Genomic DNA, 144,179 nt, shown 5'->3' on the forward strand with positions numbered 1-144,179 from the left:
AAAGCATTACCTATGGTGATTTTTTGCCACTATAGTTTTTGGCAATACACAATTTTAACACATGGAATGTTAGGTATCTATTTACTCGATGCAACCTCATGTTTTATTTTGTAACCAAAAATGGGTATTATATGGCATGATTTGCACTAAAACTAATTTTATTATATTTTTTCGGTAAAATTTGTGTTTAATAAACAGTTGCGCAAATATTGCGCGAAACAAACATTTTCACTTATCACCCTTTTATTCTACAGGGCCTTAGCTTTCAGAAAATATATAATGTTCTGGGGGTTTATGTAATTTTATTGGCAAAAATTAGGATGCATAGAAATAATAGTAGCGCTGAAACAATCTAAAAAAGTTCCTAAAATGCAATAAACCATGGATATCCCCTAAAGTGACAATGCGGAAAGTAATTCAGTCCTCATAGTCATTAGTTGATTATTCGCATAAGTCTATTGACCATTAAATCTGAACATCAATTCCCTTCTCCAGTTCAGAAACTTAAAAAGTCCCATATATTGCTAACAGCAATCATTGGATATATACAGCAGAAACGCCAAAGCTTCGTGTCGTCTGGAAGGGTCACCACATATCCACCACCAAGTGCAGGGGGTCAATAAGAAATGGCCACTCACCGGATATACATGCCCACTTCTTCTCATAAATGAGCACACTTCGCATGTATGTAACAACTCCATATAGGAAAAGTCAAACCGAGCCAGGGATGGTCCCAAATCCAGTGAGGTAGCCCTCTTGCACAGTTCCTCCCAAATATGTGGAAAACAAAAAGATATCCCCACTAGTGCAATATGTCTGAAATAATTTTATTTCCAATAAACCATCATACATTGCACTCACTTGTCATGGTGTAACAAAAAGCTCATTCTCATAAAAGGCAGTATCGGGGCCTCCACTCCTATTCCGATGTGGCTCCACGCCAGATCGGGTAGTCCCGGAAGTCCTTCGCTGCCGTCAATCACGATTGGGTGCGTGGCCAGACGACTGGATAGGTCTGGCCCGGGGGGGGGGGGGGGGGGAGAGAGAGACAGAGAGAGAGAGACTTTCCTTATGCCTTTAACCACTTGCTGACTGCCGACAGTAATCCTACTGGGTAATCCCTGGGTCCAGCGACGTAACATACATCGCTGGACTCCTAGTGGTCTCGGCGGCGCGCGCTCGCTCCCGTTTAGACACAGCAGGAGTCGAGCCGGAGGAGGAGGGGCGACGATCGCCGCCTCTCTTCCCTGATCGTCGGGGAAAGTGTGAGAAGACCCGCCTGCATTGTTTACATAACTTCTTCTCAGTGACAGACAGGGAGAGATCACAGGATTCAGCATAGCTGAAACTGCGATCTCTGTCTGTGTCACAGAACCCCCCACGTCAGTAAGCATAAGGCATACATTTAACCCTTTGATCACCCATAGGGTTAACCCCTTCCCTGCCAGTGTCATTATTAAAGTAACAGTGCATATTTATAGCACTGATTACTGTAGTAATGTCACTAGTCCCCCCAAAAGTGTAAAAAATGTCAGTTAGGGGTCCGATCTGTCTGCCGCAACGTCGCAGTCCCGCAAAAAATCGCAGATCGCCACCATTACTAGTAAAAAAACAAAAAAACAAAAACCCAATAAAAATGACATAAATCTTTCCCGTAGTTAGTAAACACGATAACTTTTGCGTGTAGCAGGGTTTCCAGGCCTGTGGCCTGATGTGGGTCTGCCATTGTTACCGGTTACCTCTCCAACCCATGTGAGCTGCGACCCTGGGTGTGAGAACTGAGACATTGACAGCTCCGGCATCTTTGTTTTGTGGTTTTATTGTAGATAAGGGGATGGGAAAAGGGAATGAGTGGGATACTCCTTAGACTCAACTAAATACACTTGGGACTTTATCCAGGAAAAATGTCTGTTAACGCTGCCTTGACGCCAGCCGACACTAGCCAACGCTCACTGACTTTCAGACACACTGTAACTTGATAGAAGTGCTGAATCCTCGACTTTAAGGCCAGAAGATCCAGGACTGTGGATTATAAAACTACTGACACTGCGGTACTGCAAAGTCACTTTCTATTTCCCCCTGCCTTGCACTGGCTTGAGGTAGTTTGTTGTAAGTTCCTGTATGGCTGCAACTCTCAACTGACACTCTGTACAATTCAGGGCCCAAACCGCTGGTGCCCACCTTAACCTTGAACTCTTCGGGGGTTCACTGACTCTGTACCCCCTCTGTTACTTCAGGGTCCGCAACCTAGGTACCCCCTTTCCTCAGCTAGCTGACACTGGATCCTAGAACCTCTTCCGGAGTGGTACCCTCTGACTCTAGGCAGACCCCCAGGGGCAGTCCTCAGTACTCAAGACCTGTGTAGGCTTTCCTGGGACCGAACCCCTCTCGCTCTCCGCAGGTTCTCGGCACACCGGATCCCCTCAGCTCAACTCGGCACTCTCTGGATTCCCAGGCGACACCCCGACACATTCGCTTTCCCAGACAGGAGGAGAGACAGCCGTTCTCTCCCTCCTAGGACTCTGCTCCTGCCAAAGACACTGTGTCACGCACTTCCCCCAAACTTATATCCACTCCCAGAATCCTTTGCGGCATAATCTGCCTCCTGGGGTAGTTACAAGCTTGAATGTGTGCCCTGATTGGGCTTCCTCCACTACCCTATGAGAAGCCTCTCACAGGAGCCAGTGGGGAGACTTCCCCTTCAGCAAACACATCTGGAACCCATGACACCCTAACTATTACTAACAGAAATCACGGCCCTGCTGTTGTGCAGACAAGGCCCGCTATACATTTACCTAGCACCTACCTGTAGGGTGCTACACGCGCAAACCAATCAAAATACGCTTATTGCGATTTTTTTTACCAAAAATATGTAGCAGAAAACAAATTGGTCTGAAATGTTAAAAAATTTAGATTTTTACATTTTTATATTTGGGAATGTTATATAGCAGAATGTGAAAAAGATTGTTTTTTTTTTTTCAAAATTGTCTTTTTTTTTTTGTTTATAGCGCAAAAATTAAAAATTGCACAGGTGATCAAATACCACCAAAAGAAAGCTCTATTTGTGGGAAAAAAAGGACGTCAATTTTTATTTGGGTACAGGGTTGCACAACCGCGCAATTGTTCGTTAAAATAACGCAGTGCTGAATCGCAAAATAGGGCCTGGTCAGGAAGGGGGTCAAAAGAGGTTGAAGGGGAGCACAAACAAGGCAGCCTGGGATAGTATGGCTAGAAGGATATTGGCGTGGCGGAAAGGTAATAGTGAAGTGGACACTATGGCTGCTGTGACAAATGGAGATGCTGCAGAGCCAGTATTCACAGGTGCATTGGCTGTTGCAGAGATTAGCCCTCTCATGGCTGAAGGTCAGAGCGAGTGTAAACGCACAGCAGAAATTTTGTCCATGATGCATACAGAGGAAAATGATTATGTTTTTTTTTGTGACAGACTTACTAAAAGAAATACTAGCATTATGGAGTGTACAGCCGGTGTATATCTTACCGCCCTCTCCTGCGTTTGGAGAACTTGTTCCACGGGGTATGGCTGATTGGAACTGGATATTGCAGGCTGTACTGTGCAGAGATAGCCAATGGTGGAATCATTTAATGCAATGTTTTGTGTTGATGTGGAAAGTTGTCTCTCTGTGCGCTGGATTGCTTCATACAGAGGTTGTATAAAAGAGGCACTCTGGAGCACTGTTGGACAAGTCAGAGGTATTGAAAATACCAGAGGTAACAGAAATGGTTAAAGAGACTTGTGTGAAAAAATGGACAACAGGGAGCGATGTGAAACTGTGGGAAGGTCCCATAGAGAGTATCTGCTTGCCTGTATGTGGTCCCTCCCCAGATACTGTCCTAACAAGCAGTGCTACAACTGTTCTCAATGTTTTTGACAATGTTGATGATGATGTGTATATTTCTTAGGAATTCATGGCCAAGGGTAACCCAACAGGTAGTAGTGAACCTGAAACACCGATAGTGCTGATTGAGTCAGGTAGTGAGACAGGTGTAATAGAAGTAGGCCTCTACAGTCCTGGGAGAGTAGGTCTGGGGAAGATGAAAAGAAATCTAGGAACCCAAGGCCAAAAGGTAGATGGGATGATAGAGAGATCAGTGGGCCCCCAAAGGTCAGGAAAAAGTGCTCGTGGAAGCACACCTGGAAAAAGATGTGGATGGAGTGTCCCTTTAGGAAGAAGGTCAGACAGGTTTGGATCCCTGGGGGTGGAAGTAGGCATAGAGGTGCCAGTGTGAAAGGTGATGGTCAACCAAAGAAGTTGAGTGCACTTGCTCAGCCTCATATCCAGAGGTTGTCTTTGGGAAATAGACGTATGAGTGCTGTCAGCATTGCTGAAGAGGTTGAAGGGGTGGGGGTTAGCCTGTCAGTGCTCAGACCACACGTTGCACACTGCATCAAATTGGTCTGCATGGCTGTCGTCCCAGAAGGAAGCCTCTTCTAAGGATGATGCACAAGAAAGCCTGCAAACAGTTTGCTGAAGACAAGCAGACTAAGGACATGGATTACTGGAACCATGTCCTGTGGTCTGAAGAGACCAAGATAAACTTATTTAGTTCAGATGTTGTCAAGTGTGTGTGGCGGCAACCAGGTGAGGAGTACAAAGACAAGTGTGTCTTGCCTAGAGTAAAGCATGGTGGTGGGAGTGTCATGGTCTGGTGTTGCATTAGTGCTACCGGCACTGGGGAGCTACAGTTCATTGAGGGAACCATGAATGCCAACATGTACTGTGACATACTGAAGTAGAGCATAATCCCCATTCCTGGGCCGCAGGGCAGTAGTCCAACATAACGACCCCAAACACTCCTCCAAGACGACCACTGCCTTGCTAAAGAAGCTGAGGGTAAAGGTGATGGACTGGCCAAGCATGTATTCAGACCTAAACCCTATTCAGCATCTGTGGGGCATCCTCAAATGGAAGGTGGAGGAGCGCAAGCTCTCTAACGTCCACCAGCTCCGTGATGTCGTCATGGAGGAGTTGAAGAGGATTCCAGTGGCAACCTGTGAAGCTCTGGTGAACTCCATGCCCAAGAGGGTTAAGGCAGTGCTGAAAAATGATGGCCACACAAAATATTGACACTTTGGGCCCAATTTGCGCATTATCCCTTAGGAGTGTACTCACTTTTGTTGCCAGTGGTTTAGACATTAATGGCTGTGTTGAGTTATTTTGAGTGGACAGCAAATTTACACGGTTATACAAGCTGTACACTCACTACTTTACATTGTAGCAAAGTGTAATTTCTTCAGTGTTGTCACATGAAAAGATATAATAAAATATTTACAAAAATGTGAGGGTTGTACAACTTGTACTAATTTTTGTGAGATACTGTATGTGGCAAATGAGGTTTAATGTTGATAAGTTATGCACTTGGGTGCTGGAAACATGCATGCATCATATATACTAGGAGGAGAACAGATTGGGGAGTAAATGGCGGAGAAGGATCTGGGTGTTCTGGTAGAAATAGGCTTAAAAGAGAAGTATGTTTTTTTTAATTTTTTCAATAATCATACTTACCTAGGTGGATGCTCTGCCCCCCCCCCCCCCACGCTCATTGGAGTGTTGGGCTGTGGAGGGGGTAGGAGTGGCCGACTCAGGCTCTCAGCTGCTCACTGCTCACTGAGCTGGGCGCCGATCCAGGCATGTGGGCAGATCCCGAATCCACTGTCACGATCTTGTCCTAGCCTGGACTGGCTATGTGATGTAAGCTGAAGTCCACTGTCTGCTGCAAACGGGTCACAGGAGTGCAGAACGAACTGCACTCCTTTGATCCACAGGAGAACTGCCAAGCAAGCTTTGGTTGTACTTCTCCTTTAATAATGGCATGCAATGCCAAGCTTCAGTTTCCAAAGCAAACTAAATCCTTTATTGGATTAGGAGAGGCATGGGCTTCAAGAAAGATCTAATTTTTCCCTTGTACAAATCATTAGTAAGACCTCGTCTGGAAAATGGAGTTCAGTTTTGAGCACCAGTTCATAAAAAGGATATTGGGGAACTGAAGAAAGTGCAGAGAAGAGAAACCAAACTGATAAGAGGCATTGAAGAGCTCAGCTATAAGGAAAGATCAGAGGAAATGAATTTATTCTCTTGAGAAGTGGAGAATAAGGGGAGATATGATCAACATGTACAAATACATAGGTGGTCAATATAGTGAACTTGGTGTTGAGTTATTCACTTTTACTTTATCACAGGGGACAAGGGGCACTCTTTACGTCTGGAGGAAAAGAGATTTGATCTCCAAATATAGAAAGCCTTCTTCTCAGTAAGAGCTGTGAAAATGTGGAATAGACTCCTTCAAGAGCTGGTTCTGGCAAGCTCAGTAGATTGTTTTAAGAAAGGCCTATATTCTTTCCTAGATACACATACTATAACTGGATAATAATATTTATAGGTAAAGTTGATCAAGGGAATATATATGTATAACTTGTAAATGGGAAATTAGTTTAGGGCCTGACCTGAAAGTCCAGGAGAGAAGCCTGGGGCCTGGCTATGCTGTCTGGTAGGCATGCCAGGGTCACAAGACTGGGAGGTCTTTTTTAGCTCCATGCTGCCATTTCACTCTGGACTCTACTAAAGAGCTCAGTGATACGTTTTTTTATAAGTTTAAACAACACAGTACTCGTTCACTCTGACTCTATCATGGAAGTATCAGATCAAATGCAAATCGGAATCTGACAAAATGTGCAGCAAACCCTTTACATGGCAGTCATTCTATTTGTGCTGATGACAGATAACAATTTGTATCACTTTCCAGCATGAACAGAAAAGGAATCTGCACAGATGTGTAGTAATTACTTTTCTATCAACTAAGCTTGCATGGTAATCATTCTTCGCAAAAGGTTCTAGAAGTATATATCCAAGTGAGTCATTAGGGATGGTGCCTTTCTAATACGGTATGTAGTTGTTAATGATCTATAATAATTATAGTGTCTTTTAAATTTGCAGCAGCCATTATCTTAGGGAAATATCCAGTCAGGGAAATCCTGAAAGCATCCAGCTGGCCAGCAACATTTGAAGCAGAACCAGGCATGTACAATACATATCATGAAATGTTTCTGAAGGATACTTATCCATTCTAGGTTGTCAAGAGACAGTACTCATAAACAAGAAATTCTCTCTATACAACGGCGGATGTATGATTAGGCTCTTTGGAATGAAACACGTCACAAAGTGGAGTTTTTGCGAGCTCTGAATATTAAAGTTGATTGCAGAATTTTTACTTGGTGTTCAGCTGCCATTTTTGCTTGGATACTATATCAAGGGGAAAGTCTGGTGATAAAGAGTCTTCTTCCCAGATCCCGACTGATTTCACTGTACACAGTGGCTTCATCAGGGTAGGGTAGGAGGGTGCTGGATTCAAGTGTAGGGATCTGCTGTCCTCTAGTCTATGTTTGCAAAATCCTTTAGTTTAATAATTATCACAGAATTAATTGGTTACAAACAGGTACTTCTTGTCCCTGTTAACTAGGTCAGGAACCTCAAATAGAGGACTGTTATGTTATATACTGTAAATTATATTTATAATAATATACAGTATCTCACAAAAGTAAGTACACCCCTCACATTTTTGTAAATATTTTATTATATGTTTACATGTGACAACACTGAAGAAATTACACTTTGCTACACTGTAAAGTAGTGAGTGTACAGCTTGTATAACAGTGAATATTTGCTGTCCCCTCAAAATAACTCAACACACAGCCATTAATGTCTAAACCGCTGGCAACAAAATTTAGTACATCCCTAATTAATAATTTGGCCCGAAGTGTCAATATTTTGTGTGACCACCATTATTTTCAAGCACTGCCTTAACCCTCTTGGGCATGGAGTTCACCAGAGCTTCACAGGTTGCCACTGGAATCCTCTTCCACTCCTCCATGACAACATCACGGGGCTGGTGGATGTAGGAGACCTTGCGTTCATCCACCTTCAGTTTGAGGAGGCCCCACAGATGCTGAATTGGGTTTAGGTCTGGAGACATGCTTGGCCAGTCTATCCCCTTTACCCTCAGCTTCTTTAGCAAGGCAGTGGTAGTCTTGGAGGTGTGTTTGGGGCTGTTATCATGTTGGAATACTGTCCTGCGGCCCAGTCTCTGAAGGGAGGGGATCATGCTCTGCTTCAGTATGTCACAGTACATGATGGCATTCATGGTTCCCTCAATGAACTGTAGCTACCCAGTGCCTGCAGCACTCATGCAGCCCCAGACCATGACACTTCCACCACCATGCTTTACTGTAGACAAAACACACTTGTCTTTGTACTCCTCACCTGGTTGCCGCCACACACACTTGACACTATCTAACACAGGTGCAACTTCCTATAAATCCCCACCCAAAAAAAAAATAGTGCTATACAGGGAAACCTGGAGTGGAGAAACATGGAGGCTTCAGTTTCTGACCTGTCCTGAAATTTCTAAATTTCTGCCTGTCATGGTGAGCCAGAGGCTTCAGCACATTCTAAGTCACAGAAGATCTGACTTCACACTGGCTTTTCTGATCCACACATTTGTTCCAGGTCAATGTCTTAACCACTTACCTACCGCTGTATGTTTATGAACAGTGAAGTGAAGGACGCCAATTTCAGGCCTATCTAGCCCTGAAGTGGTCAGTTTACCCTTTAATGGCTGTGAACCAAGCCGCCCTTGGATGATTTGGTTCACAGACGCAGTGCACAGAGCTGATTTAGGTGTAATATATTGCAGCTTGCGGTCCTTAGATGTGGGGGCTATATTCATTTTTCTTTTGTTCAGGCTCAGAACATTTTCAGCAGGTACAGAAAATATATGTATATACCGTGTGTTGATATTTCCATAAATGCAGTGTCCTTGTTAGTTCCTCTGAGTTATCTTCCTTCCTGACTATCTTATGTAAACCACCAAACTTTGAGGACGTCACCGGAAGTGACGAAACGCGTCAGTTTGGACCGCACAGCATCATTACGTCACGATAGAGGTGGAACGCAAGCCGGAAGTGAGTCTGTCGCTCCACGAGGAGGACGAGCAACTCGCACTGCTAGACCACCAGTGATGTTTTACAGCTTTTAACCTACTCTACCCGAGTTATTGGGAAATAAAGATAGTTTTTTAGCCTTATCACACTATTTGGAGCCTTCTTTCTCCCCCACATGCCACCATTGATCGAGTACCTCGGAGCATAGAGTAATTTCAGCATTCCGGAGGACCACACAGAGGGGAAATCTATTAAGCCCAGCGGGCTTTGCAAGCGTGAATGGTTCTAGTGCCATACGGCATATAGAGCCCACCCTATTTGGTAAGTGATTCACTTCACCTATTCACAAGGGATTTGTTGTCACGGCCAGAGCACTTGCACTTTTGAACTGAAGATATATTTGCCATCAAGGACATTCTTATTAATTTGGAGCACTGAAGTCACTTTAAATGTTTTGGACTTTTTTCCGGTTATTTATGCACATATATATCTTTTAGTGATTTTTATTCCCCACATACAATTTGACTCTGTTTTTACACTTATATGCTTATTTATCTTGCACTAATTTGCACAATTACTCAATAGATGGAGTCTACCTTGATGTTTTTTGACATTTGTTATATTTTCCTACACTGGTAATTCACTTACCACATATAGAGCGATATAGATATTGGCATCCATTGTTCTTAGCAAGCGCTGTATTTGATCTTCTATAAGACCATACATATCAAACCACCAATTGCCCTGCCCCACCATGTTATAGAGAGGAAAAGATAAAGACATAATTGTAGTCCATATCAGAAGAGCAAACTAGGGTGGCAAATAGATACAGTGGAAGGGTGACATAGCCATGCAGGTACAGCATGTTATTTATAGGACAACTAGGTGAAGGTGAAAAGCAACTAGGTGAAAGCAACGAAGCCTCAAAAAAAGAAAACAAATGCAGCCATCACATCTAAGTCTAAGTTCACAACTATGCGTGCACGCTTGCGTGTACACGTTGCCTGTAGAGCAGCCGATTGATTTTAAAGGGTTGCTCTACCTGCGAGAAATGCATAGAAATAAGTTCCTGATCCTTTTTTAAAACCATGTTGCCCTGAGCCACAGTTTGCTGATGCATGGGGCCTGCGTGTCTGCTAAAGAGCAGTACGTTTCTCTGTGTGTTGGGAAAACACATGATTTTACGTGCATTACCAGCATTAAGTAATGTGAACCAAGCATGAGAACTGGTAAGTTGCAATATAATACATTTTTTACTTGGGTTTAGATACACTTTAAAGCAGAACTAAATTTTGCTCCATCAATGCTCTGCCGGTGCTGACATCTTCTACCCAGCTTCTTCCGGTTTTGGCATCTTTGATCATCTTGATTGGTCAGCCCAGGGATAATATGCCTCCCACATACAGGGCTGCCATCAGGGGGGGACAGCCCATACACATGTAGGGGGCCCGGGCATCCTGAAGGGCCCAGCCACCCAGCAGGGTCAGGAGATTGCAGAGGTGTGAGGCCCTGGAGAATGTTGGTGGTTAAGCCTGGGGGGCCCAGGCCTAACGCTTTGTAAGGGCCCCCAAATTTTCTAATGGCTGCCCTGCCCACATATGTGCACAGGAGTTCAGTCATCCTGGGACTCGGCAGATGCCTGGATTGTGTACACCCAAGAAGATTGCGAGTAGGGAAGTAGGAAACATTTATTGCAGAAGAGATGGAATAATATGCTTATTCTGCAATATAAAACTTTCTTGCTTGCTTAAATATACATAAAAGAAGGGGGCACATAAGATGACATTTTTACAAAATATATAAAGGCTGCAAGCTGTACAATTTTTTATCTTTAAAGTGCATGTATTTTTTTGGTCTATTTGTAACCCACAGTTATGTGCTACTTTACTTTCGTACTGTGGGTAATAGGCACAATCATGTATTATTAGAAAATCCTGAATTTGCTGCTCTTTCAGACTGTGTTTAGAAACATGCCCCCACCCTACAACCTTAATGGCACTATGAATTCCGACTGGTTGCCATAGAAAACAGCTTTGGACTTACAAAAACAACCAAAAGCGCTGCATTTTCTTGCAGTAACCAGTCGTTAACATACACAAAATAATATCAAACTGTTTTCTATTGGCACAATATCCATTTTTTTGCCTGGTTTTATTAAGCTGTTATGAGGACCTGCTTTAAAAAAATAGGTTATTTGCGAATAAAGAATTCTTCTGGAGAGGCGTTGGTTGGCAATATAGGGTGTGCTGGGTTTTGGTGCTGCCCAGATGTTCTTCAGGACAAGCTGGTGTGTTGGGGTTAGTGGCCTGGTCAATTAAAGTGGAATTCAAGACTAACAGCTAAATTGTTTACGATCTTTGCCAAACCCGAGAAAATTCCCCTAACATCATTTGAGAAGGAATGCCTAACAACCACACCAATATGACATGCACTCTCCATGTCATACAAATTGCTTTTGGTGGAATGGGGGAGAACCCCATTGCGACTTCTGAAACAATGGGGGAGAGATCTTGGTGTCACTTTTTCACCAGAAGTCCATTAAAAAATAATTTCCATGTCATGCATACTGTATCTTTCATTAGAAATACATTTTAGGAATTTGGCTATAAGATCATCACTCGCTGGTATCATACCCCAACCATACTTCATGCCATCTACTGTAATCTCCTGTCCAGCAACCTGCTGGAGATATGGAAAATTACCTGGAGATTTATTACATATTTTTGTTCCTGCTTGGCCTTGAACGCCTATTGGGCCTAAATTCATGCGATAACTCAATCCTAACAACACCAGCTTTTTTTCCCCTACATTATAACTCAATACCTGTAATAACTTATAAAAGTCACCCTGCTATTTCTTAACCCCTAACCTCCCTAACCCTTCTTAGAAATACTCTTCCCACCCTTTTTACATTGCATTATTATTTTCCCCCTTAAGTGATATATTTCACTCAACACGAAATCTCAAAATATCTGCACCTTGGTTTCTTTGTAGCCTGTAATAAATGAGAGACATAACAGTGATAGGATATGATGAAGTGACATAGAAGTGAAGGCTTACACCTTAACCGCTTGCCGACCGCCCACAGTATATTTACTGCGGCAGTCAGTCCCTCCTGGGCAAAGCGACGTAGTACTACGTCGCTCGCCCAGGAGCCTGCAGGGGGCGAGCACGCGCCGCTGGAGGCGCGCTCCCACCCCCGCTCGTTGACGGGCATCCCCGCGCCAGTGACCGTGGCTCCGATGGCCGCAGTTCACTCGCGATCTCCCGCTGGAGAGGGAGAAAGGCAGGCGGCTGATGTAAACAAAGCCACCTGTCATTCTCCCTGATGTAAGAACAGAGATCATACGATCCTGCTATGTAGGATCGAACAGAGATCATACGATCCTGCTATGTAGGATCGTATGTCTCTGTGGTTACATCACAAGCCACGCCCCTTTACAGTTAGAATCACGCCCCTAGGGACACACTTAACCCCTTGATCACTAATAAAGTTAACCCCTTCCCTGCCAGTGTCATTTTTACAGTAACAGTGCATATGTATAGCACTGATTACTGTAGTAATGTCACTGGTACCCCCAAAATGTTAGTCAGGGGTCCGATCTGTCCGCCGCAATATCGAAGTCCTGCAAAAAAAATCGCAGATCCCTGCCATTACTAGTTAAAAAAAAAAACAATAAAAATGAAGATGGGAGAGCTGGAGCTGCTGATGTTTGAGGAGGATTTAGAGTTTGTGGGGATAACGGAGACTTGGTTTGACAGCTCTCATGACTAGATGGCGACCATTCAGGGGTATTCCCTTTATAGCAGAGATAGAGAAGGTAAAAAAGGGGGAGGGGTATGTCTGTATATTAAGAACAGTATACAGGTAAATATGAGGGATGATATTAATAATGGAGCTAAGGACGAGGCAGAATCCCTATGGGTAGAGCTTCAAAGGGAAGGCACAGTGGGGAAGGTAATATTGGGCGCATGCTATAGGCCCCCCAACCTGAGGGAGGAGGGGGAGGCGGACCTCATTTTACAGATAGGATTGGCAGCTAGGATGGGAAATGTCATTATAATGGGGGACTTTAATTATCCAGATATAGACTGGGCAGATGGAACCGCGCATTCAGCCAAGGCTAGGCAGTACCTAAATGTTTTGCAGGACAATTTCATGGGTCAGATGGTGAATGCACCGACAAGAAACAATGCGGTACTTGACCTACTGATTACCAACAATACAGACCTGCTCACGGATATAGAAATACGGGAGAACTTAGGAAACAGTGACCATAGGTCAATAAGTTTCAGTATTAATTACAGTAATAGGAAACAGAGGGGTAATATAAGGATGCTGAATTTCAAAAGAGCCAATTTCCCAAAACTGCGCTCGCTGCTAGAAAATATCAAATGGGATAGAACCCTGGGAACAAAGAACACGGAGGAAAAATGGGAGTGCTTCAAGAGCATACTTAACAAGGGGATTGACCAGTGCATTCCAAAGGGAAATACATTTAAAAGAGCAAAATTAAACCCTGGGTGGCTAAACTCCAACATAAAAATGCATATTAGTGCTAAAGGAAAGGCTTTCAAAAAATACAAGGCTGAGGGGTCATTGGCAGCATTTAAGCATTACAAAGAGTGTAATAAGAAATGTAAAGATGAAATTAGGGCGGCTAAAATAGAACACGAGAGACATATAGCGGAAGAGAGTAAAAAGAACCCCAAGAAGTTCTTTAAGTATATAAACAGTAAGAAAGCGAGGTCAGAACACATTGGCCCCATAAAAGATGACAAAGGAAATATGGCCACTGAGGACAGGGAAAAGGCGGAAGTGTTAAATAATTTCTTCTCTTCAGTCTTCACAAAAGAATCGGGGGGCTACACGAACCCAGCTTGTAAGGCCAAACTAAACAACACACCTCAGGAAGTACCCCCATGGCTAACAGAAGATAGACTTAGAACTAAACTTGAGAAACTTAATATAAATAAATCACCGGGACCGGATGGATTGCACCCGAGGGTTCTTAAAGAGCTCAGCCAGGTGATTGCCAGACCATTATTCTGGATCTTTAAGGATAGTTTACAGACGGGTATGGTGCCAGCAGATTGGAAAAAGGCCAACGTAGTACCAATATTTAAAAAGGGGCCGAGGTGTATCCCGGGTAACTATAGACCTGTCAGCCTAACATCTGTAGTCTGCAAGATTTTGGAGGGGATGTTAAGGGACCACATACAAGACTTTAGTAATGAAAACAATATAATTAGTAGTAATCAGCATGGATTTATGAAAAATCGTTCTTGCCAAACCAATCTATTTACCTTCTACGATGAAGTGAGCTGCCACCTAGATAAAGGTAAGCCTGTGGATGTGGTGTATCTGGACTTTGCAAAGGCCTTTGACACCGTTCCCCACAAACGCTTACTGTACAAACTAAGGAAGGTAGGTATGGACCATAAGGTGAGTACCTGGATAGAGAACTGGCTCCAGGGGAGAGTCCAGAGGGTGATGATTAATGGGGAATACTCGTATTGGGCGGGTGTGGAAAGTGGGGTCCCCCAGGGTTCGGTCCTGGGACCAATCCTGTTTAATTTATTCATAAATGATCTAGAGGAGGGGATATCTAGTACAATCTCAGTATTTGCGGATGATACTAAACTAAGCATGCCAATATCTTCTATGCAGGATGTGGAAACCTTACAAGCGGACCTGAACAAAATAACGGGGTGGGCAACTACATGGCAGATGAGGTTTAATGTTGATAAATGTAAAGTAATGCACTTGGGGGCCAGAAACCAAGCTACTCACTAGGGGGGGAACCTCTGGGTGAGTCTAGGATGGAAAAAGACTTGGGGGTACTGGTAGACAACAGGCTTGGCAGTGGCATGCAATGCCAAGCAGCTGCAAGCAAAGCCAACAGAATACTGGGATGTATAAAAAAGGGGATTCACTCCAGAAATAAAGAGATTATTCTCCCGCTCTACAAGACTCTGGTCCGGCCACATCTGGAGTATGCTGTCCAGTTCTGGGCACCGGCTCTCAGGAAGGATGTGCTGGAATTGGAAAGAGTCCAGAGAAGGGCAACAAAAATAATTAGGGGAATGGAGGACATCAGCTATGAGGAAAGACTACAAGCACTGAACCTATTCTCTCTAGAGAAGAGACGTTTGAGGGGGGATATGATATCAATGTACAAATACTGTACTGGCGACCCTAGCATAAGGAACAAACTATTCAGAGTAAGGAAATACAATAAGACATGTGGCCACTCACTAAAACTAGAGGAAAGGCGGTTTAACCTTAAAATGCGTAAGGGGTTCTTCACTGTAAGGGCGGTAAGGATGTGGAATTCTCTTCCACAAGCAGTCGTATCAGCAGGGTGCATTGATAGTTTCAAAAAACTATTAGATGGGCACCTTAAAGACCACAACATACAGGGGTATACAATGTACAGTTAAAAACAAATACACACACACATCATAGGTTGAACTGGATGGACTGATGTCTTTTTTCAACCTCACTAACTATGAAATAAATATTTCCCTTAGTTAGTAAACGCAATAACTTTTGCGCAAACCAATCAAAATACGCTTATTGCGATTTTTTTTTACCAAAAATATGTAGCAGAAAACAAATTGGCCTAAAATGTTAATTGATTTTTAAATTTTTTTTTTTTTTGGGAATTTCATATAAAAAAAATGTGAAAAGCATTGTTATTTTTTCAGAATTGACGCTATTTTTTTATTTATAGCGCAAAAAATAAAAATCGCACAGGTTATCAAATACCACCAAAAGAAAGCTCTGTTTATGGGAAAAAAAGGACGTCAATTTCATTTAGGTACAGTGTCGCACGATGATTTGCGCAGCCCTTTACAACATGAGGGCAGACAGTACAGTTACAATACAATTTAATGCAGGAGAAATCAGATGGCCCTGCTCATTAGAGATTAAAATTTAGGAGGGAATTATTGTTCTAGAATTTATTAAACATGCTTTTATCGGTATAATAACAAAAATAGAAATAAAGATTGCATAAAAAACATTTAAGGATAAATTAACTAGGGGGCGTGTCCGACTTCCGGGATGTGAGCAGCGTTCTTTCCTAGCTCCGCTGCCGACCATTGATCCGACATAGAATCCTGATCCATCCGAGGCCTGATTTACCTCCACACTGCCCTCGGAGTCTCCTTACCTCCTCTGGCATCCTCCAGCGATGGTCAAGTATGGTAGGGACCGGCCGGCTTCTCCCGATCGGGAGCCGGGTCCCTCGAGGCAGATCCAAGATGGCGCCCGTCCGTCTCCTCCACACAGTGCGCTCGAAGCTGCATCACAGTCATCCTGGCTGGGGGACAGTGCAGAATGGCCGGTGCTGTCACCGGAGGCTCGACCCGGGGTGGAACATGACGAACATCCTCCCTCTCAGGTAACGGAGCCCACGCTGTCCCAAATCATGGAGGCCATTAAGACCTGCCACACATCCCTGGCCTCGCACATTGATGCCCTTAGAGTAGACTTTTCTCTGCTTAAGGACGATGTCCAGAAGATCAGACAGAGGGTCACTACCGCTGAACAGCGCCTTAGTGCAGTAGAGGATGATGTCTTTCCTATTCCTGCGGCCCTGCGTGATATTCAGGCGGAACAGAAGGCTCAGGCGGCAAAGTTGGGGGACATGGAGGACCGTCTCCGCCGCAATAATCTCCGGTTTTTGGGATTCCCTGAGGGCGCAGAGGGCAAGAATCCGGAAACATTTGTGGAATCATGGCTGAAGCAGACTCTGGGACCTGATACGTTCTCCCCGCTCTTTGCTGTGGAGAGGGCACATAGGGTCCCATTCAGGGCCCCCGCACTGGGTGCCAGGCCCAGGCCTTTGCTTGCTCGGATTCTCCATTACAGGGATAGAGATGCAGCCCTGCGAAAGGCCAGGGATTCCCAGGATCTACGCTTTGATAATGCCATAGTTACTATCTTTCCAGATTTCTCAGCGGCCACTCAAAGGCAGAGGGCCGCGTTTGTCCATGTTAAAAAGAGGCTCCGGGAGCGTCAATTTCCCTACAGTATGTTGTATCTTGCTAAATTGCGTGTGGTGGCTAAGGGCAAGACGCAATTCTTTTTGGATCCTGCGGAGGCTGATCAATGGCTAGACTCTCTGGGCAGAGGATGAGGGACTGGGAGACTGTTAGTTACACCTTTATTGTTCTGTTACTCTTTGACTGGGCCCTCTCCCTGGATCCCGCTGATCTGTGGTGCCATTGCATCTCTGAGGGGATTTGGGGGCTTTCTACCTTGGATGTGTCTTTCTCTTGACCTTTTGCCTCGGATGGACACATTGCTCGGGCTCGAATGCTCGGTAGCTCTCTAGGAACACCCCTTCTACCTGTTTTTCACCCTTCTTTAATGACTTGGTTTTGTTCAGGGTTCAAGCTCGGGCAAGTTGGGGCTGCGGGCAGGGTGGGGGGTTTTGTTTTTTGTTCGGGGACTGTTTTAATGCCTTCACAAATTATTTCTCTGTTTTCTGATCTCTGTATGGTACTGTCTATGACTCGTGCTGCTGTGCTGCCCCCTGCTGACCGGTCCTGGCATGGACCGCTTCCCCTGGGAATGATGTTTCTGCTCATCGGGCCGCGGACATTTTTTCTGATACTATGGCTACGGACACACTAACTGTACTGTCCTGGAATGTCAGGGGCCTAAACGACAAAGTGAAGAGGGCCTTGGTGTTTAATTATGTTAACAAATACAAACCACAGGTGATATTCCTCCAAGAGACGCACTTGACTGGGTCCAAAGTTATGGCCCTGAAGAGGGCGTTTGTGGCGCATGGTTTTCATTCTATGTTCTCTAGTCATGCTAGGGGGGTATCCGTTTTAGTTACAAGAACTCTTAAATGCTCGGTGAAACATGTTGTTACAGATGTCTATGGGCGATATGTCATTGTTCTGCTTCAAATTGATAATGCGGTTTATACATTTTTATCTCTTTATATTCCGCCTCCATTCACTTTGGCCTTTTGGGACAAGGTGATGGCACAGCTGCTGCAGGTGGCGGAGGGCCCTCTCCTGATTGCGGGGGATTTCAACACCGTGGTGTCGCCCGATATGGACAGATGTCCGGGGGATGGGTCGGCTTCCTCTCCTCTAGCGGCCTCGATGGAGAAATACCGTTTGGTGGATTGCTGGAGGTGGAGGAATCCGACGGGAAGGGAGTTCTCCTGCTACTCTGCCTCCTATAAAACACTCTCTTGGATTGATTTGTGCCTTGTCTCTCCAGATTTGCTTTCGAGAATACTGTCTGTCTCCTATTTACCCAGAGCCATATCGGACCATTCTCCTATGCTGGTTAAGCTTAGCCTTTCCTCATCGGTCGGATACAACCTGTGGCGCCTGAGCCCTCAGTGGCTCAATGAGGAAATTTTCTTTAACATCACGGCTAAGGAGATGGCCCATTTCTGGCTGGTCAATCAGGACACTGCCTCTAGGGCTATTGTGTGGGATGCCTTCAAGGCTACCATGCGGAGTACAGTGGCCAGCGTGATCAAGCAGCTCAGGGAGGATAGAGAGTGGAGAGTTGAATCTCTGCAGTCGGAGGCATCGGCTGCTGAGGTGGAATACATCCGGAATCCCACTTCCGCTAACTATGCCTTGTGGAGGGACAGTGCCCGACAACTGGACCTTGTATTACTGGAGAAGACCCAGAAAAAATTGCTCTACCAGAAACAAAGGGTATTTGAATATGGTGATAAGAATGGCAAAATATTGGCATATCTCTCTCGCTCTGAGCAACCGGCTACGGCCATCTCTGCTGTGTATGATGGCCAACACCGTTTGTGCACGGAGGGACCGGAGATCGCGGGGGCCTTTTTGGATTTTTTTCGTTCTCTATACTCCTCTGGAGCCGCCTACTCTCGGGAGGAATTGGCATCTTATTTGCAGGACATCCCGGTGGTCTCGCTGGAGGCGGAGGACAGCCTGTCTCTTGAGGGACCTATTACTCGCGCGGAGATTGCGGAGGCGGTCTCCTCTTTTGCGGCTAATAAAACGCCGGGATTGGACGGCTTTCCGATCGAGTGGTACAGGGCTTACTCGGAGGCATTGATCCCACGTTTGTCTGCGGTATATGCCGAAGCCTTTGAGAGTGGTGTGCTTCCAGCCTCCCTTCGGGAAGCACTGATCGTGTTAATTCCTAAACCAAATAAGGACCCTGCTTATTGTGATTCATATCGCCCCATATCCTTAATCAATGTTGACATCAAAATTCTGGCGAAGGTTTTGTCCCGTAGAGTGAACATCGTTATCTCTACTATTGTTCATTCTGATCAAACTGGGTTCATTCCCGGGCGCTCTACGGCCATAAATCTACGACGTCTTTTTACGAATCTCCAGATGCCGACTACTGAAGTGGATACTAGACTTATTGTGTCGCTAGATGCTCATAAAGCATTTGATTCGGTAGAGTGGCCCTATCTGTTTGCTGTGCTGGGCAGGTTGGGATTTGGGCCGAACTTTATTAAATGGGTTAAGCTCCTTTATGACACCCCTGTGGCTCGCATTCGGGTTAATAATAAGATTACTGATCAGTTTCCTATCTGCCGGGGCACGCGGCAGGGGTGCCCTTTGTCCCCCCTGCTGTTTGCCCTGGCGATAGAACCATTGGCTGCCTTGCTTAGACGAGATGCTAGGATCCGGGGATGCCGAGTGGGGGACCTGGAGGAAAAAACGTCCTTGTATGCGGATGATATGCTTCTTTATTTAGCGGATCATCAGGCATCCTTGGATGCAGCCTTGGAGGTGATTGAATCTTTCGGGAGGTTCTCCGGGTTTAGAGTGAACTGGGACAAATCGGTGGCCTTCCCCTTTGACCCTCTTAGTGCTCCTACCCTGGTTCTTCCTCGTAGGCTACAGGCGGTGACTAAATTTAAATACCTGGGAGTGGTCATCCAGCAGCCTATTACGAAGTTTGCCGACAATAATATTGCCCCGATGGTCCAGCGGTTGAAGCAGACTCTGCCCACCTGGGGCAAGCTGCCACTCAATTTGCTGGGCAGAATTAATATATTTAAAATGATATATCTACCCCGTTTTCTTTACTTGTTCTGGCAGGCCCCGGTGTATCTGCCCAAACGCTTGTTTGTTAGTATTGAATCCCTGTTGCTGTCGTTCATGTGGGGGGCGAAGCTGGCGAGGATTTCCCTTAGCACGCTAAAACTCCCTGCGCACGCTGGGGGTTTGGCGGCTCCGGACCTCCAATCCTATTACTTAGCGGCCCAACTGACGCATGTGCACGCCTGGTTTTTCCCTGACCTGCCTAATGCGGCGGTTACCGCCTCGGCGGCGGTCATGGGATCCTATGAAGCACTCCTGAACTCCTTATATAGGAAAGGCCCTTTTCAGAGGGAGGGAGCTGGGATTATTCGGATGGCATGTAGGATTACTCATATGTGTAATGCTAGGGTGGGAGGCTCCTCTTTTAATGAATCCCCCAACGCCCCTCTGTGGTACAATCCGGGATTGCGAGACCTATATAAATTGGCAGATCCTAGGCGTTGGGCGGGCTTTGATTTGAAGTACGCTCATCAGTTGTTCTCGGACCATACGTTTAAGACCTTCGCTGAGTTCAGGTCGGAGCTGGGGGTCCCCTCGACATGCTGGTTTCTGTACCAGCAACTTAGGCACGCGGTGGCAGCACAGTTTGGACTTCGGGGGGTCCACCTGGTTCCGACTCGGCTGGAGAAGGAGCTGATGAATTCCGACCACACTAAACTTATCTCTCGATACTATGGGTTGCTTCTTGGCGATGGGGGAGGGAAAATGGCGACCTTACAGGCAAGGTGGCAAGCAGACCTGCCTCAGTTGGAAATGGTGGATTGGGAAGATCTTCTTGGGGCTCAGTCGCATGGGCTGATAGCCGCAGGGGATAGGGTTATCCAATTGAACTACTTACACAGGATATACTATACCCCTTATCGCCTCTATGTGATGGGGAGGCTCCCCTCTCCGTCCTGTCCCCGCTGTCAGGGAGACAAGGGGGACTTCTTTCATATGGTGTGGTCGTGCCCGGTGATTCAGTCCTTTTGGAAAGGGGTGTGTACTTTTATGGAAGAGAAACTGGCACTTCCGAATATCTGTTCTCCTGATAGGTGCCTTCTTGGCAATCTGGAGGAGGAGAGTCTTCGGCAGTCCCAGAAAACCTTAATATGTATCCTCTTTTTCTATGCCAAGAAATTGATTGCTCTGAGGTGGAAACAAGATGCGCCGCCTACGGTGTCCGCTTGGGTTGACCTGGTTAATAATGCCCTTCCCATGTATAAACTTACTTATATGGCCCGGGGGTGCCCGAAAAAATTTCGTAGGGTATGGTCCTCCTGGACTGGATCGGTGTTGGGAGCGGCTGAGGTTTAGGACCCCTGGGGGCTGCCGTATATATGGGGAGGAATTCAGATGGTCCGGTTTATACTATGATCTTTCTCTGCCCCTGGGCATTTCTTCATTGAATGTGTGTGCTTTTTTCTTTTTTTTTTTTTTTTTTTCCCCACCCATAGGGGTTGTGTCAGCAGATTCATTCGCTGTTTATTAATGGTCAGATGGTATCTATACTGTTGTGAAGGGTATTTATGATGTGAAGGATTGTGTTGCTGTTTGGATCTTTTTATTTTTGATAAAAATATGGTAACTATCCATAAAAAAAAAAAAAAAAGAAAAAAAAAAAAATTTTTTTTTTTTTGTTCTTGCTCTGTGGGAATACAGGGGGACTGATTTAATTGCTGTAATATCTAGCCTGAGTTACTGATAAGCTGTTATGTTTGCTTCTGTTATTTTTCTGATGTACTCCTGTACCTGTATTGGTTTTGTTACCGGTGTTTGTGTGTTTTTTTTGTTTTTCTTTTACTAATAAAATACCTTTAAAAAAAAAAGGATAAATTAACTAATACAGAGTTGCATCAAATCTGTGCTTTTTATATCCACATGGAGTTCAGTTTTACATGGGACTTGTTGACAATATTATGGGAGTGGAATTCTCGGTGACCAATGTCACCAGCACAGAAAGTGAGGGAAATATAAAACTGGGTAATATTTGCCAGAACAGAAGAGAACAGAGGGAAAATGCCTCGTTGGAGACAGATGTTTAGGTGACAACTGTCAAAGACAATACATCCCCTCACTGAGTAATCCAAAAGTCTCAACTTTCTCTCTCCACCACATTTTCAGTATCCCCACAATCCTTACAGTCTAACTTCAACTAATATATATATATATTTTTTGCTCCTGCCATACTGGAAAAAACAGTAACTCCTTTCTGCCAGTAGATGTTTTCAGTCTTCTGGAGTCTTCTGGAGTGGAATGACACCCAGCTTTGTTCTACCAGAAGGTTGAGGACATTCTGTGAGTGCATGACATCTGGAACCCACCTCCTGAGAGGGTTAAGACCACCACCTTTACACTTTTGCAAACTGGTACTGACTAGTATTCCAATGTTGCTCTTCTCCCTCAGTTTTTCTCCATCACTCACCTAATGTGACCCAAACGCTGACGGAGAGGGGCAGGGGAGGGTCAAACAAAGATGCTGTGCAGGCGACTGACATCCTCCTTATCATCATCGTCAAGATGCTGAAAGCTAGACGGTTGTAATGGTGCACAATAAAAACTTGACTTACTGTAACTAAGGCAGCCTTCATCCACACGCTGGCTTGTATACAATTTTTGGCAATTTTTAGGCATTTTGCCAAAGGCATCCTTGAAAAAACCTCAAGGCACCCAATGGTGCTGTTTGAAAACGGTTGGGCTATGCACAGTAATGTGTCACTGCTGCTTTAACAATGTAATAACTGGGGTTGCAAAGGCAACAACCTTAGGGGACATGTATCAATGCAAAACATTTTTTTTAAAACAATCATTTTTACAGGAACAGTGATTTTAATAATGTTTAAAGTTAAACAATAAAAATGAAAAATTCCTTTAAATATCTTGCCGGGGGGGGGGGGTCCCCTTAATGTGCCTGCAAAGTGGCACATTCGTACGATATACTGTATAGATCTTGCTACAGCAATGCTGACATTTCTAAAGGAAAAAATGTAATTTAAATTTGCCCGCGGCTGTAATGTATTGTCGGCTCCTGGCAACAGAGATAAAAAAACATGAAAAAAAGTGGCGTGGGGTCCCCTACCAGTCCGTACCAGACTTTTATCTCAACATGCAGCCTGGCAGGGCAGGATAGGAGGGGGGGGAGGACGAGCGAGCGCCCCCCTCTCCTGAACCATACCAGGCAGCTTGCCCACAACATGGGGAAGGTGCTTTGGGGTGCCCCCCAAAGCACCTTGTCCCCATGTTGATGGGGACAAGGGCCTCTTCCCGATAACCCTGGGCTGTGGTTGTGGGGGGCTGCGGGTGGGGGGCTTATTGAAATCTGGAAGCCCCCTTTAACAAGTGGGACCCCAGATCCCACCCCCCCTATATGAATGGGTATCGGGTACATCGTACCCCTACCCATTCACCAAAGAAGTGTAAAAAAGGAAAAACCACAGAACTTTATTAAAAAGAAAAAAAAAAATAGTGTCCCTCGATGTAAATCCATCGTCAATCACGATGCCCGCCGAACCCGAAAAATAGAAAAAAATTTAAAATCACTTTGCCTCTTCTGAGGCTAGCCGCCGTATGCCGTGCTTCAGCTTTGACAGCTGTTTTATAGGCAAGGGGCAGGGCCACCCGGTTACGTCACCCGGTGGCACTGCCCCCTTCTGACGTCACATGACATGACATAGCTTTTATCTGCTGAGAAAAGTACAGTTGTCCCTCACTAATCCCCCTTTCCTGTGCGTGCCCCCCTCCCAGCCCTGGCTCTAATGTTATCTCTGCTCCTGAGTCTGTCCAGCCAAGATATTTTTTTCATCTCATCTTCATTTTATTTATTAACTCAGTTTTTTCTTTTAGATATAGCAGGAATTATGTGAGTTACTGTATGTTGTATTTGCATCTGCTAATAATGATTTTATTGTAATTTTAGCTAAATATATCTTTAATATTTCTTGGGGGGCCCTGTCAGGTAGTCTGTACAGTAGGGTGACCAGATGTCCCCGGTTTCTGGGGACAGTCCCCGGACTGGGGACACTGTCCCCAGACCAAGTCTGTCCCTGGTTTTGTCCCCGGATTGGATTTGAACAGGGGACTGGGCAATTAAAAAAAAAGTCAGTGCAGAATTAACCACTAGCCGACTGCTCACAGTAATTCTACTGGGGCAGTGCGTCTCCCCTGGGTCCATCGACGTAGACCTACGTCGCTGGACTCCTAGTGATTCCGGCGTCACGCACGCGCCGCCGGAGGCTCGCTCCCAGTGTGTTTAGACACAGCGGGAGTCGGGTCGGGGGAGGAGAGGCTGCGATTGCCGCCTTCCTTCCCCAATCGTCTGGGAAAGTGTGAGAAGACCCGTCTGCTTATGTAAACAAAGCAGGCGGACCTTCTCAGTGACAGACAGCATAGCATAGCTGAACCTGCAATCTCTGTCTCTGTCACAGAACCCCACCCCTCCCCCCACACACGTCAGTAAGCATGTGTTAACCCCTTCCCTGCCAGTGTCATTATTACAGTAACAGTGCATATTTATAGCACTGATTACTGTAGTAATGTCACTGGTCCCCCCAAAAGTTTCAAAAATGTCAGTTAGGGGTCCGTTCTGTCTGCCGCAATGTCGCAGTCGCGCAAAAAATCGTAGATCGCCGCCATTACTAGTAAAAAAAAAAAACAATAAAAATGACGAAAATCTTTCCCATAGTTAGTAAACGTGATAACTTTTGCGCAAACCAATTAAAATACGCTTATTGCGATATTTTTTTTACCAAAAATATGTAGCCGAAAACAAATTGGTCTAAAATGTTAAAAAAATTAGATTTTTAATTTTTTTGGGGGAATGTTATATAGCAGAAAGTGAAAAATATTGTTGTTTTTTTTTTCAAAATTGTCAAATTGTAAACATTTTTTTGTTTATAGTGCAAAAAATTAAAATCGCAGGTGATCAAACACCACCAAAAGAAAGCTCTATTTGTGGGAAAAAAAAGGACGTAAATTTCACTTGGGTACAGCATCGCACAACCGCGCAATTGTCCATTAAAGTAACGCAGTGCCGAATCGCAAAATAGGACCTGGTCAGAAAGGGGGTAAAATCTTCCGGGGCTGACGTAGTTAAAAAAAAAATACACACCCCCACGTCCCAGCTCCTACTAGCTCAGGGGGTGTATTTTTTCTATTATTCGTGCCCCTCTCTGATAATGATGTGCTGGTCGGAGCGAAGGGACTAACTCTTCAGTTTCGGGCGCATGCCCATTCCGTTCCCGCTCACTCGTTCTTCTGCCTTGGCGCAAGTCCTGGCAAGCCTGCTTACCTGCCTGCTTATCTCCTTGCCTTCCCCAGTGGATTGATACTCCTCAGCTCCGCTCCTCACCCAGTAGTAGCGGGGGCCCAGAGAGAGAGACTTGAGAAGCTATGAGGCGGGCATCGGCAGCGGTGACAGGCAGTGAGAGGCAGCTGAGCCCAGCCGCAGGAACACAGGGGAAGCGGATCCCATCGTGGAAGGCTGTCAGTGTCTTCAAGGCATCAACACAGGTGTGCTTTGGGGGTGTATATGAAAAGATTTCATTGCACTGTGCCTGTCTCTCTGGCATCATGGATGGTATCATAACTCACAGGCAGGGGGAGCTCTATAATGGCTCTGGCTGGCAGTGCACTGTCACAGTGTGTCACATGACATGACTGCTTATTGGTCATAATTTAACAAAATCAGCACCCAGCAGCCATGTCATGTGACACACTGTGACAGAACCTGCCAGAGCCATGATAGTGCGCCCTTGCCTGTGTGTTATCATAATGTTGATGATCTTAACCAGTTGCCGACCGCCCCATAGCAAATTTACTGCTACAGGGCGGTTGCGCTGCGCAGGATCATGTGTATATATACGTGATTATACATTTCCAGGTATCGGAGCCGGTCAGCGGGTCCGGTGCACTCGATGTCTGCCAGTACCCGCCGATTGCTCTGTGCACAGGCAGAACGGCAGGCGGTCTGTCAGTATGAACCAAAAATAAAATAACTGGCGCACAACGGGGAATAAATATCACCAGGGGCTATACCAATGTCACTGGACACACAATTAACCAGGGTGAATGATAATCAGTAAAAAGGGCAGATTGAGAAATCCATGTATGGCAAAGTCCATAAAAAAGTCCATAAAAGTCCATAAAAAGCTCAAGGTGCACTCCTGAGGCAGCTCTAGTGACAAGTAGAAGATTTGCTTGGGGCCAACTAGAAGAAAACACAGGCGCCACTCTAAGTGCAGTAACTTGAAACTTTTTTATTTGGATAAACCGCTAGATAGGGGGGTACTCACAAAAGGGATGATTAAAACAGCTCATAAAACACACCTTCGGTAAGGATCAGGATGGCTCGAGCGGTGACAAGTAGACAGGCTGTAGCGGTAGCTGCCGCACTTCCTCGTCCCGGGGACACTCAGATGACCGTCCGTCGTCACTTCCGCGAGCGTGATTACGTCATGGCGCCGGCGACGCGTTCTCGGAGCATGCGCTCCTTCCTCAGGCCGATGGAAGGCCTGAGGAAGGAGCGCATGCTCCGAGAACGCGTCGCCGGCGCCATGACGTAATCACGCTCGCGGAAGTGACGACGGACGGTCATCTGAGTGTCCCCGGGACGAGGAAGTGCGGCAGCTACCGCTACAGCCTGTCTACTTGTCACCGCTCGAGCCATCCTGATCCTTACCGGAGTGTGTTTTATGAGCTGTTTTAATCATCCCTTTTGTGAGTACCCCCCTATCTAGCGGTTTATCCAAATAAAAAAGTTTCAAGTTACTGCACTTAGAGTGGCGCCTGTGTTTTCTTCTGGTCTGTCAGTATGGAAGACATTAATCCATTAATCCTGTGTTCCTGCAATGCAGGGACAGGGACCTGTGCCTTCCCTTAGCATAGGCACCTCCCCCACAGTGAGAAAACACTGGCTAGGCACACATTTAACCCCTTGATTGCCCTAGATGTTAACCTTTTCCCAGCCAGTGTCATTAGTACAGTGACAGTGCATATTTTTTATCACTGATCACTATATTAGTGTCACTGGTCCCTAAAAAAAAGTATCATTTAGTTTCCGATTTGTCCGCTGCAATAATAGTCCCGCTATAAGTTGCTGATTACCACCATTACCAGTAAAAAAATGATATGTCCCCAGATTTGATTTTAAAAATTTGGTCATCTCACTGAAGAGGGCCCTGCTATTTCTATCAGCAGCCCTGACAGGGCACTTTCACCCCCTTCCTGCCTAGACCAATTTTAAGCTTTCAGTGCTCATTGGAATCTATGGGAAATATTGGTCTGCTTGGCATGGCACAGCTCCCTGTCTTTACCTTGGCGTCTATGGGAAATATTGGACTGCTTGACATGGCACTGCTCCCTGTCCTTAACATCCGCGTCTATGGGAAATATTGGTCAGCTTGGCATGGCACTGCTCACGAACTATAGGGACAGGGACACAAAACTTGGGGAGCACCGAGAGGGGACCCAGGACTACAAGATATCTATACATTTTAAAAGTGGAGTATGCCTGTACACTACACTGGCTGCACTAAACTTAACTCACTATCCACTAACTACCTGCCTAATCTCTATATAGTGTGGGGCATGGCCCCTGAGCCATGATTGACTAAAGGCACCCTGCCTTTGGCCAATCATGGCTGTGACAGGACATTGTGCTGTGATTGGCCAAAGCATACAGGTCAGGTGCATGCTTTGGCCAATCACAAGTACTTAATGCACTGCAATTGCATAGTGCATTATGGGGTGCTCATCAGCGGGCAAACTTCCCGGTGAGCACCCCAGGTGTTCATGGGTTCGGCGAACACACGAACATCCGATGTTCGAGTTGAACTCATGTCGACTTGAACATCAAGCCCATCCCTACCTGTGACCCGTTTTCAGCTGACGATACATAGCAGGTCCAGGTTTGGGCAGGATCGCGATAATGGAGTCAGGATCAGCTCAAATGCCTGGACCGACACCCGGCTCAGCCTCTCAGTGAGCCACTGAAAACCTGAGCTGGCCACTCCCCACCCCTCCACAGCCCAGCGCTCCTTTGAGCACGAGGAGGCAGAGCAGAAACCACTGACTGACAGCAGCTCTCTCGGGTAGCTTTGAAAATTGAGTGATCTGCAGTGTTAGATTGCTCAGTTCTCAGTCTTAAAGGCACTGAGGGACAGATGCAGCATTGGACCAAGGTAAGTATGATTCAAGAAAAAACAAAATCTCCTCTTCTGGGAGTGTGTAATTACTGTCTGTGCTGGCCCAGCTGCTCCTCCCCTTGTGTCCACCTACCTACATAAACATTTATGTAGCTGCTGGGGGGGGGGGGGGGGAGCAAAGGGGAATACTATAGAGTGCCACTTAAATTACAGCTCTAAGTCTGCTTGGGCTGCTGACATTACAGTGGCACCAGTTTCAGGGCTTTTGAATGTCTACACGAAGGAGGCTTTGCATAAAATATATTAACCACTTGCCGACTGCATAACGTACTTTTACTAATTCAAGTCGGCTCCCCTGCGTGAAATCACGTACCTGTATGTCATTTCATGCAGGGACTCCGGGGGGCACGTGCACCACCGGAGGCTCGATCGTGCGCTAATTGGCTAGAGGGGGATGTCCGATTTGTCTACCACAATGTCGCAGTCCCTCTATAAGTCGCTAATCGCCGCCATTACTAGTAAAAAAAAAAAAATCCATAAAAATATCCCATCGTTTGTAAACGCTATAACTTTTGCACCAAGTAATCAACGTATACTTATTGTGATTTTTAACCAAAAATATGTACCTGAATACATATTGGCCTAAATTTTTGAAGAAATTTGATTTTTTTTTACATTTTTAACAAGAAATATGTAGCAGAATACATATTGGCCTAACTTTATGAAGAAATTAGATTTTTTACATTTTTAACAAACAAATATGTAGCAGAATACATATTGTGAAATAAAATAGGGTGCGCTAACCATACAATTATGTGGCAGCACTGAAATGGGGAAAATAAATGTGAAAAAAAGTATAGTGCGCTCAACACAATCATAAATATTAAACATATGACATCTGAGATGACCCAAATATTATGGTGATCTTCATACAGTGTGAAAAACCATATGTGAAAATTCTTTATGCAAAAACATATCATTTATAACAATCGTGAAAAAATATATATAAAGTCCTCCAACTGATCCAGATAATCTCAAATAGCTAAAGATCAAGCTTCCATCAATAGTGGATCTTCAATCTTGCTAATCTTAGACCGATATGTGAGGGTGAAATAGAAGAAATAGCCTCTTAACAGATAACACTAAACAGTGAGCCTTATTGGTGAATAGGCACTTTCCACACGTGAACAAATGAAATCAAGTGAGGTGACACCTCGGTGGTAGTGCAAACTTCTTACCAGAAGTATGTAGAGGGTAGGCATAAATCACTGTTGTTTATACGGATGCACCAGATAGAGGGTATCCAATGGCGGCTTCAATGCGTGGGCCGGAGCACGGTCCCAGCTGAAGCCTGATAAGGAGAAACCCAAAAGTGTAAAGATCTATCAGCGCAATAAATGTACAATAGCAAAAATAAATCTGTGATAAAGCTGCAAACACTAATTGTGATCCCACTACACAAAAGAGCAAACAAATCCAAGGTAAATGTGTTGCGCTAAATCATAAATAAATACATGTGATAATATGGTTCAACAATAAAAAAATGTGAAAAAAGTCCATAAATTCCAAATAAGTGATAATAGTGCTAGATAAGCCCCTTAGGGTAAATATTATAAAGTCCACGTGTATGCCTTGCTGAAGAAGTCACAGCCCTTAGTGCCGACGCAACGCGTACAGGGGGGCAGAGAGCCATGCTGCGGACATCACTCCCTTTCCTCTCTTGCTTGGAGACTTGTTTGTTTGCCTTGCCTGACTCCATTGAGTGTATTGTGAGTATCCCTTTCTTCAAATAAATGTTTGCTGATTGATTTATAGACAGAGAGCACTAGATTGTGTTTGTTTTCTGTCCTCATATTCATCCGGTTTTATGGATTTATGGGCTTCATCATCCTGGACTCGCCTGAGATATCGTTTTGCTGGCTTTATATCACCCCTGCAGGGGACTGCTGTCTCTGACCCTGGGTGGCTCCTGGGTCAGATACTGAGGTGAGCGGCTTGTATCTGGTGGCGGATCCTTATAATCACGGAGGTGTCTTTTGGAATGAATTGATCACAGCACTATTATTTGTTTTTACACGTGGACTTTATAATATTTACCCTAAGGGGCTTATCTAGCACTATTATCACTTATTTGGAATTTATGGACTTTTTTCAAATTTTTTTATTGTTGAACCATATTATCACATGTATTTATTTATGATTTAGCGCAACACATTTACCTCGGATTTGATAAAAAGAAACACGTCGGGAGGAGTAGCCACGCCGTCACGCACTGCAGGCGGTCACGTTCGGTACACTTGGAACCATTGTTTATGCCCAGTTCCTTCCATTTGCCATGTAAGTGTAATTATTTTTTAATAACGTTTTTTTAAAAGGATAATGCACTATTGGCACTTTATATCTTTTGTTATGGGGGAGCTACATTAGAGCACAGCATCGCCAGCCACATCGGTGAGTTGGATGTGGTGGAGTGGAGAAACATTCAGCCCAAGCATTGAAGCCGCCATTGGATATCCTCTACCTGGTGCATCCGTATAAACAACAGTTGTTTATTGCCTACCCTCTACATACTTCTGGTAAGAAGTTTGCACTACCACGAGGTGTCACCTCACTTGATTTCATTTATTCACGTGTGGAAAGTGCCTATTCACCAATAAGGCTCACTGTTTAGTGTTATCTAATAGGAGGCTATTTCTTCTATTTCATCCTCACATATCGGTCTAAGATTAGCAAGTTTGAAGATCCACTATTGATGGAAGCTTGATCTTTAGCTATTTGAGATTATCTGGATCAATTGGAGGACTTTATATATATTTTTTTTAACGATTGTTATAAATGATATGTTTTGCAGAAAGAATTTTCACATATGGTTTTTCACACTGTATGAAGATCACCATAATATTTGGGTCATCCCAGATGTCATATGTTTAATATTTATGATTGTGTTGAGAATACATATTGGCCTAAATTTATGAAGAAATTCGATTTTTTTACATTTTTATTGGCTATGTTTTAGAAAGTAAAATATATATATATATATATATATATATATATATATATTTCTTTTAAATTGTCCCTCTTTTTTTGTTTACAGCGCAAAAAAAAAAACAAAAAAAAAAAACGCAGAGGTGATCAAATACCACAAAAAGAAACCTCTATTTGTGGGAAAAAAATGACAACAATTTTATTTTTGGTACAGCGCTGCAATTGTCAGTTGAATTAGAAGAGTGCCAGATCGCAAAAAATGGCCTGGTCATTAAGGGGGTAAAACCTTCCGGGTTGAAGTGGTTAAATACACATATAATCTTATAGGATAATTGTTTTTGAAATGAATAATCTGGTGACAGTGTCTCTTTAAACAGCACTGCAAAACCCCTAACAGTCCTAATTTTCTACTTGATATACTCTGTATGGAAGGAATACAGTACATAGCCTCCCCCCTCCGCCGCAGCACCAGTTACAGACAGACTAGATTTCATTTCACATTCAATTTTCATCCTATTACGAGTTGATTTCTCACACGTTCGCTGCTATCAGCTAGTGAAGCGGAAAACTGCGGGCATCCATGCGTGACCCTGCGGACAATACTCCGTGTCTGCAGGCTGTACACTAGTGGGAATCATTCTCTCATTAAACGCTACAAGGAAAATAATCTCCTGTCTTAGTATGACACGGTGTACTCCAAAGTGGGGTTCGAGGAGAAACAATTGTGAAATGAGTTCAGCCAAGGCTTTGACTAGAGACGAACAAACCAATTTGCGCATATTTGTAATGGACTCAGATTGTGTTTTTTTTTTTTTTTTCACTGATGTGGATATCCGCAAGCTTTAGGCGTTTAAGTTCTTGATGACAGTCATGGGCTGCCTGATGCCTGCTTGCCCTTTCCCTTAGCCAATCAGCTGGGGCTGATGGAGACACATTTCTGCATTTAGTGGGGGTCACTTCTGTTCAGGACTGATTAGTACAATCATCAGTCAGGCAGTCACAGAGAAATCACACTGACCCGCTCTCACTGGGAACCATAATATCATCATCATTAACCTCATTCTAGACATTCTAGAGATGTCAACCTGGGAGAAAAGAAAGCAGAGAACCATTTGGACTGCAGCAAAACAGCATTGCAATAAGGGTTAAAGTGACACTAAACTCCAGTTTAACCACTTCAGCCCTGGAAGGTTTTACCCCCTTAATGACAGGCCATTTTTTGCGATACGTCAATTCGTTGCTTTAACTGACAATTGCGTGTTGTGCGAGACTGTACCCGAATAAATTTGATGCCCTTTTTTCCCACAAATAGAGCTTTCTTTTGGTGGTACTTGATCACCTTTTTTTTTTTATTTTTTGCGCTATAAACAAAAAAAGAAAAAACAAATTTAAACCCGCGCTGCACAATAGTGATAAATTATTCAGTGAAAAAAACTGTGAGAGTGTGCAGCTGCTGCAAACACTAAGAAATTCTTAGAATAAATGAATGAAAACAAATTTATGCAGCGCTAGCAACAAATTAGTGACAAAAATTATTTAAAATGAAACCAATCTATATCATGTAAATTCAATATATAATGATAAAATATATCAATCACATTAAAGTGCATAAATTCCTATAATAATAAATTAAAGTGCATAATTGAACTAAAAAATTAATAAATATATATTCAAAGTGTAAGATTTAACCACTTGCCGACTGCCTAACGCCGATCTACGTCGGCAGTCAGCCCCTCACAGGCAAAGTGACGTAGGGCTACGTCACTAGCTTGTGAGGGTCTAGGGAGCGAGCGCGCGCCCCCGGAGGCGCGCTCCCGCTCCCGCGTGGTCACGGACCCCCCCGCGCGTGTGACCGGCGGACCCGATGTCCGCCGGTCACTCGGCGATCGGCGGGGGAAAGAGGGAGAATGTCAGGCAGCTTGTGTAAACAAGCCACCTGTCATTCTCCTTGCTGTTAGGATACTGATCACTCGGATCTAGTATGTAGATCCGTTGATCAGTGTCCATACAGCTCAAGCCCCAGCCAATCACAGTAGAAAGCACGCCCCTAGGGATACACACAGCCCCTCCCTCCCAAATAAAGTTAACCCCTTCACTACCAGTGTATTTTTACAGTAACAGTGCATATATATAGCACTGATTACTGTAGAAATGTCACTGGTAACCCCAAAAGTGTCAAAAATGTCAGTCAAGGGTCCGATCTGTCCGCCCCAATGTCGCAGTACCGCAAAAAAAATCGCAGATCGCCGCCATTACACGTTAAAAAAAAAAACAACAAAAATGACAGAAATCTTTCCCTTTGTTAGTAAACGCGATAACTTTTGCGCAAACTAATCAAAATACGCTTTTTGCGATTTTTTTTTACCAAACATAGGTAGCATAAAACAAATTGGCCGAAAAAGTAAAAAAATTTTGATTTTTAAATTTTTTTTTTGGGGAATTTCATATAAAAAAATGTGAAAAATATTGCTATTTTTGCAAAATTGACGCTCTTTTTTTGTTTATAGCGCGTGATCAAAAAATCGCACAGGTGATCAAATACCACCAAAAGAAATCTCTGTTTGTGGGAAAAAAAGGACGCCAAATTCGTTTAGGTACAGCGTCGCACGACCGCGCAATTGTCCGTTAAAGTCACGCAGTGCCGAATCGCAAAATACCCCCTGGTCGGAATGGGGGTAAAATCTTCCGGGGCTTAAGTGGTTAAAGTGCATAAATAGTGGAATAAAGTCCTTATTGATGATCCAAAAAGGTGCCAAAGTGCCAAGTAAATAAAGGTGCTTGTGAGGTGAAGGTGCCCTCTTGGTTCCCCACTCACCGGAATTAGATTGTCTAAAAGCCCTTGATTTTATTGCACATTTGCCCAGGATCAGATGTGGGATTCCTCCGATGTGTCCTCCGTGTTGAAATCGTTCCCGATAACACTTGTACAGCCTTGTTTGGGAGCAGAGGGGGAATAGGAAGGACACCTCCTAACAGATCCTCTGACGATTGATCCGCATCTCGATCGTCTGACCCAGGCAGCTGATATTCCCAATGAAGGGGCCACGTTTAATGGTAGATGCGGAGGCTAGAGAGTAGGGATGACAGCGTGGTGAATAAGGATGGTGAACCAATGAAAGGTGCTTTAAATCTTACACTTTGAATATATATTTATTAATTTTTTAGTTCAATTATGCACTTTAATTTATTATTATAGGAATTTATGCACTTTAATGTGATTGATATATTTTATCATTATATATTGAATTTACATGATATAGATTGGTTTCATTTTAAATAATTTTTGTCACTAATTTGTTGCTAGCGCTGCATAAATTTGTTTTCATTCATAAACAAAAAAAGACCCACAATTTTGAAAAAAAAAACAAAAAACAATATGTTTTACATTCTGCTGTAAAACATTCCTAATAAAAAAATTTAAAAATCTAATTTCTTTATCAGTTTAGGCCAATTTGTATTCTGCTACATATTTTTTGTAAAAAAAAAAATCCCAAAAAGCGTATATTGGTGTAGCAGGTTTTCCATGCATTGGGCCTGATGTGGGTCTGCCATTGTTACCGGGTTACCTCTCCAGCCCATGTGAGCTGTGACCCTGGGTGGGAGAACTGAGACAAAGAAAACTCCGGCATCTTTGTTTTGTTGTTTTATTGTATTTAAGGGGATGGGAGAAGGAAATGAGTGGTATACTCCTCTAGGCTCAACTAAGTACAACTTGGGACTTTCTCAGAAAATGTCTGTCAACGCTGTCTTGACGCCAGCCGACGCTAGCCAACGCTCACTGACGCTCAGAACACATTGTAAATTGAAGGAAGTGCTGAATCCCCGACTTTGTGTCTAGAAGATCCAGGGCTATAGAATAATGAGCTTCTAACACTGTTGCACTGCAAAGTCACTGACTTTTTACTCTAGCCTTGCACTGGCAGAGGTAGATTGATATGAATTCCTGTATGGCTGCAACTCTCAACCAATACACTCTACACTATCTCTTCAGGGCCCTCACTGCAGATGCCCCCTTTTACTCTTCAGGGTCCCCTGACTAGGTACCCCCTCCCTCACCTCAGTGTCCTCAACCCAGGTACCCCCTTTACAGCTATCTGATATCTGGATCCTAGAACCTTCTCAGGAGTGGTCCCCTCTAACACTTCAGGCAGACCCACACGGGCAATCCTCAGTACTCACGACCTGTGTAGGCTTTCCTGGGACTGGACCCCTCTCGCTCTCCGCAGGTTCTCGGCACCCCAGATCCCCGTCAGCTCAACTCAGCACTCTTTGGATTCTCAGGCAGCACCCGAGACATCCTCTTCCTCAAACAGGAGGAGAGACAGCCATACTCTCCCTCCTGGGACTCTGCTCCCGCCAAAGACACCCAGTCACGCACTTCTCACAAACTTATACCCACTCCCAGAATCCCTTGCAGCATAATCTGCCTTCTGGGGTAGTTACAAGCCTGAATGTGTCCCCTGATTGGGTTTCCTCCACTGCCCTGTGAGAAGCCTCTCACAGGGACCAGTGGGGAGACTCCCCTCTCAGCAGGCACACCTGGAACCCATGACACCCTGGCAAAAAAAAATCATGGCCTTGCTGTTAGGCAGACAAGGCCCACTATACATTTGCCTAGCACCTACCTGTAGGGTGCTACATTGGATTGGTTTGCGCAAAAGTTTTAGCGTTTACAAACTATAGGATAGATTTATGGCCTTTTTTTGTTTTTTTTTATTGTCTTTATTAGTAATGGCGGGAATCAGCGATTTTTTTTTAACGGGACTGCGACATTGCGGCGGACAAATCTGACACTATGAGGGAGATTCACTAAAACTGGTACACAAGAAGAATAAGCGGAATCTGGGTCAGCTATTAACCAATCAGCTTCTAACTTCAGCTTGTTCAATTAAGCTTTGACAATAATACCTACAAGCTGATTGGTTACTATGCACAGTTTCACAAGATTTTGTGTGCACCAGTTTTAGTAAATCTCCCCCTAAGTGACAGTTTTTGGGGACCAGTGACACTAATACAGTGATCAGTGCTAAATGAGTTGCACTGTTACTGTATAAATAACACTGGTAGGGAAGGGGTTAACATCAAGGGCGATCAAGGGGTTAAGTGTGCTCCTAAGGAATGTTTTCTAACTGTGTGGGGGGTGGACTGACTGTAGGAAGAGAGAGAGATCTGTGTTCCTGATTACTAGGAACACACGATCTTTCCCTTCCTGTCTGACAGAACAGCCGTCTGCCTTGTTTACATAGGCACACGGCCATTCTGTCAGTATGCTTGACAATCGTGGGAGGCCGGCAGCGATGGCAGCCGCCGGTCCCATGGACTGGCTCCTGCTGTGTCGAGTGCTCAAACATTCTTTTGCCAATTGGGCAATTGGCTTCACTTAGCACGTAGCTATTTTGTTCACTTTGCCCTTCTTCACCAATTCATGTTTATATTTTTATTTACCATATTTATATTGTCACTTGTTGCTCACCTAGCACTTTAAAATATTTGTATTCATTTTCATTTTTTATCTTATTTTTATACATTGAGCATATCATTACGGTCACTGTCACTTTATTGCACTTATTCACTTATATTATTTATTATTGTATTATCATTATTTTTAGCCATTTGTTGTTATTGGATTTTATTACCATATACTATATAACTTTCAGTGACATAACGTATTCTAATTTTTACAACACAATAGACTATTATATTATTTGGCAGCGCCATCCACCTCACCATCCCTACACATGTTTGAATATAGACGTTAGACTATATTTTGAGGTAGGCTGCAGCCATTAGTATTTTTATCCACTAGCTCGGAATTGCCATTTTCTCAATCGTTCTTCATCCTTTGGCCCCTTTCACACGGGTGCACCGCCTGACGTAGTCCATTCTGCTCAACGGGGGATCGATCCGCCAATCCCCGCTGAGCAGGCGGATGACAGCTCCGTCTCCGCTTTCTGTGCAGAGACGGAGCTGTCAGATCACCGCTGTCCTCTATGGGGAGATCGGATGTGAACGGACCGCCTGTCTATTCTCATCCGATCCCTTCCTATCCTCCAGACGGATGGAAAAGAGGGTTTCTACCCATCCGAATTTCATGGACAGGATCGGATCGGAGAGCAGAGATGTCTCCGCTGACACCCGCTGCCCCATAGGGATGCATGGAGCATCCGATCAGGTCCGCCTGAAAAACTGACAGGTGGATCGGCTCGGATCACCCGCGTGAAAGGGGCCCTTGTCATAAGTTTAACATCAGTTTTTCAACCGTTTTCATACCTTGTCATCAGTTTTCCATCTGCTGTCATCCGTTTTCATCCGTTTTTTGTCTGATTCCTTTTTTTTTTTACGGATGAAAAATAGGGCTTTCATCCGTTCAAAAAACAGATGCTGACGGAAGCGGATGAAAACAAATGTAAATGAATGATCGTCCATTCACATCTGTTTTTCCATAGGAATGCATTGATGTCCATTATTTATCTGTCAACGGTCCGTATGTGTGAAAGGGGCCTTATAATGGATAAATCCTATTTGGCCCTTTTGGTCTGATAAATGTACCATTGAAAGTGATTTGTAACAGATGTTCAATAAGTGTAAAAATACCAGTTGATCCTGTCAGATATTTAGATCTGCCTAAGTTAGTTCAAGGAGCTCTCACAGTTCTTTTGCAAGTGCAAAAAAAAAATGTTGATCCTACCGGAAATCCAGTGAGTATGTAACTCGCTGTAGTGAGAAGACAACACAGTACCTCTGCGGTACTGACATTCCAGCAAATGTTATCTGCCTTACCAAGTTCTCCTCAGTTCCAGTGTTGCCAACTGCCCGTAGATTTACGGACAGCCCGTAAAAACAGGGCACTTTTCTCCTGCCCGTAAATGCCCGTAGCAGGAGAAAAGTGCCAGTAAATCTACGGCGGCGGCGGCAAGGTCAGAACTGCGCATGCGCGGCGCGCAGTTCCGGAGATCCCCGAGTTCTCTCGGATGCTGACTACTAGACTCGCACTATTCGTCGGACGAGTGCCACGGTGACGGCCCGCCTGCGCCCGTCCCTGCCTCCGCCCCCGCCTCCGCCCCCGCCTCTGCCCCCGCCTCCGCCGTCATTTAAGTTTTCCCGCTGCCGCCGGCCGCCAGCGCCAGGCGCCAGTGACAATGTGGTGTCACTGGACTAGAACTAGAAGATGCTGGACGCCCCGGGAGTCACTCTGTGGACTAGAACTAGAAGATGCTGGACGCCCGGATGGTGGAGTGGACAGAGCAGACTGTAACAGCACTGCAGAGGCAGAGCACAAGAGCAGAGGACTGGTGTGTGGGGCTCCGAGCCTCCGACAGCCAGCAGTAGCAGCGCAGACTGGAGTAGTGTAGGGAGATGAGTCAGGGGGCAGAGAACATCAGTGTCTTGCTCCTGTGCCCCCTTCACCTCTCCACAGGCAGTGTCACAGCTTCACTCTGCAGTAATGTCACTGATATGGCTATGGAGAGGTGAAAGGGACTTAGGAGGAGGACACTGATGTGGAGAGCTAATATGAAGGAAGACATAGGAAGAAACTACTGTGAAGGGGTGAGGAAGGCACTTCCATGTCCATGCAGGCTCTGACCATCTCCTGTATTATGTACACAGTCTCTGAACTCCCCCTTTACCATGTCCGCAGTCTCTGCCACCTCCTTTACCATGTCCGCAGTCTCTGACCACCCCCTTTACCATGTCCGCAGTCTCTGATCACCTCCTGTACCATGTCCGCAGTCTCTGACCACCTCCTGTACCATGTCCGCAGTCTCTGACCACCTCCTGTACCATGTCCGCAGTCTCTGACCACCTCCTGTACCATGTTCGTAGTCTCTGACCACCTCCTGTACCATGTCCGCAGTCCCTGACCACCTCCTGTACCATGTCCGCAGTCTCTGACCATCTCTTGTCTTTTATCATGTCTGCAGGGGAGTCTGGACTCTGGAGAGGAGTCAGAGTGAGAGCGCCGCCGGGATGGGGGTCACGGGAGAAGTCAGATGTATGGGGCCTGCGGAGTGGAGACCAGAGCCGTCTGACTGAGCCCTGCACAGTGCACCTGAGAGGAGGTCAGTGACAGCGCCACCAGACCTGATGGGGGGTTACTGATGTAAGGGGGCACTGATATAAAGATCCCTCTATATTAGTAACCTCTCCCCCCATATCTTAATGTATTCACTCTGTGGAAGGTAGTCTCTCGTCACCAGATTGCCCCCCACATCAGAGTTCCTGGCGTTCCCCTTTACATCAGAGTCTGCAGGATTCTCCCCTTACAGTGCGAAGGGGGAACTCTGCGGACCCTGATGTAAAAGGGAACTCTGATGTAAAGGGGAATGCAGTGGACTCTGATATAAGGCGGTTTCTGGTCACCAGAGCACCCACTTAAATCAGAGTTCCCCCTTAAATGATTTTTTACTTTTGTTTAACCTAAACACATTGCTAATAGCACTATCTACATGTTTATAGTTTAAGTATTGATATTTGCACGGTTTAGCACTGAAAACAGCCTGTTTATGTAAATGTTTGCAATGCCAGTAAAAAATTGGTGCCGTCCGTAAATTTTGGACGTTCTGCCAGTAAATTTCCCTCCCGGGGGTTGGCAACACTGCTCAGTTCCGTACTACAGAACATCTCTCCCATATGTTAAGGAGATGGGGAAGGGATGCTCTGTAATCCTAAAAAACGTCCTGCCCTACAGCAAAGATACTTCTCCTCCATAGATATAGTTCAGGCTGGGTGCTAAATCCCACTGATTTCCTGGGATCGTATTCAACTGGGCCTTGATCTGAGCTAACAAAACTAAGGCCATGTGTTCTCTAGTGCTAGATAGGGCTCAAGTTTAAATTTCACTGTGGACTACAGAACACCTCCCCCTATGTGATGGAGCTGAAGAGAAAGAAAGTGTTCTGTATTAAAGCGGAGTTCCGGCCACAGAAAAACAATTTCAATGAACATACCCCCGGGACAGTCAGGGCTAGTACATTCCACAATGGATAGCCTCTGATCCTTCCCGGTTCGCACTTACCTTTTAGAAGAAATACTTTTAAAATTTCTTCTCCTGCGCTGCCATCTCAGGTGTGGGCAGCTTGAAGCCAGCCCGATCCTCTTCTGCGTCCTCTTCCGTCCTCTTCGGTCCCACGATGCACTGCGCTGGCCCCGCCGTCACTTCTGGGTCTGCAGCGTCATCCCTGCACAGCTTCTGGGCATGCCCAGAAGCTGTTTAGCAAGGTATGACGGCGCCTGCACCGGAACTGACGTCAGGGCCGGTGCAGGCGCATTGATTCCTGGGAGCGATGACGTTCAGCTCCCAGGAATCATTGCAAAGCGGAAGTGGCCGCCGAGGGAGGAAGTGGAAGAAAGGTGAGTATATTTTTCTGCAATTACAAGGTAACTACCCATTTCTTTTTCAGGTGAGCTATAGCAAGCGGATGGCCCAAAATCGACTATGTCGATTTTGTGGCCGGAACTCCGCTTTAATTTCCTAGGGTGACAACATTGTTTTCTCAATTGCTACAGTATGGGGATAGGGTGTTGTCACCCTAAGACAGGAAGTGTGTTACTGGCAGGATCACCAGGTGAAAATAAAGGAAAAGTGGCAATATTTAGAAGTACCCCTACTAGGAAAGCTTAGCAAAACTGTCAGAAAGCTCTGCTGAATTATGTGCAGGCCATTTAAGGGGGTCTTACCAAAAAGTGAATTAAATTCCCCCTTTAAGTCCAAATTCCTGGCACATTTTTGATGCCCTGAAAATTTTTTTTTTTAAACTTTGTCATTTGTACAGTAAACGTGTTTGTCCTCTCTAATTTTCACAGATAGCAATGGCAAAGACCACCAGGTAGCTACCAAACTGTACATTCATGTACATAGATGTGATCCTTATTTTATAAAGCTATAAGTGTTTGTTGTCATAGCCAAACAGTTTATCTTTTTCTGAATAATTGAACCACTAGGAGGCGCTGCCTTAAAGCTAGCTGTGAAAGATGGAAACTTTTGTAAAATTATTATGCTGAGAGCAATGCAAATGTGTCACTTGAGAAATAACAGAAATTGTAAGAACACTATCTCTGCCTACTATTAATGAAAAGCCATAAATTTAAGTAGCGACATTAGCGCTGCGTAGGGAGAAGACACCGAGCTGTCCATCACATGTTCAGAATGTTAAACTGTAATGAATGACAGACATAGATATCACAGCACATCTATAATAGAATCTGCTTCAACAGAGAAAGTGACACAGGAATATATTCAGCTGCTGCCTTTGAATGATAACGACTGTTTTCTGTATTGGTAGAGTCTCCTCAATGACCACAATATGTGCAACTTCTCAGGTGAGTCTTTTACAAGAGATAGTTAAAGTCCATCTCTGGAGAAAGGAAAACATACTCCACTGCAGTGGGACCGACCTTGCACCATAAGGTTTAAATGGTCGTTTGGTCTTGGAGGCCAGAAAAAGGCCGGTTTAAACTTTCAGTTGGGGGGGGCGGTAAAAATATGCAGGTTGAGTCATATTTTTACTTCCTCCTATAATGATAATGAGGTCTGGGCAACGCCAAAACCAAGTTAGTAACACCAGGATGACCTTATTACCCTTATTACGGCAACATTTCCAGGTTGTGATACAGGTTAGAATCAAATTCAATTTATTCCATATCCCCCCATGGAGAGTAAACCAGGACTGCATCTCCTAATATCAAGATAGAGTCTAGCAAAACAGATAACCTTTTGATTTAGCCCATCATATACCCCATTAACAGCTCCTAGGCAATGAAGGAACTATGCATCCAAGTCTGGTGTTTTAATGCAGATTATAAACCATTCCATCTTCTAAGCTTAAATAATTAGAATCATTAAGCAGACAGCCTTCATATCCATCAGGATGACATTCTTTCCCTATTTTCATAAAATAGTTTAAGCAGTATTTAACTAGAAAGCAAACAGCTATTATACTGGAGGAGATTACCATTTCTTAGATGTGATGGCTGCATTTGTTTTCTTTTTTAGGCTTTCTTTCCTCTATTTTAGCAGGAACCGACCGAGATTCGAACAGTTAATGAGCAGGCTTAATGTTCCAAGTTGATTGATTGATCAACTTGGGTACAACCAGCCTGCCAGGTTCTCTTGCTATAGCAGTCGCTAGTGATAACCACCATCTTCTCCCCACCGGGAGAAGACAATGGCCTGGCAGGAGGAATTCCTGCATCAACTCTATCTGTGTTGATGGGGGAATCGAGCAAATTTGGTCCATGTATGGCCAGCCTAAAGCCTAGTGCACACGGGCCGAATGCCGGGCAACACTAGCTGGTTCAATAAAAACCGGCCGACATTCGGCCCGTGTGTATGGCAGCCGGTCTAACAGAAGCCAGCCGTTATGCCAGCTTCTGTCGGACAAGCAGGCTGGAAAACCAGCAGCCGACCAGCTTCCGATCAGCGCTTATCAGCCAATGGCTGCGAGTGCTGACCGAAGTGTTCTGGTGGGTGGGCTGTCCCCCTGTTAGAACTCAATAGCACAGCAAGGGAGATCGCTGTAATAACATCAGATTGTTAGTACAGTGGCTCCAACCACGGCTGTCAGTCTAAGAAACTAGTGGACTGTACTAGGCTTTAGTCTGTTTTTCAAAAGAACAAGCTTTCTTCTAGATGTATCAGTGTACAGGGATGACACAAACCATTTACTACTGACAGGGGTGCTTACAATGATCAACTTTTATTTATCAATGTCAAACCTTTATATGAAAAGGAAAAAACAGTTTACTGTAACTGATTATAATTACAATGTTTGTGTATTTAAACCTGCTAATATATTTTAAAGTGGTAGTAAACTCATATTCAATAGTTTTCCCCATCTAAAGCTGCCTAGAGTAATTTACCTATTAGTTTTGTTCATATTGTTCCAATGTGCGCCCTTTAGGTGAAATCACTGATGTTTACTTCAGTGACGTTACCGATGCGTGCACATTTTGGCCTTCTTTTACGGCATGCTCTGTGCGCCGTCAGTCTATTCCACTTGTGCCGTGCCTGCATCATTAGCAGGTAATCTTGCGAGATTATACCCAATGAGATTTTCCTGATACACCCTATGTGACTTGTTATGTCACAGGGGGTAAAACATCGGCTCTCAACATTAATGGAGCAAACAGGCCCACTGCACATGTGCGAGACACAGAGGAAAGCGCGGTTGTATTCTGTGGGGGAGAAGTGGCAGACAGGAGCTAAAATGGCACAGGTCTCAGCCGGGATACATAAACGCAACTACACTGGAAAAGAAGCAATAAGCATGGTTGGTGTATAAATCGGATTGCAATGTGTTTTTAAAGGTATACTTTAGTGCCGTTATAGTTGTGGATGATTTGTGTACTAGAGTTTACTACCTCTTTAACACTTCTCCCCATGCTGACAATGCTGCTGTCTATTGTGCCCCTTGTGCTCCTTCATCCTAAGTGTGTTTTATAACTCCTGAGCTGATAACAAGGGTTATGCAGTTCCGGAGAAGGCATTGCCCACTGAAAATAATGGGGAATGGACTACAGCCCCCAGCTAGCCCTGCAAAAGAGAGGAGGAGAGAGCAGGATATCCCAGGCAAAATTCTTCTAGAGAGACAAAGCAGTGAGGGACAGAGCAGGAGGATCAGATGCAGGTTGTCAGGAAGAGTTTGAGCCACTGGAGCATCCTCTACTGAGCTAAGGACCAGAGTGCAGAGTGGTGACTTGTACAATGAGGGACAGAGCCACTACCCAGATACAGATCTGCTGTGCTGCCTAACAGAGTCGCCATGGGCAACCCAGAGTGGGCTGATCGGAGGGACCACTGCTGCTGTGTAGCTGGGTCTGGTGAGAAGCCCTTGCTACCAATACTTGCTGACACCATTAGAGACTGAGCCATTAGAAACTAATGTACCAGCTACCGCAAAGTTCTAATGCTGCTTGCAGGCCTTGCTGACTGTCTTAAAGCGCACCAACGTTTACCAGGCCCCAACATTTAGAACCATGTATGGACCTATCATCACCACCTGGCTCAACAAACGTAGGTTTTAAAATGTAAAGGTCAGTGACTGAATCCTGACAGATGTATCATCCAATCAGTTGCAGTCACTCTTCAGATACGCAGACAGCTGTGACACACAGTTTAGTGTGGATCGGGGGAATCAAGTGGTTTCTCAAAACTCATTGAAACAACAGAAATTTGTGAAGATAAAAAGACAAGGCGCCTCTAAGTGCAGTAGGCTCTGAGTATTTATTAGGTTAAAAGTATAAAAGCACTCACATTTGGTAAATATGACATGGGCAGAGCAAAGATCTGTCTGGAGTCTTCCTATCCGCTGTGCTGAGTGGTTGCAATGGGGACATCCGGTGATCCGCTTCCTGTAGATGCGTCCTTTCGTCTGTGTCTCAGCCTGGTCGGCATGAGATTTTCTGAAGGCAGGGTGTGGACGCAGCAGCTGGTGTCCAATAGAGCGGGTGGTGGGCGGTTACATGTTTCGGAGCTCCCATACACCAAAACCCTTTTTAACAGAAATTTGTGGCAAGTCTTAAAGTGGTTCTAAAGGCAAAAGTTTTTATTTTTTACCTTAATGCATTCTCTGCATTAAGGTAAGGTAAGCAAGGTAAGAAACCTTTCAACAGCAGTTTCCAAAACACCCCCCCCCCCCCCCCAAACAACTACCTGAGTCCATTCTTGATCCAGTGCTGTCCCGTCTGCAGCAGCTCTTCTCCCCTTTTCCTGGTCTCATGGACTTAGCTAATAGCAGGAGCCATCCTGTGAGGAGGGAGTGAGGGGCAGGGCTGAGTGGTGCTGTGTGTACCTACAGACGCACACAGCCCAACTCAGGATGTGGCATGCTATTGGGGCATTTGGAGAAGAGGAGGAGCGGAGTGACCACAGAAGAGGAGGATCGGAGCTGCTATGTGCAAAATCATTGCACAGAGCAGGTAAGTATAACATGTTTTTCATTTTAGTAAAAAAAAAAAATTAATGTTTAGAACTGTTTTAAGTTGGCCATAGATAGAGTGTGTTTTTCATTGTGAACAAAAAAAAAAAAACAGATCCCTCCATTGACACAATAGAGGTGGATAGAAGAATCCCGTATTCTGACAGCAGGGACTTTCCTTTGATCGAGAAACTTTTTCCAAGTATTCCTACTGAACCAGCCATATTTCAATCCATCTATGGCCAGCTTTAGTTTGTACAGTCTATTTATTTAGCATAAAATATTTAGAGAACATCATTTGACACTGACTGTTCTGCAAGAGTACAGCAACGCCAGTTGTGGCTGCTGATAAGCTGAAGGTTATTTTAGGTGGCAAAATCCTGTGTGAAAAAAAATAGTTGGAGCTGTTACACTGGAGAATTCTGAATCACACAGAGCAAAGCTGGAAATCTATTGCATGTAGGTAAGGAGTGACTCTACACTGGCCACCAATATAAAGGGGATTCTACACGAATCACCAATGTAAGGGGGAATTTACAATGACCATCTATGTAAGAATGGATTCTACACTGGCCACCAATGTAAGGGGGGGATTCTACACTAGTCACCAATGTAAGGGGGAATTTACAATGACCACCAATGTGAGGAGGGATTCTACTCTGACCACCAATGTAAGGGGGGATTTTACACCGATTATTAATGTAAGGGGGAATTTACAATGACCACCAATGTAAGGAGGGATTTTACACTGGCCACCAATGTAAGGGATGCTTTTACACCGATCACCAATGTAAGGGGGAATTTTGCAATGACCATCAATGTAAGGAGAGATTTTACTCTGACCACCAATGTAAGGGGGGATTTTACACCTATTATCAATGTAAGGGGGAATTTACAATGACCACCAATGTAAGGAGGGATTCTACACCGATCACCAATATAAGGGGGAATTTGCGATGCCCATCAATGTAGGGAGGGATTCTACACTGACCACCAATGTAAGGGGGGATATTACACCGATTACCAATGTAAGGGGGAATTTACAGTGACCATCATTGTAAGGAGAAATTCTACACTGGCCACCAATGTAAAGTGGGATTTTTCACTGACCACCAATGTAAGGGGGAATTTTACACTGATCACCAATGTAAGGGGGGATTTTAGACTGACCACCAATGTAAAGGGGCGTTTTAGATGGACCACCAATGTAAAGGGGGATTTTAAACTGATCACCAATGTAAGAGGGTATTTCCACACTGACCACGATGTAAAGGGGGAATTTACACTGACCACCTATGTAAAGGGGAATTCTACACTGGCCACCAATGTAAAGGGGGATTTTATGCTGATCACAAATGTAAGGGTGTATTTCCATACTGACCACAAAGTAAAGGGGGAATTTACACTGACCGCCAATGTAAGGGGGTATTTCCACACTGACCACAATGTAAGGAGGGATTCTACACTGGCCACCAATGTAAGGGGGAATTTTACACTTACCACCAATTTAAGGGGGTATTTTGCACTGACTATTAATGTAAGAGGGGATTGAAACTGTCTGGTTCAGCCAATTTGGTCCACGTGTGTCCCTCCCTGTTTGATATAAATGAATTGTTAGAGGAACTTCTGTTGAATGGGGAAGTTGGAAAATTGTTCTCAGTCAGTGGCAGCACCTGCTCATCAGTGTAAACTGACAGCTGAGGAGTTCCACTGTCAGAATACAGTGCCCCAGCGGGGAGAATTTAACCATCCACCTGACTCATGTTTAATGGAGGGATCTGTTTGTTTTTTTTATTAGTCCTCTAGTCGATCAAAAACATAAAATATAAATCATCTATGACCAACTACACTGACCACCAATATAATGAGAAGATTTACACTAATCACCAATATAACTGAGACATTTACACTGATCAGCAATATAGGGCCTAGTTTACACTTGCAATTGGGTGGGCAGTAAAATTGGGTGTTTGCGCCACCGTTTTACTGCCTCCTGACCTCCCCCTTAGGCTGCAAAGGCAGCTGGACAGGGTTATACGTAGGGTACAGCAAGTCATGGTGACAGGATGGTTGTCACCTCCTCCATGTTTCCCATCTCGGGTGCCAAGCAAGGGCTACCCTGCTGTGGGTTCTTCTGGGCTATGCTAGGCACTTTGGAGACAGAGTCACTGCACAGGGCCTTTACACAGGGGGTACCTTTACTTGAGCCAAGCTCATGACTCGGTAGATGACTAAGCATTAACAAACTCAAGTAAACTTTTTTTGATGTCATATTCACCAACACACCAATGCCCTCTCCACCTGAGAATTAGGCTGTGCTGCAACTGCACGCAGTGCACACAGTTTTGCAGCCAAAAGTGCAGGTTTTTGGGGGTTAGAACAGGTGAGGTTAGGAAACATGACACCTCCTCACTGCCTGTTAAAAGACCCCTGAAAAGAGATCCACCATGGAATGCACTTCTAGGGAAAAGCTTGTGTAAATGAGCGCTTACTTATCTTATTTAAACTAAATGCCAGTCAACTAATAAAAAAATAAAGTGGATCTAGCATCTGATTTATCTTTTATGTTAAAGTGTCACTAAACCCACATCATAAAAAAACTACCAAAAAATGGTGTATTACATGCTGTTCATACTCACTCAGTCACTATGAGAATTGTTTTCTGTATTCTGCAAAAAATCTGGTTGATCCTGCTGCTCTCTATCTCCCATTCTGTTCATTTACCCAATTCAGCTAGGGATTTTGCAGCTGTGGTGGCAACTCTGCTCAGTTTTCATTTGCAAATGTGGGTGTATAAACCGTGGTAAATGACAGCGTACTCCCTCCCTCCTCCTCCATGCCCGCTAACCATCTAAACACAATGTGAGCGGGGTATTATATGTAGATTAATGGTGGCTTCCCCTCCCTCTTTTTCCAAGACAGAGGCTGGAGGGGCGTGGCACAGCTTATGACTGGCAGGTATCCGCCCACACTATGTTATTTTCACAAAATAATAAAGATTTAATTTTAAATATATATTTGTAACGACAAGTACAAACAGTTTATTGCTATTATTTAGTAATAGAAATGTGGCGCTAATCTGGAACACTGCTCTCATAGAATGTCCATATATTACAGAGGGAAACCACAGTCCATAAGTGTTCAATATAAACAAAGGTGAAAAGTCCGTAAGCCCAGAGAACCACCACCAAAGATCCGCTCACACTGTCTCTTACCAGAAATATATGACCCTCACTACAAAGGTCATATACAGCATTCAGATCAAAATAAGATAGGGTCCTCCTCTCCTCCCAAAGGAATGGCATGCGATCACCAAATGTAGGCTCAAAAGATAATAATTATTATTATTATTATTATATTGCTATTATTTATTTATTTTTTCTCCGTTATTCAAAGTTATTATTATTATTTTTTTTTTTTTTGTAGCACCCTCCTAGGTAGGATCTAGAAAGAGAGAATGTCATTTTGGATCCTTTCTGTTTACCAGAAGGATTGCCAGGTAAATCTATATTGCTCTCTGTCTACCAGAGAGCAGGATCTGCTAGTGAGGTCTGCACATTGTGCTCAGGTGCAGCTCAGTTTGTCGGAAGTGTTTCACACTGGTCCAATAGGGAGGCATATTGGACAGTGGGAGGAAGCCTGAAAAATTAGTGCACAGGCATTTAGTACAGCCCTGGTGATTGGCAGAGGAAAGTGCCTAGGTGCATGCTGGGATACTGTATAAATGTCAAAGGCACATGTGCTTGGGGTCTTTTAGCTGGTGAGCAGAGTTCCAGAGAGAGGGGGCGGCTGCCTCCTCCTCTGTAGAAGTTGCCATGCGGCCTCCGGTGGTCAACCTGAGGTCCTAAGAGCTAGAGAGGAACTGAACCCGGAGGTCCTGAAAGGCTGTCCAGAAGGGAGACACTGGAAGGATCTGATTCTGCATACAGTGAGTACAGATCTGTGTCAAGGGGCCTGTCCTGAGAGGGGCCATCCCTGCAGCGAGATGAGTTATTGGATTGGTGTCAGTAAAGGGAATGCTAGAGAGTGTCCTGAAGATAAAGTAGTTCATCTAGTCTATTGATGGAGAAAGAGTAAGGAGACTTAACCCTTTCCATACACGTGGCAGTATGGTCAAAGCAGTGTGACTGCTTCCACAAGTAACCTAGTGAGGCCAAGTGAGAGTTGTCCTTATCAACTGTAAATAGTTTCAGTTGGAGTATCCCACTATTCCCTTCTCCCATCCTAGGTTCCAAAAAAAAAAAAAACCCTGGACTGTTTATTGAGTAACGAGCCATTGGGAGTAAGGATGAATGTGTGAACTGTACCTTAAGTGACTGTCTGCAGGTAATAAAGAGGAAGCCAAACAAGTCATCATACAGCAAGCCCTACGGGGACAGTGCTACATTTTGAACATGTGATCAGCAGCAGATGATAAGAAGCTCCTCCTGCTTGTGTTTCATGCAGACAGGCTGGGAAAGATCTGGGTCATGTGACAGCTGTATTTCGATTAGGAAAAAAGGTACTTAGATGTTTTTTTTTTTTTTTTAATTTTTGTAGTGCTATCATCCACATACAGAAATAGAAGGGACATTGTAAATTAAACAATGTGTTTAGTATCACTTTAAGTGCATGCATGCTGAGTACTGTCTCAGTGTAACATTTCCATGTATCCATTACTTCTCCCAAAGATCACAGTACTCACTCTGACATTGCCCTTAGGCCCCTTTCACACTTTTGCGACTTGTCCTGTGACTTGGGACTGCAAAGTTGCATGACAAGTCGCACTCCATAATTTCCAAAGAGTACCGTTCATATCTGTGCGACTTCAAGTTGCAAGGACTTTTAAGTAGTCCCTGCACTACTTTGGTCCGACTTTAATGCGTTTTGAGGTTTATAGACCTCAATATTACACAGGCATTGCTTCAAGTCCAGTCAAAATCGCATCAAAATCGTGGGAAAAATCGAGCAACTTTTAGGTTGCACACGTGTGAAAGGGGCCTTATCTGCTGATCTCTCCAGGACACAGCCATCTTTGTTCAGGCATCATTAAGGGTCTACATCTAATTCCTTAAATGAGGTTTTGTCTCAGAGATGACGCAGTCATTTCAATCTTTAAAAACTCTAGGTACATTATCTAGTCCCCAAACAATTCATGGTCCAAAAATAAGCATAATATCACAGAAGACCAAAAATCACAAACAACTATTGGAAACATCTTTACTCCAGAATCATCACATCCCTGAAAAAAATGTAGCTGCAGTTTACTGATGAATCAAAATCAAATGACATTAAAATTGAACAACCTGGGGGGCGTGGCTAGCGATCGGCATGTAAGCAGCGCGGTCTCGGAGCTCCGGTGGCACCTGGTGATCCTTCATTGATCCTGGCACTAATCCTTCCGATCAACCCCTCAATTTTCGCTGACACACCTATCCTGGCACCTCCGGAGCCGGCCACCATGGTCAAAATCGGCCCCCAGGGCACCAAGGCAGGTGCGGCCTTCCGAAACAGCCCGGGCCGCGAGGCCTCCCAAGATGGCGCCGGACCCTCTTCCCAGCCGCAGCGTCCGCCCAAGGAGAAGTCGGGCCGGGCCGGACAGCCTCCTTCACGGATCCCTGGATCCTCGGGTAAGCCTGATGGTGTGCCCCAGAAGGCCCGACCCCCGACCACTATTCGGGACCATTTCGCTGATTCCCCCGTGCTGTCTAAGGGACCCCCCGCTCTATCCCCGGGGCTGCAGGAGGGTTCAGATCCCTGGGCGGCGGATGGGACATGGGATGCGGGGGACTCCCAAGCAGGGGGGGCTCCGGAGGGGGCTACTGAGGCGGGAGATTCAGTTTCTGGGAGCCTCACATTACAGCACATCATGGAGGCTATTCACACTTGCCAATCCACTCTGACCACTCAAATTGAGACTGTCCGGCTGGACTTATCTATAGTTAAACATGAAGTGCAGAAGATTCACACTCGGATCGCTGCTGCTGAACAGCGTATCAGTGATGTTGAGGACACAGTTAACCCCTTGCAGGCAGAGGTCCGCACACAACGGCAGGATCTACAGGTCCATTCTGATAAACTTGGGGACTTGGAGGACAGGATGCGCAGAAATAATCTCCGCTTTGTTGGCTTTCCTGAGAAATCTGAGGGGAGACATGCTGAGGATTTTCTGGAAACCTGGATTAAGGATACTGTAGGTGTGGAACATCTCTCCCCCCTGTTTGCCATTGAACGAGCACACCGGGTTCCTATGCGCCCTCTCCCTCCTGGGGCCCCTCCACGATCTTTACTGGCAAAATTCCTTCATTTTCGGGACAAGGAAAATATCCTGCGAGCTGCACGCAATCTTCCTGACCTTCAATACAATGGAGTTAAAATCTCTATCTATCCTGACTACTCTGCTGCTACACAGAAGTTATGCATGGCCTTCAATGCGGTCAAACGCAGGCTTAGGGAAGGGCAGTTTGGCTACAGCATGCTTTACCCAGCTAAATTGAGGGTGATCCATGAGGGAAAGGCTCACTTCTTCCTTTCCCCGCAGGATGCATCGGCCTGGCTTGATGGTTTGGGAAGACGGGGCTGAACATGCTTTGATTATTGCAGCTGTTGTTTGCCGGGGGTCTGGGCCTACCTGGGCCCCTCCATACTGATGCTCGGACTCTGTTGCTGATATCCCCTGTCTGGGGGTGCTGTTATCCTGATGGCTGGACGACTCCATACTGGACCGGACGGTCTCCCTCATGTGTTCTCTGAGGAGGTTTTCATCCCCTGAACTTGCACCTGTATCCTCTGAGGCGGTGCCGCCACCTCCGCAGCTTTTTGTCTTTTTCCCTTTTTTTTTGGGGGGAAAATTTTTTTTTTTTTCTCCCCCCCACCATTTTCCATTTTTCATTTTTCTTGTTTTTCTTTTTATTTTTTCTGGTGTGTTCCTGCTCCTTTAGGGACACTGAACTAAAGACATTCTGGCATAGTTATGCCTTCTGGGGTTGTTAGTGTTTCTGGGCTAAAGCTCTCTGCCCGTTTTTATGACAGGGAGCCGGGTGGGGGGTGGGGGGGTGGACTCATGGGGTTGTGGATTTCAGTTTTCTGTTTTATTTTTACTCCGTATGCTTTTTCTCTCAGCAGTGGTGGTCAGCTCTTTATTAGGTGGTACTTCGGCGGAGGTGTGGTCCGGACGGGCCCCCCGGGGGCTTTCCCTGCCCGTGCGCCCGCTAGGTACTGGTATGTATGTTTTTTCAGGTGGGGGCGGGGCGCTCTCGGAGGGGGTTCTCCTCTGGGTGGGCCGCGTTTCTTCATGCTACTTTCTGTTAATAAATGTCTTTGAGGCTTTTAACATGGAATGTGCGGGGTATGAACTCCAAGATTAAGAGGTCTCTAGTGTTTGATCATTTCAAGCGCTCTAAGGCGGACATCCTCCTTTTGCAGGAGACGCACTTAATGGACCCCAAAACAAGGGCGTTAAAGCGACCACGTGTGGCTCACGCATTCCATGCTACTTACTCCACCTATTCAAGGGGGGTCTCGACCTTGATCTCCAGGGCGTGCCCGGTGCGGGTGCTGGAGGTGAAGACCGACCGGGATGGGTGTTATGTTATAGTGGTATTGAATTTTATGGAACGTTTATTTACAGTAGTTAATTTGTACCTCCCTCCGCCAGTGGAGGTTGGACGTCTTGATGACTGTATGCGGACGGTCCTCTCCATGGCTCAGGGGTCTTTAATTATAGGAGGGGATTTTAATGCAGTTTTGGATCCTCAAATGGATCGTCTCCACGGCTCGGGGCGACAGTCGCTGGCATTAGCTGACTGGGCTGCGGCGTACGGTCTGACCGAGACGTGGCGATGGAAATATCCGCAGAGAAGGGAATACTCCTGTTATTCCAGCTCTTATGGTACCTTCTCTAGATTGGATATGTGGTTTGTCTCCTCGGAGGTGCTTCCCATGGTCTCCGACGTGGCGTACCTTCCGAGGGCAATCTCAGACCATTCACCCCTGGTGATGACGCTGGCGGTGGCCAGGCGTCCGGCTGGATCGGTGTGGCGTATGAGCCCTTACTGGCTCGCGGAACCGATGGTGTCGGCTGAATGTGCTACTGCCATGACTCATTTCTGGGCGGAGAATGCGGAAGGGGTGCAGGACCTCACCTGTTGGGACGCCTCTAAGGCTGTCCTGCGCGGAGCATACATGCAGGGGGTTTCTAAGTTCAAAAAGGCAGTGGCAGCAGAAATCGAGGAATTGGCAGATGCTCTGAGTGCCTCCGAACGGGTTTACACTTTGGATCCCACCCCTGAGAATAATAGAACGTGGAAAGCGGCGCAGCGGGCTTACGAGCTGGCCTTGGTGCAGAGGACCCAGAAGCGTCTCCTGTACCAGTCCCAACGTATTTTTGAGACCGGGGACAGGAACGGTCGTTTGCTGGCCTTTTTGGCTAGCCCTGTTCCGGAACCGGTTGCTATCCCTGTTATTTTGGATCATGCGGGGCACTCTCTCTCGGCTACGGAGGACATACTTGGCGCCTTCCACAAATTTTATTCGGACCTGTACACCTCTCGGGCCCATTATACCCCCCCAGAGCTTTATGCTTACGTGGACTCTATTCCTTTCCGCACACTTAGTGTTGAGCAGAGAGCTAGTATGGAGGCCCCTCTGTCGCTGGAGGAGGTGGGGGTAGCCATTAAATCATTCCCAAAACATAAAACTCCGGGCCCTGACGGTTTTCCGGTAGAATGGTATGTACAGCACGGGGAACTGTTGCTGCCGCGACTCCTGGTGCTCTTCAAGTCGATATTTGATGGTGGCTCCCTCCCTCCTTCACTCCAGGAGGCCCTCATAGTGTTGATCCCTAAGCCTAATAAGGACCCGCGATACTGTGACTCTTACAGACCCATATCGCTTATTAATGTAGAGCTTAAAATCCTTACTAAAATTCTCGCATTGCGTCTTAATGGGATAATTGGCTCGATCGTGGGGATAGATCAGACTGGCTTCATTCCGGGGCGCTCGGCTTATGCGAATATTCGTCGGTTGTTCACCAATCTGCAGGCCCCGAACCCCTCCCGTTTACCGAGGGTGGTCCTCTCACTTGATACACAGAAGGCTTTTGACTCTGTGGAGTGGCCGTACCTGTTCTATGTACTTGAGAGATTTGGGTTTGGAAAGAATTTTTTGATTTGGCTTCGGATCCTATATGCTCAACCTCTTGCCCGTATTAGGGTGAATGGGATGGTTTCTGGTCCACTGCAGATACGACGGGGTACGCGGCAGGGTTGCCCTTTATCCCCCTTGCTTTTCGCGCTCGCAATAGAACCTTTGGCTCAGCTGCTGCGAACTTCCCCCGCTGTCCAAGGGATGTCGGTGGGGTCTCTGGAGGAGAGGGTCTCTCTTTATGCCGACGACATGTTGTTGTATTTAACTGATCCACACACATCGCTTATGCCCGTTCTCCGACTTATTCGACATTTCGGTTCTTTTTCTGGTTTTCGGGTTAACTGGACTAAGTCTAGCCTGTTTCCTGTCGATATGGACATCCCGCTCTCGCTGCCGACTGACTGCCCCTTGAAATTTACGTTCTCATTTAAATATCTAGGTGTTCAAGTTCAGCAACCTATATCCTTGTATTTCCAAAACAATCTTGTTCCCTGCCTAAACCTGTTCAAATCTAGACTGGTGCACTGGAAGCATCTGCCTTTAACTCTGACTGGTAGGGTCAACTTATTTAAAATGGTTATGTTGCCGAAATTTCTGTATCTCCTTGCCAACTCTCCACTGTATGTGCCGAATAAGTTTTTCAGGGATCTTGATTCTCTTATTTCTGGTTTCCTATGGTACCCGAAGGCGCCTAGGCTTTCTGTTGCCACCTTACAGCAGCCGGTGGCGATGGGGGGCCTTGCCCTTCCAAACTTGCGCTTGTATTACTATGCAGCACAAATGGGACATGTCCACGGTTGGCTCTTCCCTCGGAGGGGCAGTGCGGCTACGGCGGTCGAAGCAGCGGTGGTTTCCTCCTATGAAACGCTTGCTAATCTTATTTACCGGCGCTGCGTTGCGTCCTCCGAGGGTACGGCACTCTTGAAATCCTCTCTGCAGATATATGTCAGATGTGAGTCTCTGTTGGCGGCGACTCCGGGCCTCTGTTCCCCGAATCAACCCTTGTGGTGCAATCCTAGTCTGCCTCACTTCGCTGGGTCTCAGGATGCGGCGCGGTGGGCAGAACGGGGCCTGAAGTATGCCCATCAATTGTTTGAGGGGGGGAATTTTAAGACGTTCTCCCAGTTCCGGGCGGACTTTCGGGTGCCCGGCTCTTGGCAATATCGTTATCTCCAGCTGCGACACGCTGCCTTGGCCCAATTTGGGCCGGGCAGTGTCATGCTAGACAATTCTCCTATGGAAAAGGAATTGTTGCGGGATGAGCACACTAAGCTGACTAGCTTCTACTATGGAATCCTTCTTACTAGTGTGCCATCGCGCCTGGAGGCTGTTAGGGCCGGGTGGACGAGAGACATCCCGGATATCTCGGACGATGATTGGGAAGAAGTGCTTGAGGTATATTTTAGGACACCCATCTCAGCCAGGGACCGTCTGATACAGTTACGTATATTTCATAGGACTTATTATACTCCTTATCGGTTGTTTCTGATGAAGCAGAGACCCGCACCAGACTGTCATAAATGTGGGGGGGACCAGGGAAAATTGCTTCATATGCTGTGGAGTTGTCCGAAAGTTAGACCTTTTTGGTCCCAAGTTACGCACTTTCTCTCGACCTCCTTGGATTTCCCTAATGTCTGCAGCCCTAAGTGGTGCTTACTGGGGATTTTCGGGGAGATTGATCTCAGCACCCATCGGAAACAGCTTCTCCGACTCTTGTTGTTTTATGCCAGGAAAACTGTAGTGATGCAATGGACACAGGTGGACAGGATCCCACTTGATCTTTGGAAAAATTTGGTCAACCATGTCCTACCCCTGTATAGGCTGACTTATGAGGCCAGGGGCTGTCCAAAAAAGTTCCTAAAAGTATGGGGTCCTTGGGTTGCTTTATCTGACACGTGCAGCTCCACGCCGCCCTGAGGGTGAGGGCGGTCCGGGTACGGGGGGGGCTGTTCTGGGCCCACGCTCCGCTGACGAATGAGGCTGTGACTCTGACCACCATCTGCATTTTTCTGCTGAGTTGTTCCTTTTTCTTTGGGTTTTTGTTGTTTCTGCATATAACGAGCATGTGTTGCATGTGTTATAACTAAGGATATCTGCTTTATTCTGACAAAATTGTAAATCTCTGTATCTACGTATCTATGGGATATCCTTTACCTATTTTGGACCTTTGTGTTATTTCATTGATGACCGGTACTATTCCATGACTCTCTGTATTTCCAATGTTTTGTAGTATTCTTGTACTGTTCAGGTGATAAATTTAATAAAACGCAGTTTAAAAAAAAAAAATTGAACAACCTACCAGGAAATAATGAGGATATGTGTTGCCTTGTTGCTCATGTTTCGTATTTTTGCTGTCTATAAATATACCTAACTTGTAACAAGTCTGTGTATGGCATGTGTCACAATGATCTGCACATTGTTTTTCTTTGTCAACAAATAAAAAGCCATTTACATTTATATATAAAAAAGTAATGCTCTTCTGTTAAAAAAATGTCGAAATACAGAATAATACAAATGTAAAAATTGGTGACTGGCTGTCTTTAAACCCAACAAAAAGTGACTTATCCACAAATTCTCAGAAGCTACTGTAAGTCCATAGTAACCTAATGAAACTGTGATCAAGGGGTGCACAGAGAATATTTTTCTAACCAACACAGCTATTAGTCATTTTAATGATGACTGCTTTAAGGCTGGATTTTTACCTTAAATCAGATCTCCAGCCTTCCCTTCAGTCTCGTACAGCTGTACAGGATCCTCTATTGTACTAAAATTGCTTACTTACACACTGTAAGCTTTTTACAATGTGCGTTAGAACCTGCAGCAAATCAGATAGGTCTTTCTTCTTTCCTGGCTGGAGGGATTTCCAGTATCATATACAGGGGTTGGAAAAAATTATGGAAACCCCAGGTAAAAGAGCAAAATCATGACCAGATGTGGTGCTGGACTGCCTTTGGGATCTAAGATGGCCTGAATTCTCCTGGGAATTAACAAATTTAAGTCTTGGATATTGAATAATAGAAACTGATACCACTCTTCTTGCAAAATTTGTTCCAATTCTCGCAGAGATACTGGAGGCAGAAAATGAGCCCGAACCTTGTTCTCCAAAATTGACCATATTGGCTCTATGATATTGAGGTCTAGCGACTGCGGTGCCCAGGGAAGGTGCAAGACTTCTTCTGCATGCTCGTCAAACTATGATTTGACATCACTAGCTGTGTAAATTGTCTTGGTAAATGGCCCTGCATTGTGATGATGTGGCCTGCAGAATACCAAGAAATGGCTGCCCAAACCATGATTGCACTGTCACCATGCTTTACCATTGGCACAAGACAGTCCTGATGGTAAGCTTGAGTGTTCACCACACTTAAACACATCCAGTGATTGGGAACAGTGTGAAGCTCAATATAGCAAACCATATTACAGTGTTTAATTGAATAGTCCACGATTTGTGGGTGTTGCACCACTCTCTCCTCTTCTGAGGATTAAAATGATTGTAAAGTCTGTTTTTTTTTTCTAATAAAATAACAAACATGTTATACTTACCTGCTCTGTGCAGTGGTTTTTGCACATAGCAGCCTAGATCCTCCTCTTCTCGGGTCCCTCTTTGACTCTCCTGCCCCCTCCCTCCTGTCAAGTGCCCCCACAGAAAGCAGGTTGTAAATGCTCAGGGGTTGATTTACTAAAGGCAAATAGACTGTGCACTTTGCAAGAGCAATTGCTCAAGAGCTTAGTAAATGAGCAGAAGCTCTGCTGACTTCTATCATCCAATCATGTGCAAGCAAAAATGCTGTTTTTTTTTTTAAATTTCCCTTGCATTTGATTGGATATGCTTTGCAAAGTGAATCTTTAAAATAGTAACAGAATAAACTTCAGTTGTAAAATGTTTTAACTGATTGGCATATTTACTTAAAGTGTTACTAAACCCAGGACCCTGCATTCACTATATCTGGTCTCCTACACTACACAGAACATGGAAATACATTTTTTTAGTAAATATAAACTGCTAAATACCTTTCCTCATAAGCAGTTTGAGCAATCTTGTGACTTATATCAGTGTCCATCCAAGCACTGACTAAAGCTTGGAGGAGGAGTTTTCTGACTGATCTATGAGACTGCAAGACCCCTGACCCTCTGTCTGGACAGTGCTGATTGGCCCTGTGCTGATCACAAGCATCCTCCCAAGAAAAAAAAAAAAACCTCTCTAGCAATACACATCAAACTGAGCATGTGCAGCCTGACTCCATAGAGTCTGTGTTATAAGGAAATTATTAGGAGTCAGTGGAAGAAGGGGAGGATCAGAGAAGACAGGATCAAACAGCCTTTTTACACAATGTGAAGGATTACCCCCTTAGGTTCCACAGTGAGTATAACAAGCATGCTTTACTGCATATACAGACTAGGGATCAACCATTATCGTTTTTTCGTTGCCGATACCGATATTTTGGCCATTGCATATTGTTATCGGCTGATATGGGCCGATATTTTGTACATTTAACGTTTTGAAAAATAAAGACAATTGTTGACAGAAATCTGGTACTGAACATGTGGGGTAGGACTTTTAGCAGTAATGTGCGGTCTTCCCTTACCTCCCTGCCTGCCAGGAATCACGTGTGAACCTAGTTTAGTGTCATTAAATCCTAGAATACACTTTATTAGTGTTTTATATAATGTCCAGTGTGTGTTTTTGTAATAGAATAGTGGGAAATACCTTCATTACATCGCTGCTCCGGGCTTGCCTCGCTAATCTCCACTCTGCTGTTTTCTCTTCTCATAGCTGTCAGAGGAGGATCTCAGCCCCTCCCCTCTGCAGTGTACACAGAAGCACTGGGATTAGATTAGAATAGTGTGAAATACCTTCGTTACATCTACCGCTCTGCTGTCCTTCTCTCCTCCCCCACTGACAGCTGGGGGGCACGGAAGGGCCAAGCGGCGATGTAACGAAGGTATTTCACACTATTAGATTACAAAAACACACACTGGACATTATATAAAACACTAATAAAGTGGATGCTAGGATTTTACATACACTCATATTACATACCGTAATAATCGACAATATCGGTAACCTCCGGGGCCAATACCGATATATTGGGGAAAGTGCATATCGGCCGTCGATATATCGGCTTTGCCGATAATCGGTTGATCCGCAATACAAAGTGATTTTACTGTTGTGGGTTAAATAACACTTTAACGAGTCCCTTTCAGATCTTTGAAGATATAAAACTGTCAGCTCTCTGCAATAGAAGAGGTATTACACTCACCTCTCCAGGACTCATACCTTGTACCTCCCTTCCATACCAGTGTGGTAGTCTCTGACAGCTTGCCTGTGTCCCCAACCACACATCTTTATTTCTTTCCCCAACCCCTACACCCCTGCAGGGCTTAGTAGTGAAGTAGGGGTTAAAGGAATCACAGCCTCAGTTCACACTAGATGCAGTGCAAATTCACATTGAATTTTTTGCGGATTCTGCACTTCATCAAAATGCTCATGCGAACCGATTGTGGATTGTATGTTGAGTTAAGGACACCCCCCAAATCGGTTTGAAAAACGTAATATATGGGTGGCACAGTGATGTAGTGGTTAGCACTTTCGCCTAGCAGCAAAAGAGTCACTGGTTCGAATCCCAACCAAGACACCACCTGCCTGGAGTTTGCATGTTCTCCCTGTACCTGCGTGGGTTTCCTACGGGTACTCTGGTTTCCTCCGACACTTCAAAGACATGCTAGTAGGTTAACTGGATACTTTCTCAATTGGCCCTACTTTGTGTATGTATGAATGTGAGTTAAGGACTTTAGGGACTATATATGTAAAGCGCTGTGTAAATTGACATAAGTACCTGAAATAAATAAATATTAGGATTTGAAGGATCAGATCGCATAGGTGTGAACACCAATGCAGTCGATTCTGGTGCAGACAAAAAAAGTGTCCTGCATGAGTTTGCTGTGATTTGAGCCATACAAATCACACCACATGTTTTATTCCTGTGTGAATTACATGCAGTGTCCTGCACTGCATCAGTGTGAACCTGGGCGAAGGCTGCAGTACTGGAAAGGTAAGAGACATGGGCCGCTGGAGAGGTGAGTATACAAACGATTCTATTGTAAGGAGCTGATGATTTTATATCTTTAGAGACCTGACAGGATCACTTTAAAGGATACTTTTAGACCAAACCTGCTGATAACTGCCCTGAATTTTTTGAGGCTAAATTTCTCCCTTAGTAAATCTATGACATTTATAAAGGACATTTAATCTATCTTGATGCTTGAGTCCCCTTAAGGATGCTTAGAAAACCTAACCCTCGTCTGCGCTCTTGGAAAAAAATCAGAAGTAAATATCTTGAGAGCAATAAATTAAATAATTTCCTTATGTGCCTTCAAACCAAGGCTAGAGCTGTGCTACATACAGTACATGATCCTTTATCCTCTATCGGTCTTACATTCATATACCTGCAGTTCAGGACCTCTATGCAAATGCAAAATTCAAATTGGCTGGCAAACCCATATTTTTCATAAATTCTATATTAACCACTTGCCTACTGGGCACTTATACCCCCTTCCAGCCCAGGCCAATTTTCAGCTTTCAGCGCTCTCATGCTTTGAATGACAATTGCGCGGTCATGCTACACTGTACCCATATGAAATTTTTATCATTTTTTTCACACAAGTAGAGCTTTCTTTTGGTGGTATTTAATCACCTCTGGCTTTTTTATTTCTTACAAAAAAAAAGAAAAAAGACAGAAAATTTTGAAAAAAAAAAAGTTTTTCTTATTTTCTGTGAGTTAATTTTGAAAATAAATAAATTTTTCTCCTTCACTGATGTGCGCTGATGAGGCGGCACTGATGGGCACTGATGAGGTGGCACTTATGGGCACTGATGAGGTGGCACTTATGGGCACTGATGAGGTGGCACTGATGAGGAGCTACTAATATGAGGCACTGATAGGTGGCACTGATAGGTGGCACTGATGAGCACTGATAGGCGGCACTGATGAGCACTGATAGGTGGCACTGCTGGGCACTGAGAGGTGGCACTGCTGGGCACTGAGAGGCGGCACTGCTGGGCACTGAGAGGCGGCACTGACGGGCGGCACTGATGGGCACTGAGAGGCGGCACTGATGGGCACTGAGAGGTGGCACTGATGGGCACTGATGGGTGGCACTGATGGACACTGATGGGTGGCACTGATGGATACTGACGGGTAGCACTGATGGGTAGCACCATCAGTGCCCACACTCAGTGCCCATAGTGCTGCTAGTCAGTGCCCATCAGTGCCTAGATGAGCAGGCACTGATGGACACTGACTGGCAGCACTATGGGCACTGACTGTGGGCACTGATGGGGGGCACTGATGGCGGGCACTGTGGGCAGTTGCGGCATTTTTTTTCCCCTCTTCTGTAATCAGGGCACTGGTGATCAGTGCCCTGATTACATTACTTTGTGTCCCCTTACTGGTGATCTGCTCTCATCTTCCTCACACTGCAGTCTCCGTGTGAGGAAGAGAGCTGGCGATGAGAGATGATCTCATATGTTTACATATGAGATCATCTCTCATTGCTCGGTCTGATCACGTGGTAAATGGCCGCTGTGATTGGCCATCCACCACGATCTGTGATTGGCTGTGTCCAAGGGACACGGCCGACACAGATTTTCCCCGATGCGCGCTCGCGGGAGCGCGCGGGGAGCCTGTTACTGGGAGGCCGTTTAAAGACGGCCTCCCGGAAATTAGAGCCCGCGCTGCAGCCGTCTTTCGGCTATAGCGCAGGCTGGAAGTAGTTAATATAGGTTAGTAACTCAAGTTGTCTGCCTTATTAATAGAAAGCTGGTGCGGATAGCAATTCAATATAAAGGAAGCCTATAGCCAACAATTACTGAGCCAGCCTGCTGATCCAGTTTTAAAGACAAGAGCTTGTCCAGATAGATTCTGAGCCGCAGTAGAATTGATCTGAGCATCATACCACTGTCTTTCAAAAGATCTTTTTCCTATGGATGAGCTCATGCACATGGGCATAAGACTCAGAAACAAGTCAAATGGGGTTCTTCATTCAAGGTGCTTTCTAAGTTGCTTTGACCTGCTCCTGAGTATGGATGAGCACAGGCGTGTTTGGACTTGAGTCAGATCCTGACTGAGCTATCCCACCTGGAAGTTGTCAAGTGGACAGCCAATCATAGGTGGCAGAGTCATGCCACAGCCCCACGTATATAAGGGGCGTGTAGAATGCCTCCACCACCTACTTGTATGGGGAAAAAAGACAAAACAAAAGTCGATTGACTGTACATGAGCCTAAAAGATGAACTCCATGTAGATATAAAACACAAATTAATGCAGCTCTGTAATCACTATTATATCAATTTAATTTGGTATCAGCCTTTTGCAGTCCCCGTACAGCAGGACTGGAGAATAGGGAAAAAAAAGCAGTACAAGAAGATACTCAGTTCTTGTACTGACAAGAAGCATGTTGATAGGAGGAAAGAGCAGCATGACAGAAAGATGAGCTCATCACCTTCTCCTTTCACTGTCCAGTCACAAGCTGGGGGGTGGGTCTAGGATAACCTGGGCTGAGAGGAAGTGGGTTCAATGATGCTGGCTATCAGCATGAGGACCTCTAGTAGCAGAAGAAAGTATTGCCAAATATGGATCTTTTTTTTTTTTTTTTATATGTAGCACCCTCCTAGGTAGGTAGGTGCTAGGCAAATGCATCTATCGTTCCTTCTGCTTATCAGGGGAGTCTGATCTATTAGGTCACCTGTTGCATGTCTCCAGGTGTAATTCACTGGGTCTGAAGAAGTGTCCCCACTGTATCCAATGAGGGAGCTTTTTGGGCAGTAGAGGAAACCCAGCCAGTGACACATAGGCTTTTGTTAGAGTCCCAGTGGGAGGGCACTCCTGCAGTGCATCCTGGGATTGCTCATAAAAGCCAAGGGGACATGTGACAGGGAGTCTTTGGGGGGAAGCAGAGCCTAAGGAGGAGTGTTGCGTATGAGGAAGGTGGTTTCAGGCAGTTGGCCTGGTAAACCAGGTGTGGAGCTGAGCTGCAGAGGATCCAGTGAAGCTGACGGTGGAGCTGCTGGCAGAGTCTCTCGGAAAAAACAGTGTCCGTGAGTACCAGGAGATTTGCCAAAGGGTCTTCCCAGTAAAGGGGGACCACTCCATGGAGTCAGGGGATCAGGCAGCCAGCTCACACAGAGAATTACAGTAAAGGGGGTGCTGTGTAGAGAACCCTGAAGAATAGGGACAAAGGGGGTACCAGGAAGGGCCCTGAAGAGTGTTCTACAGTACAGTACAGCTTATCTAAATACTTATTCACTGCATAGTCAAGGTGAAGCAGCGGCCTTGCCGCATTCAGTAGTCCCAGCAAATTGTGCATAGTTATTCAAGTTGGAGTATCCCATTCATCCTATCCAAGTTCTCAAATAAAACCAAAAAAAACCAAAACCCCTAGACTGTTTTCTGACTGAGCCAAGCACTTTGAAAATGCTAAACTGTGATGTTGTTGCTATGGGTAACCCAATGGAACCCGTAACCAGCAGCTCCCATGGGAGTAGTGCTACATATAAGACAGTCGGCTTATAAACAAAATTAAATGATTCTCCCCACTGTGCTATTGTCTTCTGACAGCAGGGAATCATCTACAGTCAGAATACACTGTTGCATGCGCTAATCAAACATATTTCAACATTCCTGATGAGAGAAGCCAATCATTAGATCAACAGCTCTCTAGCTAGAACAGCCATAGGTGGAGTGAAACTTGGCTTACTGAATCAGACGAATATTGATCCATCTATGCCCAGCTTTAGACCTTAATGAGTTTGTATGGGACCATCCCACATGCACTTTTTATCTCTTTGATTTGTGATTGATTTTTACTTGGAGATGGCTTAAAATACTTATAATATATAATATATGTATTTTGTGCAGTGAAAATGCTGATTTATCTCTCTCTCCAACACTCTATGTTGGCAGAGCATAGTAGACATGTTCAATTCGCTTTGTTATGAATCAAAATTTGGACAACATTTTTATTATTCGGATTCATATCCAAATCTCAGAATCTCAACAGTAACGAATTTCAACGGATCCGAAATAAATTATAACAAAAACAACAACTTAATTTGCATTCATTTGTTTCATTTGAATGACATGATGCGATAGTTTGGGTTTTTGTTAGAGAAGTACCAGCCTGGGGGAAAAAAAAACTTAAGGTAGCAGCTACAAATACTGTAGCTGCCGATTTATAATATAAGGAAACTTACTTGTCCAGGGAACCCGTGATGTTGGCACCCCAAGCCGAACTGTCTATCGGCTCCGGCATCTTCACTAAGCCTTGCAGCTTCACAGCCTGTTTCCTACTTGCACATGCGTGAGTTGCGATGCACTTTCTGAATGGTCCCACTGTCTTCTGGTACCTGTGTGTCTCCCAGAAGGCAGTGGGAAGGAGGAGGAGTGGCCAGAAATTGTGTGGATTGCCGCACAACGATTGCAGAAAATCGGCACCTAATATCGTCTATCGGCCTGAAGGGTGGCCGGAAAAACGGTATCGGCCCTGAAAAAATGATATTGGTCGATCCCTTATCTGAATTGATTCAGATCCTTTTGTTTTTTTTGAACAAGAGCAGCGCAGTAGTGTTTGACTTCTGGAAAATCAGCTTATTCTTTTTGCATTAACATTTTTCATTATTATAAAACTGCATATGAAATAGAAACATTTTGCAATAAATACAGTAAGGTATAAAAGTGAAAGATATTTCCTACTTAATGTGTTTGGTTCTGATGGATTTAGATCCATCAGAATCTCAGAATCATGACATCGAAAATGAATCTGAAATTGATTTCCTTCCATTTGTTACTCTCGGATGCATGCAACTCTAGCTGATAGTGTCAAATCAGCTCATTCCATTTCTCTTTGTGGGTTGGACTAGCAGTAATGATTTAGAAATAACAAATTCACACAATAAAACAAATATAGCCAATTTTCTGAAATAACTTCTGAAAATATATATGGATTCGGAACAACGTTCCGAATAAATACAAAATACGAAACAAATCTGAACATCCAAAAATAAGGAATATGACAAACGAAATGATTTACCTAACAAATGTTTCCGAAACGAAACATATTTTTACGTCGTGCACATCTCTAAGGCTGAGTACAAGCCATACCCCTCTGACCAGGTCTTTTATTCTTTGCTGATTACTGTACACTAGCTCTAACCTTGTATCTACTTGACTTCACTCTTATTGAGACACCCCGTACAGCTGCTGTAATAGTAAAGTGAAGATGGCTTTTTCTGTTTATATTTAGACAGGTCCCTTTCACACGAATTGACTGATCAGGCCACCCATTGACTTCTATAGGGAGGCGAATGTCAGCGGACATATGTCCGCTGACACCCGCCTGGCATCTGATCCGACAAGATCCCCTGAAAACAGACGGATAGAGATACGTTCGCCATCTGTCCAGCGGGTCAGATCGGGTGGGATCAGATGAAAACAGACAGACTGTCCATTTTTATCCGATCTCCCCATAGAGGAAAGCGGGACTCTGACAGGTCTGTCCGTGCACAGCGAGCGGAGACAGACCTGTTATATGCCTGCTCAGCGGGGATCAATGCAGCGATCCCTGCTGAGTCCAAACGGATCCACCCCATGTGAAAGGGGCCTTAGATGTGTTGTTTTATACACCAACACATTATTTACAGCAAGCTGCAACACTTAACAGACCACAGTTCCCCTTAAAGCCTATCACTCTCTCTCCCTGTATTCTTCACATATCATACATAAAACTTTTTAGTGTTAAACATTCATGGCACCAAAGATTTGCTTGAGAAGAGATTCACCTTCTCATTTCGCACGAGGAGTCGATAAATATAATTTTATGGATGGTCGACATAAAGCAAGAGACGCTATCCTCTTGCAGAACTCGGCCTGGCGTCATAAACCATGAGAGGGAGAGGTGGCGTTTTAAATGTCACCACCAGACAGAAGCGTTTCATTTTTATCGCCGCCTTTCATATCGGTCACATTATGTACTGAAAGTTTCCCAAAGAGGGAAAAAACAGATAAGACAAACAGAGATATGCAGAAATGATGGGATGTCTGCTCAGACAACGAGGATAAAATAGTAATGTGAGCATACAGAGTCCTCGTATCAGACATATTCTTTAACTCGGGGCACTTTGAAAGATTGTGAAGAGACAGTTCAAAAGGCGAATATGATTTTTTTTCTACAGACACTGTGTTACATTAAAGCCCAATTGAAGTTTGACAACTTTTTTTTTTTGGTCTTTATAGTGCTGTACCACCATATTTTATTATTGTAACTTGTGCCTTAAAATAACCTTTTCTTTTAGTGGAAATGCACTCCACTCCAGAGCTCTATGCTGGCATAACTGAGTAATGGCCACACCTATCTCCACAAGGGTACTCAAAGAGGAAAAGAGGGGGTGGTAAGATCAGGTCTGTTAGATTATGAAGCTCACTGGGCACTGTGATCAAGTAGTCAGATTTAGACACCCATGCAACTGCTATAACAGGAAAGTAGAGGTGAATCTATGAAATTAGCAGTTGTCGGTACAATGTCTGTCTTACGTTTTATTTTTTTTATTTCTTTGAATTATGTCAGAACATTTCTTTTTCATCTTGGATAGAATAAGGGATGGGTAAAACACTGGTCATTTTATTTTCTCAAAAAATCTCTTAAAATGATGGGGATGACATAGAATATAGAAAAATGTCACTGCAACAGGTGTCCCTATTGGAAGATTCCCTCCCTACTGCAGTTCTATTGACAATGTAAAACCTTTGATCTGTTTACACCTTCAGTCCCAGTGACAGTAATCACTAGGACAAATAAAGAGCTAGACAGCAGTTCTGTCTTTTTGGTATCCAATCTGCAGTCCAGGAGCCACATGCAGCCTTTTGGTACTTGTTGTGAAGTTCTTGGACCCCTCAAGCTGGGTGCAAATTTTATCTGGTTCCTTATGAGGTGGCCAAAATGTGTTTAGTAGGTGACCCTGTTGACCCCTTGCCCAATATCTTTCAACTGAAAAATGGATGGAGTCAGGCAAAATGTTTTGCCTGAAAACTAACAGTGTATGGCCAACTTTACAGTCAGTAGTGGGAATCAGGAGTCCCTGTACCTATGATACTGTAGTCCCAGGGTCTCCAGTGTCTCCCCTCTCAGTCAACTTTCCTGGACCCCAGGGTTCACCCCCTCTCAACCCATCCTCTGGTCCTCAGGACGACCTCCTGCGACCGCATGACACCTGTACAGAGGAGGAGGCAGCCGCCCCCCTCCCTCCAGGAATCTGCTCTCCAGCCAAAGACCCCGCAGCACATGTGCTTCTGGCTTTTATACAGTATCCCAGAATGCACCAAGGCAACCTGCCCTCTGCCAATCACCAGGACCGTATCCAAAGCCTATGCACCCATTCTTCAGGTTTCCTCCCACTGTCCAACATGTCCAACACTCTTCAGACTGAATGAATCACATACTGAGCACATTGAGCAGACCTCACTAATAGATCCTGCTCCCTGATAGGCAGAGAGCATTATAGATTTACCTGCAGCTCCTCTGGTAAGCAGACAGAGCTCAAAACTATACTTTCTCACTAGCACCTACCTAGGACGGTCCTTTGTCCTTTGAGCAAAGTATCTTTGTAAAGTGTGCTCTTCTTCTGTACTTCAATCATCCTGGCACGTTGGCCCAAGTATCTTTGCAAAGTGTCTTTAGTAGCAGCTGGTGATCCTGGCCTGTTGGCCCAAAGGATCTTGATAAAACATCCAGTGGATCTGACCTTGAAGCAAGGCACAGAACTAAGTTTCTATTAAAGCTCTCTGAACAGGTAGTATTTGTGGGTTAGAGAGTCGGCCCTCGTTTGAAGATACTACATAGGAATAGTTGTTCTGCTGATTCCCAATCCTTCTTGCAAGGATAGAAGAAAAAGGGGATTTGGAAATAGGGTGTCCTGCCCTAACAATAATTTGTATCTCTTTTTGGTGAATCCTCTTCGGGCTCTCTAGCCCCCCTTTACAAACTTCCAGGCTAGCCAGTCTTGTAACACAGTAACTCCTCTATAGGGGTGGGAACTCTGCATCCTCAGCAGTAGTAATCAGGATGAAACACCTGAACAGTCTTCCCTGCAGAGTCCTGAACTCGAACAGACCAAGCCTGACCTGTTCTGTTTCGGCGGTGAACTTCCACACGGTCTATGTGCATGGATCACCCCAGCTTCCAGTTAGCCTTCACAGAAAGAAAAGTGTCCCACAGCTCAGGTCTCTTCCGGTTGCGATATGGCTTGGTGATGTATAGAAAATCCCAAACCGCCTCGTCACACCATCCCTCTCTTTTAGCCTCGATCTCCTCCATGATCTCCTAAGGAGCGTAGGGGTAGTACCCATATTCCAAGGCCACCTTCCTTCTTTTGTATCAGGCGCTGGCATCTGGAGAACCTGGAAAGTTTTTGTCTATCTCCTCTCCCAGGTGGGGTGCATAGGGTCTCCTCCCTCTTGATGAGACTGCCGTAGGCCTCAAACTGATCCCGAGCCCGGGTGTAGGTGCGGGGTGGGGATAAAACTGAGACCCTCATGGCATAGGCCTCACAGAACCCCAAGTTCCTGGCACAATGCATACGCACCACAGCCCCCTCAGTCACATCATCGAGTGAACTGGGACTTTGTTCTCTTCCCCAGTCCCATTCAGTCTCCTGTTCAGACTTCCATACATCGATACCCTCTTCCAGGGATCCAAACCGATATTGGAAAAGGGGTGACCCTATATCAATGGCTCCAACCTCTTCTTCACTAGACACACTAAAGGCTTTCCTCTCAGGAGCCCATTGATTCCCCTCTGCCATGTTGAGAGCAACGGGTTCTGCCTTTGCAGGAATCGCTGGCCCTTCTTCTGGCCACGACTCGGCCTGCTCAATATGTGTGCATCTCACTTCCAAAATGTGAGTCTCCCTGGCCTGGCATATGGTAGTGTAGGTTTGCATCACTGGTCCCAGCACCAGCAGCGCTCTTAACACTCCTCTTCCTCTGTCCACGGGAATCCCCATCATAGTCGCCAGCAATTCTCGGGTGACTCCTGTCTCCCAGCTCACGCTCAGCTTCCTGGGCCGACATTCACTCCTCACTGCCTGCATTAACATGTCACCGCAGTGCCCACACTGACTCCATGCCCGCAGCTGCATGTACACATTCAAGCATCGGCTACATACCAGCCCGAGATGCTCCATTTCCCCTCCACTGCACAACACCAGTCTCCCAATGGGCACCAATCGCACTCCTGTGTCCTACAGGATCTAATCTGGTGATTCCGCTTGCTCTGCAGGTACTTCGCCAACACGGGGATAGCCACTGAGATTCGGCTCACTCCAGCATCCACCATCTTGCTCCTCCACACACGTGTCTGCTCCTCAGCTGCACCCGATGGCGGAAGTGATGTCTCAGCTCTCTTCCTCCACTCGGATCGGCAGCGCGCGGGTGGCAACTCCACTCACTACTCCAGACTAGCTGACTCTCTGGCAGTGGCTTCTCCTGTAAGGCAGATCTCTTCAGTGCGCGCTTTCCCACGCAGTGCAGTAACCCCTTTGCTGCTGCTATAACTCTGCTCTATCAGCACAAATGGTACTGCGTGGCAGACTGTGCTCTCCAACACGCACACATTTGCCTCTTCCATCTGTACTTGGGCCTTAGTTGCACTTCTTTTTTCACAAGCCAACTGATCTCCCATACTGCCAGTGAAAATTGTCCCGCTGTCATTAACTGCATGGCCAACACTTTTGGGTAAGACAATCTCTTACCCCTTGTTGTGGTGGTCCAAGGAGCCCTCCTCTTCGAATTGCCGCTAGAGACGCCAACTTCCGGGGCCTGTAACGCATAAACCCACTCTGCTCTCCAGACTCGCTGTGCGTCATCTCTGGGGGCAGGGCCCATTCGACACTGCAACTAACTCCAATGGTTCCACCTCTAACCCCGAGTGAACCAGCCGGGGGGGAGGGATTCACACTGGCATTTTTAGTGTAAATTGGAACCTTGAGGATGATGGACCAGCTCTGAGGAAGGGAGCATGCCTCCCGAAATGCGTCAGAGGTCCTAAGCACAGGGACATGTCCTTTCCACATGAGGTGGACTTGTTTTATGCGATTTTAATCTTCATGTTTGTGAGTATATTTTTGGCATTCAATAATTCATTAGAAGGTGTCCAAGGGTAATTCACTAGATGCTTGCGCCTCCTTTCTTTTATGCATTTGTTATGTGTTTAGATGTGTTTCGATGCATTTTTTTATGGATTTTGCTGCATTCCAGTGCAGAAAAAATGCAGAATGATCTACTTTTGTTAATTGTAGTGGAATGCAATATTGTGAACTTTTCCTTTGAAATCTATGTATTCTACTGTTTTTGATGCAGAAAAAAAAACGAACTGGACTGCATGTGATATGAACCAGCCCTAAATGTTTCTGTTAACATTTACATGCATACAGCGCAATTGTGCTCTATTGACCACATGTGTATATCAACAATGTGTAATTAGCACTGATAATTACACATTAATGATGTTGGTCCTGAAAGGCTGCTGGTATCCTTGAAACAGAGGACAATAGGTACACCAGTATATCAGTGTATGTAAGCAGCGGCAATGGCCAATAGTATAATTTGCGCTGTATACATGTAAACGTTAGCATTAACATTGCATGCACATAGGGTACAGACCAGACTTTACATGGGGAATTTCCCCAATCGGTCAGAGACTTGAAAATAAAAACTAGGCAGGAGTTTTAACCATCCCCTACTCTATCTAAAACAAAACAAAAAAATCTGTTTAATTTTATTTGTTCATGTATATTTTTGTTCCTTAATGTTTATACAGTATCATTTTAAACTAATGTTTTAAACTTTTTTTTTATATTCACAAGGAGTTTTTAGGCTGACAGTTGATAACTTTTTATTTTCTATAAGTAAGTTCAGTTGTTAAGCTAACGTTTTTTTTTTTCATCATTTTGCATGACAAAAGATTCCAAAAGCATTAAGTGCTATCTAAAAAGCTGGTATCGGTAATCATTGTATTCTGACGAAGGGGAAACCTCCTGCTATCAATATACAATAGTGCAACAGGAGATAAAGGAAAGTCTGCAGCGCGATCTTCCGCAATTAATAAATGTATTAATTCAGGTGTGGTACAAAATAATACAGGGCTTACACGTTTAGGCATGTAGCCTTAGTCCTAGCAACAGTCTTAGTCATAGCTTACGCATTTCGGCATGTAGCCTTAGACATAGTGCAACAGGAGGGATTCCGCCATTAAAAGTGACTATGTTGATGTGGGAATCAAACAATTTTCTTTCCTTCAACTCGTGGTTAAAGAAAATTGCATAATCTATAGCCAGCCTAACACCTAGTACACACAGGCCGAATGTCGGGCGACATCGGCTGGTTCAATAAAAACAGGCTGATGGTCATGTGTGTATGGTAGCCGGTTTAACAGAAGCTGGACGAGCATGCTGGAAAACCAGCAGCCGACCGGCTCCCAATCAGCTGACTGGAGTGTTCTGGCGGGGGGCGGTCCTCCTGCCAGAACACAATAGAACAGCAGAGGAGATTGATGTACTAACATCAGATAGTTAGTACAGCGGTCCTGACCAGGTTGAACGGAAAAATACTAGTGGTGAGTACTAGGCTTTACTCTGTTGGACTGAAACTTCAGAGATATTCTTCTGATAAGGGATTATAAGGAATTCACTTTTATGTAGCTTTCGGAATTAGTTCTAAATAACAAAAACTTTACAACAAATTAGGGAAGGAGACAGATAAAAACCTCTAAAAAGAAGGATGTACCTCGCTGCTGGCTGGATAAAAATACTTAGTTTGCAATATTTCAATATTTTATATTTACCTGGCTGAAAAAATAAGTATTTATAATTCTGACCATAAAGAAAAAATAAAGAAATTATACAAAACCACTATGCATTCCCTTTTAGTGATGCTCTATGTAGTCCCCATGGAAGGGGGTTGGATGGCACAGTATTTGGATAATCGAGAAACAACAGGAAAGATGGAGGAAGCACAGATTCACAGACTAAATGACACAAAAACAGGAAGTTCCTTGCACTGCAGGTCCTCATGTACAATTTGCTCTCCAGCAAAGAGAACAGTGAGCAGTACAGTAGTGATTAGTGTTGAGCGAACACGGACTGTATTATTCGTGTTCGTACCGAATAATTGGATTTTTTGTACCCGAACACGGACACGGACACTTTACTGTATGTTCGGGTAAAAATCCGTGTTCGGTCGTTTTATTTCCGGGTTTTGCATGCTTTGGCGCTCTTTTCATGGCGGGCTTTCAACAGCCAATCAACAATCGTTTAACTGGTGTGCCTTAAGCCATCCCAGCCATGCCTGCAAATGTCTCAGTAGCTGTGATTGGCCGTCTGAAGCATGTGACCAAGTCTTTATAAGTTCGAGGCAGCCGCAGCGGCGTCATTATGCTGCTTAGATTCAGGGACAGAGCACACATCAACGTGCTGGCTGCTGATTAGGGAAAGATAGGCAGGAAAAAACCATTTGTGTCCGGATAGAATTGAGGGACAGGTCGGAGTGTTTAGGCAGGGCGAGTTGTAGGCATTTTAGGGATAGAGTCTGCTGAATTATAGGGTCAGTGTCTTCTACAAACTACAATCGATATTGCTGTGTGGGGGGTGGGGTCTGCACTCAATCCTGATCTACGATCTCTTCTCAATCCTGTTAGGGACAGAGTCTGCTGAATTTTAGGGAAACTGTGTTCTACAAACTACAATCGATATTGCTGTGTGGTGTGGGATTGGAGATAGGCAGGTGTCAGTGATCCACATCCATTTTTCTGTGTGTGAGCTGCAGTGAACACAATCTTTTTGGGCTGCAGTGAACACAATCTTTTTGGGCTGCAGTGAACACAATCTTTTTGGGCTGCAGTGAACACAATCTTTTTGGGCTGCAGTGAACACAATCTTTTTGGGCTGCAGTGAACACAATCTTTTTGGGGTGCAGTGAACAAAATCTTTTTGGGGTGCAGTGAACACAATCCTTTTTGGTGTGCAGTGAACACAATCTTTGTGGGGTGCAGTGAACAAAATCCTTTGTGGGGTGCAGTGAACACAATCTTTTTGGGGTGCAGTGAACAAAATCCTTTTTGGGGTGCAGTGAACAACATCCTTTTTGGGGTGCAGTGAACACAATCTTTTTGGGGTGCAGTGAACAAAATCCTTTGTGGGGTGCAGTGAACACAACCTTTTTGGGGTGCAGTGAACACAATCTTTTTGGGGTGGAGTGAACAACATCCTTTTTGGGGTGCAGTGAACAAAATCCTTTTTGGGGTGCAGTGAACAAAATCATTTTTGGGGTGCAGTGAACACAATCTTTTTGGGGTGCAGTGAACACAATCTTTGTGGGGTGCAGTGAACACAATCTTTTTGGGGTGGAGTAAACAACATCCTTTTTGGGGTGCAGTGAACAACATCCTTTTTGGGGTGCAGTGAACACAATCTTTTTGGGGTGCAGTGAACACAATCTTTGTGGGGTACAGTGAACAGAATCTTTGTGGGGTGCAGTGAACACAATCTTTGGGGGGTACAGTGAACACAATCTTTGTGAGGTGCAGTGAACACAATCTTTGTGGGGTGCAGTGAACACAATCATTGTGGGGTGCAGTGAACTCAATCTTTGTGGGGTACAGTGAACACAATCTCATACTTCTGAAGGTTTGAGGGTGCTGCCTGTTCCATACTCCCCCTACTCCTCATCTAGCCTTTTAGGGGTACAAACAATAGTAATTGGGGCCTAGTGTGGTTGTGTACGTGTGATATACATACACTTTTTTTGGATCATATTTTCTATTCCGCTATTTAATCAAAAACCTTTGGGGATCAGTTAAATTGGGGGATAGTCTGTGTTGGTACGTGTGAGAGAGATCCACCTTTCCAAGTTGTTGGGGTTCATCTCATACTTCTGAAGGTTTGAGGGTGCTGCCTGTTCCATACTCCCCCTACTCCTAGCCTTTTAGGGGTACAAACAATAGTAATTGGGGCCTAGTGTGGTTGTGTACGTGTGATATACATACACTTTTTTGGGATCATATTTTCTATTCCGCTATTTAATCAAAAACCTTTGGGGATCAGTTAAATTGGGGGATAGTCTGTGTTGGTACGTGTGAGAGAGATCCACCTTTCCAAGTTGTTGGGGTTCATCTCATACTTCTGAAGGTTTGAGGGTGCTGCCTGTTCCATACTCCCCCTACTCCTAGCCTTTTAGGGGTACAAACAATAGTAATTGGGGCCTAGTGTGGTTGTGTACGTGTGATATACATACACTTTTTTGGGATCATATTTTCTATTCCGCTATTTAATCAAAAACCTTTGGGGATCAGTTAAATTGGGGGATAGTCTGTGTTGGTACGTGTGAGAGAGATCCACCTTTCCAAGTTGTTGGGGTTCATCTCATACTTCTGAAGGTTTGAGGGTGCTGCCTGTTCCATACTCCCCCTACTCCTAGCCTTTTAGGGGTACAAACAATAGTAATTGGGGCCTAGTGTGGTTGTGTACGTGTGATATACATACACTTTTTTGGGATCATATTTTCTATTCCGCTATTTAATCAAAAACCTTTGGGGATCAGTTAAATTGGGGGATAGTCTGTGTTGGTACGTGTGAGAGAGATCCACCTTTCCAAGTTGTTGGGGTTCATCTCATACTTCTGAAGGTTTGAGGGTGCTGCCTGTTCCATACTCCCCCTACTCCTAGCCTTTTAGGGGTACAAACAATAGTAATTGGGGCCTAGTGTGGTTGTGTACGTGTGATATACATACACTTTTTTGGGATCATATTTTCTATTCCGCTATTTAATCAAAAACCTTTGGGGATCAGTTAAATTGGGGGATAGTCTGTGTTGGTACGTGTGAGAGAGATCCACCTTTCCAAGTTGTTGGGGTTCATCTCATACTTCTGAAGGTTTGAGGGTGCTGCCTGTTCCATACTCCCCCTACTCCTAGCCTTTTAGGGGTACAAACAATAGTAATTGGGGCCTAGTGTGGTTGTGTACGTGTGATATACATACACTTTTTTGGGATCATATTTTCTATTCCGCTATTTAATCAAAAACCTTTGGGGATCAGTTAAATTGGGGGATAGTCTGTGTTGGTACGTGTGAGAGAGATCCACCTTTCCAAGTTGTTGGGGTTCATCTCATACTTCTGAAGGTTTGAGGGTGCTGCCTGTTCCATACTCCCCCTACTCCTAGCCTTTTAGGGGTACAAACAATAGTAATTGGGGCCTAGTGTGGTTGTGTACGTGTGATATACATACACTTTTTTGGGATCATATTTTCTATTCCGCTATTTAATCAAAAACCTTTGGGGATCAGTTAAATTGGGGGATAGTCTGTGTTGGTACGTGTGAGAGAGATCCACCTTTCCAAGTTGTTGGGGTTCATCTCATACTTCTGAAGGTTTGAGGGTGCTGCCTGTTCCATACTCCCCCTACTCCTAGCCTTTTAGGGGTACAAACAATAGTAATTGGGGCCTAGTGTGGTTGTGTACGTGTGATATACATACACTTTTTTGGGATCATATTTTCTATTCCGCTATTTAATCAAAAACCTTTGGGGATCAGTTAAATTGGGGGATAGTCTGTGTTGGTACGTGTGAGAGAGATCCACCTTTCCAAGTTGTTGGGGTTCATCTCATACTTCTGAAGGTTTGAGGGTGCTGCCTGTTCCATACTCCCCCTACTCCTAGCCTTTTAGGGGTACAAACAATAGTAATTGGGGCCTAGTGTGGTTGTGTACGTGTGATATACATACACTTTTTTGGGATCATATTTTCTATTCCGCTATTTAATCAAAAACCTTTGGGGATCAGTTAAATTGGGGGATAGTCTGTGTTGGTACGTGTGAGAGAGATCCACCTTTCCAAGTTGTTGGGGTTCATCTCATACTTCTGAAGGTTTGAGGGTGCTGCCTGTTCCATACTCCCCCTACTCCTAGCCTTTTAGGGGTACAAACAATAGTAATTGGGGCCTAGTGTGGTTGTGTACGTGTGATATACATACACTTTTTTGGGATCATATTTTCTATTCCGCTATTTAATCAAAAACCTTTGGGGATCAGTTAAATTGGGGGATAGTCTGTGTTGGTACGTGTGAGAGAGATCCACCTTTCCAAGTTGTTGGGGTTCATCTCATACTTCTGAAGGTTTGAGGGTGCTGCCTGTTCCATACTCCCCCTACTCCTAGCCTTTTAGGGGTACAAACAATAGTAATTGGGGCCTAGTGTGGTTGTGTACGTGTGATATACATACACTTTTTTGGGATCATATTTTCTATTCCGCTATTTAATCAAAAACCTTTGGGGATCAGTTAAATTGGGGGATAGTCTGTGTTGGTACGTGTGAGAGAGATCCACCTTTCCAAGTTGTTGGGGTTCATCTCATACTTCTGAAGGTTTGAGGGTGCTGCCTGTTCCATACTCCCCCTACTCCTAGCCTTTTAGGGGTACAAACAATAGTAATTGGGGCCTAGTGTGGTTGTGTACGTGTGATATACATACACTTTTTTGGGATCATATTTTCTATTCCGCTATTTAATCAAAAACCTTTGGGGATCAGTTAAATTGGGGGATAGTCTGTGTTGGTACGTGTGAGAGAGATCCACCTTTCCAAGTTGTTGGGGTTCATCTCATACTTCTGAAGGTTTGAGGGTGCTGCCTGTTCCATACTCCCCCTACTCCTAGCCTTTTAGGGGTACAAACAATAGTAATTGGGGCCTAGTGTGGTTGTGTACGTGTGATATACATACACTTTTTTGGGATCATATTTTCTATTCCGCTATTTAATCAAAAACCTTTGGGGATCAGTTAAATTGGGGGATAGTCTGTGTTGGTACGTGTGAGAGAGATCCACCTTTCCAAGTTGTTGGGGTTCATCTCATACTTCTGAAGGTTTGAGGGTGCTGCCTGTTCCATACTCCCCCTACTCCTAGCCTTTTAGGGGTACAAACAATAGTAATTGGGGCCTAGTGTGGTTGTGTACGTGTGATATACATACACTTTTTTGGGATCATATTTTCTATTCCGCTATTTAATCAAAAACCTTTGGGGATCAGTTAAATTGGGGGATAGTCTGTGTTGGTACGTGTGAGAGAGATCCACCTTTCCAAGTTGTTGGGGTTCATCTCATACTTCTGAAGGTTTGAGGGTGCTGCCTGTTCCATACTCCCCCTACTCCTAGCCTTTTAGGGGTACAAACAATAGTAATTGGGGCCTAGTGTGGTTGTGTACGTGTGATATACATACACTTTTTTGGGATCATATTTTCTATTCCGCTATTTAATCAAAAACCTTTGGGGATCAGTTAAATTGGGGGATAGTCTGTGTTGGTACGTGTGAGAGAGATCCACCTTTCCAAGTTGTTGGGGTTCATCTCATACTTCTGAAGGTTTGAGGGTGCTGCCTGTTCCATACTCCCCCTACTCCTAGCCTTTTAGGGGTACAAACAATAGTAATTGGGGCCTAGTGTGGTTGTGTACGTGTGATATACATACACTTTTTTGGGATCATATTTTCTATTCCGCTATTTAATCAAAAACCTTTGGGGATCAGTTAAATTGGGGGATAGTCTGTGTTGGTACGTGTGAGAGAGATCCACCTTTCCAAGTTGTTGGGGTTCATCTCATACTTCTGAAGGTTTGAGGGTGCTGCCTGTTCCATACTCCCCCTACTCCTAGCCTTTTAGGGGTACAAACAATAGTAATTGGGGCCTAGTGTGGTTGTGTACGTGTGATATACATACACTTTTTTGGGATCATATTTTCTATTCCGCTATTTAATCAAAAACCTTTGGGGATCAGTTAAATTGGGGGATAGTCTGTGTTGGTACGTGTGAGAGAGATCCACCTTTCCAAGTTGTTGGGGTTCATCTCATACTTCTGAAGGTTTGAGGGTGCTGCCTGTTCCATACTCCCCCTACTCCTAGCCTTTTAGGGGTACAAACAATAGTAATTGGGGCCTAGTGTGGTTGTGTACGTGTGATATACATACACTTTTTTGGGATCATATTTTCTATTCCGCTATTTAATCAAAAACCTTTGGGGATCAGTTAAATTGGGGGATAGTCTGTGTTGGTACGTGTGAGAGAGATCCACCTTTCCAAGTTGTTGGGGTTCATCTCATACTTCTGAAGGTTTGAGGGTGCTGCCTGTTCCATACTCCCCCTACTCCTAGCCTTTTAGGGGTACAAACAATAGTAATTGGGGCCTAGTGTGGTTGTGTACGTGTGATATACATACACTTTTTTGGGATCATATTTTCTATTCCGCTATTTAATCAAAAACCTTTGGGGATCAGTTAAATTGGGGGATAGTCTGTGTTGGTACGTGTGAGAGAGATCCACCTTTCCAAGTTGTTGGGGTTCATCTCATACTTCTGAAGGTTTGAGGGTGCTGCCTGTTCCATACTCCCCCTACTCCTAGCCTTTTAGGGGTACAAACAATAGTAATTGGGGCCTAGTGTGGTTGTGTACGTGTGATATACATACACTTTTTTGGGATCATATTTTCTATTCCGCTATTTAATCAAAAACCTTTGGGGATCAGTTAAATTGGGGGATAGTCTGTGTTGGTACGTGTGAGAGAGATCCACCTTTCCAAGTTGTTGGGGTTCATCTCATACTTCTGAAGGTTTGAGGGTGCTGCCTGTTCCATACTCCCCCTACTCCTAGCCTTTTAGGGATACAAACAATAGTAATTGGGGCCTAGTGTGGTTGTGTACGTGTGATATACATACACTTTTTTGGGATCATATTTTCTATTCCGCTATTTAATCAAAAACCTTTGGGGATCAGTTAAATTGGGGGATAGTCTGTGTTGGTACGTGTGAGAGAGATCCACCTTTCCAAGTTGTTGGGGTTCATCTCATACTTCTGAAGGTTTGAGGGTGCTGCCTGTTCCATACTCCCCCTACTCCTAGCCTTTTAGGGGTACAAACAATAGTAATTGGGGCCTAGTGTGGTTGTGTACGTGTGATATACATACACTTTTTTGGGATCATATTTTCTATTCCGCTATTTAATCAAAAACCTTTGGGGATCAGTTAAATTGGGGGATAGTCTGTGTTGGTACGTGTGAGAGAGATCCACCTTTCCAAGTTGTTGGGGTTCATCTCATACTTCTGAAGGTTTGAGGGTGCTGCCTGTTCCATACTCCCCCTACTCCTAGCCTTTTAGGGGTACAAACAATAGTAATTGGGGCCTAGTGTGGTTGTGTACGTGTGATATACATACACTTTTTTGGGATCATATTTTCTATTCCGCTATTTAATCAAAAACCTTTGGGGATCAGTTAAATTGGGGGATAGTCTGTGTTGGTACGTGTGAGAGAGATCCACCTTTCCAAGTTGTTGGGGTTCATCTCATACTTCTGAAGGTTTGAGGGTGCTGCCTGTTCCATACTCCCCCTACTCCTAGCCTTTTAGGGGTACAAACAATAGTAATTGGGGCCTAGTGTGGTTGTGTACGTGTGATATACATACACTTTTTTGGGATCATATTTTCTATTCCGCTATTTAATCAAAAACCTTTGGGGATCAGTTAAATTGGGGGATAGTCTGTGTTGGTACGTGTGAGAGAGATCCACCTTTCCAAGTTGTTGGGGTTCATCTCATACTTCTGAAGGTTTGAGGGTGCTGCCTGTTCCATACTCCCCCTACTCCTAGCCTTTTAGGGGTACAAACAATAGTAATTGGGGCCTAGTGTGGTTGTGTACGTGTGATATACATACACTTTTTTGGGATCATATTTTCTATTCCGCTATTTAATCAAAAACCTTTGGGGATCAGTTAAATTGGGGGATAGTCTGTGTTGGTACGTGTGAGAGAGATCCACCTTTCCAAGTTGTTGGGGTTCATCTCATACTTCTGAAGGTTTGAGGGTGCTGCCTGTTCCATACTCCCCCTACTCCTAGCCTTTTAGGGGTACAAACAATAGTAATTGGGGCCTAGTGTGGTTGTGTACGTGTGATATACATACACTTTTTTGGGATCATATTTTCTATTCCGCTATTTAATCAAAAACCTTTGGGGATCAGTTAAATTGGGGGATAGTCTGTGTTGGTACGTGTGAGAGAGATCCACCTTTCCAAGTTGTTGGGGTTCATCTCATACTTCTGAAGGTTTGAGGGTGCTGCCTGTTCCATACCCCCCCTACTCCTCATCTAGCCTTTTAGGGGTACAAACAATAGTAATTGGGGCCTAGTGTGGTTGTGTACGTGCGAGATACATACACTTTTTTTGATCATATTTCCTATTCCGCTATTCAATAAAAACCTTTGAGGATCAATTGAATTGCGGGATAGTCTGTGTCGGTACGTGTGAGAGAGATCCACCTTTCCAAGTTGTTGGGGTTCATCTCATACTTCTGAAGGTTTGAGGGTGCTGCCTGTTCCATACTCCCCCTACTCCTCATCTAGCCTTTTAGGGGTACAAACAATAGTAATTGGGGCCTAGTGTGGTTGTGTACGTGCGAGATACATACACTTTTTTTGATCATATTTCCTATTCCGCTATTCAATAAAAACCTTTGAGGATCAATTGAATTGCGGGATAGTCTGTGTCGGTACGTGTGAGAGAGATCCACCTTTCCAAGTTGTTGGGGTTCATCTCATACTTCTGAAGGTTTGAGGGTGCTGCCTGTTCCATACTCCCCCTACTCCTCATCTAGCCTTTTAGGGGTACAAACAATAGTAATTGGGGCCTAGTGTGGTTGTGTACGTGCGAGATACATACACTTTTTTTGATCATATTTCCTATTCCGCTATTCAATAAAAACCTTTGAGGATCAATTGAATTGCGGGATAGTCTGTGTCGGTACGTGTGAGAGAGATCCACCTTTCCAAGTTGTTGGGGTTCATCTCATACTTCTGAAGGTTTGAGGGTGCTGCCTGTTCCATACTCCCCCTACTCCTCATCTAGCCTTTTAGGGGTACAAACAATAGTAATTGGGGCCTAGTGTGGTTGTGTACGTGCGAGATACATACACTTTTTTTGATCATATTTCCTATTCCGCTATTCAATAAAAACCTTTGAGGATCAATTGAATTGCGGGATAGTCTGTGTCGGTACGTGTGAGAGAGATCCACCTTTACAAGTTGTTGGGGTTCATCTCATACTTCTGAAGGTTTGAGGGTGCTGCCTGTTCCATACTCCCCCTACTCCTCATCTAGCCTTTTAGGGGTACAAACAATAGTAATTGGGGCCTAGTGTGGTTGTGTACGTGTGATATACATACACTTTTTTTGGATCATATTTTCTATTCCGCTATTCAATAAAAACCTTTCTAGGGCAAGATCTTAAATTACAGAAATATGAGGAGACCGTCAAATAAGGGCCGTGGCCTGGGTCGTGGTGCTGCTGGTAGAGCTCCTGTTGCAAGGAGAGGACATGGTCGATCTGTGCCAGCTACACGCACAAGTGAAACACCTTCCTCAAGTGTGAGTAGGCGACAGAACCTGCATCAGTATTTGGTAGGGCATCAAACGCCCCTAGAAGTGATGAGGCCAGAACAAGTTGAGGCGATAGTAGATTGGTTTGCTGCTGACAGTGCCTCCAGTTCCTTCACATTGTCTCCCACCCAGTCTACTGCAGAAAGGTCAGAGTTGGCACCTGCAGCCAATGTCCAACCGTCTTTCACCTCACCCCCTTGCAAATCAGGCCAGCAGTCTGAGCCCCAAGCCATACAGCAGTCTCTTATTCTTTTTGAGGACTCTGTCAGCAGGGTTTCCCAGGGCCATCCACCTAGCCCTGCCCCAGAAGTGGAAGAGATTGAGTGCAGCGATGCCCAACCACTTATTTCTCAAGATGAGTACATGCAAGGATCATCGCAGCACGTCTCCGATGATGACGAAACGCAGGTGCCAACTGCTGCGGCGTTCAGCATTGTGGAGACCGACAAGGAGGGCAGGGGTGAAGACTGGGTGGAAGATGATGTGGAGGACGATGAGGTCCTCGACCCCACATGGAATGAACGTCATGCAGGTGACCTGAGTAGTTTGGAGGAAGAGGCGGTGGTCGCACAGAGCCACCAGCACAGCAGAAGAGGGAGCAGGGTGCAGAAGCGGAGCGGCCGTGCCCTAGACACTACGCCCGCTACTGCCCAACGCAGCAAGGGAACGAGCGCACCAAAGTCAGCTCAAAGGAGTTCTCTAGCGTGGAAGTTCTTTAGAAAATGTGCTGATGACAGGACACGAGTGGTTTGCACCCTGTGCAATCAGAGCTTGAAGCGAGGCATGAACCTTCTCAACCTGAGCACAACCTGCATGATCAGGCATCTAAGTGCAAAGCACGAGCTGCAGTGGAGTACACACCTTCAAAACCAAGAAACGTCTCTGGCTCATCCTGCTTCCTCTTCTGCTGCAGTCTCGGCCGCTCCAGCCACATCTGTAGTGATACCAGCACCTGCCACCCCGCAAACAGACGATCTGTCAGCAACACCACCACCTGGGTCACCAACAACCATCTCCACAATGTCCCGTGGAAGCGTTCAGCTTTCCATCTCCCAAACACTTGAGAGGAAGAGGAAGTACCCCCCTACCCACCCGCGATCCCTGGCCCTGAATGCCAGCATTTCAAAATTATTGGCCTTTGAAATGCTGTCATTCCGTCTGGTGGAGACGCACAGTTTTAAAAACCTTATGTCGGTGGCTGTCCCACAGTACGTCGTGCCCAGCCGCCACTACTTTTCCAGGCAAGCCATCCCTTCCCTGCACAACCAAGTGGGGGAAAATATCAGGTGTGCACTGCGCAACGCCATCTGTGCCAAGGTCCACCTAACTACGGATACGTGGACCAGTAAGCACGGTCAGGGGCGTTATATCTCCCTAACGGCACACTGGGTAAATGCAGTGGCGGATGGGCCTGAGGCGGATAGCAATTTGGCGCATGTCCTTCCACCACCGAGGATTGCAGGGCGCTTCAGTTTGCCTCCTGTTCGTAACTCCTCCTACTCCGCTTCCTCATCCTCTACCGCCTCCTCATCCGGACAGCGTAACACCTTCACCACCAACTTCAGCACGGCCAGGGGTAAACGACAGCAGGCAGTTTTACAACTTGCCTGTTTGGGGGACAAACCACACACCGCGCAGGAGTTGTGGAGGAGCATGGAACAGCAGACAAATGAGTGGTTGCTGCCAGCGAGCCTCAAGCCCGGCCTGGTGGTGTGTGATAACGGGCGAAATCTCATAGCAGCTCTGGGCCTAGCCGGTTTGACGCACATCCCTTGCCTGGCGCATGTGCTGAATTTGGTGGTGCAGAGGTTCCTTAAAAACTACCCCGATATGTCAGAGCTGCTGCAGAAAGTGCGGGCCGTTTGTGCGCACTTTCGGCGTTCTCACCCTGCTGCTGCTCGCCTGGCAGCGCTGCAGCGTAACTTCGGCCTTCCCGCTCACCGCCTCATATGTGACGTGCCCACAAGGTGGAACTCCACCTTGCACATGCTGGAAAGACTGTGCGAGCAGCAGCAGGCCATAGTGGAGTTTCAGCTGCAGCACGCACGCGTGAGTCGCTCTGCGGAACAGCACCACTTCACCACCAATAACTGGGCCTCCATGCGAGACCTGTGTGCCTTGTTGCGCTGTTTTGAGTACTCCACCAACATGGCCAGTGGCAATGACGCCGTTCTCAGCTTAACTATCCCACTTCTATGCCTCCTTGAAAAAACAATTCGGGCGATGATGGAAGAGGATGTGGCACAGGATGAGGAGGAGGAGGAGGATGAAGAGGTAACATTTCCAAGGCTTTCAGGGCAGTCATTCGCAAGGGGCTCCGAGGGTGGGTTCCTGCACACGCAAACGCCAGGGACGCAATTGTCCAGCAGGGGCACAGTTCTGGAAGATGAGGAGGATGAGGAGGAGGAGGAGCTGGAGGAGGAGATGGAACCATGTTCACAGCAGGGTGGCACCCAGGCCAGCTCATGGCCATCACTGGTGCGTGGCTGGGGGGATACAGAGGACACGGACGATACACCTCCCACAGAGGACAGCCTTTCGTCGCCTCTGGGCAGCCTGGCACACATGAGCGATTACATGCTGCAGTGTCTCCACAACGACCGCCGAGTTGCCCACATTCTAACTTGTGCTGATTACTGGGTGGCCACGCTGCTGGATCCCCGTTACAAGGACAACGTACCGTCCTTAATTCACTCACTGGAGCGCGATCGCAAGATGCGCGAGTACAAGCGCACGCTGGTAGACGCCATGCTGCTGGCATTCCCATCTGACAGCGGGGCCACAGTGGAAGCACAAGGCAGAGGAGGAGGAGGAGGAGGTCGCCAACGCAACCAGGGCACCGCCAGCACCTCAGAAGGCAGGGTTAGCATGGCCGAAATGTGGAAAAGCTTTGTCAGCACGCCACAACAAACAGCAGCACCAGCAGCTCAGATGGAACGTCTTAGCAGGAGGCAGCATTTTACCAACATGGTGGAGCAGTATGTGTGCACACGCCTACATGTAGTGAATGACGGGTCTGCCCCCTTCAACTTCTGGGTCTCCAAATTGGGCACATGGCCTGAGCCATGGAGGTGCTGGCGTGCCCTGCAGCCAGTGTATTATCTGAACGGGTATTTAGCACGGCTGGGGGCGTTATAACAGACAAGCGCAGCCGCCTGTCCAGAGACAATGTGGACAAGCTCACGTTCATTAAAATGAACCAGGCATGGATCCCACGGGACTTTTCCGTACCTTATGCAGAATAGCAATGGATACCGACCTTACCCACCCATTGTTCCATTTTTGCTCTTTCTCACTCTTTTGGGGTGTACCCTCATTTAAAATTTTTGAAAAGAAGCAGTGTTGGCTACCTCGTCCTCCTCCTCAGGGCCAGATTAATGTAGGGGCTATTGGAGCTGCAGCTCCAGGCCCCTACCTTTTATATAGGCCCCGGGTTGGCCATATTCACTGTTACCGCTCTTCTGTCACTTGTAAACACAGAAGTCTGGCTTCTATGCTCGCTTCCCCAGGCAGCACCCTCAGAACCTCCCCACACAGCGTGAAGGCCGGACAAGGAGGGACAGTTGGCGATGCATGGATGTGTTTATGGGCTTCAGAGACAGCATCCCATGTTGAATTAGGCATGCATGGCTGCACCCTTCCTCCTCTGGGTGCATGGCAAGGCACGGCCCTTAAGGCCCTTCAAAATCCTCAGCACCAAGCCCATGATGCTGTTAATCCGGCCCTGGTCCTCCTCCACCGCCGCTTCCACCTACACCGCCCATAGGTGTGCGCAGCCTATTGCATTAAGGTGTGCACCCCAAAGTTGAAATACACATGCATGTGTTTGCCAGCAGGGAGAGTAATGTATCGGGGCCATGTACCTGTAGGCAAGGAGAAATAGAGCAGAGCAGGTCCCAGGGAGATCTTTCCCATCTCCTCACTGGCAATGCTATGTGCCCTAGGTGATTAGGGTGTGCCCAGGCACACCCAGCACACCCTGTGCTCACGCCTATGTCACCGCCACATCCACCACCACCTCAACCTCCCTCCTACTCCATATGGGCCTCGTCCTTCAGAGATGAAGAAGAACATTGTTTTATTTTTCTGTTTTTTTTTTGTTGTTTTAAGTTATTTCCCTATCCACATTTGTTTGCAGAGCACTTGCCATGCTCTTAATTACGTTTTGCTGCCATTTGCAGCACTCTAGCCCTTTCCTTTGGTGTTTTAGAGCCATTTTAGTGCCTTAAAGTTCGGGTCCCCATTGACTTCAATGGGGTTCGGTGTCCGGGAAAAGTTCGGTAAAAGTCCGGGACACGGACCCGGACTTTTTTTTAAAGTTCGGCCGAACCCGTCGAACACGGACATCTAGGTGTTCGCTCAACCCTAGTAGTGATATCACCAAATCTCATTGCAAATCTCCAGAGAGATTGCACTTTTTTTTTTCAGAATTCAAGGCAAAAGATACATTTCAGGGTACTGCAGGGAGGACTGGGGCAGGGGGGCAATTGCCCCCCGGACTGCTCTGATGCCCCATAAAAAAGCTTCACTGCTTCTGCCACAGACATGCCTAAAGGATTCCTGGTGAAGAGAAGTTAACCGCTGACCTACTGAGTGCTGGATGAAGACAAGGACAGAGTGCAGGCCTGGTGTAAACTGTGTCTGAGCAGAGGCTGGTTCCATGCCCCACTGGAGACTCTCCTCACCTAGTACCTAGCTAGCCTGACCTAGCTGTCCTTGCTCCCCCAAACCGCCCCCTGCTGGCCAGCTCGGGAACCTGGATTCCTGGCCGGTGAGTAGAGAGTACCTGGAGCGGAGCTTCAGCCTGGAATGGAAGCAAGGAGGAGGCTGGGAAGAGGGGGAGTGGGAGGAGGGTCAAGTCACTGCACCATGGGCCTCTGGTTTGCATTGCCTCCTGGGCCAAAAGTTGCCAGTCAGCCCCTGTGCTTAGCCATTTTAGCATTTCTAGATGTTGCCTGCAGGATAGCAAATGTCACTTTTTGAGGTCCACTTTAAAATCTACTTGCTCTAAATTTGATAAAAATGATTAAAGATAATAAAGTGCATATAACTTTTTTAGTGTGGTCCTACATACTTATTTGAAAATAAGTTTTCTTTTTCCCTGGCAACACTAGTTAAGCAAAAGAAAAACGATATGAGTTTCAGTCCCTTTAATTCCCACATTGCAACGACTGCACCTTAACCGCTGACTTGGCTGAATGGATGCAGAGAGCAACAAACCCCCTTGTTTATAAAATCCACAAAGCTGTGAGCCAGCACCACATGCAACAAAGTCATTTGTAAATCCTCCAGATAACTGGCAAGCTGACTTCCATATGGTCTGGAACAGCAGTTGCTAACTACAGGGTGCCTAGCTCCCGCTGTCAGAGTACATGACAATTATTCCAACCTCGACTTCAGGGTGTGTGACAAATGAAACAAATTAGATCTGAGCTTCCGTGTGTCTCCTGGAAGTTTCTTTCTGTAATTAACATCTAAGACTTTAATACATGCGCTCGTTCTCATCCCAGCAGTGGATAATCATGCCTGTTTCCTGGGGTGCCAAACCTGACCCTGGACTTCTTGTACTACAAGGCTGCTGTGCTTGTAGAGGAAACTGGGACACGAGGAGCCACGCAGGGGCCACAAGCACAATCTGGCAAGGTATGAAGCGTCTAGCTGATCTTTATCAGCAAATCAGGTTATACATACACCGGGGCCAAACGTTTATGCAATAAAATCTATTTACAATATTTAGGTTAATTCTTGCTGTGTGTATGTGTGAAAAGATGACATTGAGACAAGTTGAACATTTTTCCAATTCATCATTGAGACTTGCACATTGTCTTTTTACAACTTACAACCTTTAACGCCGATGTTTCTGTGTAGTTTATATATAGATACAGTATGTACGTGGGGGAATCCATCACAGGCTCTGCTTCCTCCCAAACCTGATCCCATATATATATATATATACAGTGCCTTGCGAAAGTATTCAGCCCCCTTGAACTTTTCGACCTTTTGCCACATTTCAGGCTTCAAACATAAAGATATAAAACTGTAATTTTTTGTGAAGAATCAACAACAAGTGGGACACAATCATGAAGTGGAACGAAATTTATTAGATATTTCAAACTTTGTTAACAAATAAAAAACTGAAAAATTGGGCATGCAAAATTCTTCAGCCCCTTTACTCCCAGTGCAGCAAACTCTCTTCAGAAGTTCAGTGAGGATCTCTGAATGATCCAATGTTGAACTAAATGAATAATGATGATAAATAGAATCCACCTGTGTATAATCAAGTCTCTGTATAAATGCATCTGCACTGTGATAGTCTCAGAGGTCCGTTTAAAGCGCAGAGAGCATCATGAAGAACAAGGAACACACCAGGCAGGTCCGAGATACTGTTGTGGAGAATTTTACAGCCGGATTTGGATACAAAAAGATTTCCCAAGCTTTAAACATCCCAAGGAACACTGTGCAAGTGATAATATTGAAATGGAAGAAATATCAGACCACTGCAAATCTATGAAGACCTGGCGGTCCCTCTAAACTTTCAGCTCATACAAGGAGAAGACTGATCAGAGATGCAGCCAAGAGGCCCATGATCATTCTGGATGAACTGCAGAGATCTACAGCTGAGGTGGGAGACTCTGTCCATAGGACAACAATCAGTCGTATACTGCACAAATCTGGCCTTTATGGAAGAGTGGCAAGAACAAAGCCATTTCTTAAAGATATCCATAAAAAGTGTAGTTTAAAGTTTGCCACAAGCCACCTGGGAGACACACCAAACATGTGGAAGAAGGTGCTCTGGTCAGATGAAACCAAAATCGAACTTTTTGGCAACAATGCAAAACTTTATGTTTGGCGTAAAAGCAACACAGCTCATCACCCTGAACACACCATCCCCACTGTCAAACATGGTGGTGGCAGCATCATGGTTTGGGCCTGCTTTTCTTCAGCAGGGACAGGGAAGATGGTTAAAATTGATGGGAAGATGGATGGAGCCAAATACAGGACCATTCTGGAAGAAAACCTGATGGAGGCTGCAAAAGACCTGAGACTGGGAACGAGATTTGTCTTCCAACAAGACAATGATCCAAAACATAAAGCAAAATCTACAATGGAATGGTTCACAAATAAACATATCCAGGTGTTAGAATGGCCAAATCAAAGTCCAGACCTGAATCCAATCGAGAATCTATGGAAACAACTTCAAACTGCTGTTCACAAACGCTCTCCATCCAACCTCACCTGTTTTGCAAGGAGGAATGGGCATAAATTTCAGTCTCTCGATGTGCAGAACTGATAGAGACATACCCCAAGCGACTTACAGCTGTAATCGCAGCAAAAGGTGGCGCTACAAAGTATTTACTTAAGGGGGCTGAATAATTTTGCACGCCCAATTTTTCAGTTTTTTATTTGTTAAAAAAGTTTGAAATATCCAATAAATTTCGTTCCACTTCATGATTGTGTCCCACTTGTTGTTGATTCTTCACCAAAAATTACAGTTTTATATCTTTATGTTTGAAGCCTGAAATGTGGCAAAAGGTTGAAAAGTTCAAGGGGACCGAATACTTTCGCAAGGCACTGTATATATATATATATATATATATATATATATATATATATATATATATTAATAATGGCTGCCGGTCTTTTTATTTTTAGTTGTTTTTTTCAATTCTATCTCAATCACTATAATCTCATATAACCTATAAAATGATAATATAATTCAAGTTGTTTCCAATCCTTTAAATTCTGCAGCATTCATTAAAACAATACCTGGCGATTCTGCTAAGAAGAACATTTTTCATGAACTTCCTGTAATAAGATGATAACTACACTATATTTCCAAAAGTATTAGGATGCCTGCCTTTACACACACACAAACTTTATTGGTATCCCAGTCTTAGTCCGTAGGGTTCAATATTGAGTTGGCCCACCCTTTGCAGCTATAACAGTTTTAACTCTTCTGGGAAGGCTATCTGCAAGGTTTAGGAGTGTGTCTATGGGAATGTTTGACCATTCTTTCAGAAGCGCATTTATGAGGTCAGTCAGTGATGTTGGACGAGAAGGCCTGGCTCGTAGTCTCCTCTCTAGTTCATTCAAAAGGTATTCTTCTGAGGTCAGGCCAGTCTAGTTCCTCCACCCCAAACTCGCTCATCCATGTCTTTATGGACCTTGCTTTGTGCACTGGTCCAAATCATTTGCTCTATACTGCTGATGAGAAAACATATTTATCAGTTTATATTTACAAAAATAATTGCATTTCCATGTTCTGTGTACCGTGGGAGACCAGATATAGTGAATGCAGGCTCCTGGGTTTAGTACCAGTTGAACATCAAAGACAAGTACTCTTTAAATTCTGCTCACCAGCATCATGGACGTATATATCGTAGGGAGATGTTTTTCCAGGTGTGTCAGCACTTGTGAATTTACATTAGAACTGGAAAAAATAAAAAAGAATCTTGTTCTGAATTTTAACAAGGAAAAAGATGTTTGGTAACAGCTTGCTGAGCAGATGAGCAGAAAGATTTATCTGTTCCACGACGATGAATCCTTCACTTCTTCATGATGTTGTTTTATTTCATGGCAACCCATCACAGTGGGTCTGAACCATGCTAAAAAAAAAAAAACAGAAATATCGGGAGCCGGGAGGATAGCTGAGATAAGTGAATCTTTACAAATCAGCTTATCAAAAGTCCTTACAATTCTGTACATATGTTTCTGCTGAACGAATGAACTAATTAATTTATCAAAGAATGAGGAAAAATGCATAATTCTGCGAGTTTAATATTAAGATTCACTTCAAGTGCAACACCAGCCAAAACAATTTATTTCATTTTGGAGAAACTGGGGAAGGGTTAGACAAAAACACATTTTTAGATTGGTGGGAAAGGGTTATAGCTTATTTATTACAGGTATGTCCATACCTACAGTATCTCACAAAAGTAAGTACACCCCTCACATTTTTGTAAATATTTTATTATATCTTTTCATGTGACAACCCTGAAGAAATGACACTTTGCTACAATATAAAGTAGTGAGTGTACAGCTTGTATAACAGTATAAATTTGCTGTCCCCTCAAAATAACTCAACACACAGCCAAAATTGTCCAAACTGCTGGCAACATAAGTGAGTACACCCCTAAGTCAAAATGTCCAAATTGGGCTCAATTACACAATTACCTCCCTGGTGTCATGTGACTCGTTAGGGTTACAAGGTCTCAGGTGGGAATGAGGAGCAGGTGTGTTAAATTGGGTGGTATCGCCCTCACTCTCTCATACTGGTCACTGGAAGTTCAACATGGCACCTGATGGCAAGGAACTCTCTAAGGATTTGGAAAAGATGGCCTAGGCCAGGGGTCCTCAAACTACATCCAGCCCGCCAGGGTCCTGGACCCGGCCCGCCGGCAATTGCAGAACCAGGAGTTGGGCTGCGGGGCAGGGTGGAGATTTTCACGGCCGCTGTCTGCTGACATTATTTTTTTTTGTTTCTGTGTGCCGAGAAAATCGTCTGCGGCGGCCGCCAATCGGCTGTTAATAAAACACAAAGGTGACCAGCGCTATGGAATAACTCAAATATGGATAGAATATAAATACAGGTGTAAGCTGCCACAAACCCAACCCTGAAACAGGGGTGCGATATACGGAAGAAGGAAGAGATGTTTGTATAAGGCGCTACCTGTTTGAGCAGTTATTTCAAAGAAAGGAAGGGGCAAAAAAAACCCTACACAAATTATGTGTGCACAAAGAAAAAAAGTCTCAGTGACAAGTGAGGTGCTAAAGAGACTAGTGTAAGGAGTGGATTGACATACACCCCTTAAGAATAAGGTGCTCAGTGCAAATTAAATAATATAAATGACTGCTCATGTATATAAAAAAATGAAATCAGAAAGGTGCACAAAGTGTCATAAATTATTTAATGCCTGATGGCGGAGCCAGTGAAACACTAAAGGATATGCAATAACAGGGAACAATAGTGTTTAAATATATCACTGACAATATATGCAAAAGTATAAAAACACCTTGCAAGTGTAGTATAAAACCGTGAATAGGTGATATTTGAAAGGTGAGGTGAATGTGTCTGTATCTGTGAAACCAATAGGTAACACTCTCATCCTGTTTTCCCTCTTCTGGGCCAGGTGTATAGTAGATAGACACAAAGGGGGTTTTTTTTTTGGGTCCGGGGTTCCTTCAGGCTAAAGCGAGCCACTCTGGGAGCTGCCTCCCTCCGATGTGCTAGATCTGTGGTGCTCAAGCAGAAACAAGGACCCCAATGGCGTAGTATACAATTATATTACAGTCGCAAGTATAGGTAAACTCACTTTCGGACCGATCACTTCAGCTTCAAAAATTGGACGCCGGGATACTTCCGCTTCCGTGTTCCACGGCTCCGAACCACTAAACCGGAAATGACGTGTGGCGTACGTAGCTCCGCCATACGCGTTTCGTCATCAGACGTCTACTGGAGTGGCGCCATCTGACGTACTCCCAGGCCTATCCTATAGCCCATCGTATCCTAGCAACCAATGCACATAGTGCGGCCATATTGGTGCTCTCGCGAAAGCCGACCAGCGGACATATTCCTCCACCCACACACTGGGTCAGCTCGCATGGGACACTAGTATTCTTGTAGGCTATTTACATCATGCGTGATCAGTCCGAGTGACGTACAACAAATAAACAATAATACTTTATTGAAAAAGAAAATTAAAAACTAATGTTAAAAACAAATTAAATATGTGTTGTTTATCTCCGGTTTTAAGGAGGACATGTCCGGGAATAAATCCTATGGGGATATCATCTCAAAAAAATGTGTCACTATTCTTATTAACATGTGTTACACAAAGGGAGAAATATATTTTGTAAAAGTGTCTTGTGAGAATATTATTGAAAAAATACCACAAGGGAGATGTTAGAATAGACAATACATGATCCAGGGAGAAATTTTATATAAATAACATATACATTTAGAAGGGAGATACTATTATTGTTTTAAGGAGAAAGGAGCGTCCATGTTATAAGTGGAGGCCTGAAAAAATAAATCAATGGGTATATATAGTATACAGAAGGCACATATGAGCATGTGGAACATGCTTTGGGGAAAAAAAAGAAGGAAAAAAACACGTACATATGGATAAACCTGCATATGGATAAAAAAGGCTAAGGACATCGAGGGCCTTAATGTATTTAAAAAATATAAAAAAATTATATAAAAAGGCCAACCAGATATATATGGACATGCATCATAAACAGATGGTATAATATATGTCATGTGGGAAGAAGAGCCAATTGGCTGTGTTACTGCCGCACTGCATTCTGGGAGTTGCAGTCCTGACCGCACTCAAGTTCCTTGTGGAGGTGGGTGTGGAGAACTGAGCAGGGGCACGCAGCAGGAAACTACAACTCCCGGAGACTTTGAAGGCAGGCAGAGGCGGGGCACATGGCGCAATAGGGAACAAGTTACGCACATTACATGACCCACTCAGGCTCGCCGCTGGATGGCTGCAACAGTGCAGCCTGAAGTTTTTAGAAAGAGTGAGACCAGCTTACTTTGGACAGGGAGTCTTTGGACTGGAGGCAGGGGGCGCCAGCCTGCCAGGGGACGCATGTTACTGGCTCGGACTGGGCACTGGCTGCAGCTTGAAGTGGTCATCACCCCCAGGAGGCCGAGCAAGGACCTGCTGAGCTGTCATCGTCATCGCTGAGGTGAGGCACCCTAACACCCCCAGCTGACCCCCACATCCCATCTCACCCCCCCCACATACACCCCATTTACCCTGCCCCAGTGCCCTGCCCACCCAGTAACCTCAAAACAGGAAATAGCCACCAACACTGTCTGGCTGTCAGGTCCTGTGCTGGCTATGGCCTGTTGTAATGCTAGCCATGGCCTGTTGGTCCTGCTGGCCATGGCCTGTTGGTCCTGCTGAGAGCTGGCCATGGCCTGTTGGTCCTACTGGGAGCTGGCCATGGCCTGTGGGTCCTGCTGGGAGCTGGCCATGGCCTGTGGGTCCTGCTGGGAGCTGGCCATGGCCTGTGGGTCCTGCTGGCCATGGCCTGTGGGTCCTGCTGGCCATGGCTTGTGGGTCCTGCTGACCATGGCCTGTGGGTCCTGCTGACCATGGCCTGTGGGTCCTGCTGACCATGGCCTGTGGATCCTGCTGGAAGCTGGCCATGGCCTATGGGTCCTATTGGCCACTGAGTCCTGCTGGCCTGTAGGTCCTGCTGGGAGCTGGCCATGGCCAGCAGGACCCATAGGCCATGGCTAGCTCCCACCTGAACTTACAGGTCAGTGGCCAGCAGGACCCACAGACCATGGCTAGCTCCCAGCAAAACTTACAGGCCAGCGGCCTGCAGGACCAACAGCGATGGGCACTTGTGAGGCTGCATTGATGAGCACTAATGAGGCTGAGCTAATGGGCACTGACCAGACTGCACTGATGGGCACTGGTGAGGCTCCATTTATGGGCACTGATCAAGCTGCATTGATGGACACTGCTGAGGTTGCATTGATGAGCACTGATGAGGCTGATCTGATGGGCACTGGTGAGGCTCCATTGATGGGCACTGATCAAGCTGCATTGATGGTCACTGCTGAGGCTGCATGGATGAACACTGATGAGGCTGCTCTGATGGGCACTGGTGACGCTGCATTGATCCTTAGATCTCAGGGGTTAATGCTGGGATTTGAAGTCTATTAATTTTGGGAGGTATGAACTTCCTAAAAGTGAAGGACTGCAAGTTCCAGCATGAACCCCTCAGAGCGGAGGACGTGACACCCCCTACTAACTAGTGAAGGACTACAAGTCCCAACATGACCCCCTGAAATCGAAGAATGTGACCACCCCCGAAAAGTGAAGGACTACTAGTCCCAGCATGAACCCCTCAGAGCAGAGGACATGACAGCCCCACAACTAGTGAAGTCCCAGCATGAGTCCCTGACATTTAAGAATGTGATCCCTTAGAGCTCGTGGGTTCATGCTGGGACTTGTAGTCACTCACTAGTTGGGGGGGGGGGGGGGTCAGGTCTCCAGCTCTAAAGGGTTTACTGTACTGGCATTTTAGGCCCTCAAGAATTTAGATAAGCAGTCAGTACATCGGGACTAGTTAATTTTCAAATTTACTGTACATACCATAGTTTGTAGACTATAGCTTTCACACAGACTAAAAAATATACACTGATTTAGGTACTTTTTACCAAAAAAATGTAGCAGAATACATTTTGGCTTACATTTATGAAGAAAGTTTATTTATTTGCAAAAGTTTATGAGAAAATAATATACATATTTTTAAATTTATAGTCTTTTTTTTGTTTTATACATAAAAAAAGAAAAAAGAACAGTGACAGACCCAGCTCTATCTGTCTCACAAAATGATAAAAATGTCATGTGGGTACAGTGTTGCATGACTGAGTATTTGGCATTCAAAATGTGACAGCCCTGACAGATGAAGATTGGCCTGGACAAGAAGGGGATGAAAGTGTCCACTATTGAGGTGGTTAAGGACACCTGCTCTGGACTCTACCTCTGCTGCACTGCAAAACAATTAGACCCCCCCCCCCAGCAGAATAGAACTGAGCTGGGATGACAATGCTGCTTTGGATTTTAGTGCAGCAGCATCAATGGTGTCGGTCCAAAATAGCAAGTTAGGAGCTCACTTAATTTCTGGCAGATCTTCAAGCATATTTTTGTATTTGCAATGTTAAAGAGAGAAAACATGGGAAAATATGATGTACTGCACTTTGTTTTATATTATGCCCAGACATACACTTTAAAGTGACCAACCAATGACATCTCCAAATGCAGTAAAGAAAGCACCCTTTCCTGACCGATAGCCAATAAAGCCCTTTTCAGATGTCATCAGACACTGGAAAAAAATAAGAGTATTAAAAAAGCAGCACCACCTCTAGATGCACATTATCACAGCTTCTGGTTTTATATTGGGAGAAGCGAGAACATTAGAGGGATGCAATGGAAGCTGTCCCTCAAAAACTTCAGAAAGGCAGACTGCATGCGTCTCCTCTGGATTTCATATGGTTTAGAGCCGGTTCACATTAGCGCGACTTGTCAGGCGACTTGTCAGCCTGACAAGTCGCGCTCCCTCGTGGTCCATTGACTGCTACAGGACCCGTTCTAATAGGAGCGACACAAGTCGCTCTGACTTAGAAAAAGGGTCCTGTACTATTTCGGGGCGACCTCTGAGCGACTTGCATAGACTTCCATTATGTGAAAGTCCCTGCAAGTCGCTCCAAAGTCGTGGTGCAATGTAATGCACAAGTCGCCCCCAAAGTAGTAAGGAGTCGTGCCGCGCTAATGTGAACCGGCTCTTACTGTGGCATAAAACCCAGGTGTTTTTTTTTTTTCACATGTTGATCCTGCCAGCAAGTTAGGTATTTTTCAACTTCCTTTACCAACCAAGCAATCCAGCAAAAGTGGATGTTAGAAGATTGAGGCAAACCATTTAAAAAAAAAAATTACAGGGGTGCTTGCAATAGTCAGCTTTTATTTATTTATGTAAAACCTTTATCTCAAAAGGAAAAAACAATGGCTGTAATTGTAATTGTTTAAAAAGTGTTAGCTGGTGTTCAGCTTTATTTGTTGGTCAAGTTCATTTACACCTGCTAGTGCATCTATCATTATCTTCTCCTCAGATTGACAAAGTTGCTATCCAATGGTGTCTTCATTGCTCCTAAATCCAGTTTGGAGACACCTTAAGGCAGTAGGAGTGTTACTGGTCCGATCACCAAGTGACAATAAAGGAAAACAAAGAAACCTAAAAAATAAGGGAACCAATGCAGTACCACATTTAAAGTGGTTGTAAATCTCAAACATAAAATATGAATAAAGCAAATCCCTCTACAGTGTGTACTTGTATCAATCAACAGCACTAAGTGTAGTTTCTATCTGCTGCCTCGATCCTCTGCTATATGTATGAGTCGCTTCTGACAAGTTTTCCTGACACCAAGAGGTAAAAAGGTGACATGGGAGGGATCTCCAGCACACAGCCTATGATTGGCAGCCTCAGCTCTGTTCCTGTGTGAAGGGGGGTATGTTCCTTCCCTTCAATCAGCTCTCAGCGAGCTCTGCAGAGTATAACCCTAGCTCCCCGCTCCCTGCTTTCCGGAAGCTCAGACAAGCTGTATAAATTCTGCACTTTGAAGAAGACTGAGAAGACCGCAGATAAACACGTACAACTTATGTTGGAAGATTTGTTTCTGTTTCAATATTTTTATTGAAAGTTTTTAAGAATAGGGTCCACAACACAGGTGGAACATATTGACACATTAACCACTTGCCGACTGCCGCACGACTATTTACGTCGGCAGTCAGCCCCTCACAGGCAGAGCGACGTAGTACTACGTCGCTAGCCTGTGAGGGTCTAGAGAGCGAGCGCGCGCCCCAGGAGGCGTGCTCCCGCTCCCGCGCGGTCACGGACCCCCCCGCGCGTGTGACTGGCGGACCGATGTCCGCTGGTCACTCGGCGATCGTCGGTGCAGAGGGAGAAAGGCAGGCGGCTGATGTAAACAAGCCGCCTGTCATTCTCCCCTGTGTAGAAACAGTGATCATACGGTTCTACTATGTAGGACCGTTGATCACTGTTCCTACACCTCAAGCCACAGCCAATCACAGTTAGAATCATGCCCCTAGGGATACACATAACCCCTCCCTCTAAAAAAAAGTTAACCCCTTCACTGCCAATTACTAATTTTACAGTAACAGTGCATATGTATAGCACTGATTACTGTAGAAATGTCACTGGTAACCCCAAAAGTGTCAAAAATGTCAGTCAAGGGTCACATCTGTCCGCCACAATGTCGCAGTACCGCAAAAAAATTGCAGATCGCCGCCATTACGCGTTAAAAAAAAAACAACAAAAATGACAAAAATCTTTCCCTTTGTTAGTAAACGCGATAACTTTTGCGCAAACCAATCAAAATACGCTTTTTGCAATTTTTTTTCCAAACATATGTAGCATTAAACAAATTGGCCGAAAAAGTAAAAAAATTTTGATTTTTACATTTTTTTTGGGGAATTTCATATAAAAAAATGTGAAAAATATTGTTATTTTTGCAAAATTGACGCTTTTTTTTTGTTTATAGCGCATGATCAAAAAATCGCACAGGTGATCAAATACCACCAAAAGGAAGCTCTGTTTGTGGGAAAAAAAGGACGTCAATTTCATTTGGGTACAGCGTCGCACGACCGCGCAATTGTCCGTTAAAATCACACAGTGCCGAATCGCAAAATAGGCCCTGGTCAGGAAGGGGGTAAAATCTTCCGGGGCTTAAGTGGTTAAGAACAGGAATAAAAGGGAATCAAATAATATACCACCAGTTATTTCCGACACAAAGGGTTGCCATATAAAATAGAAATTCAACATAAGGAAAAAAGATTTTTATTAAAAAAAAAAAAAGCAATCCTGGAAGATTTGTTTCATCACTGAGTATCACAGAAGGCTAGTTCCTTAACTAGGTATATGTAGTGGTTTACAACCTCTTGAAGTATTGGTAAGCTTGAATACATTGCTTTTTTGTTTTTAGGTTGAATATTGCTTTAACTGTTCTGCTGCTTGAATTTGTGGTTTTTCAGGCAATTACTGGTCTTGGAATGTCAATCTGCTGGCCATTGATCAAAATGTAATGAGGAACAACATACATTTTTTTTTTTTTTAAATTCACTTATGAGAGCATACGTATTCTTTAAATTGTTACAAAAATGTTCTTCCTGCAAAGCAAACATTGAATACCTACCTCTTCTGCTGCCAGTGCATCAACCCCATGCAGTAGTGCTGATAAACCACCAACTGAAGATCTTGCAGGATCCGATACTTCCAGGAGTTTTAGATTACTGGTTTGTCACTCTGGTTTGATCCACCGTCCCCGTCAGTATTGTCTCCTGTAATGAAGTAGGGGTTGGCAGCAGGAAAGCTTAGAGTCCCTGTCAAATTTGAATTGCTGTGTCCCCGCTAGAATTGCCCTTTCTATTTGTCAGGCAGAATATGACTGGAAATTCAAAATTTTAGAGATGTCTCTAGAAAAAAAAATAAGGGAAAATCATTCAAAGGACACACTTGTTCTGATGACAGGAATTACCCTCTCTTTGTAGAGATTTCCCCTCACTTCCTGTTGATACTCTGGGAAAGGAAGTGAAAGGAAATCTCCCAAATGAGACGCAGACAGCAAAAAACAAAACTGACAGAGATTTAGAGATTTTAACCCTTCCTTATCCAAAAAATAATGTTTTGGCTATAAATAAACTTCAAGATCTGCCAGATTGTATTTCAGACACTTTGATTGCTCAGCCAGTATTCAGGTATTTTGGTATTTTAACATCCATTTTTACAACTTCAAACAAGTTTACAGCTTCGGGATTTTTTGGACTTTTTATTTTTCGTTGAGGTTTTTCTTGCTTTTTTTTAAATCTTACATTGTGAAATTGAGAGCAGGCCATAGATTGTCACTATTTTATATTGATAGCCAGTTAAGATTCTGCCTCATCCGTCGTATACCTGTATCCCTGCGGTAAATGATTTCCCCTACTGAGCTGCAGACAACAACACTACAATTTTTTCTCAGTAGGGTCTAATTGTGCTGTCTCTGTTGTACTATGTAGGTCTCAGCATGGGGCTACGCAAGCAAGGTTTCAGATCGAGCGGGTGAATTGTTTAGGGAACAACTTAGTTCCTGGCGGAGACAAACTGAGAGGTATTGGTTAAAGCACAAGTTTCTAGAAAGACCGTGTGTACTAGTGTAATGTTGTACAACAGCAAACAGATCGTGAAGGTGACTATATCTGTAAGATCCTTATTCTACATGCTGCAATAGCTTTTAAAGTGAATGTAAACCCTCACATATACCCAGTGAAGTGAACGGCCTCAGATGATACACAGAGATTAGACAAATCCTCCTACATAAGTTATACATGTATATCTGCTGTCTTCAGTTTTCAATATTCTCTAGAAAGTGAACATCGTGTTACATCTTTTTCTTCCTGTTTCAGCTGCGGGAGGGGAGTCTGGGCATATACTGTGTGTGAGCTGATTGGAGGAAAGGCACACACCCCCCTCCACATTGGCAGAGGAATTAAGAAAATCGCAGAGCTGTGCTGTGATAGACAATCTCTCTGCTTATCTGTCTCTAAGTCCCTTCCCCAACACAAATTGTCAGCTGCTTTTATCTCCTGTGTCAGGGAGCTTGTCAGAAGTTATCATGCTGATAACAGAGAAACAGAGAAGCAAAAGGACATGTGACTTAGGTCTTTGGAGAGAGATAGGTAAACACTACAGATATACAGTGCCTTGCAAAAGTATTCGGCCCCCTTGAACTTTGCAACCTTTTGCCACATTTCAGGCTTCAAACATAAAGATATAAAACTGTAATTTTTTGTGAAGAATCAACAAGTGGGACACCATCATGAAGTGGAACGAAATTTATTGGATATTTCAAACTTTCAAATAAAAAGAAATATTCAGCGCTGGACTCTTGTACACACCACTAATAAATGGACCAGCAGCTAAGCACTCAAGGGCAATATCTCCAAAACACCTTCTGAATACATAATAGAAAAATAGTGCAGCGCAATCCTAGTGGTAAAATTATAAAATCATGCAGAGTCCCAGTGTTAATAGGTGTCCATATAAACAGATAAAAGTCTCCAGTGTAAAGTGGTCCTAGGGCAATTCCATAAGGTGCTTGTCTCCACGAGTGCTCATGCAATCCCACCACCTGTTCACACTGCCGCTCACCTTAACAAAGAGACCCTACAGGGTCAACCAGCATTTCATCTCAAAATCAAAGCATCCTCACACTTTCTTCCTTAAGCGTAGTAAATGATTACACCTCCGATGCACTGTCAGCTCCTCAAACAATGTTACCAATATGTGTAGGAGACAAGAAAAAACGATCTAATGCTCTCTGTATGCAATCAAGCACTCTTTAATCCATATAAGAAAACAACTCACATTTTTGAAGAAAATAACAGCGCATATCTGCAGAGTTTGCAAGCAGGCGTGCATCAGGTCCACCAACCCGGAAGAGTGAGAGGCGGCCGCGGGTCACGTGACATCCCTCGTACGCGTTACGTCCGTGAAAATAAGCGGGACTTCTTCAGCAAGGGTCACGTACCATACTGCGGACCCGTCTTTTATGACAATATGATCTGCCCACCTCCTGTCTTCAATTAACTAATCAGTATGATTCCAAATGGAAACAGGAAACAGGAAGTGATGTACACAGGAAGTGATGTACACAGGAAGTGATGTACACAGGAAGTGATGTACACAGGAAGTGATGTAAACTAAGGGCAGGAAGTAAACACTGCATGACCCTTAAGCCAGGACCAGCCTGTATTCTTATATGCAGTGTGTACGGGCAATTTAAAAACTTTCCACAAGAACCAGCTTGTGGAAATACATTAAATACAATTTAATAAATATACTATGCCCAAATTTAAAATAATACATCTTCCCATAATCCAAAGGATTCAATGGGTGGTAATCGTCATTGTGACTCCGGCTAAATCTCAACTCTCCACTAGATGGCGTATCTGAGCATTGCCTAATCATAAATGTGAACAATAAGTGACATATACACAATAATGCACATAAAATTATTAAAATTACAAAATATAAACCGCAATGTGAATACTATAAAAGACAAAGAACAAAGCAATAAATATATTCCCTATAAAATATAAGAATATGGGAACATTAAAAAGGCAAAAAATATCTCATCAGTCAGAAATAAAACAGTTGAGATCAAACTCAACATTGAGTCCTAATGGCGTTAAAACTTTACATTCAAAAATCCAATAAGACTCCCGTTGACTCAACTGTCTAATAAAATTCCCACCTCTCCAGTGTGGGTGGACTCTCTCTATTCCCCAGAATTGCAACCCACTGGGATTTTTTTGATGGAATTTTTTAAAATGTCTTGAGACACTATGCGTTTCTAAACCTTTTACTCTGCATGATTTTATATTTCAAACTTTGTTAACAAATAAAAAACTGAAAAATTGGGCGTGCAAAATTATTCAGCCCCTTTACTTTCAGTGCAGCAAACTCTCTCCAGAAGTTCAGTGAGGATCTCTGAATGATCCAATGTTGACCTAAATGAATAATGATGATAAATAGAATCCACCTGTGTGTAATCAAGTCTCTGTATAAATGCACCTGCACTGTGATAGTCTCAGAGGTCCGTTTAAAGCGCAGAGAGCATCATGAAGAACAAGGAACACACCAGGCAGGTCCGAGATACTGTTGTGGAGAAGTTTAAAGCCGGATTTGGATACAAAAAGATTTCCCAAGCTTTAAACATCCCAAGGAGCACTGTGCAAGCGATAATATTTAAATGGAAGGAGTATCAGACCACTGCAAATCTACGAAGACCTGGCTGCCCCTCTAAACTTTCAGCTCATACAAGGAGAAGACTGATCAGAGATGCAGCCAAGAGGACCATTATCACTCTGGATGAACTGCAGAGATCTACAGCTGAGGTGGGAGACTCTGTCCATAGGACAACTATCAACTAAAGCCCCGTACACACGTACCGATCGTCGGCCGACAGAACGTCCTACAAATGTTCGCGGCTGGTGTGTTTGTTGTTTGTCTGTTGAAAAGTGCTCAAAACTTGCCCAGGACATTTGTCTTCCGACAGAAAATGACGTCACTACGTTCCACGCACGTTCGCCGCTACAAAAGAGGAAGTGAGTGTTTGGCCGTGACCCTTCTGGGCATCTCGCGCTGATTTCGGTAGCATTTGTTTGGTTGACGACATTTCGCTATTTTCCGAAACATCGTTCGAGAATTTATTATGGCGACCGTGAATTCGTCCGTTGCTGTCGTTAGAGTTTTGGCTCTGAGACGACGTACGAGCAATAGGAAGAAGAAGCGGACCTCCTGGACGAAACATTGGTTGCTTAACCGTGATCAATTTTCTCATATGTCCTTGCTGAGGGAGCTCCAGGAAAATAATCCTGATGACTTCAGGAATTATTTGAGGATGACGGATCCCATCTTTCACCGTCTTCTTGCCCTGGTGTTCCCCTATATTCTGAAGCAGGATACTTGTATGCGGCTTGCAATTACTCCTGAGCAAAGGTTAATTGCGACGTTGAGGTATCTTGCAACAGGGAGAAGCCTGCAGGATCTGAAGTTCACCACAGGCATCTCCCCCCAAGCACTTGGAGTCATCATCCCTGAGACCTGCTCTGCCATCATCAAGGTCTTGCAGAAGGACTATATCAAGGTATGTTTGATTTTTTACATTACATTACATGTATTACTAGTTTCACCCGAATTATGATGTTTTTGGATGTACAGCAATTGACACAGGCCATTATTTGTAAACTACCCTCTGTCCGCATGCACATAGTAGTAAAGATGTAGATTATCTTTAACCATTTGTAAAATTACCCACTAACCACCCCACCATTCTCTCCTATGTGTCCCTAAACGCATTGCCTGTTAACAGTATGTCGAATTTTTCTAATTTTATTGCTTTCCCTCAAACAATTATTCCTTGGCCAATGTTTTAGTACCTAGTTAATGATTTATCTAAAATACATCAGTCCATCCATTCCCACCTATGATTCTGTATGTTTATGTAATGATGTTAAAACCTACACTGACCACAAGCCCTTATTGATGTATAAATGCCCAGTTTTACTTACCCATCCCCCACCCACATGCTAAATCTCAAAGTCAGCATATACCAAAGCTCAAGTTCAGAGGTCTTCAAACTATGGCCCTCCAGTTGTTCACGAACTTCAATTTCCATGTGCCTAGTCATGTCTGTGAATGTCAGAGAATTACAAGGCCTCATGGGATGTGTAGTTCTGCAACAGCTGGAGGGCCGTAGTTTGTAAATCTCAGCTCTAGCTGGTGAGTATAATGGGCCATACACACTAGAAGATTGTCAGAACAATTTATCCTTCCGATTTACCAAAACCAAATAATATGAGGTCCAACAAACACTTTCAAATCCTATGCAATCTGGTAGGCCCTTGCACTACATAGAAAAGGTAAATCTGCACGAAAAAGTCTTCAGAGAATCTTCTAGTGTGTATGGCCCTTTACAATATAAGAACAATAGGAGGTTGAAAATAAATGTATGTAGATGTTACATCCCCATATCCAAACCTTTGCCTTCCTGTTGTTTATTTTTTTAGCAAGTTGCATAAGCATTTAACAGACAACTGTGTGTGTAATTAATAATGTGATGTGCTCAAGCACTAATTTTATTTTTTTTATTTTTTCCCCACAGTTTCCTTCAAACGCAGAGCAATGGCTGGAGATTTCTGATCAATTTCTGGAGAAGTGGAATTTTCCCAATTGTGGGGGTGCTATTGATGGGAAGCACGTCCGCATTGTCCCCCCTCCGAATTCCGGCACATTTTTTTATAATTATAAAGGTTTTTTTAGTATAGTCATGCTAGCCATAGTTAATGCAAACTATGAGTTTATTTTTTTGGATATTGGCAAAAATGGCCGCAATTCGGATGGGGGAGTTATTGATCAGACGGAGTTCGCTCGTCGTCTAAAGAACGGCACTCTGAACCTGCCATCCAGGGAGCAAACTGTTGAGGGTATGAGCTTTGTGTTTATCGCAGATGAGGCTTTTGCGCTTGGGGAGCATCTCATGAAGCCCTACCCTCAGAGGAACCTCACCCCAGACCAAAGGATTTACAACTACCGGTTGTCCAGAGCTCGCAGAGTTGTGGAGAATGCCTTCGGGATAATGGCCAACCGGTTCCGGATATTCCTGACGTCCATAAACCTGGCACTGTACAAAGTGGATAATGTGGTCTTGTGTTGCTGCATTTTGCACAACTTCCTACGCAGGAATGCACAAAATTATGTATTGCAGCAACTGGATACTGACCCTGCTATGCCAGGTACAAGTGGAGAGGCCCAACCTTCTAACCAAGTGGAGTCCATGACGTCAATGGAAGTTGGACGGTCAGCATTGGCATCACACAGGGCCCGTCAGATCCGCCAGGAATATCTGGACTATTTCGTGGGGAGAGGAGCTGTGTCCTGGCAGCAATCACTGTCACACACCCATTAATCTTGTTAAAGATTGGACACACAAGATAAATGTCAGAGATATATTATTTTTCAACACATTAAAAAAAAATTGCAATGATTCAATATTGTGGATTCTAATCATTTGGGCACATATGCCAAACACAATTATTTGGGTTAATCATGTGTTATATATGTGTGACTTTGGAAGGGTTAATACATTCATCAGTGTGTTTCTTTACTGTAGTCTCTCACCAGCTGATCCAAAGTGATGATGGCCATGTGTTATTTTTGAGCCAGTGGTGTAAATACAAGGGCCTTCTGCACCCCACAAAATTTACACAAACCCTGTCACATTGAGAACTAGGTCACACCCAAGGTTCATCTAATGTCACCTTACATTGGTGGTTCTTGTCCAGAAGTTGCCCATAGTATATATTTAATATAATACATTAGGGTATTAACAACGTACCTACACCTGTTATGTTGTGTTCATTTATGACATCCTTCTCACTGCCCACCAATGTTAGGATATGTCAGTGTTATGTGAAACTTGATCATTGTTCATCTCAAAGTGTTATATATATAAGTAATGGAAAGTGAACTAGAGCAACGAACAAGCAATACACTATAGATTACACTGATCTCCCTACACTGATTTCTACTGCCAATATCAATGCCATATTGAATCCTAGGACTGCTAGTACCTTGAGTGTTGAGTCACACTTATGCAATGCGGGAAGTCTGCGACTTTGCATCCTTCCTGCATCGCATAAGGGTGACCCACCACTTACTTTTTCCACAGGATTGTATTACACAAGTCTGAAGAACTGTGCCATCCAATCCTGATACATCAGAAATAAAGGGTCATGTGCGACTTGTGTGCGTGTTCAGTGTGAATGTAGCCATACAAAGTGTATGTCTCAATTCGCACTACACTCGCACAAAAGTCGCACATGATGCATTTATTCAGCTGCATCAGGATAGGATTGCACAGTCGTTCACACTTGTATGATCCAATCCTGTATGAAATGTCAGATCGCACTGTGATATGCGTATAAACGGTTGGGATCTTTAACATTTCATTGACACCTCCAGCAACTCGCATATGGCAGTGTCCAAAATGCTGTCATTAACATGTAAATGTGGGAATAGGACAGCCATCATACATGTAATGCTTCTTTACACAGCTTTAGATCTCGACCCCCCAACGAAAGTCAAATAAAGAATGGAACACACATTGTTGAATGTACAAAATTTTTTTTTCAAACCATTCACAGGGTTAGGGTTAGGGTTAGGGTTAGGGTGTTTTCAAGTTTTTTTCCCAAACGTGGGTACACTCTTAACAACTGAGTGCCATCAAGATATCATAAAATATTACAAAACTTTTGTAAGAAAAGGAACCAATAAAAACATAAAAAATGTCTTTAAAACTTTTTAAAATTTGGCAATCATGTCGACAAAATCTCGCATTTTTGATTGCAATGCCGTTGCTGTTTCCTTGATTTGCTCGAGGTCTGAGCAACATTGGAGTGCCTCACATGTTAATTTTGCTAAAGTGCAAGTAGGTAAATCATGATCTGTAAAAAAATATACAACTGAGTCAATGTGAATCACCTACATGAGGTCATAATAGAGAAACATTTGGTGTCCAGGTTATTTTTAAATACTCTCGAGTTAATACCTACCCTGTTCTTATGCTCTTTTGCCCTAGGCTCTTCTTCTTCCTCCTGTCCTCCTCTGATCCTGTTGCTGATGATTCTGCCGGTCTCCTGAGCTTAATATATATTCATTAGGGGTGTGAACGCATGATGACGTCATTGTGAGGGCATGGTCGTAATGTATATATATTAAGCTACAGAGAACAGAGACGGCCAAAATGCACGGCAACAGCATTGGAGGAGGACAGGAGGAAGAAGAAGAGCCTAGGGCAAAAGAGCAGACAACATAAGAGCAGAAGATTGAACAGCAGAAGAGTGGAGAGGAGAAGATCCAAAGAGCAGAGTGGAGAAGACCGGATGAAGATATTTAAGAACATTTCATAAACGTCTCCTGTCGTTATTCACATACACTTCCATTTATGTGGTTAATGTGTAGGGGTACTATGTACCCCATACCCATTCACACAGTGATTGGTGTCCGGGATCTGGGGGCCACCCTTTGTTGAAGGTTGCTTCCAAAGTCCTAGGAACCCCCTGGCCGCATGACCCCCCAAAACCACCAGACAGGGTTGTGGGGATGAGGCTCTTGTCCTCCTCTACATGGGAGTAAGGTGCTTTTGGGTGTGCGGTGCAGAGGCCCCCTGGCCCAAAGCAACAAAACCCCCCCATGTTGAGGGCATGTGTCCTGCTGTGGTCCAGGGGGTGTTTGTTCCGCTTGCTCGTTCTCTTTCCTGGCCTGACAAGCTGCATGCTTGTATAAGGGTCTGGTAGGGGTTTTGGGGGTAACCCACGCTGTCTTTTTGTTGTGGGCATACCCTCAAACTCAATACCACACACAAAAGGCCGGGTTGTGAACTTGGGGGGGACACCCACGGTGGGTTCTTCAATTTTTTGGTGTAGTTCCCCCTCAAAAATCTTCACAACGCAAGTGGCCCCGCAAGTCAGAGCATCCTGATCCGACTTACGGTGCGACTTCCATTCAAATAAAGAGGCTCCCATAGGGAACTAGTGTTGTAAATTGGAGGCTAAAAATAACACTGATAAAAATCATTCTGAAAAAACCTACGTGGGCACACAATTGGCTCTTGGACACTTGGTCCGGGATCCTCAAGATTTTGGGAAGTGGCTTCCACGCTGCTTGGCAAGTTGCCAGGAGATCTGGGTTCTGAGCTGGCTGGGGATGCCACATCCTGGCATGATGCAACATCTGCAATGTAAATTTGTAAGGGAATACAAGAATATAAGGTTAAACAATCATTGCAAGTACACATATTTCTATTATCCCATTACACAAAAATCTGTGCCTACCAACCTTCTTGTTGCTCTGGTGTCTGGTCACTTGTTGTCTCCACCAGAATCACCTCAGGCATAATGTCTTCATCTACATAATACAAAACATTGGCCATATCATAAAAGTCACAAGAGGTACATTTGTTAGGACATGGTGCCCTGCTTGATAGCTCTTTCAGTAACAAATATGAAGACATGTACATGGTTATCTACGAAAAATATGGTACATTAATGTTTGACAGTGCATAGGAACCAATTACCTTTAGTCGAATCTGTGCCACCATCTGGGCCCATGTCCTCCTCTTCTTCCACAACTGCCGATGGAGCTGCCAAACCTCTCCTCCTCCTTTCCCATTGTTTGGCACGGAGTTTACGTTTTTCTCCTATTTAAAGGTTTGAATAATAATCTGTGATTAATAGGAATGTTTGCTGAGAAGATTCGTGCAGGAAAGAACGTTCGTTGCAACACAATACATATATTTTTAACTATGGCTTCCTGACTTTTAATGTCATATACTAAAACATCAACAATAGATCGATCTAATCACGACATGACAACTAAAATGAGTAATCTAACTTTTTACATAGACATTATAATCTAGACATGTTAATACAACATACACCAAATTATAAAAAACATATTGCATGATTAAAAAAAAAAATAATAAATAAAACTTACTTTTTTTCAAAATCCGATGGATTTGGCCCAGCTGATCCTGCTCACGGTGTTTCAGGTCAGACCACACCGAATTCTTTTACCAAACAGGCCACCACCTTATCCATGATGCCATCTTTCCTGGCATTGGGCCGATCGTAATTTGCCAACTTGCCATCATAGTCCATTTTTTCTAAAATGGAGACCATCTCCACCATTTCTGCCTTTGTCATGGGTGTAGCCCTTGATTTTCTGGTGGCCCAATCACTTCGGCCCACACTAATTGAGCTCCCAGATTGTTGAGACATGGTTCGTAATTAAAAAACGATTGTTCCTCTGCTTCAGGTGTGAGTGTCGCATGTAGGCCTGATCTTCGGCACGTACACACCCCTGCACAAGCCCGCCACTGGAGGAGGAGTTGACGCCTGCGCTGTATTTAAAGGACGCAAGATCGTTCGTCCGACGATTCGCTAGCGGACATATCGAGAGTTGGAGCACGATCGAGCGGCGAATCACGACTTTTCCCCACAAACAAAGGTACGACTCTTTTAATAGAAAGTGTGTGTTTTGGGCCCTATACAGCTTTTATTAGGAATATCTTTATTATGTGCCAAAATACATGCTATTTTAATATGTTTTGTGTTGTGTTGTGTCTTGCAGGCATATACTGTCCTGCAATATGGTGGACAATTACACCAGCCACAACTTTCTAATAAGTTTTATTGACGAGTACAGGCAACTGCCGTGTTTGTGGCAAGTGAAGTCGGCAGAATATAAAAATAAGAAACTAAAAAAACAGGCCATGGAACATTTGGTGGCCTTCTACAAGCCCGTCTGTCCTGGGGCAAATTTTGATTATATACGCAAAAAAATAAACAGCATTCGCACTGCCTACAGGCGGGAGGTAAAAAAAATAGAAGATTCCACCCAGTCTGGAGCAGGTGCACAGAATGTACATGTACCACGGCTGTGGTACTATGATAACCTGCGATTCCTGGCAGACACCTTGGAATCCAGGCCGTCAATTTCTACGCTGCCTTCGACTTCGGCAGAGGGCTCAGTGTCTGTAGATCCAAGCCAGGATGAGGATTTCCTGGAGGAGAGTTTTACTCAGGTATGGCATTTCACAATATATTGTCTGCTAAAATGTAATCATGTAACAAAATTATAAGCTAAACCATAATTGACCCTTTATGTAAACGGGCATAGCAAGGGGTTGGCATGACAGGCAACCGCCAGGGGCGCAGGCCAAGGGGGGTGGGTCACAAAAACATTGGCATTGTTTTATTGTTTATTTTAACAATCCACTCAGCCTGCACACCCCAGAACCCCCAGTTTGCAGGCGGATTCATGCAGGTGTAAAACATTGAGAGCTGCTTCATGCAGGTGTAAAACATTGAGAGCAGCTGAGCCAAAAGACCAGGAGACTGAGACTGCCTCTCACTGCATCCCCAGCACACCTCCGGTCTTACAAACACTGCTGCATCCCCAGCACACCTCTGGTCCTAACAAACATTGCTGTAGCCTCAGCATTCCTCTGGCTCAACCTTTTTTAATACAAAACTAACAGCTCCTGCAAATGATCCATCCATCCTTGCTTCCATGTCTCTGGTCTCTCACTCTGGGTCAGCAAGGCAGGTGGCTCCCTTATTCCTGTTTCCCTGCACTGCTTCACCCTCAATGCCCTACATCAAGCCCTCTGCAAGTTCAGGCCCCTCTCTCTCTGCAACCCCCCTCCTCTCTCTCTCACACCCCCTCTTTCTCTCCCTCTCTCTAGCTCTCAACCCTCTCTTTCTTTTTCACACCTGAGACAATGATTGCCCACTAGAGAGCTCTACACTGGGCAAACAAGGGGCAAATTAGAAACTTTTAATGCCCTTTAATTTTTTTTTTGGGGGGTGGGTTACAGTTTTACATTGATCTTGGGGGGGGGGGGTTGTTGCCAAATACAGCTCCTCAACAAGGGCACTGGAGACCCTAGATACGCCACTGTATGTAAAGTCTGCTATTTGTTCACAATAATATAACAAACATGACTTTTTATATACACTATAACATTCTAATCAATTGTTCATTTCATCAACAGGGAAGTGTCACTGAGGAGGAGCCAGGTTGCAGCCAGGAGCCTGGGGAGCCTGCGGAGCCTGAGGAGCCTGTGGAACTCTTTCCACCACCACCTCCTCCTGCCAAACGGAGGCAAAAGAGGAAGCACGTGGATGATATCACAGACGAATTTATCCAGGAGGCCACCATAGCCCTACGTCGGAAACCGGAGGCCAATGAGTCCTTCGGCAACATGACGGCCAAAATTTTGGATAAGGTGGACCTCAGGCAGTGTCAGTATGCCAGAAAAATTATTCTGGATGTGCTGCAAAACGCAGAAAACGGCATACTTACTGAGCACAGCCATGCATGCCAGGAGCACCCGTGCCCTCCACCTCCACCTCCACCTCCACCTCCACAACACCCACCACCTCGCCAAATGCCACATAGCCAGTGGCAATATGGCCAGCAGGATCCAAACCTGCCCTCATGGCAACCTGATTATAGCTATCACCAACTTTAATTTGTGTAACCCCCTATTATTTATTTTACCCCTGTTTGCCAGTTTCTATTTTAATTTTGTCCAAATGGACCTTTTTTATGTTTAGTTATACGGAAAGTATTAATGTTTTCTTTGGTTTTTTTTGCTGAGATACAAAAAATAAAGAAAATGAAAATAAAAAATGGCCTATCTGAATTTGTTAACATGTTTAATATTGTGCATAACCTGAAAAATATGTTTTAGACATTAATTCATACAAGAATAAAGGGTCATATCAATAGTTAGATCTTTGCTGTTTACAAAATAATAATGGTGAAGAGTTCAAATTATTTAATTATAAAATTTGATAGAACAGATAGAATAGACAAACATTATCTTCATCATAACAGAACACATGCCTTTTTATTAGAAAAGTATGGCATTATGGGCAGCATCTTCCTTCTTCTCACATTTATCAAGATGAGCATGTGCTCCGCATTTCACCTATTTCTTGGACTGCCGCGAGCCGAAAGTTCTTTCTGAATAAAATGATGAGTTTACTAGAGAAAATTCTTCCGGGAACTCATTTGGTTTGATCATGCGTGTTGGGATTTGTAGCTGTGTGTCGGCCGAATTCTGTACTGACAGGCGAACAATCGTCCGTTCTGGTGTCCGCAGACAAAAATTTTCATGTTTGCAAGAAAGACTCTTGTCCGCGGATTGTGCGCAGACAGCTGTCGGAGGCACCATACTAACACGCGTACAATCGGCAGATCTTTCGTCCGCCGACGTTTGTATGACGACGATCGGTACGTGTGTACGGGCCTTAACTGTCGTATACTGCACAAATCTGGGCTTTATGGAAGAGTGGCAAGAAGAAAGCAATTTCTTAAAGATATCCATAAAAAGTGTCGTTTAAAGTTTGCCACAAGCCACCTGGGAGACACACCAAACATGTGGAAGAAGGTGCTCTGGTCAGATGAAACCAAAATCAAACATTTTGGCAACAATGCAAAACGTTATGTTTGGAGTAAAAGCAACACAGCTCATCACCCTGAACACACCATCCCCACTGTCAAACATGGTGGTGGCAGCATCATGGTTTGGGCCTGCTTTTCTTCAGCAGCGACAGGGAAGATGGTTAAAATTGATGGTAAGATGGATGGAGCCAAATACAGGACCATTCTGGAAGAAAACCTGATGGAGTCTGCAAAAGACCTGAGACTGGGACGGAGATTTGTTTTCCAACAAGACAATGATCCAAAACATAAAGAAAAATCTACAATGGAATGGTTCACAAATAAGCATATCCAGGTGTTAGAATGGCCAAGTCAAAGTCCAGACCTTAATCCAATCGAGAATCTGTGGAAAGAACTGAAAACTTCTGTTCACAAACACTCTCCATCCAATCTCACTGAGCTCGAACTGTTTTGCAAGGAGGAATGGGCAAAAATTTCAGTCTCTCGATGTGCAAAACTGATAGAGACATACCCCAAGCGACTTACAGCTGTAATCGCAGCAAAAGGTTGCGCTACAAAGTATTAACTTAAGGGGGCTGAATAATTTTTCACGCCCAATTTTTCAGTTTTTTTATTTGTTAAAAAAGTTTGAAATATCCAATAAATTTAGTTCCACTTCATGATTGTGTCCCACTTGTTGTTGATTCTTCACAAAAAAATACAGTTTTATATCTTTATGTTTGAAGCCTGAAATGTGGCAAAAGGTCAAAAAGTTCAAGGGGGCCAAATACTTTTGCAAGGCACTGTATGTGCTTAGGTCAGATTTCATGATGATTCCACTTTAAAGGGGCTGTAAAGACAGAAGTTTTTTTTATCTTAATGCATTCTATGCATTAGGATAAAAAGCCTTCTGTGTGCAGCAGCTCCCTGCAGCCCCCCTAATACTTACCTGAGCCCCCTCTCTATCCAGCCATGTCCACGAGTGCTTCAGCCAATTAGGAGAGAGAGGGGGTGGGGCTTAACAGAAGCTTTGTGTCTGAATGGTTACACGGAGCTGCAGCTTGGGTGCTCCCATAGCTAGCTGCTTTCTGTGGGTGCACTCAACAGGAGGGAGGGGCCAGGAGCTCCAGCCAGAGACCCGAGAAGAGGAGGATCTGGGATGCCCTGTGCAAAACCACTGCCCAGAGCAGGTAAGTATAACATGTTTGTTATTTTAATAGAAAAAAAAACAAGACTTTACAATCACTTTAGTTTAACCACTTGCCAACCGCCCGCCGTAATATTACTGCAGCAGGTCGGCTCAGCTGCGTCCAGTCACATAGTACTATGTGACTAGAGTTCATGTGGTTTCTGTGGTGCGCACTCCTGCTGTGTTTAGACACAGCGGGAGGTGGGCCGCGGGAGGAGCGGCGGCGATTGCTGCTGTCCTCCCGTGATCGTCGGAAAAACCGAGAGAAGACCCACCTGCTTATGTAAATAAAGCAGGCGGATCTTCTCTCAGACAGGCAGGGGCAGATCAGCAGTTTCAGCTAAGCTGAAACTGCGATCTGTCTGTGCCTGTCACAGAACCCCCCCCCCACACACAGTCAGTAAGCATACAGGCATACATTTAACCCCTTTGATCACCCCCAGTATTAACCCCTTCCCTGCCAGTGTCATTTTTACAGTAAGAGTGCACATTATTTAGCACTGATTACTGTATTAGTGTCACTGGTCCCCAAAAAGTGTCAAAAATGTCAGTTAGAGGTGCGATCTGTCCGCTGCAATGTTGCAGTCCCGCTAAAAATCGCAGATCGCCGCCATTACTAATAAAATAAATATATAAATATATAAAAAGTCCAAAAATCTATCCTGTAGTTTGTAAATGCTATAACTTTTGCGCAAACCAATTAAAATACGCTTTTTGGGATTTTTTTTTACCAAAAATATGTAGCAGAATGCAAATTGGCCTACACTGATAAAAAAAATGTAATTTTTTAAAATTTTTTATTGGGAATGTTTTATAGCACAAAGTAAAGAATATGGAAAGTAAAGAATATGGCGTTTTTTTCAAAATTGTCGCTCTTTTTTTGTTTATAGCGCAAAATCTAAAAAACGCAGAGGTGATCAAATACCATCAAAAGAAAGCTCTATTTGTGGGAAAAAAGGACATCAATTGTATTTGGGTACAGCGTTGCAAGACCGCGCAATTTTCCGTTAAAATAATGCAGTGCCGAATCGCAAAAAATGGCTGGTTATTAAGGGGGTAAAACCTTCCCGGGCTGAAGTGGGTAAGGCACCTTAAAGGAAATTAATGGTCACAGCATACACTTTAATTTTTTAACATCAGCAATGTAAGGACAATACAAACACTAATTATTATTACCAATCTAATAGAGGCTTGCTTGAAAAATATCATTTTATGTTGCGAGTGCTGCCTGTCTGCTGGCCATCTCTTCAAATAACTTTCTGGATTCCCTACATGCTTTGCAGCTTCTCCTCTGCTGTTTACTTTCCATTCCTATGGACTATGTATCCCATGGTACCTTGCTGCCTGCAAGTAGTGATTCCTGTACTGACTCCGCCTCCTGAAACTCCTCTTCTTCAGAGGCAGGCTCTGTTAAGTGTGTGACACAGCATGGTCTACACACAGGGCATAGCGAGTGTGTGTCACAGAATTCAAAAAAAGTAATTGTGTGGGATCCTAACAAAGTAAGTTTACAAACTGCTGCTACATCATTCATATCAGGGGCATAACTACAGGGGTTGCAATCGCAACTGGACCCCATGGTCCAGGGGCCTGGGTGGCTCCCCTGTACACCTGGATAGGAGGGGCGGCAGGGGCAGCTGCAGGAGGAAAATGGAGGCGATTGGTTCATCTGTATGCTGCCCCAGCCACTCCTCCTATCCATTTCACTTTTGTTCTGCTGTCTCTAGACCCCTGTGTGCTCCCCTGGTCCCCCCCCCCACTGTGCTCCCTCCCCTCTCTTGCCAGCTGCTGCAGGGGATGTGTGACAATAGAGAACGAGGAAGGGGTTGGTAAATATGTAATTTACCAGCTCCTTCCTTTCTGAATGGACAGAGTCATAGTCAGCGACATTGTAAAAATATAAAATAAAATGTAAAAAAATAATACAATTAAAATACCAAAAAATAAAAACTACTGACACCAGTGGGTGAACTTCCAGGATCGCAAAGGTCACACTTGCAACCGGGCTCTGGCATTCCACCACCGTGGGGAGGCCCCAAGATGGCAGGAAGGGGGCCCACTGCAGAACTTGTGAAAGGGTCCCGCTGTGGGACTGTAATAAAGGGCCCCACAATGAGAGTAAAGGGCCCCAGGATCAGTGGGAAGAGCCCCAGGCTTGAAGGGAAGGGCCCTGGCCAGGGGTCCGGGGGGCCTTCATGGTTTCTTGCACTGGGGCCCTGAAGGTTCTAGTTATGCCTCTGATTCATGTTATTGTAGGCTAGACATAATTTAAATACAATGTGAAATAATCATAGTATTGTACATTTTATCCCTTTTTGTTGTGGGTTTTCTTGTTTAAAAATCATTTTAGGCCTAAAGATGACATAAAATCCCCCAAAACATTATATATTTTCTGGAAGCAGACACACTAGAGAATAAAGCAGTGGTTGCATTTTTTTATGTCACAATCTTAGTGCAACATTTTAGGAAATGCTACAATTCAGGGAAAAAATATACTAAAGTTAGGGCACACAAATGAAATAAATGACCCAATGTTAGTAAAGTATAAAAGATGAGGTTGTGCCAAGTAATAGATACCCAACATGTCAAACCTTATAATTGCGTGCACCGGTGAAATGGCGACAAATGCCTGTACCCTATATTTTCCAGTTGATATTTTGAAAAACGATTACAGGTTATCAGGTTAGAGTTAACCGTGAATAATTGGCCTAAAATGATTGCTCTCACTCCAGCATGCGCTGTGATATGCAACATGTGTGGTGCAAACGACAGTTTCGTGCATAGGTGCCTCCCGACGCATGCATTTTTGTTCGTATGTATGTACGTGAGTTAGGGGGGCTCAAATTATTAAATGTTTGGGTGGAACTTTGTTTTTTACACTTTTTAAAACATTTTTACTAAACTTTTTTTCATCACATAGGTGACAAGAAATCCCCTATGTGATGCATCTTTTTAGTAGCAAGTTCTTGGTGTCTTCCAGTGAAGCTAATGGAATGCAATTTAATTATCTTCTGAGTCAGTAACAGAAAAGATGGAGGCCAGCAAACAAACAGACACTGGTCTCCTTCTCGCCTACCCGACGGCACTCGCCATGCATATCCCGGGTCCGTCAATGGGTGCACGGAGCCCAGGAATATGGCGAGTGCACACGCTGGTAACGAGGTGTGTGGAGACGATCGAGCAGCTGCAAGTAGGCAGGTAGGTGTATTTTAGACATTGCATGTCTCTCCTGCAATAAAAAGCCTGCCTGCTTGCTTTTTGTTTCAAGAGATCTTCAGTTCTGCTTTAACCACTTCCTGCCCATAGGGCATCATACGATGTCCTGGACTTGAATTGGAGATATCTGGATGATGGGTGCAGGCAGCTACAGGCATCATCCAGATATCTTCGTTTTCAGCCCACGATTCACTCTCATGTAAAAACTATCCTAGCGGCTGATCAGCCTCTGGATTGCTTTTACAGGCAGCGGGAGGGGACCGGCGCTTCTCCGGGGCTCTCCTTTGTGATCGGAGAGTCCAGTGACCGATCCGGCGGCGGCATGTTACCACAGAGCTGGTCATGAACCGAATGGTCTCCAATCATCTCAATGATCCTGGGGGCTGTAAGTGATGTCATGACATCAATTCCGGCTCTGACAGATGTAGACACTGCCCTTTTTTTTTCTGGATAGCAGAGATCAATGTTTTTTTTTTTTTTCTCATGCTTTCCAGATGTCTACATAAAGAGGACCTGTCATGCCGTATTTCTAACATAATGGGATGTTTACATTTCTTGTGATAGGAATAAAAAGGATAAAAAATAAAATAAAAATAAAGGGACAGTGTAAAAATAAAATAATAATTAAAAGAAATGCTTAAAGTGTCCCTGTCCCTTCGTGCTCGCACGCACAAGCGAACATATTCTTAGATCGCGAACATCATCTTTAATATTTTACCAAAAATTTGGCTTTTTTTGCATTAAAAACCATTAAAGTGTATTTTTTTTTTTTAAATTGCGTTTGAAAAAGTGCTGCACAAATACTGCTTGACATAAAAAATTGGAACGACTGCTTTTTTATTCTCTAGGGTCTTTGCTAAAAAAAAGTATATGTAATGTTTGAGGGTTCTGAGTAATTTTATAGCAAAAAAAAAAATACTGATTTTTATTTGTAGTCGAGAAATGTCAGAATTGACCCCTGGGTGGGAAGTGGTTAATGTCCATGGCTTTGGAATGAGATCTCCAACAAGCTCTGATGGTCAGATTTCCACAATGTTTTGGCCATATAGTGAAAGTCTGAAACAAACATGAATGTATTATTTCCCCATCAATATTTGCAGGGCCGTCTTAAATATGTATTGGGCCCTGGGCAAACATTTTCTTGGGCCCCCCCCCCCCCCCATGCAATTTTGCTCTCCACCCCAACATCTAAAAAAAACAAACAAACACACACACATAGACTAAGGCCCCTTTCACACCAGTGGACCCGATTGGTCTGCCTGTCCGTTTTTCAGGCAGACCCATTCGGGCCACCCATTGTCCTGGCAATGGGTGGCCATCCGTCCAGCGGGTCAGATCTGATGGCAATCGGATGGAAGCGGACATGCAGTCTGCTTCCATCCGACCCCCCTATAGAGGACAGCGGGCTCTGTCCTTGTCTGCTCTGCATAGCGTAGTGGACACAGACCTGACATCCACCTGCTCAGCGGGGATCAGCAGAGAGATCCCCCACTGAGCAGGCAGATTCCGCTCTGGTGGATCCACCCTGTGTGAAATGGGCCTTATCTAAACAAATTTTAATAATAAATGTACACATAAAGAACTGGTCCACAAACAAGTCCTTAGCTTGATCTGTAACAGTACATAAAAAAAGTGCCGGAGCGGAGGAAAAAAACAGAGCGGCCGTGTGAAAGAGGCCTAAAACAATTAACTATGTTGTCTAGTAACACAAAACAAATAATAATAAATAAAACAACAATTTATAACAACACATAGCAGTTAACCAATTGCCAAGCGTGCTATAGCCGAATGATCGCTACAGCGCAACGGGCTAGTTCTGGGAGGCCGTCATATGATGGTGTCCCGTGATCGCGCCTACCGCGTGACTGCAGCAGGGCGCTAATGGCACGCTCTGTGATCTCAGTGTCCTCTGGACACTGCTGATCACAGATTGAGGTAAAGAGCCAATCAGTGGCTCTTTACCACGTGATCACGGATGTAAATAGAAACCGTGTTATCACTCCTTTTGTCACGCTGGCAGCATGAGGAGAGAAGAAGAGAGCCAATAACTGGCTTGTGTAAAAAGTACATCAACACCGATTATCAGTGCAATCCCAACAGTGCCCACCAGTGCTGCCAATCAGTGCCCACCAGTGCTGCCAATCAGTGCCTCCTTACCAGTGCTGCCGATCAGTGCCCACCAGTGCCGACTCATCAGTGCCCATCAGTGCAGCCTAATCAGCACACATCAGTGAAGGAGAGAAATAACCCGTTTGCAAAATTTAATAACATAAATGAATAAAAACACATTTTTTTTTTCATTTTCAGTCTTTTTTATTTATTTAGCATTAAAAATAAAAAAATAAAAACAGTTGTAATTTAATACCACTGAAAGAAAGCTCTATTTGTTTGACCAAAATTATAAAAATTGTCATTCAAAGTGTGACAGCGCTGAAAATTGGCCTGGGCAGGAAGGGGGTAAAAGTGTCCGGCACTGAAGTGGTTATAACAGAATAGACCCTAGTGGCCTCTTCCGTTATAAATGTCCCCCCTGCCTGCCAGCAATAATGTGATTTGAGCCACCTATGCGCAGCTCACATCACATTTAGAGCCTACTCTGTGCGCTGCAGTTATGTGACTCTTGTGTGCTTGCGCGGTAGTGACGTCAACGAAGCCTGTCCATGCAAGCAGTCAAAGGTTGAGAACCTAGAAAGAAGACTGGGAGAAAAGGCATGTGCCGAGGGCCAAGGGGAGCCATGAAGGGCTCAGTTTGCAGATACGTCTGTCATAACTAGTGCATACTAATGCAATTATGACTTAAACCTGCAGGGGGACCCGTGCTTTTATTTATAAAATGACTTCACTACCACTTTAAACCTGGTTCACATGTATGCTCAAGCACAACAACCAATTCATTTGAGTGGGCTGCCATGCTTGCATTTCCTGCACAAAAATGTGCGTGCAGCATTTTAAAAACGTAGTGGCCTTGAAATCGCATTATGCTTTTGCACCATGCAACTTGACTGTAGTTTCCGCAAACGCGCTCTGTTTTTAGACCTGTGGCCTACGCATCTAGAAACACAGCACGTTTGCAAGTGCAGGAACGGCAGGAAAATCGCATGGTGCAAAAGCATGATGCAATCTCAAGGCCACTGCGTTTTTAAAATGCTGCACACAGCTTTTTTTCTGTGGGAAATTTAGGAAAACTGTTTGCCTGCACAAACCTGCATACATGTGAACCAGGTCTAAAAGAAGCCCATCAAGCAGTGCTGTATTTCACTGTGTGGAAGATGTCAGCATACTGGTCTTGTGGGCCATGCTGCATGCTCTCTAAATAAAAGCCACAGCCATGTCAGAGTTTTGGAATATGGGGAGCCAGGAGAGACAAAGGACCTACCTGGTCCTGGTCTGTTGAGCTCAGCTGAGTCTGCTTACTATCCACGGCTCACACTCTTCCGGCTGACACTAGCACCCACCCAAGACCTAACGAGGCAGGTCCCGATGTACAGGCATGGCATGGGCCGGTGTCAGAGCGTCATTGGTGCTCATGGCCCCACCTGCTCCTTGCACAAGACTTACAGCACAGTGGGCTTATGCTGGCTGTTGCCCGTGAGGAGTAGACTGGAGTGGTTGTTTTCCGGCACCGACGGGGCTCGCAATTTGGGGGCAGCACGGGCAGCTGCTTTGGGCCCTAAAACAGTGACTGGATCCTGGGCAGCTGCCCCATTTGCCCCACCTTAAAGATGGCCTAGAATATTTATAAAGCAAACTCCACTTTTGAACTTGTATCTACAGTTAAGCCTATAATAAGGATTACCTGTAGGTACTAAACTTACACTGTTTGTGGCATACCTGTGCCGTACTTTTAGACCTCCGTACTAGAAGTGAGGGCTCCCGCGCACACGTGGAGGAAGTGAAGTTACCGTGACTCTGGCCATTCATACAGCCAGAGCCCACGAATCCGGAAAAAAAAAGACTGGGTGAAGATGGAAGCTCTGGGGAGAGCACTGCGCAGGAGGGATCCGCTTTACAGGGGCATACTAGTACATTATGACTTAACAGGGGGGCCCACCTAATTTTTATTTCAGTGGCAGTTTACAACCGCTTAAACCACTTGCCGACCGCCGCACGACTATTTACTGAGGCGGTCAGCCCCCTCACAGGCAAAGCGACGTAGTACTACGTCGCTAGCCTGTGAGGGTCTAGGGAGCGAGCACGCGCCGCCGGAGGCACGCTCCCGCTCCCGCGCAGTCACGGACCCCCCCGCGCGTGTGACCGGCGGACCTGATGTCCACCGGTCACTCGCGATCGTCGGATGGAGAGGGAGAAAGGCAGGCGGCTAATGTAAACAAGCCGCCTGTCATTCTCCCCTGTGTAGGAATAGTGATCACACGGTTCTACTATGTAGGACCGTTGATCACTGTTCCTACACCTCAAGCCACAGCCAATCACAGTTAGAATCACGCCCCTAGGGACACACATAACCCCTCCCTCTCAAAAAAAAGTTAACCCCTTCACTGCCAGTGTAATTTTACAGTTACAGTGCATATTTATAGCACTGATTACTGTAGTAATGTCACTGGTAACCCCAAAAGTGTCAAAAATGTCAGTCAAGGGTCCGATCTGTCCGCCGCAATGTCGCAGTACCGCAAAAAAATCGCAGATCGCCGCCATTACGCGTTAAAAAAAAAAACAACAAAAATGACAAAAATCTTTCCCTTTGTTAGTAAACGTGATAACTTTTGTGCAAACCAATCAAAATACACTTTTTGCGATTTTTTTTTTTACAAAACATATGTAGCATAAAACAAATTGGCCGAAAATGTTAAAAAATTTAGATTTTTACATTTTTTTTGGGGAATTTCATAAAAAAATGTGAAAAATATTGTTATTTTTGCAAAATTGACGCTCTTTTTTTGTTTATAGCGAATGATCAAAAAATCGCACAGGTGATCAAATACCACCAAAAGAAAGCTCTGTTTGTGGGAAAAAAAGGACATCAAATTCGTTTAGGTACAGTGTCGCACCACCGCGCAATTGTCCGTTAAAGTCACGCAGTGCCGAATCACAAAATAGGCCCTGGTCAGGAAGGGGGTAAAACCTTCCGGGGCTTAAGTGGTTAAAGGGCTGCAGTTTGTGCAGTGCATGCTGGGCTGCCTAATAAGAAAACCCAGCACTTTATTGCTCCTACAGATTGAAAACTGAGACTGCACTGTCTCACAGAAGGGAAAGGGTTTGGGTATGTCTCTCCCGAAGGCTTCAGTTTTTGCAGTACATGCTGGCTGGCTCATAAGAAAGCCCAGCACTAGCACTAAACTTTACCACTGTTTCTACATCTAGACTGCTATTCACAGGGGAGGCGGGTGAGTTTGGAGACTCCTTCAGCTGTGTGTGTATTGTGTAACCCTGCTGGCTGTACAGCACAGCACAGGACAGCACAGCACACAGCACAGGACAGCACAGCACAGCAGTAAGCTGGCTAAAACACTAAGATAACTGGCCTATCATTCACTGTCTGCAAAAACTAAATATAAAATACTTTTATGCTAAATTTCATGACAAAAAAAAAAAATAAAAACATCATTTCACAAGCTTTTGTTACTTTTAAACGTAATAAGTAGATAAATAGAACTAAACAGTCCCTTTAAAAATGTTACAGCCGCCACGCTCATTGGAAATGACAGGCGCAGTGTACAGATCAGCCACTAGGTGTCAGAACAGGGGAAGAAATTTGGAGATTGAGCCTCAATGGATTGTTATGGTTGAACCAGAACATACTACAATGCAATGTGGCCGCGGCACGTGTATCGGTGGAAGATCAAACCTATTGTTGCAACTGCAGCTTATTTTACTTCGCAATGATCAAGTTGTTTTGATTTGCGTCGAGCCGTTGCCTAATTTGTGAAAAGAAATATTTTGCTTAATTTCCTCCTCTTTGAACCAGTTCATGCTGGTGTTACTATGGCAACCCCTGCCATTTTATTGTTTGCAGGCAGGCGGATTGAATGTCCCTCTGAGGTAAATATTGAATTTTTGACAAGCATAGGGTACTTTAAGAAGTAGAAAATCATTAGTCAGTTGTGAAAGTGTCTTTTTCTTTTAAAAAGCTTTGATATTTGTTCAATAAATATAATTAATTTTAAGAGGAACTCTGTTCCATCATAAGAGCGGGAGTTGATGGAATTACTAAATGCAACTTGAGACGGGGAAAGGAGCAAATATGGATATTAGCACCTGATATCCTTACAAATGAGGTGTCTTTGTACACCGCCCTTGTTTACAGAGATCCAAGGCTTTTGATAAGACTTTTGCAGAATAAGCAAACTGGTTTACCTTGAGTTTCTCTTCATGCTACTAGTACAATTGCAAGGTTGTGTGAAAGTGTACCCAAAAAAAAAAATGATTGTCCTTTCCCCCCCTACAAACAGAGCTTTCTTTTGTTGGTATTTGATCACTTCTGCGGTTTTTATTTTTTGCACTATAAACAAAAAAAGACCGACAATTTTGAAAAAAAAAAAGAAAAAACAATATTTTTTACTTTCAGCTATAAAACAGATCCAATAAAAAAAATCTAAAAAATTAAATTTCTATATCAATTTAGGCCAATACGTATTCTGCTACATATTTTTGGTAAAACAATCCCAACAGGAGTATATTAATTGGTTTGTACAAAAGTTATAGTGTCTACAAACTATGGGATATATTTATGAAATTTTCATTTTAAAAGCAGCGATCAGCTACTTATAGTGGGACTGTGATATTGCGGAGGACATTTCAAACACCTAACTGACACTTTTGACACTTTTTGGGGACCAGTGACACTAATACAGAATCAGTGCTAAAAATATACACTGTCACTGTACTAATGACACTGGCAGGGAAGGGGTTAACATCAGGGGCGATCAAAGGGTTAAATGTGTGCCTAAAATGTGCTTGTACTATGGGAAGACAGAGATCCGTGTTCCTGCTTTGCAGAAACACAGGATCACTACCTTCCCTACTGACAGAACGGCAGTCTGCCTTGTTTTCATAGGTAGACCGCCGTTCTGTTTCTCTCCCGAACGATGGGTGGGTCCCGGCAGACATCGAGTCTCCTGGACCCGCTGATTGGCTTCCGCTGTGTCCAATCACAGCACAAGCGGGTCGCTGGCAGCGTGTGTGCGCGCCCCAGACCCGGAAGTGCAGAATGACGTACAGGTACGTGATTCTGCGCAGAGTGGCCCTGCCCCATTAAATGTAAGTGGGGCGGTCATGAATCGGTTAATATGTTGTAATAACGATACTAAGCCATCCATAAACAAGCTCTTTGAAGAAAAATTGGGACACAACATTGGGTTTAGCTGCTGCAGAGTTCACTGGTCGATTATTTAGACAGGTACAATGGTTTGGACTGGTGCGTTGGTGCACATACCCTGAGTTTGATCCACCTCTACATAATTGGCTTTAAGTCTTTCACTTTCCCTGACTCTGGGTCCAATCTTAGGTTAACTACATCCAATGTCGTATCGCTGCATTGCAGCGTCAAGGAGATTCTTCACTTTCCTTTACTTGTTTGCCCTCCAAGGGCACCACTTCTTACACTTTTATACCCCTCTAACAGGATGTGACCTAGCCTCTGGCTGACACAACAATGCATGCAGTTAAAGCAGAATGAAACCCTCCTATCATTTTCAGTCAAGGAAGCTTCTTCTGTCAGTTTTAACCCCAATGCTCCTGGGCATTAAAGTGTATATAAACCCTCACATATACCCAGTGAAGTGAACAGCCTCAGATGATACACAGAGATGAAACAAATCTCCCCACATAAGTTTTACTTGTATATCTGCTGTCTTCAGCTTTCTATATTCTTTAGAAAGTGAACATCATGTTACAATTTGTTCTTTCTGTTCCAGCACTAGGTGTGGAACCTTGGCATACACTGTGTGACAGCTGATTGGAGGAAATGCACACACCCCCCTCCACATAGGCAGAAGAACGAAGATTTTTGCAGAGCTGTGCTATGAATAGACCAGCTCTCTACTAATCTATTTATAGCACCCACCCAACACAAATTTTCAGCTACTTTTATCTCCAGTGTCGGAGGACTTGTCAGAAATTATCATGCTGATAACAGAAGAACGAAGCAGCAGAAAATCACAGGACTTAGTGCTTTGGAGAGAGGACAAATAGAGAGGATGAATCTCACAGACAGCAGTAATACCTGACAGGCATTCTAATCACTCTCCACTCTAAAAAAAAAACAGTTTGCCTGTAGTTATACTTTAAGTAATAAGTCTATTGTTATATTTGCCAAAGTGCCATACATTTTTGATCTGTCTTGTATCCCATTTATTTCAGTGAGTCCAATCAGCCCTCCTAATTCTTATTTTAGATTAAAAAAAACACCACCTTGGTATTTTGTAGAGATGAAGGGGGGATTCTGTCGTTTAGTAAAAGACAACTGAGCAGGGTTGACACCAGGTTAAATAACAAGAAAGCCAGACACATAGGTGTATCCAAAGTGAAACGTGGAAGGAGATGGGTTAAACCCCGGCTGCTGCTCCCAAGCTCATGAGATCAAATGAGGGACAAACACAAAATTTAACAGAGGGAGCGCTGTTCCAGTAAGGAGGTAAGTAGTCTCTAGAAAACCAAACAATGAAGCAATGGGACTTTATAAGCGTTGACCTCCCCTTTCAGTATAACTATAGATACACATACATTTAGTAAAAAACAAAGTTACTTTATTTAAACGCAATCATTGGTTTAAAACTTCAAACATTCAGGGATAACATTTCCCCTAAGATCCCTTTTACACGGGTGGTGTGCCCGACGGACTCCGTTTTGCTCAGCGGGGATCGATCCGCCAATCCCCGCTGAGCAGGCGGATTACAGCTCCGTCTCCACTTACTTTGCAGAGATGGAGCTGTCATGCTCTCCTCAATGGGAACCGCCTGAACGTTTTTATCCGACCTTATTCTCCAGACAAATGGAAAAACGCGTTTCGCCTTTAGCTTCTTCAGGGGTGTTTAAGAAGGGTGTTAAGATGAGTTAATGAAAATATGAGAGGAAAAAAATAAGGTAGTACAAAACATAATTCCTTTTGAGACACTTACATAATTACTGACTTCCAATAGGAATTAATTACATCAACTTACAATTGTGAAATAAATTGCAATTTCAGAGGGAATCACAGATACTCATCTCAGTCTGGTCAGATAGCCACTTGCAGCCAAGATCATCGGGGGCTAGGTGAACCCCAACCAGGGAAAGAGATGACACGTCCAAACTAGACTGGGCGGAGGAGGAAGCAATTGGCTCTATTTCCACTATTGCACAATTTAGATAGTACTGGTAAGAAAAAGGGAATAAACACTCCTATTCTTAAATATACTCCACAGTAACTACCAATAGGTAGTCTCTACCTTCTTACTGGAACAGCACCCCCTCTGCAGAATGTTGTGTTTGATACCATGTTAGTCCACAAAGACATTGACTATCAGTCCACAAGAGGAATATAAAAAGTTGACCATATTTCTGGCAGATCGACAGGTATTTTTCTTTAGTTGCAATGTCTTTAAAGGAATAAAATAGAAGAGAACTGACAGGCATTGCAGGGAAGTACTGCATTTGTTTTTTTATTTTCAGCCCTGACATGTACAGCCTTAAGAACATTTCCTATTCAGTTTTTATCCTGTCTGTTTTCCTTTAACACAGATATCCTGTACTGTAAAGTATATGTGCTGCATAAGTTGGTCTGCTGGTATTATGTAGCCTCTAATGTATTCTTGCATGCTCTGTATGTGGTATATATTTAATTTAATCCTGCGTGTCACTAAATACCGTGCAGACTTCGTACAGCTTTTTACATCCCTTGAATGCCCACAGGGAGGACAGATCGGTATAGCATCTGTGTACAGGATTTCCTTACAGCGTTACTTAAAGACGATCCAGTTACAGGCAATTGCACAAGCTTTGATCATGTTGCTTATTTTAAATCTCTGCCCCATTAAAAGCCTTACATAGGCAGAGGGGAACATTTAAAGAGGTTTTTATCCTTTTGCAAGCAAATTAGGAATCCTCCGCACTCGTCTCCCTGTTGCCGATCCGAAAGGGTTTTCTGCTCGGAGCACCCTCTGATCGGTTGTTAATGCAGCATCGCTGAGAAGCTGTCAGACACTGTCTTTGCCCGTTTGGTTGTGCTGTTGTTCACTTCAAAACACCTTTTATTCCCAAACAAGGCATTAGGAAGGCCAAAGCAACTTGAGCAGCTTGATGCATCTTAGCAGGAGGTCAACTGTAGGTCAGAGATGGTCAACTGCAAGTCAAAAGCAGCTCCAAAGCTTTATGCTAAAACAGAGTTTTAATATTACAGTATATAGAAATGCACACTCTTGCCTCGAGAAAAAAAATCAAAGGTGGGACACATGTCCCTCCCTCTTTCGTAGAAGTAGTGCTTCTCTGCAGGAACAGTTAACAAGTGCAGGGTTAGTCCTCGACTTTCATATTAATGAGAAAGGACCACGACCCTGTATTGAAGGTTTTCCTGTAAAATAAAGTAGTACTGTAAATATGAGGGGTCTTCAAAAGGTGTCCGCCTTTTTTTATATTTAATAGAGTTAAAAAAAAGTGCGGAAACTTTTTTGAGCAACCCTCGCATAATGAAACAAATCTAAATAAAAAGTTTTAAATTATAAAGATAAACTTCTGCCTGAACACACAATGAGAAAATTGGACGAAAAACGCATTCAGAGCGATCGTCCAATAAGCTATTCATTTGTACACAGCTTTTGTGAGCTGATCACGACAATTCATGTCAAAATATCCAAAGGGAAAAGCACAATTTTTTACGATTGTCATGAAATTAGTGTAGTATTTGTACAAAAAAATGTAAGTAAACAATACCGCGCTTGCTCAGAAACTAAAGAATACATATACAATATAATATATTACATCACTTCTGAAGTTGTATTCTGTCTACCGAGAATTTTCGTAACTTTAGTAACCTATTAGAGTGCGAAAGAAACCAAAAAAAACAGACGATCATTCGTCTAATATTCTCATCGTTTGCATGAGGCATTAGACAGAGTGGGGCACGGCCCAGTCCACTTCTAGATCTTTCTTGCTGCCCAAGGGACTCTGTGCCTTCCCCACACCAAAACTGATGCTGCTGGGTTGAATTTGCTAGAATCAGCTAACACTCAATTGTTTTGTTTTTTTCTTTTTTTTTTTTAATATGGGTCCATAAAGTTTTTACAACCTCACTGGATAGAGTGGCTTTGTTATGTTACTTTACTGCTGAGTGTCAGGTTTGCAGTTATCCTATTTATTAGCGCTGCGAGGATGAAATGTCCTTGTTTTTTGCAGCGCAGCCGGGGAATTATACTTGTACTAGCTGGAAAGATGCAGTCATTTTAAAGGAGATTTCCACCTTGTTTAATTTTATTGATTTATGTTTGTATAGGATGTACTTTGCTGATCTTCTTCTCATGATATATCTGCTGTGAGTTATTTTTCTGTTATTGTGAAGCAGTTGCAAAGGCATAACAGTTTTTTCTTTAAAAAAATAAACATATTATACTTACCTACTCTGCAACAATATTGCACAGAGCGGCCCCTTACCTCCTCTTCTGGGGTCCCCCACTGGCACTCCTCCTTTTCTCCAAGTGCCCAGTCAGCAAGCTGCATGCCATGGGGGCACTCGTGTGCGCACGCTCCCGAGTCAGGCTATGTGCATCCATAGTCACACACAGTATGACTCAGCCCCACCCCCATTTCCTCCTCACTGGATTTGATTGACATTGCCATTGGCTCCTGCTGCTGCGTCTGTGTCCTTTGAGAAGAGGGAGAGAGTAGCGCTGCTTCAGCAGGGACAGCACTGGTCCGAAAGAAGAGCAAGGTAAGTGATTTACCCCCCTTCATGACAAGGCCATTATTTGTGATACAGCACTGCATTACTTTAACTGACAATTGCGCAGAAGTGCGACGCTGTACCCAAAAAAAATGTCCTTTTTTCCCTGCAAATAGAACTTTCTTATGGTGGTATTTGATCACCTCTGCAGTTTTTATTTTTTGTGCTATAAACAAAAAATGTGGACAATTTTGAAGAAAAAACAATATTTTTTACTTTCTGCTATAAAACATATCCAATCAAAAAAAAAGCCAAAAAACAAATTTCTTCATCAATTTAGGCTAATTTGTATTCTGCTACATATTTTTGGTAAACAAAATCTTAATAAGTGTACAGTATATGGATTGGTTTGCGCAAAAGTTAAAGCGTCTACAAACTATGGGATATTTTTTATTTATATTTTACTAGTAATGGCGGCGATCAGCGGGACTGCGTTATTGGGGCAGGCAAATCGGTGAATAACTGACACTTTTTTGGGGCCAGTGACACTAATACAGTAATCAGTACTAAAAAATTATACACTGTCGTTGTACTAATGTCACTGGCTGGGAAGGAGTTAACATCAGGTGCGATCAAAGGGTTAACTGTGTGCCTAGCTGGTGTTTTCTTACTGTGGGGGAGATGCTTGTACTAGGGAAAGGCACAGATCCATGTCCATGGAACACAGGATCCTTGCCTTCTTTATTAACAGAACGGCAATCAGACTATCTAATATTTCTCCACCTATAAACTAAAATAAATTACATTTCTCACTGTATGACTATCTATGTCCTCTATCTCTGCATAATCCAATTGCACAAGATGTTATGTCAACATATAAGAATTATATAAATTCTATAAAAATATTATATAAAAAATTATAATTGTATACAATAGCAACATGTGTAAAAATGCTTAAACTGTTAAAAACAAAGTAGATCAAATGGCTGAAAAAATATGTAACAAGGAAGGGAATGTGTGTATCATGATAGTGATTATAGAGGACATAGATAATCATACCGTGAGAAATTTAATTTTTTTTTAGTTTATAGGTGGAGAAATTTTAGATGGTCTGAAATGAGGGACTATAGGTATAGATCTGAAATATAATGGGAATAATGGGGCAGAGAGAGGCAGAGAGAGATCGCTCCGCAGGACGCCAAAACATTAGGGACTGACCTTCACCTGGATCTTTGATCCGTTCATCTACTGTATATGCCTGCCAACACTTACCACATGTAAGTTACTACTGTTTTTAATCGCCAATAAAATTTTCAACTGCACTTAGAGGCGCCACTTCTTTCTCTATAAAGCCGTGGATTTCTGGTGTCAGTCTCCATTGATGGCAGATTTTGGACTCATAGCACCTCTGAAAGGTGCATGGACTTTGTTTAATTTATCTATTTTTAATTGTCATTATCCATTTCTCATTGACCTCTCTTTCCCTCCCCCCCCCCTCCTATTTTGCATTTTCACATATGCTTTTTGTATTTATGCTCCTTGGTTTTCATCTTTAGTGTTAGCGCCTTTTTAGTAGACAATGACTACTTGTAGTCACCATCCGAAAACACATGTGATAAGATGACAGTTCAATAATAAAAAGCTTCCTGATGATGTCAGTTAGATGAAATGTGGGACTCTTTGGTCATCACTTCTGGTTCCAGTATGTGCAGAGATCCGGTCTTTGGAGAGCACATCAGCTCTAGTGAGGTGAGTGGAGCAGCGGCGCTGTTCACAGTATTTGCAAGCTGGTTATCTTGATGCCGAGGTGGGGTACTTATAAATGTGAGAGCAATACTTTTATATTTTATGGTGATTTCCTTTATATTTAATAAATACTCCACTATGAGATTGTTACTTGAGGTTCCCTTATGTTGGTGGTTTGTTGAGGATATCTAAAGTGGCTATGCATGTTGCAAAGAAGTAATGGATAGAGGATTTCTGGACCAAATGGAGAGAATGATCCTGGCTTACGAATACAGTGCTAATTGACTTTCTTATTGATAAGAGGTCATAAGGGTTAGGTGAGTGAACACTGTTTGCCCTTGACATGAAGTGTGTGGTGCATGGTGGAGGACTATTTACATATTCAAGATTTTTTCCTCACTATAATATTGGTCTTTCACTATAATCATTATATGCATGAATTTAACACAGACTTGTTTGTATTTTATATATGTGCACCTAGCACTCCTTTTGATTGCAGGATCACAGTCTGGAGATGGGCAGAGCTTTGTCACCCTATATCACAAAGTGTCTGAATGTAAGATTCTGGTACCTTCGGTACCCTTCCAGCCCATTTCTTCCGCATTGCGTCCCACCTTTTCAGCTAGGTGGAACGCATATACCTGCCTATTTCTTTAAGCCGCATGACGTCATCACTAGGCGCCGCTCTGAGCGGCTATTTCAATCACCGGCTTTCACTCACAAGGTGTTCGTGCAAACCGCTTGTTATACAGCCTTGTCTGACGCTGCCGAAGCCTCCAGCTATTTCCCCAGTATCTGGATAGACCGGAGTCTCGCTACTTGATCCTGTATCTCGCTACTGATCCTGTATCTCGCTACCTGATCCTTATCTCATTACCGGACCCCTCATCTCTCTAAACCAACTAGTGATAAGTACCCCACAGGGGATTCCTTCCTATCAACTTACACTATCTACTCTTGCATACTAAAGACTGTTGCTATCTATGCATTACTATTTCTATCATCTGCACTGTTACATAGATTGCTAGCTCTTGAGTCTACTACCATCTATATCCTTGCACTGAGTTAGCAATTCCTGTACACTTCATCTGCTGTCCCCTACCACCTGTTATTTGTACATGATTGCTAACCTATCTGCATACTATCTATCACCATCTGCTAACACTCCTGAACATTACTATTGAGTGCCTATCATTGCTATCACTACTCACGCCTGTCCTTTCAGCACATCACCTCTATACTATCATATACAACCTATCACTCCAGGAACATCTTATCTGAGTGTCTGTATATTTGCATGCTGAGGCAGGCTGGGCCACAATGATGAGTCTGGAGAGTTGGATATGGTGATTCAACACATCTCTACACGACTACTGAGTGGAAATTCTGCAGCTGCAAATCCAGTTCACTAAACAAACGCCGGAGCGTTACACTGAAGAAGGACTTTCATGGCAGAATAACCAGGTGTAATTTTTATAAAAGATTTAAAAAGGTTAAATATAACTTTTTAATGTTATAAAATTACAATAACATGTTAAAACCTATAAGACATTTTATTGATTGGGTTTAGATCAATGTTAACATACTCTGCAATGCCTTCTCCCAGTAGTTATCTTGAATTTAGCCAAAATGAGACAAACAGAAGGAGGAAACAAAGTAAAGTGAGAGTTATCACAACTTCACCTTTCTGAGAAAGGTAGTGCCTGACTCATCAATTCATAAATTACCCCCATCATTATTCAACAGTGTTCATATATCACTACATGAGCACTGCTGTTCTGTGCAGCATTAAAAACTACGTACTGCTGACGCTGGTTAAGAAGAGGAAGGACCCATGAAGTCATGTGAAAGGCCAATAGACTGCTGTATATACCTATTATGTTTAAAAGGGAACTTATAAACTTATTTGGGAGGGGGGGGCTCAAAAAAGGTGGAGATGGGGTTTATATAAAGTTTGAAACTGCCCCCTCTTCCCTGATGCCCTAGGTACACGCTTACAAGTGCCGTATGGTAAAGTCATGGTCTTTAGCCATGAACAGTGTAGTCTGACCTCTGTATGGTACTCGCTCAACCAATCTTCTTTCAACAAATCTTCTTCCTGATCGGTGCCTCTCGAAAGGAGATGAGCTTGGTCATGTTTGGATGCTCTTCTGACAAAAAAGCCACGGAATTTCCAGTCAAAACTTACCAACCAGCCTGCTACCAACCAAATTGACCTGTCTAACAGTATGCGTTAAAAACAGAGATTTAGTTGCACACATTTGCCCCGGCAAGCCACCCTGATATCTGAAGTCCCTAACTCTCCTTTTAAAGAGTCTCCACAGTGGGAGGACATGTATTCTGATGGATAGATGGAGGACAGGTGACTGGAGGGAGCCCACCCCTCCTTAAAGTCGCAGGAACGCACTGAACACCCAGCACTTTGAACAATGGTAGCAAAGGTGTCAATGCATTGCCTGACCAATATAACAACAATACAAAAAGTGGTCACTTCCCCCATCTATAACTGGTCTAAACAGCAAGGAGCACTGGAAGGGCAAATGCATGTCAAAAAAGCCACGGAATTTCCAGTCACAACTTACCAACCAGCCTGCGACCAACCAAATTAACCTGTCTAATAGTATGCATTAAAAACAGTGCTCCTTGCTGTTTAGACTAGAAATCGACTAATTATCGGCAACACCGATATATCGAGGGCCGATATGCACTTTCCCCGATATATGGGAATCGGCCTTTGGATTTACCGATATTGCCAATATTTTTGTGACGTCAATGCGTATGATGAGCGCACACGTTCTGCCTTCTAACACCGCCTCCCACGCCTACGCAGCCCATACGTGACGTAATTTCACCGCGCGCTGCACACGTTCTCTGCCTTGAGACCGCCTCCCACGCCTCAGACAGCCTCGTGTGCAGCCAGCTACAGTCCGGTCCGGTCACGGTGCCAGCCATCCACCCACAGGCCCTGGCCTCAGCCACTCACCACAGGGTGCCAGCCGCAAGCCATCCGACCCACAACAGAACAGGCTGCCAGCCAGCCAGAATCCAGCCACAAGCCAGCCACCTGTCACCTGCCACCATGACCAGTGACCACACAGTGTTCCAGCAAGCCAGCAGCCACCCACAACAGGCCAGGGTGAGTGACACCAAGCCAGCCACTCACACAACAGGGTGACCCCAAGCCAGCCACTAAGCGACCCACTACATTGTTCCAGCAAGCCAGCCACCCACCACAGTGTTCCAGCCAGCCAGCCACCCACAACAGGGTGCCAGCAAGCAACCCACCCACATTGCCAGGGGTCAGCCACCAACCCACAACAGGGTGCCAGCAAGCAACCCACACTGCCAGGCATCAGTCACCGACCCACAAGGGTGGCAGCAACTCAGCAAGTCTCAACCTTCTCCAGGAAAACACATGTACAAACAACATGTGCATGGGATCAGTAACTGAAAAAAACAAAAATACATGAAATATTTGGGCCCATCTAAGAGTTCATCATATTGGATTATATTATGCAGCACAGAAAAAACAAAATGAATATCAATATGATTTTGAAATACCTCCTCCACTATCCCAGGCAACAATAACAGAAATGTTTCTGAAAAAAAACAGGTGTCACTGTCTAGATTCAGATGGAAGATCCCAACTGCTGGAGAGAGTAAACACAGAGATGATTGTCACTGTTAACCAGCCATTTACAATGGTGTTTGACTCAGGATTTCAGCGGTTGATGTCCATACTTGAGCCAAACTACACACTGAAGAGTGAGAAGTATTATTGAACAGAAATGCTGGGAAAGAATCATCAAAAGGTCGTTGACAAAGTAAAGGCTATGCTGCAAACAGAGAATGCTGGCAACTCACTCTCATTCACGACTGACTGCTGGTCAGGACAACTAATGATTCTTACATGCCACTTCATTGACAGCGGATGGACAAAAAGGCAATTGGTGTTGGACACAAAAAGTGATGCAAGGATCCGACACTGAGTACAGTAGAGAAATGTTTCTAGGCATACTTGAAGACTGGGGAATCAACAAAGACAGAGTAATGCTTGTGATGCTTCGAGACAGTGGAGAAAACCAGTGGAAAGGAATGAGGCTTGATAATATGTCATACCTCAGTGTCATGGCACACAACACCCAACAACTTTCAAATGATGGTCTGTCAAGCCAAAGAACTTTGATTGATATATGTTTTGAGAAGCATGAACAGATTAAAAATGTTGTGCTTGCAATTCTTTTGAATCCTTAATACAAGAACAATGCTTTCTCTTCTGATGATGTATTGGCCAATGCAAAACAATGGCTGACAGAAGCTATTCAACAGGAGTTGCAGTAGGTTCCTGCCGAAAAGACAAGTCCAGATCACTATTTAGATAATATGAAAGAGCAGCATGCTGCAAAAACAGAAAAATGTCCAAAAATACGTCAACGAACAGAAGATAATCTTCTTCATCGTGTTCAAATTGATCAGGACATTTTCAGTGTTTTATTGGGGCCTCATGCGGATGATTCAATTTCTTCTGAATCTGCAATAATGAGCCTGGATGATGAACTTCATCTCTATTTGAAGAAACCAGAAATTGACAGAAGAAGTGATCCTCTTCAGTGGTGGAAAGAAAATGAAGCACGCTACAAAAGACTTGCTTTCCATGCTAGACAATGCCTCTCTCTCTCTGCTTCTCTGTCCTCCTCTCTTCCTAAACATGTTTATGAAGTGGCAGCATTATATGAACAAAACAGAAGCCCTTTAACAGGTGATCATGGAAATGCTGACATGTACTGCTTTCTGCAGTATAATATTGTTCTACTTAATTGGGAGTATTGAAAAGAGTAGTGTCCACTCAAATCCACTGTGTAGCTGTTGCCTAGCTTTTTTCTAGCAGTTTAGCACTGACTGCAGTAGTTGCAGTGAGCGCCCTACTGCAGAGGCAGTCCACTGACTCCAATCCACTGTCTTGCTGTTGTCTAGCTTTTTTTCTAGCAGTTTAGCACTGACTGCAGTAGTTGCAGTGAGTGCCATACTGCAGAGGTAGTCTACTGACTCCAGTCCAATCCACTGTGTAGGTGTTGTGTTGCCTAGCTTTTTTCTAGCAGTTTTGCACTGACTGCAGTAGTTGCAGGGAGTGCCCTACTGCAGAGGAAGTCCACTGACTCCAATCCACTGCCTTGCTGTTGTCTAGCTTTTTTTCAAGCAGTTTAGCACTGACTGCAATAGTTGCAGTGAGTTCCATAATGCAGAGGTAGTCCACTGACTCCAGTCCAATCCACTGTGGAGGTGTTGTGTTGACTAGCTTTTTTCTAGCAGTTTTGCACTGACTGCATTAGTTGCAGTGAGTGCCCTATTGCAGAAGTAGTCCACTGACTCCAATCCAATCCACTGTGTAGCTGTTGCCTAGCTTTTTTCTAGCAGTTTAGCACTGACTGCAGTAGGTGCAGCTAGTGCTCTACTGCAGAGGTAGTCCACTGACTCCAATCCACTGTCTTGCTGATTGTCTAGCTTTTTTTCTAGCAGTTTTGCACTGACTGCAGTAGTTGCAGTGAGCGCCCTACTGCAGAGGCAGTCCACTGACTCCAATCCACTGTCTTGCTGTTGTGCTTTTTTTCTAGCAGTTTAGCACTGACTGCAGTAGTTGCAGGGAGTGCCATACTGCAGAGGTAGTCTACTGACTCCAGTCCAATCCACTGTGTAGGTGTTGTGTTGCCTAGCTTTTTTCTAGCAGTTTTGCACTGACTGCAGTAGTTGCAGTGAGTGCCCTACTGCAGAGGAAGTCCACTGACTCCAATCCACTGCCTTGCTGTTGTCTAGCTTTTTTTCAAGCAGTTTAGCACTGACTGCAGTAGTTGCAGTGAGTGCCCTTGGCCTTTTGGCTAAGAACAAGTGTAGTATCTGTTCTTATCAGTGTTGGAATGGAACCTGAAGGTTAGTATCGGTGGGCGCTCTGGGCGTAACTGGAGGACCGGCGTAGGCCAAACCAGAGAAAGCCGGATGGTTCCAATGCCTTCCTGATTTGAATGGGTCCACCCCTGTCAGTTTGAAGGGAGTGGGAAAGCCGGGCGACCACGGCTAGTACTGCTCCTGGATGTAATTGGTGGGAGTGCGGATGGTGAGGGGAAGGGCCTTTCCTCTTGGGTGAATTTGGCTAGAAGGGGGCCATTTTCTATACCCTCGAGGTTGGGCTCTCCCCGAGCTGTCTGCATTCCTGGCCTCCTGACAGGAAGGGCTACACTGGGTCTGGCCAGGGGCTGAGAACGAAAAAGCCAGTGGTGTACGTGCCCCTGGGGTGGCAGCCCAGGGGTGCCTCAATCTCACTGGTGAGGGGCAGCTCACCTGAGTTTTTGTGGCACCTTGGTCACTGCACCATCACACTTTTTCAAGCACCTGCCTCTTGGGGTGGGCCTTTTGGCCAACACCAGAGGAATTTTTTATTCCTGGCCGGGGGGCCTGCCGAGGTCTTGCACTTAGGCACTACCCAGCACTTCTCCACTTCCCTTTTCCCCACTCTGTTTTTCTTTGTTGTGTGTCATGTTTGTCCCTTTTGGTTGAGCACTTTTGCACGACTTTGATGGCGTAGGTCCTCGGGCCTGCCCTGTAAGTCTTGGGAGGGGGTGGATATGGCCTTTTGGCTTAGTTCGCCCTCTCCCATGGGGTCTCCCTTCGGGGGAGCCCCACCTAGTACTCGGGGTGGGCTGTTTCGGCAGTCCCCCTGAAGAATGGGGTCTGCCCGGCTTCGGCTGGGTGGACCAAAGTGAGTACCTCAGTCCCTGTCAGGAGCTTCGCGCCCCGGGGGATCAGGGTCAGGGCCCTTCCTCTTCGGAGGTGGGCCATGTGTACGCCTTGTGCACTTTTTGTGTGTCCACGTTTGCGTGTGTGCACTTTTTTATGCACCGGGTGTAAGTCTTTTGAGTGTGTTTCACACACCACGGGCTTTAAAAAAAAAAAAAAAAAAAAAGTTGCAGTGAGTGCCCTACTGCAGAGGAAGTCCACTGACTCCAATCCACTGCCTTGCTGTTGTCTAGCTTTTTTTCTAGCAGTTTAGCACTGACTGCAATAGTTGCAGTGAGTTCCATAATGCAGAGGTAGTCCACTGACTCCAGTCCAATCCACTGTGGAGGTGTTGTGTTGACTAGCTTTTTTCTAGCAGTTTTGCACTGACTGCATTAGTTGCAGTGAGTGCCCTATTGCAGAAGTAGTCCACTGACTCCAATCCAATCCACTGTCTAGCTGTTGCCTAGCTTTTTTCTAGCAGTTTAGCACTGACTGCAGTAGTTGCAATGAGAGCCATGCTGCAGAGGTAGTCCTTTGACTCCAGTCCAATCCACTGTGTAGGTGTTGTGTTGCCTAGCTTTTTTCTAGCAGTTTTGCACTGACTGCATTTGTTGCAGTGAGTGCCCTACTTCAGAGGTAGTCCACTGACTCCAATCCAATCCACTGTGTAGCCATTGCCTAGCTTTTTTCTACTAGTTTAGCACTGACTGCAGTAGTTGCAGTGAGTGCCATACTGCAGAGGTAGTCCACTGACTCCAGTCCAATCCACTGTGTAGTTGTTGTGTTGCCTAGCTTTTTTTCTAGCAGTTTTACACTGACTGCACTGCAGTAGTGATTAAAAATGATTGCAGTGATTGAGTGCACTACTGCAGCAGTTTATTATGCATTAATGCACAATCAGAATGATGTGAAACTAAATGTCCCTGCAATTGAAGTTTTCCTATCCGTTCTCATGCAGTTAAGGTGTGAAGAACAAGCCCTTAATGTTAAAATTGTTAATAAATAAAGTTTGATATGTTCAGTAACAGATTTGTGTCAAAATTTGTGTTTATTTTGCAAAAATGTACTAAAATATTGGCCAATATCGGCCGATATGCAATGGTCAAAATATCGGTATCGGTGAAGGAAAAAGGTGGGGAAAGTGACCACTTTTTGTATTGGAAGCTCTTCTGAACCCACATGGCCGTGCCCAGCCAGGAGGTTGTCACATGTAATGGGCCAATCATTTTGAGCCGAGTCATTCCCCAGCCTGCAGGCACATGTATGTGCCCCCCTTGGAGGAATTTCACCCTTCTGTTGATCTCAACCACGTGGGTTCGAAAGAGCATCTGAACATGCTCAAATTCATCACTATTCCTGAGGACCGCCGAGCCATGTAATGTTAGAGGTAAATAATGGCTGGCTGAATGAACATGCAGCTGTAAGTAAAGTGTGTGAGCATAAATACTTATGCTTTTAATGAACGTGTGATTTTCTGATCCAAGTTATTGCTCAATTGTTAGTTTCAAGGTTTGATCTCAAGAAATCAACATCCTCAGAATCACTGTCTTTTCAGCCCTAAAGATATTCTTGAAGTATTCTACCCTGAGTTTTCAAGCTTTTAGTCATGATTGTAAGGGAACATTGTTCATTAGCACCTGGGAATGTGTAACAGAGTAACCTCATATACTACAAGTTTAAAGGTAACCTAAATTGACAGAAATGTTTTCTTTAAAGTAGGTTCAGACTAAGCTCTTTGTCCATAGATACTAGAGAATGACCACTGATTCAGTAAACAGTATAGTATATTAATAGTTGCTTGTGCTGAGCGTCTCTCACAGTGAAGTCCAGGGTAGGCCTGGGTTCACAGGAAAAAAGATGGGGGGATCTCAGGGCTGGCACCACAGGTGAGTGGCTGGAAGAGTTCCAGGGTTGGTACTATGGATGATTTGCTTGAGATGCAGGGCTACCCCATTGATAGCAATTGGTACAGTTCTGCCTGCAGTGGCTGCGTCTTCTGTAGAAGAATGCTATTAGACTCCTATTTGGCTGCACAAATGCCAGGAAAAACAGTGGGCGCCTGTACATCTGGCTGCAGGTCATATGCCCAGCCACCACTGCCTCATCTGGTGTGTTCTATCTGAACTGTAGAGTGCAGGAAACCTGAATGCTCTGGGAATGTTAAGGAGCAGAGGGTCTGGAGGAAACCCAGGTGATTGGAGGAAAAGAAATCAAAGGAGCCCTCACCTCTCTCGGAGGATGGTGAATCAAGGGGCACTTCACTTCATAGCTTGGAAGACTAACTCTGTTCCATGCTTTATGCTTTAAAAAACACAGTCACTTGCCCATATGGGGAAAAGCAACAGTTCCTGCTAATAGCCCTCCTACAAACAAGGTTTAGTATTGATGAATTTCCACCTCCCAGCTTCAGGAGTGCACACTGTGTAAGCTTTGGTGTTGTATGGTGTTAGAGAATTCCTGGGTGGATGATGCCAATGCCCCCCCCCCCCCCCATAATACAGTGTTTGGGTCTTCCCATTGGCCTCTCAGGCCTGAGCTGTGTGAACCAGAGTTTACAGAGCAGGTAGGTGGTGGATGATCGTGTTATCTGGAAGAAATGTCACTGGTTCCTGAAGGAGAAAAAGTGACTTGATGTTCAATTCATAAAGCTTTACACAAGGATAAGGATCTTTATTTTCAGTATGTGACTGTAGTTTTCAGTTCTCATTGGCTCAAGTGAAAATAACTGTCACTAAGGATCCTTTAGGGTCTCTGTAGGGTTAATTAAAATGTCTCTAACCACTTCTGCTGTCAGCAAACTACCAGCCAATTCAACAACAGTTCACAATAGTCTTTGGGACTAAATAAGAACCGTTACTTTACTTTGCAGACTGATTAGGGCTTTCGCTGACAAACTGAAAACAAGGCTAGAGTTGTGAGTGAGAGATAATTTCATGAAATATGATCTACCTCCTTCAAATGTAACAGCCTGTGAAATTCTGTTATGCCTTCCTGTATCACATCTAACACTTCTGAAATAGGGCATTAATGACATCTCCAGGTTGGAATTGGCCTTCCTGACAGCAGAGAAAATGTTTCTGTGAATTTTGCTGCTGAAGAGCCGTGACAGGCTTTAGGTCATATTAATTTGCCATATAGATGCACCTAGGAAATAACAATTCGGCATCAGTATACAAAATTATGGAGGAGGACGTTTCTGCTGTCTTTCAGGAAATGCTAGTTTCCTGGCTGCCTCTGGCATCAGTGCTTTCTAAGTCAATGGCCCAAGCAATTATGCAGATAAGGAATGTCAAAGTAGAGTTTGATATCTTAAAGCTGTTGTCCAGGAACCAACCCCCCATGCAATATCCCCCTCTACCTAATTGTATCACATCATGCACCGGGTCCTGAGTTATCTGAAGAGTGGGAGTGTTCTTCTGTGGGTGCCCACTTTGGTGCCTGGTGATATGGACACATCCCATTGGGTCTAAAAGGGTTCGGAAGTCTCCAGCAGTGGCATGGGGACATCATGACAAGGGGTGGCAACACTCAGCAGTGAGCATGAACCACAGTGGTGAATCACCAATCTGTACACTTGGAATGGGCAGATTTTAGTAAGAAAAATAGGCTTAAGAAAGTTTCTTTGGGATGTGAATGGGTGGGAGCAGGGTTGGAGGGATTGGGGTTTTCTAATTGTGCCTAGAGCTAAAGTTCAATCTGCATGCTTGTTCTTCCAGGTCAGTTATTCACAGTACTGAAACTACTGGGTTAGTATGAAGGCTGGGAAAGCAGTATTTTTGGAAGGAGAGGTCAACAATGGCAGTTACTTAGAATGAAATATGTTTTTTTATATTAAGTACATGCATGCTTAAAGTAATTTGCAGGTGTAGCATGTCCAGATATGTATAACCTCTCAAAGAGATCACAGTGCTTCCCTGACAATGCCATCATCACCATGCATGCACCATCTGTGTTCAGGCATCATCCAGAAGTATCATCTACTTCCTGGACTGATGCCAGCTTAGAGATGACACAGTCATGTAAATCCCAGTGCCTGTGCAGTTCTTGGCTGTTAATGTGTGCGCTATTATATTGCTCAATTTGTATATTGGTCTTTTAGCAGCACCAACCTGAGAATTGTGCGTTTTAGGGTGTGCCCCCCCAATATCTTTTTTGTTTCATTACAGTCCTGACCAGACTTATGGGCGGAGCACCCCACTCTCCCACATCAAAACCTCTTTAGCATTGTCCACCTGTGAGTAGTTCCAGGAGGTGTCCCTTCATTGCAGTTCTAGCAGAGAAGTCTGCAGCCTGCAAACTTTTCCCATGACAGGATTGAGTATTGCCCTATGGTTTTGAGAAGTGGGATTATCTTCTCTATGAATAGTGTAGGACCCACTGATAATGGGGTACTTTGACGTAGTGGTGGGCTTAAGCACAATATGGCCATATGGTGTGACCAAATCCCCATATTTACTTCATAAGAGCGGGTGTTTTAAATAGCCTTGCAAAATTAAAAAAAAATGTTTTTCTGTGTATGTGTGCGCTATTATATTGTTCAATTCGAAATTTAAATGGTTCATCAGGGACTGGCTGAATTTGGATCCATCTCGGGCTGTTCCTGCTAGAGAGAAGACAATCTAATGATCAGCTTCTGTCAAACTGGAAAGTTGAAAAATGTTCATTTGATCAGCACATGCAGCCAATATGCTGCATCGCTGATCAGTGTATTCTGACAGCAGAGGAGTCCCCGCTGTCAGCATACAATAGCACAGCTGGGAGGTTTCCCCAATCTACCTCACTTGTGTGGCTGGGGCAATCTATTTATTTCAATTACATCCACAATTAAAACACCCCCACAGTATATTGAAACAGAAAAAAAAATTTTTGGGCTAGAACTGGGATTCAGTTCTATTTATTTGATGGCTGGGAGCTTGTTCACCTGAGAAAACTTTTCCACAAGGAACCTGATATTTCTCTTGCTGAAACATCAGCTACAACCATCTGTAAGGAAACATGACAATTCTAGAACACTTGACCTCAGGATGCCTGCCACTTAACCGCTGTATCGGGTGTCACGTTGTTTCACGTATCTCTGTAAAGAAACAAGGAAGTATTGGAAAATCTCTTTAAAAATCGGGAAATTCCTTCTTAGACAGTTGTTATTAGAAGGGGTGAACAGAGTGAGTTTGACAAAATGTATTTTTCTACAAATGTACTATCGGCTACGACTCTTGCACTTGGCTGATTAGGTTAGTACTCTGCCCAGATCAGCATATCTCTGTGGTGGGTGCGGCCAAGTGTTTCCTATCGGCCACAGATAGGAAGCCTATACAAATCAATTACAGGCTAACATTATCCACAGCTGTTCACATGTAATCGCACAAGGAATGATTACCAGCAGAGACATATATGCTCCCCTGAACATGAAGTGTCTACATCCAGGTATGCTCATCAGGGCTGCCATCAGGGGGGTACAGCCCATATACATGTAGGGGGCCCGGGGATTCTGAGGGGCCCAGGCCCCAACAAACCAGATTGAGTTGTTGCTGTTGTAGTAACTAGCAATTGCTAAAGCAGGGAGGCCGCAGAGTAAGCCGATGCAGCTGAAGGGATGTCTCTTTGCTGCATTGGGCTCTTTGCTGACTATTTGGGGCCATCTCTTTGCTGGATTGGGATGTCTCTTTGCTGAATATTTGGGGCTGTATCTTTGCTGGATTGGATTTATTTTCATATATTAAGTTGTAGGAGTGTTAAAATAAAAGTGTGCGCACTGAGGCACTGAAGGACTCCGTGGGATGGCCAGTGGGCGGATTCGGTGGGACGGCCAGAGGGCGGGGCCCTGGGGAATATTGGTTGTCAGGCCCGGAAGAGCCCAGGCCTAAAGCTGTATTAGGGGCCCCAAAATTTCTGATGGCTGCCCTGATGCTCATCCATCTATAACCACCAGTAATTACTCCATGCAAGCAGTTGTGGATAGCCATGGACATTTTTAGCCTGTCATAGGTTTGTACAGGCTTCCTGTCCATGGCTGATCCTAAACACCTGCTGTAATTGCCACAGAGTACCAACTAAGTAGTTCAGACATAAATGGAGACTCTAAATTGAGTTGACAAAATTAGCTTGGAAGTAAAAACTCACCCACTGCCTTTCTTTTTTTTCTTTTTTTATTTGGAGAGTGTGTTTGGGGTGTCACTGCCTTTCTTTTTTTTCTTTTTTTATTTGGAGAGTGTGTTTTGGGGTGTTTCAATTTCTTCATGAGGCAAATTTAAAAGCACTAAATGTGACTTTCACCAAACATTTTTACTGGTTGTGAATATTGCAATCACTGTCATTAAAACGAAGATCCTGTGAAAAATTTGGAATGTCAGAACTGCTGCTTTATGAATATGTCACTTAGCATTTGTATTTTTGTATTAAATCGATATTTGGGTACAGTCACTTAAAATTGTTTTCTTTCTATAAGGAAAAATAATGAGAGGATGTTTTTGGTACAAGAATAGATTCAGGATTGCTAAAAGAAGCCTCAGTAACCCTTAGGGCTACCATTGCCCTCTTTAACCACTTTGCCTCTCACACCCGTTCACCCTCTATGGACCAGGGCAATTTTTACATTTCTGCTATGGCCCTGTTTATTCAATAACTTTGTCAGTACTAAAGATAACAAGGTAACACATAATACAGATTTTTTTTAAGGACAAACAAGGTTTTCTTTTCATGATATTGTTTGCAACAATGATTTATTTTTCTGCAATCATTTCCTTTTTTTGAGCATTGTTGGTTCAAAAATAAATAGTGTTACTGCACCTAAAAGGTGTGAATTTTATTCTGAGATTTGTCCTGTTTAAAATTACTCTAAAATTATGATTCTCTTACTAAGCATTGCAAAGTTATTTATAACTAAATTTGTTTTTTTTTTTTTTAATTTTGTGCTTTTTTAAACTGAAAATATGTAAACACAGTATATTTTAAATATGGACCTCTCATTACAAAAAGTCATGAGCACTTGTGGCTCCATACCCAGCCAGGGCCTTTAGAACTTCAAAGGGTTTTCCAACTTGACTCTCCACTCTCCTCAGCACGGTGTCATAGACATTCCCCAAAAATTAAAAGGCTTGTAAAGAAACACAGTAAGTCTCAGAGTAGATAACAGAGAGGACCTCCCACATACATTTGGGCTGTAAAGGTGAAAAACACAAGGGATGGCTTACTGCAACAGTGTTTGGTCAATGGAGGAAGCTTGTCCTTAGGCTCCGAGCCCCTCACCCAGATCAGCCTTCAGCTCTTAGCGTCCGTCTGTGCAGGGTAAGCTTCCTCTCCGATTTCTCTGCCTCGCTTCATGCTTCTCCATTCTACTGTCTACTGTCCTACTGAGTTCTAAACCACCAAGAACAACCTTGATTTCACCTTCCCTTTTTTTTTTCTTTTGAATCCAAAGCAAGTAAACAATTTAATGTTAACACACAGCCCGGTAACTGGATGCATGATAACAACTGGTGCTTAGAGCAGGTAGATGGATGAAAGGATGTGCAGGGACGCTCAATAGTTCACATGGATGGCATGTTGCACTTCACTGCCAGGTCCAATGGTTAGCTGGCTCAGCCCCTGGAACTCCTGAGGGGTGAGTGGAAGACACACTCTCATGGGCCAGAACTGACTCGCCCAGAC

Source organism: Pelophylax lessonae (assembly GCF_965119305.1).
Source record: "Pelophylax lessonae genome assembly, chromosome: 4".
Taxonomy (NCBI): Eukaryota; Metazoa; Chordata; class Amphibia; order Anura; family Ranidae; genus Pelophylax; species Pelophylax lessonae.